Consider the following 144,179-nt stretch of genomic DNA (forward strand, 5'->3'; position numbering starts at 1 on the left):
TCCCTTCCACAATTCAAAGACATGCTGCTAGGTTAACTGGCTTCTGGGTAAATTGGCCCTGGTGTGAGTGTGTTCGTATAAGTGTCCGTGTCTGTGTGTACCCTGCAATGGACTGGCATCCCGCCTTGCGTGAGTTGTTTCCTGGGATTGGCTCCGGCTTTACCCTGTTGGATAAAATGGTTAGAAAATAGGAGGAAATTTCATTTATCCATCCATCCATGGGTTCAGTGAGCCCTTCACTCTGCTGGTGAAACAGATTGACTTAAGTGCTCCCAATCTAAGAGTTGTATAACAGAGAAAGAGAGCTAGAATCAACAGTTCTTCAAACACATGACTCCGATCTGATGAATCATTACAATTTTTATGAAACATAGGCCTAACTAAATTTGCCTTCTGCACATTATAATATTCCTCATAAACACAAAACTGATTGGAATTGTAGGAGAATAATCAGGAACAAACACATTAGGTAAACAATTTATTATAAAAAGGTTTCTACGCTATAAAGTTTAAGAAAGCTTTAAGAACATGGCATTCCAAGACATGCTTAAAGAACTTAACATATAAATAGAACAAAAGTCTTGTGCAAAGAGACCACTGTACAAAGTTTTAAATAAACCTGTTCCCTTTTCTTTCAGATATACCCTCTCACTGTGTCTAAAAAAAGAGTGCAGTGAAACTTAAAAAAAAGAAACAAACTTCCATAGTGATTTTTTTTTTTTACACTGGGAAAAAGTCTTCCTCAAGCAAGTGAATTAAAGGTCTAGGGCTCCCCTAACAGGGGATGTTACCTTGTTGCAGGTTAGCCTATTGCAATAGTGGTACCCATATGAAGAACAAATGGTGGACAGAAGCACCATGCTGGAAGACACAACATTTGGTGTCTGCGTCAGGGATATAGAAACCTCTTTTAATGGGACCAGGGCCCTAAACACAATTCCACACTGCCCTGTTTGTTTTTCTTTATAAGGGTAAAATTGCTGTCAATTTTATTTTAAAACATGGTAAAAGGGTAATCGACCAGTACATAAAAAGGTACCATCTCCAAATAAAAGAGTAGAAACAGAGCCATTTGTTGTCTAGAGAAAAGAGTTTGGTAAGCACCCCTTTTATGATAGGCCTGTGAACATTAGACTAATAGGGAGGTAGAGGGCTTTGACTTAAAAAGATGATCAGCTATAAATAGTAAACCATCCTGTGAAAAGGCACTCAAATATTTTTAAACATGATATAGCAATAAGCGCTGCCAGGTATTTATATATAATTAATTTCATACTGCTTTAAGCATGTAATTTATTTTACATATAAAAAACATTAATACCCAATGATAAAAGATACCTCACTATAGGGTGCACACATTTCATTTTCATGGAATGGTCATATCAAAATGGCAGTATTATGCATGTGCTTTTAAGAATACAAACAATCGTTAAAATATTTTTCTACTGTTCTGGCTTGGCAAAAAAAAAACCTTTATAATCGTTTAATAAAAAAGGAGGGTAACAATGTAGAAAAACACTAGTTTCACAAATCTGAATTACCTTTCTTTGTTGTGACTGTTTTCACAGGTATAAATCATCTGCTTAATATTAGAAAACTGGTTATGGTAGGGCTCTGTTCAGATTGCACTTAATTTCCCAAACCCTTCTTTATTTCATCGGGATATGACTGAGCTAATCGAGTTGTAGGATGTCCCCCCATTGCAAGTTGTTCCATATGTCTCTTGACCATTAACATCCAGGTTAACTTTGAACACGGTGGATGATTTTAAGAGAAAGTCTGCTGCGTCCCTGCGCCCCAGTTCCCTCAGCTTTGCCATGAAAATCCCCACTGTGCTTTCAGGGTTGGTGCTCCACTCCTGTATGAGAACAGCTGTGGGACTGGAATGAAACACATCCTCCTCCTGAGTCCCATTTTGTGTGCTATATTTTGCAACCAGGTCCGTCAGACCAAGGTTCATGGCTAAGAGACACCAGTCTTTGCCCATTGAGTCTGGTGGATCCAAAAGTCGACTAAGCTTCCTTCTTACCAGTAGACTTGTGTCAGACATATGTATATCCATTCCCAGGCTTCCCTGATGGTATACCTCAGCACATCCAAAACTCAGGATGCTGCTGAAACTCTCTTTGTAGCCTCCCATGGTGTTGGCAAGGGAAGCCTCCCTCTGTGTTTGTGCCCTTAAAAAGTCTCTAGGCTGATAGACCATGATAGGCTCATGATGTTCTCTAAGTTGCTGTGGACTCAGGTAGTATTTCACAGTTAGGAGTCCTGGCACTGTAGTGGCCATTAAGTTATCAATAATGCTACATATCAAATCGAGTAGCATGTAACACTTTATCTTCTCAGGATCCATTCCTCTCACCTGGACTTCAATTCCTTGCCCATGGTTCACCAGCAACACCATGACCTCAGCCCCGCCGTGTGCTATTTTGACTCCATTTGTCCACAATCGGATGTCGTCTCCTTCGGGCTTTTGCTGGTGGCTCCACCTGCACAGGTTCACCTGCAGTTTGTGGAAGATGCCACAAGGGAAAGGGGTAAGGTGCTCAACAGGAACTATCCGCACGCCTCCATAGACCAGCACTTCATCCTCCTCGTCCTCCTCTGTCCAAGACCTGTGCATGCCGTTTGTTTTAATGAGAGCGGGGATATCCACCATCGTTGGGTTAGTAAGATCCCTGGCGCAGATATCCATAGCATCGAGAATCTGGATCAGCTCGTCTACGTCGTTCTCGGACACCAGGCTCTGGACCTCCTCTATTCTGTAGCGCCCCCGGTAGTGGTGTATGGCTTTAGGAGTCTCGACAGACAGGATCTTCCCTATCACGCAGGTACACAGCCACCGTGGATCCAGGAGAACCACGTCCTGGATGGTTTCACTCTGCATGATGTTGAGCTGTTTATAATAGAAGGACAACAAAGCACACAAAATAAAGTCAGTTCTGGCACGCTTAGACACTGTAGCCAAACAATCTGCAAAGGACACTCCTGAACACGACATTTTTCTGGTACAGTATAAAGAACTATATTTTTAATCCTGTTCCTTACCCACTCCTAATTGTTCCTGCAATTTCTCAATTGTGTAAGATTTTCTCTCATTTTTCCCTCTCACACAACTGAACCTCAAATACTGCATTTGTTCAAGAGAGACATTTTTCCATTCCTTATCATTGCTACCGATAAACATTTCCAGTTAACAGAATATGTAAATAAATTGAATTAAATGGGATTCCTAATGCTATAGGAATATTAATCTTATTTATATCTGATTCAAATAGTCAATATAGTCTTTCTATATTCTATAGTATTGCTTAAACTAAAATATAAACTCCTGTTGTGTGTATTACTTGCAATGTCAAGCTGAAGCTGAGATTTATATTAGTCTGAGGAACAAGCTGAATAAATCTTGTGAAATATTTAAAAAATAAACTAAATAAAATATTTCTTTTAAACAGGAGTAACTCAACAATTCTCATCTGATTTTTGTTATAACATGAAATGCACAAGATAAATCAGCCATTTTACATCAGGGCTAGTAGAAAACAGATTTTGTAAATTCTAGTCTTCTACGACTACAATTGACATCATTATGGTCTCTACGATAAAGCATGTCATTTAAATTTGTAAAAAAAATGTCTCAATGGTTTAATGATTTGTGTAACGTGTGAGAAATGTGTTTTAACCGTGTTTCAGTGTATTCCATAAAAGAATTTCCATAAAAGTAGGATTGTCAGGAAAACAAATATCTGAAAAAATTCTGCATTAAGAATGTATAGTTAGTCAATAAACCCATCTGAAGAGAGAAAATGTTAACAAGAGCTATGTGGTTGATTATATGAGCATCCAGTGACATCTAGTGGCCAAATGTAACCTATTCTTTAGACTTGACAATCTGCTATCTTTATACTTTGTTCCATAAGAAATTAAAGCAACTTGCATTTTTATCTTTAACACTATGCCTGTATCTATAGCTCTACATATCTTATATATGTCTTATATATGTACACACAGAAAACGTCACCTAGACAGTGCACATTTACAGTGATTACAGTTTACAGATGACACAGATCTGCCAATCGCTTGTCACAATTAGCCTGAAAAAGAAAAAGTGTGTATTGGACCCCAATGTTCCTGCTACAGACTGGTCCTGTAAGCACATGACCAGCAGCTGGGGTTCAGAAACCACTTAATGACTGTACTAGAGCCTTCCAGTGACGACATGGTTGTTCCATGGTTACTGCCTGAGCCAAAGATCAATCATGGATCAATTCAACACACAAGTGTGTCTGCTAAGCAAATAATAAAGAATGTATATCTAATTATACATAAATCAGTCTTGTTAATTTTGTTACATTATGTATGAGTAATAGAGAAAGTGCAATGTGCAGAGCTCTTTTTAGTTACATACACCAGTTGTGGCTTCTTCATTGCATAACTGGGCTATACTTACTTCTCCCATGCTGTGTAACTGGAGAGCCAAATCCCTCAAGTCATCCTCACTAATTAAGGGGTTAATTTGTTCTTGAATGTCAAAAACAAACTGTTGCCAGGACATCAGCTGGTTTGGCCCATTCATCTTTCTCCACGCAGGCAACGTAGAAATGATTTTCTCACAAAGTAATGTCATAGGTGGACATGACTAGGGAAGAAAAATACAGTTTTTGTAAATGTTAAATCATGGAACTGTCACTTAAATTGATATTGAAAACCTTTTCCCCAAACAATTGTGGTGAAAAAAACTTTCAAATATAAAGCATATACAAAAACACTTACTGATTAGTCTCCAATAACTTCACATGCATAATTTAATTTTATAGACAGTTTGTCTACCAACGCATTCATTATATGCTCTAGTCATCTAGTGGAATATAATTGGAAAGATGCAAAGTTACAGGTTCACTGACATTCTGAAGCAGCTCTTACTTTAAGGATAACAAAATGTTCTTATTCTCCTTTAAAAATTTTAAAAAACTAAGCACAAACCACAGTGTTCCTTTTTCGACATACCCCACAAATTCATGATGCTGTTATTATTATCTCATCTACTAAGTATTAACCATTAATTATTAAAACTAGTTATTATTAAGTAGCTTCAGGTCCACTTCAAACTTTCCATTGTTTAATCAAAGTCTTTACAAAATGATTTTCTTCCATAGTAATAATGACTTGAAGAAATACCACTTGATTTTATTGTAGCGAGTTGCAGAGAGTTGTAGGGGCTATTAAGAGTGCTATGACTGACTTGCTGGGGGTGTTACACTACACAACTGATGGTAACAGGTGTGGGCTGTGACTCTCTACAACTCACTGTTATTTTCTTACAATTATATAAACGAAGGCTACAACTGAAATCCTAAGAAAAGTCATGTAGTGTGATGCGGGCATTAGGTGAGGAATCTGGCAGAAACATTTTATTTTAAACAATGCTTTGAACTATACATTAAACACATTATTAAATGCCCAATTGTCTGCATAGTGTTGCTAATATTGGCACAAAGAAATACTTATGATACTGAGAAAATAATACACATGTATTACATTTAGATTGTGAAGAAAACAGCTGCATACAAAAAAAAGAACATTCATTACTACTTTGGTGGTATCCCGCTACTGGCTTTCCAGTGAGTTATAGAATTGATTTTAAAATGTTCACTTGTTCCGAAATCCCTGAATGATTTGGCACCTGATTGTTCAATTCATGTTTTACATTACTCACTTATCACCCAGAGTGATATCTGCTAATGCTGGCTTGCTTTGTACTTTGTACTGGAAAGAAAGATCTTCCCTTTTGTTGCAATGCCCCAAGACTATGAAACTCCTGAAGCTTTTTCATTAACCACTCATTCTCCCACAAATGGAATTTTAAATATCTTTAAGCACACAATACTATTTTTACTGGGAATCATACCTCAAGTACAGTTTTAATTAAATTTTTAAGAATTGTAAATGAATCAAATAATTTGCAGTTATTCTAGTTGACAGCCACATTATTTTACAACTCAAAGGACTTCAAAAAAGTGTAAGTGTTGTGTTACACTCTGATACTATAAAAAATTAATTGTTTGGCATTGAGGCAGGATTCTCGTCCTCATTTCATATTACTGTTACTTCCTCTAAACCCTATCAAATAAAACAAGGTAACTTACAGAAATTATAACATTTCTTAGCTCCTGCAGGTGATTTCTAAGAAGCTTCATGTCTTTAGAGTTCGATGCACCAGCATCTAGAACAAAGAGCCTTTCAGAAATCTGCAGATCATTCCCAAACCTACAAGAAATCAGATGTAAACATTCAAATTAAATCCAAAGTGCGTGTAAATAAGTTCTCATCCATACCATACCACCTATATGTACCCTTTGAAAATTTAAGTGCACTGCAAAGATGGAGAGAGCCAATCCCCCCATGGATAACAGGCATTGTACACATACACATGTGTTAAATAAGGAAGTGCTTTTTCATTTTTAACACAAATGATCAATGTATCAATGATGTCGGCAACCATATTATAAGATCTTTTCTTTTACAGACTTGCAAAACAACCTTTGAGGTTAGAAACAAGATACTGGAACAGGTTTATATTTACTGTTAAAAAAGATCAACAAAGATTGTCAATAGTGTTTTGGGTTAAATTAAATGAAGACAGGAAAGACAGGTTACCTAGTTCTGACTTCTTTGAGCAAAGACAATTCCTTGTCATACCCAAACTCCCCTCCAAAGGCCCGAGGTAAATTCACAATATCAGCATGTGTGGCTACAAGCACAACTCGCAGTGGGTTCTTTATCCTTCCACCAAATGCTAAAAAATAAGTCAACGTAGAATGAACAAGAAATAAGCAATTGAAAACCAACTTAATGAATTACCAAGAATATTTAAACCTGTAAGATTGCAATTATGGAAAAATCACAAGTTTAAATTTTTATAAGCTGTATGGTAGACAGTTATCAATAATAAAAGTCAGACACTCTAAAGGTCACAAACCTAAAAGAATGCACTGAAGTCATTATAAGAGTAGCTGTGGTACTTACTGATAGTATTCTAATCAATACGTTTGTATCATTCATACATGCTATACAAAAGTATGAATGCATTTTATGCTACACTATACTTACACAATAATGAACCACCATCTAACTGAAAGTTATGGAAGCTTGGCTGAAATTATGAAAGTACATTAGAAAGAGAATGAGAGAGAAAATGGAAAACAGTGTAAACAATAAACAATAATAAGAAAGCAGCATTTTAATTTGTGCAGTTGCCACCTGGTGGTTTTAAACCGAGATCTGAAGATCCCATGGAAGGTTTTTGAAATCCTACAGTTGTTAACTCAGTTATGCATGATAAATTATCCTCTGCTCTTGTGCAATCTGAGCTCCCTGAATATTCTGCCTTAATTCAACTGAAATTGTATTTCCCTGTTTCTTTACCTGATCCGTTATATTCTAGGGCTGTTGGGTGACCATGGTGAAAATACGTAATGCACTCAAAGTGTAATGTATATGTAGGCTATATTCAGAATGAAAATCCAAGCAAAGGGGTTTCTAGTGTCAGCTCAGCCAAAGCAAAAGAAAATGTAAAAGTCGATTCTGTGTTTTTAAGAGGGGGAAGCCGAAGGAGCTGCTTGTGTGACCAGTCAAACCGGAATATTGTGCCTGATTCCGGAGAGCTCCTCCAGGCACTGCAGCTGATGGCATGAGGATGCAAGACAAGGAAAGGAAGTCAAAGGCTACTGATGTTGATGAAGATAAATAGGCTAAGCTGCACTGCTGTGTGCTCACAATGGGCAACTGCTTCAGAATAACATACCTATGGGTTCTTCTGGCAGGATTAAGGACTTGAGAAAGTTAAGCCAGAAAGTCACTTGATTGAGCTGGGTCTCGTAGGGTTCCTCCAAACTGAAAAGTATGACGTGAACTGCCGTGGTGTCATTTGCAGCAAAGTAATCATAGGAGCAGTAATATACAGGATTGCCAGAGAACTCCCACACGTTGAAATCACCCACACCTAAAAGACAAAGAAAATCCCAAAATACATTTTAACAAAACTATACATAGCATAAACATGTATTTTTGTATCTTTTCCACAGTCAATCTTTCCAATTCTCTTGAGCTGCAATTTTCAATTTGGCTGCAACATTAAATTCACTGAGCAGCAACCACATGTACTAATACAAATAGTTTAATTAAAAAAAGGGACTGAGCAAGCAGTTAAAAACGTTTACCTCTACTGAGAATCAGAGATATCTGGCTTTAAAATACTAAGCATGTTATCAGACTTGACCAGTTCTGTTTTACAAAGCACTGCTAGAAAAGATCTTTCTCAATATCCATTTTAACCCTAATGCAGTATAACATACATACCATTAATGTTGGCATTCTGTATTTCAATTGCTTTGGTGGACTGGTCATCTGCAGCAGAGGAATTGTGCATTGGGGAAAAGACCTCCAGGACTCCCTTGGTCAGGCTGGGCTCAAACATCATACTGCGGCTTCTCACACTTACGTTTTCACAACCAGGGTAGAGGTTTGAAATGCTCACTGAAACTGTGCACAACCACAGTGACTCATTGGTCAACAGAAATGTACAGTGTAAAATGTCCAAGAACCTTATCTTACTAGAATTCGTTTTCTTCCAAAGGTTAAGATGCAGCATTGAGAAGGTGTAAACCATTTAACTTTGTGACCATCGAAATCACAATATGGATTAACAGGTGTTTTTAAGAATTTGTAAACAGCACAGAAATGTAATTACTGTATTACACAGTTTCACACAGCAGATGGCACTCTCTCTTTGAAAACAAACCACCTCTCATAGCCTTGAAATCAGCTTAATGGAACACTTGTCTTAGTGATTTAACAAAATAAAAATATACTGAATTATGCCTCATGTTTCATTTTTATTTGAATAAGCTTTCTGTAAAATCATTGGACAAAAGGCCCCACAAGGATTTTTTTCTGCTTCAGTGTATTATGCTGTATCTATTGTGTCAATTCTCATGTTTTCAAAATACCCATTTAAAGTTATCACTGTAAACTACAGAAAAAGCTGAATGTTCATTAGACTACACCTGTATTTGACAAGATTTTTTTTCAGAATTTTAAAACAAATTCTGTAAGAAGAATTTATTTTAAAAATCTGCACCTGAAAATATATCATACTGTACCTGGACTTAACCTTTACTTGTTCCTCAACTGAATTATTATTGTTTTACAAATGCCGCCAGTCTTGAAACACTCAGGAGACTACCACGACAGACATACTAATCATTATAGCCTGGGAATTCAAACAGGAATTTGAAGGACAACTCCAGGCATTCTGTTGCAATGAGATTTTCAATTCACAGGTGTTGCTTGCACAATTTACACAGTCATATGATAATGACTAGCATTCGAATTGACTGCTGGTATCATGAACAAAGAAGAAAAAAGAAAACAAATTTACCTCAAACTATGGTAATTGAAATGACTAAATTGCAAACAAATTTACATACACATGTTAGTAGGATAAATGTAAGGTAAATGTCTTAAAATTTCACTTTGGACAACTGATTGAGAATGATAATTAAAATCAGCCTGATAATTGGTATATGGACCAATTCAAACAGATAGCAGGTGTGTTCTTTCTGTGCTATTTTGGGACTATATTACTCCAGTGCACCACACAAAAAGTAATTTAGTGTTTATTTAATTTGTTGACATTCATCAATGAAATGAGAAATCAGTGCAGATGTGCAATTTTAGAGATTTGGAGATAAACAGAGGTTGCTAACTATTTCCATGTCACAATTGAAATAAATTGTCACAATAAATTGCCCCAATTGTTTTAAATTCTTTAAACAAGCCTGCATTGTTTCCTTCATAATTGACAACCTTAAAAAACTGAATTTCTTAGTTGATTAAATGAGATTCTGGTACAGGTACAAAACAAGAAAGTGGTGGGAACATTTAAAGCAATCTGTGAATCTACATGGATTTTTCATCATTCGATTTCTTAAAATATGACAGAAAAAATAAACGGGTAAAGCATTTCTAGGTGGGATAATTAAGGAGGTCACGCAACTATGAGCGGTACTTCACTCATAGGGAGCTGTTGCATACCTGTTGGCTTTGAGGACATGGGGGAAGGAGGAAACCTGCTGGAATTGGTGGAGGACAACCTGGGTCTGCGTCTCCTGAAGAAGCTTCTTAAAATCCCGCACCTGAGGGACTCGAGCAGGGTGGTCTTTCCTGAGCCAGAATGCCCAAAGAGTTTGAGCTTGATTCGGGGTTGTGGATTCTGTGTTGGTCTGAGCTGCTGGATGAAGCTTCCTTTGTGCGCATCCTGCAATAACCAGTTGCAGTGTGGAATTATTAAAGTAGGCATTCAACTAAATACAAACTTATCTTATATTAATTATGACAATTCAAAACCTTTTTTAATCTTTCCATTAGGTTAACCTGCAAAAGTTGCTTCTCTAAGGATTTAGCCTGATAGAAAAATACATTTGAAGTGAAAAAGTTAATCTTGAGCTTGATTAATGGAAGTAAAAGAGCAAGAGTCTTTTGCAGTCTGACAAAACAGCTTATAATAACCACTTAATTACCTTTTTAAGCCTCCCCAGCAAGACTGCAATATGTTCATGCTGTTCATTTCTTGCAAGATCCTCTGCTGTCTTTCCATCCTATTAAAAAGACAATTGATCTATTTAGAAACGTATCACATGCCAATTATTGTTCTGGGCCTTTTGAAGTAAATGTATAAACCTATCAAGCTTGGAGACGGTATGACAGGAGGATAAGCTATAACAATAGGTATCACTTGTTTTCATGGGGGTGTTTAAAGCTTAAAAAGTGAAAAGAGCCTACAGTGCAGAAAAATAAAGCCCTCTGTTTGATCATAATCATCATCACATAGAAGATGTATTAACTGTCACAAGGGCTCTTGCTGTGTTGTAACAGCCCACTACATACAGTGCAGTCAGAACAGTGTAACAACAGTGCTATTTTTTGCAACATGTCTAGGGCACTTTGACTGAATGAATAAATTAGTGTTATTAGCATCTGCAATACTGATTAACTAATGATTACAGTCTTTCAAAGGCAACTTCTAGGCAGTTAGCCGAAAGACCACTTTATTTGGGATTTCCATTTTTATCCGTTACTGTGGATCCTGTCTCTACCTCTTTAAATAAAAAAATAATATTGTTGCATCTTTAAAACCCTTATTCACTGCTGTCTCTTCTCCTAGAAAGTGACTTGCCCTATCGGGCACCAGTGTGTCTGAATTACCTAGATAAAACTAGTATTGAGGTGTTTGCATAGCTGCAGTGGTATCTAACTAGTTATCAGCCCAATTTGAATACTGACACAATGGTTGGATCACTTACCAAGCTCAAGCTGGGAGGTACACAAAAAGGAAAAAAAACAGATGTAATAAAAGAAGAAGAGAGTAAACTGCAGCCTACAACCAATGTTCACCTCTGGATTCCTCCTTAATGAACAAAAGTCTATCAACGATTAATTACTGAAGGGGCACAAGACTAAATTCAAGGAATAGCGATTTCACATTTCCTTTTGAAAATCCACCAGGCAGAGGTTGTCATTCTTGCCTGATTATTTGGATGCATTTTTGCTTCGGAGCAAACTTTTTTTTGCATTTGTGTAGAGGGAAGGCTCACCTGTGGAAGATTCGTTTGTAAAAGTAGTCTGCCCTACCCTTCTAAAAACTTGTTTATTTCTGAGTGCTTTACGGTAGTCAAACCAAGTAGGGATTTACTGGGAGAGGATTAAATGTGATGCGCTCTAAGCAATCTTTCTTATTGTGAATAGGAGTTTGTACAGTATATATTACTTTGTGTTTTTTTCCCCATAAATATCTTATAATATTTTTTTTACTGTAAATGTTGTGCTAAATGTTTTCTGCTTTTCTCATTCATTGGTCACACCAATAAAGCCCTTTGAAATTGAATTCAATCAAACTTTGTCTTAAGGCATTCCATGTAAGGCATTCCTTTTTTATCTTATACCACCAAAGTACAGTATTCACAAAAGACTGAAAGAAACCATGTGACCTTGCTTTGTGTTTCTTGACTACTGTGAGAGTGTTATTAGTTAACTTTTATAAATAACTCAAACTGGTCTCAGGATTGACATCTTTTTTGAATAACTTCTACCAGCCACATTACATTAAAAAAAAGCTGCCTCAAAATTTGTTATTTCATGTCATATCATCTATAAGTGTTACAGTACATTTATCGTTTGGGAAAAGAAAAATGAGAACATACAGCAACATATGATACCTTTATATGAAGAAATGCATACTTGAAAAATAATCAGGAAATCAATAAAAGAGAAAACCAAAGCAGGCTCAACTTGACTGTGATGACTCTTCATTTCAATATGCAATCACTTTACTTAGGGCTTTCTGTAGTCAATTAATGGGTACTGAAGCATGGAAGAAGCAGCAGCAGCATTAAAAAATATTCTGACAACTTACTGCTTAGGTCCTCCTCTTCTGTGCTCAAAGTAGCAAAGTGCTTTCTAATTGCAAATATTTTTTAGCAGCCCTAAAATATCAAATTGCTTACAGACTAAAGAAATATTAAAGCATCTAATAAAACAAATTGGTTCAGGTAAAATTCAGGATTAGTCAGTAATAAGTTTGTCTATGGTACTTACAGAATATGTGACCACGTAGCTTAAATTACAGCACTCACAAATTAGTAGATGGCAAAACAAATGTTTCTCAAACAGTATGTTACAGAAATTAAAGCACAGTGGGTGTAACTACTCGATACTCTATCTACGGTCTTTATATGTTCTAAATGAACAAACAAGGTTTGTACTCACATTAAGAGCATTAACTACCTGTGTTGCACCTATGTCTTGTATTTATTTATTTTTATGTTAAGGACATGGGGACAGCGGGTATTCTTCTTTTTAATCAGTAATGAAAAAAATGAGCTTAAACATCTGCTCATATCGAGTAGCCATGGCATACAGTAGTAGTGGATACTGCTTGGAGATGGACTGACTTGCTCCTAGAATTAATCTTCTTTACTTAGCAAATACTTCCACAACAAACTACAAAACAGGAGACTGACTTTATGAGGAAAAAAAACACGTTTGCAATGTTAGTATACAAAAAGTTCTGATCTTAACATCTTTTTGACCCATGCACACCACTTACAGTATTATTTGAAATACATAGTATATTGGAAAAAAAACTGCCACCTTTCCCCTGTGGTGTTATATGTGCTCAGTTTCTCAATTTTGACAAGTACACTGCTACTTTCATTTTGATGGATATGAGACGGGAAACAAATAAAGGCTAATTCCCTCTGTGTCACATGGACATTACTTTATTATTGATAGCACTCATCCAGAAGGCACTGGATTTGAGGTAATCAGTGAAAGAATCCTCAGGTTTATTGTTCATTCAGTGAAAATCAACCATAAACCAAGTCCCTGAATGATACTCCTGATTTTCCAAGCGATATCACAGAGTGCAGTTTGTCCAATTGAAGTCCTTGTTGAAAAGGACTAGAACAATCTTTTGTAAGCTTACTTGTGTCCTTCAGCTGTATCAAGAAGGGCATCGGTTTACAGTCTGAAATTCTGCCTTTTTGTACTTCTTCAAGGTAAATAAAGAAATACAGAACATACAATAGGAAACAATGAAACTTTCATAAAATAAATTACAAAAATATACTATTTATACAATTGAAAAATAGCTGCATCGCTCCAGAAATATCAATGATCAATACCTTAGATTTTCTAATACTTAAGAGTTATCTGCATTTTCCTATATACACTACACCTTTCTTGAGAAATTCTGTTTGATTCTCTACTGATGACCTATACAATCTTTTGTCTAATTTAAATATTTAAATTTAAAACAATCTCTAAACTAAATTCTGATAAGTAAAAGTAAGTTTTGATCACAATTTTAGAAGAGGGAACTAAACTACTGCATGTTAGTACACTACTGTTTAAACTATTACTGTAGGTCTTAATTATTACCTATCCTACATAAAATAAAAATCTTTGTTTAAGCAGGTGGTCAGATTAAGAAGGAAAGACTTAAAAACAAACGATTATATGAAATAAAACAACCTGATATGGTGCATAAATACTCAGTTTCTCACAGGTGGTTGAGAAGGTTAAATTTATTATTTTTTTAAATTACATATTCCATTAAAACTGATTAATTTTTGTTTCTGTTTTTAGCTAACACTTACATTGGTGACAGCATCTATGTTAGCACCAGCAACACAGAGGTAGCGAACAGCATCAAGGCATCCATTGTTAGCTGCTAAATGCAGTGGGGTTCTTCCATACTGTAAGAATTAAATACAGATTAATATTGTGAAACAGACTAATTAATCAGAATTAAATAATTATAAAAAGCATAGGAGATATTAATACTTTACATTCTTTCATATTTTACCATACCAGGTTGAAGCTGTCACTATAATAGCTAATTATGTGGGAAATTATGCAATCATAAAGGATAAATGTCATCACAGAAAAGTATTTTTTCTTTAAAAGATACTAATTCCAGATGTGCCTAAGATTCTTTACTTGCAGAAGTAGACTCATTTCTCAAAAGATCAGCTTAGGTTCACACAGCCCTCTGGCATAATGGAATCTGTGTTTTAAAGAGCATGAAGAGCTGTTCCTCTCAGCCATCAAATTCAAGAACACAAAATAGAAAGAGAAGTTATAGTGGAAATACTAACGGTAGACTACTACTGTACATGTATGCAAAATAATCTTTTCTCTACTTACTTTATTTGGAATATCCAGGCTACACTTTGCATCACAAAGAGACAGCAGAATGGGGACATTGCCGTCCTTGCAGGCAATATGCAGTGGAGTGTTTCCATGGCGGTCCTGTACATCCACATAGCAGCCATGACTGATGAGGCACTTCACCACGTCAATCTGACACCTTCGCACTGCTAGGTGCAGCGCTATATGCCCATCCTAAAACAAAACCAAGCATGAGCTTTATTATCAATGCCAAAATATGCCGCAAATTGAATGGAATTTATCGCTTAGAACTGCGACAAATGCAGTTACTATCAGGAAGATGCAGCGTTAATTTAGTCACCAGTTTTTGATTTACTTGGTCTTAGCCATGTTGATTAAAATGTTTAATAGTCATAGTCACATTTTAGTCACACATTTTATCTAGTTGAATACATTTTTAATATAATTATTTTTAGTTGACTAAAAGTCAAACCTATTAAAAATAAAAATGAGTTTTAACATTTAAGCAGTTTAATTTGAATATATATAATAAAATGCATAAAGGTTTCAGTTTTATTCATTTTTAGATTAAAATGAATGAATTCTTTAGTTTCTTTTTAATCTTTGAATATTAAGGACATTTTGTTTAGTCTTTCTTTAATTTACAATGATGACTGTTATTTTGTCTGGCATATAATTGTGTAGTAACTTTTCAATTACCACGCTGAGCAAGGAACAAGTGCGTAAAACCGATTAGGAACCTTAACTGATACTCTAAGAAAATATTTCACACATCTGATAAGATTCTATAAAAAATTACCAGTCTTTGTTTTATATTCTGAAGTATATTGATCCCCAGAGAGGTTAAATATCAAATACAAAAAATATTTGTGCAATTATAGGATAAATAATAAATACTCATATACAGCACATACAATGTGTATGACCAACTCTCACATTTTAAAAGAGTAACATACTTCTTACAAATTAATCAGTAGCCAAGACATAAAACAGGTAAATTTCTAACACACAAGTTGCAAAATATATTAGAATGAATAATGTTTAATTATTCTTGCTTAGTTTTCTACTTACTTTCATGACTAGCTGTAATGTAAAACAAAACGTTTTTATTAGTGCCATCGTGTCAAGGATCTGTTTATTCATATGGAACTACAAATGTATTGCCTTTTTTAACTCATAATGCAGGCACATTCTTTTTCTTTATGTTCAGTAATGTTTTACAATAGCTCTTCCTGTTGTTTATTGTATTTGAATTACTGCCAAACTCCAGATCTTTTTTGTTCCAGCTGAAAGCATGGAATACGGCAAGAAAGTATTTCTTGGGTCTCTGCGCCTTTTCTTTTTCTAATAAAGGTGCTCTAGTTTTCTTAATCAAATTAATACAGCGTATAAATCACATTATCTGGGTACACATCAATTAACACACTATAAGTGTTTATGATATGAGGTGTGGATAATACAAAACAAAAGAGGTGAGGAAAGAAAGGACACACCCCAATACTTGAAACTGTCACACAGCAGTAGCCCTGAGGCACTGTGTTACAGCCCTAGGATTATACCCATGAGAGTCAGCACTTTGTTTGCCACACAGAAAGTTTGCCAGACAGAAGGTAAAGGCTCAAACGGTGAACCTCATGTAATGAAATGAATTTTCATATGAGTTTCAATCATTTATGTGGCAGGTGCAATTTGTATTGAATCTGTAGGTCTATGGAGAAAATTCAGAATTCAGTATGCTGATGAACATTTGTGAACAACAGGGTTGGTCCACAGGCGATCTAGCATGAAAGTCACCAGCCAGTAGCATGTGTGACCGCCACTGAAAAAAATACCAGCTGTACATCAGTGCTGGATGCTTCACATCCGGTTGCAGGCGGTGCCATGAGGGATTCTGTCCCATTCAGCTCATAGAGCCCTAGATCTATATCATATGTGCCTGTTTACCGGTCTCTGAGCTCTAGATGCTACAGTATATCATCCTAGCTCATCCAATAAATGGTCAGTGGGTTATCTTCCCTACTAAGAATAATGTTCTTATACGAGCAGACTGAAAATGTGTGCTATTCTCTTGGAATGTTTGCGCACAAGGATAAACCCGCAAGAAGGGAAGGAACTGAAGACCTAGGTATCAACCAATATAATGCTATGCAGTACTATTTTCCTATAAGTAGCTACAAGTAGAGTTCTATAGTGATTCCACTTGTATGGCACTCCAGACCAGACTATCTCACTTGGAGCTGTTTAATTAGCATATCATTCTGCACATCTGTACCATACACTCTGATATCCATCAGTGTGTTTTACCAGAACCTTGATTCATTCATACCAGGACTTGACTCCATAGCTAGCAGGTGCTCATGCAGTTTTCAAGAAATTGATGCCATGAAGCACTGTTTTCATGATACGCTGGACATAACTGGCTTCTTTCTATGATGATAATACTGAATTCACTTTTTTCATTGCTTTTAATATAACAAGAGGTTCATGAGTTCAAAATCTATAGTAGAAATCTTACATTTCACAAAACCAAAAAATTAATTACAGTGAAGTGGTTAAGTATTTGTGCAACTGGACAATAAATTGCACATAAGCAGGTATACTACATTGCCATCTGTGACACGAATATTTTAAGGAAAGGCAAGGCTAAACTGCTTTTCATTTTCAAGTAGCTTTCATTCGTGAAAAAAAAATGTAACCACATGCCTAAGTGGCCTTACATTGTATTAATTAATGTCTTTCTACATAACGATCGGAACTGTTAAAGTTGTGTTTGACTCAAGAAGTCTCTGCTAAGAGTATATAAAAAAGGTTTCTCTGGCAAACATTAATAAAATCATCTCAGTGCTATCTCACCTTGTCTGTGGAATCCAGATCAGCACCATGGTCCAGCAGGCACTCAACAATATCTCGGTATCCTCTGGATGAGGCAGTCAGAAGAGGAGTCTCCCCTTCTTTATTCTTAACATTGACATCGCAACCAGCTTCACAGAGAACTTTGGCAACGGGATAATAACCATGCCAGGCTGCACAATGTAAGGGAATTTCCTGCTCCTGTAGAAAAAGTCCATTTTAGGTTTAACTAAACTTTTATGACTTTAGATATTAACACAGTTGAAGCACTGCTTCACACTGTTTAATTGAATCTGGAAAATACCCATCAAGTACATTTCTAGTGACTCGACAGTTAACATTTCAAAAGCAGAAAAGAAAGCCGACACTAGAGCATGCACAGCATTATATTCTCAGGGACGGTGTGAAAGCCAAGATGGTGTTAAAATCAAGTCACACAAACCTTGTCTCGCACATTTGGATTGGCTTGAATACTGCAGAGGTACTGGACCACATCTACATTCCCATACCTGGCAGCAACATGAAGAGCGGTTTCTCCAGACTGCCAAGGAAAAATACATTTTCGAGTATTATCATCTTTTTATTATTGTTCTTGCTGCGTTATCAATTTTGTTACACAATCATCAAATTAATGTACAATGGTCTTCAACTTTAGGGGAATAATGTGCTGCACATTATTGATAAGTGATAATACATAGTCACTGACTAATAACAGCAGCATTAATTTAAAAGAAATATTCTTTATCTTTTCATGCAATAATGTTTATGTCAGATGATCAGACACCCCAGTAAGTAATAGAGAAGCTTCACATGCCTGATGAGTATCTGAAGAGCAGACATACAGCAATCCTTGCACTTAAATTACATGAGCGAAATTTTACAAAGAAACCACCTTCTTAATAACTTCCCTTAAATACAAACTAAGAAACAGAACTTGAAAACCTGCCTGTGCAGTTCAAAGTGTAGGCAGTTCAGACCCTGTATCAAAATAATAAATGATATTTGAAAGACCAAATTCTTGGAATTAAATTGTGCAGAACTCACAGTGAAAGTAAAAAACTAAGAGGTGTTACAGGGTACATTTCACAGCCAGATCTGTATCCATGGTAACGACAAGTAATATTCTGAAAAGTACATTAATAGGCGACCATGCACATTTTTTTAATTAGCCGCTTCATAATTATATGAATGTTAAAGCCTTATTTTATGGCAACAGTACATTTTAGCATTCTGTTGCTGCACATTAGCCTCTCAGAAAGCAGATGTACAACGGTGCAGTGGTGGTGTATTTACCTTATCCTGAACATCCAGGGGGCACTTTCTTTCATTGAGGAATTTTAAGGTTTCTACATGACTATTTCGAGCTGCATAATAGATGGCATTTGCACCACACTGTGGAGTAGAAACAGGTTAGCCATTAGAACAGGTAATATAATGACAAGAAAGATTAACAGGACCTTGGCTATTGCCCGTGATTTCTCCTTTTGAAAACCATATATATTTAGCAATACAGACATTTCACAGGTGACTGTTTTATCATAGTATAGCTAAAGGAAAATTAAGAAATACACTGTATTAGTAAGCCATGGTACTCATTAAAAATAATTAAGAGTATCATTGCATAGATACCCACATATACATTTTGAAATGTATTAAATATATTTAAAAAAAATTGCATTTATGAAATATCCACTATAAATTTACTGAGACCAGAACTATGCAGGAAACAGGGTGGTGTCTTTATTGACTCATTCATGCATTTTGTAATTAAGAGGTTGCCCATAACCACATGTATCCTGCATGATTCCTACCTTGTCTTGTGCCTGAATCTCTGCTCCCTTTTTCATCAGCAGATCAAGTATCTGAATGTTTCCACATGCTGCTGCTATGAGAAGGGGAGGTGTTCCATGCTAAAGCATGAAAAACGATTAATCTACAATTAACACCTGCAACTATGCAACTTAATTTCACACGTCATTTCTTATTCATAGCATATTTATACTGAGGGAATTATAACAACGACAATATCATAAATATGTCAGTTTTTATATGTTGCAGTAGTTTGATACGTTTTAAGCAGTATTTCAAACGTTTTCTGTTATCATCCAAGGTTAAAAAATGCACACAGTGTAAGGGAAAACGTTGTATTAATAAAGCATGCAAGTTAACCAAAAAGATGCAGAGCTGGATGCCTCCTGGTGATGCAATGGTCATTATTTTTTTGCTGTGCAAAACAATTTATCACAACCCTCCCCCATGAAGTTTCACTTAACAACACAAACATAATTGTCATTGCTTTCTTTAGCAATGTCTCAGAACTGAATAATATCCAGTGTTCTGCGATATGATCTGTATATAAAACCTGCATTTTGGGATTGAACTACAGTTTGTACTGTGAGGCCTTAAATTTTTTATCATATTTAACTGTTTTAGACCCTTTAAAAACATTATTTTTACCAAACCCCATTTAGACCCTGAGAGAAAACTATTAAACATTTTTTTTCTTACACAAAATACTGCTATTTACACTTTTCAGTTGAGAAAACTGCCATCACTCTACTTGATTTTACACACAGCTTTTCATGTAAAGCAGAAAATTGAAAAGTTGTCTAGTGCTTTTTTCACCTTCTGTTTTTTACCAAATGGCCTTCTTATTGAAAACAAACGGTACCTGCATGAGAGCTACAGAACATGTATGGAGTTTCTTTATAAAGAAAGTCTTCAAAATTTACTGCTGAGAAATTCAGAGTCTGTATTTCTACCTTGTTAGGCTGGTTGATGTCATAACTTGTCAGAGATCCAAGAAGGTGTTGCAGCCCAGGGACATTGTCATCATTGATGGCATGAATAATTGCTTTCATCACAAAGGAGTCTTCATCATCCTTTAAAAAATACAACATTTATTTCAGTAATTTTTTTTGTCTTATTAGGGAATAGGTGTTAAAACTTGCATGTGTTTTGAAGACATTACTTTATGACTTTCCTTATTAAGTTTTTTTTTAAATAAGTTAATTTTATTAACTTAAAGTCATTTTTAGGGTTTTAGATTAAACAAATAAAAAGGACTTTACTAAACAGAAAAATAAAGTATTACTCAGTAACAGTGAATCACTATTTAAAGAAGCCTTTGATTTTGTGATAATCCCCTTAAATAGTGATTTTCTAAGAAAGTATTGTCTTATTGGTTTGTAAATGCAGCTTGTGACCCATAATCTTCAGCATAATTTGACAATTCCAAAATATGACTCTTGTATATGAATGCTCAGCTGCACAGCTTGGATGTAACAGCTAAAGGGAAAAGACTAAACCCATTCAAGCATTCACAGATGCACTCAACCAGCAACATGCAAGTCAGAACCTAAAGCTCCAGATATTGCTTTACTGGATCAGAATATATTAGGCTAAATCTAAGGCTCACATTATAATTGGGTAAAACAAAAGAGAATCTGGTTGAATGCAACGCAGCAGCTGGATTTGCAACTATTGTTATAAAATGCAGCAGTAAATTCAAATCAAGTCCCAAACATTTTACAACACATAAACTACCTTTATATAAACATACATAGTGGACGTGCAATATGGGTCTAAATTTATAACTGCAAATAGGTAAAATATTGCATGTTAACTTCTTTCACTTTCATAATTTAACTTTGATGAAAGTCAAAGTAAAAATTTGACTTTAAAGCTCTGTCCTAAGCTTCATCCAAAATGCAAGTTAATTCAGACAGTACTCTATAGATAATAATAGTTAAATTTTGTATACTCGTAGTGTAAATGAATAAAACTGGATGATTTTTAATTCTGGTATTATTACACACATTTATCTGTCCCAGATTTGCTACTAGGGGCAGTGAAACATTCCACTGGGCTTTCATGAAGATGCAGATTTGTACATCATCACTGGCATTGGTGGAAACATGAAACCGGAAGTTAATTATTTTCAGCTCCTAAGGCAAGCCCTGCTGCTCAGGATTAAACAAACTCTGGTGAAGATGCTGTGTCAATTAGCCCTAGAACACAGATTTCTGTATTCTCAGAGGACTACTTATATCCGTATACTGTTTCTTACTTTCCCCATACCACATTCATCACTATCCCAACTGTGTTTTTTAAAATCAAATTACAATGTATTTTATATACTGATGGGAGTTGTCTCCCATTCTCAAGAATTCCCATCTGTGGACAACTACATAGATTTAAAAGCTCAGTTTAACAGTGTGAAAATAACTCAATTTAGAACTTGCAAGATATCTGCAGATCTTTTTCTCCTTAAAGGAGGGAGTATATTGTAAATCATACATGACATTAACAGCACTAAGACAACTTTTGAAGACAATATAAGTTCATCTTCATTATGTTACTTACTAGAGTATCATCGCTCCGTGCAACACTGATATTGCTTCTAGACAGAAAAGATCTTGACAGCCGATTACACAAGGAGATGAGACGTACTGATTGCTGAACAAAACAGAAACATTTTTATAATGAAAAAGAAATGATACCAAGGATTCATTTATCACGTAACTTAACATGACCTTAAAGTTACGCAACATCCAATAACCTGGAATTTTATCTTAAAGTTCTTCTTATTTATGGAAGGAGCATTTAGGGGTATTTCAAAGTCACAATTTTATGTTTTATCTTTCTTAAACCTTTCTTGCTAGCAGTTAAAAACAAACTGATAGCAAATTGTATAATTGAGAATTCCATTAAATGTTTACAAAACTGGTACATGATATTTATATTATTGATTATTATATTATATTTCATTCTAAAGCATAACTATCTTCATAGTAAAATGAACAGGATTATAAATATGTTCAGTTCTAAATTGAAAGCCACAAATCTGAGATGTGTATACCGAGATGTATACCGAACTTATAAGGATTTGTATGAGTTTTACATACAAACCTTTATGTGGAATTTGAGCAGTAATGATCCCAATCAGATATGAAAGGTTATATAAATATTCTGTGCATTTTCATCAGTCTTTCAGCAGTAAAGAAAGATATTTACATTATGATTTACAAAGCTGTTTCCTTAATGGTAATACTGGTTTTGCTTACGAAGACTAATTGTTTAAGAAAAGCAACGTAAGTTTCTGTAGCAAAGAGTGAAAATGTTTATAAGTGGAAGCTTTAAACCATTCACCTATTCAGAAAAAGTATATACCACAATAGATCAAAAAGAAGATATGAAATATATCCCTCATTAGTTAAAAAACTTTTTAAAGCTGTAGAAAAATATTTTAAGTGATATACAGCATACAAAATACTTCTTTTCAAGCCATCAGGATCAGTTCCATCAGAACAGGTCAAGAAATGAAAATGTCACACTCAAAGCAAAATCTAGACTTGATTAACCATTAACTGCTGAGCAATAAGAAAATCAGTTTCTCAGCTCCTTAAAGATTTTTGTTAAAACTCAATTTAACAGGTTTGATTAGACTAGAAGTGTAGATTTATTTGACTTTTGATAATTAACATTAAACAATTTTGATTAAAAATATCATTATATCACAACTTATCCCATTCAGTGACAAGTTTCCTAGGCTGAATAAATATAGAACCAAACATACCTTCCATTTTCTTCGGGCTGCAAACTTTTTAAGTTTTTCCACATTTACTGCTGATTCTTTTCTACTGAGTGCTTGCTGTGTGTCCTTAGGCTAAAAGCAGAGAAAAAGACACTGTTAAAATGCATTTATTGTACAAAATAATGGCTGAAAAATGATTTACTATTGAACTTATATTCATAATTTCAGTCTACTTTACAATGACCCTACATTTATTTGTTAGAAAAGGGTATGTTTTGCATGAGCTCATTCCATGCAAAAACACATTAGATTAAATCCCACAGCTGGACCAACCTTAATCCATGGATGGTGTAAACTGTCTTGAATTGTCATTCGTTTTCTGCCAGAAAACAAAAAAATAAGAGAATTCTTAGTCTGTGCAGTCTAGCACTGTACTGCGCTTAGGAATATTTAGAGAGCTTCATTGACATGGAATATGTTTAATACCAGATTCATTTTCTCCCTCCTCTGTGTAGTAGATAACTTTAAGTTTACAGACTTAGAATGGTATTTATGATTATATAACTGCCACCTTCAAGTCTGCTTGATCTAGATATTGCATAAAAACTGTTTTCAATATAACCATTAGGTTTATATGTGGTAAAACACAGACAATAACTTCCATGTTTGTCAAGTTTTAGCTCTTTTTTAAAACTCTTGCATCACTAGATCAGAGAACAGCAGAGATTCAGTTAATGAGAAGTACGGAAAATGCAGAACAGGAGTACAAAGGAGAAATGTATAATCTGCTAATGTTTGGTTAGAGAGTAAAACATGCATATAAACCAAAAAAGGAAGCAAATAATGTTTCAGAAAGCAATGTCATAGGTCAGCTGTTTGAATCTTCCAGACAGCAGTACTCTGTAAGAATACTGCAAGAAGCCAACAGGGATTTTTTTTACCACAGCTGTGGTATCACTCAAACTGTTCTCTCTAATTTGTCAAACAGGTAGGATTTTTCTATAATCTCAGAGATTTTTCAGAGAGCAATTTTTCCTTTATGAGAAAATAGAACATTAGTTTGGATTTTACTACATCATTAAAATCCACAACTGATTTTTTGGGAGATAGTATAATACAATGTTTAAGAGTAACAACTCAAAGGAAATATTAAACATACTTTGGATCTTTTATCAAAAGCCTTCTAATAAAATCTTTAGCTAGATTGCTTGTATTACTGAAGAACTCCTCATCAAACTCGTAGTTCACTGCAGATACATTTGCCAAAGTCTCTTGCTTGTTATCACCCAGGAAGGGAGAGGCTCCACTCAAGCTGTAAAATAAGAAAAACACAGGAAAAAATGCTGTGGAGTTTCATAAAAGCCTGAACTAAGTGGAATAAAATAAGGAACTGAAATTAAAACAAAACTGAAGCTTATTTCATAACTGATGAATCTTAAGCCTATTAACCTAGTACCTCCAGAAACAGAACAAACTTATGTTCAGGACTGGAAAAAGGTCTAAAAATATTAAAGCAAAAGAGCACAACATTGAAAACCTGCCCATGAATAGAACAGGCATTATTTGAATCCAAAGAATTGCACTTGACAATCCCTGTCAATATCCCTGGATCTTATTATTTCTTATTAAGAAGATAAGAGAATTTAATGATTTCAAATTGAGACAATGTGACAATCTGAGCTTTGTTCCATTCTTAAATCCACTAATTTGAATGTCCCTCCAATATTTAATGTATACACGACTAAATTAAAAATATTTGAAAATATTTGAAATATTTGAACATACACCATACAGTTCAACTGAAATATTTAGACTGGTAATAAAGTACAGGAGCAAATCTTTTGTTATGGTATTAGCTCAGGAAATGGCTTTTATATGCAAATGACCTGCAATAAGACAAGAAGCAGGTTTAAGAATGTGGCTCAACCAGTAAAGCCATTAGCCCAGGTGTCTGAGCTCTATGGGCATGGGGTCATGTCACTAGCTGACCGTGACCAGGATTCTCCAGGCAATGTACCCGATTGACATTTAGCTCATCTGTGTCACAAAAACCCCTGCAACCTCCCAGCCAACTGTCATACTATCAGTGAGAGACATGTCTCTTCTCCAGGTCGGCAGTGTGGAGGCTGGGGCCGTGTTAAATGATGATGGCTGAAAGGTAGGCAGGTTGGAGCTGTATGAGTCCCAAGATTAGCTATTCCAAATTTATGTAACAAATGGAACAAAAATATTTGGCAATTCTTTTTAAAAAAATAGTTTAGATTTAAAAAGTTGTCATTTTGGAAGGGATTTTTAGTTATATCCTGATATTAAACCAGAATAAATGTAGAGGTGTCGCTAGTTATTTACCGAGAGGGATTTCAAAGGTCACACACTGATTCTGTTTCTATAACCATAACCAGATATTATAATTATGCCACTCTTAAGAAACAATTAACTTTTAAAATCAGAATAAGTTAGGAAATCTAATTTATCTATGTAATCTTAATAAAGGTGGTAATGTTTGTAAGAGAAAAATAAAAAGTTCCTCTTCTTTCAAGTCAAACTTGGTCTGAGTTTATAAGTGTGTATTGAAATAGTTTTAGAGTGGAAAGAAATTACCACAGTTTAACAGTTCTGCCCATATTCAACATTTTTAATGAACATGAAATATTTATATATATGGATTTTCTGCCTTTTGTCATTGCTAAATAACAGGTTTTTAGATTCACACAGAGCTAAAATAACCTGTTATTCTGGAGTCCAAAACCTACAGGAACATTTGCCTAAGCAAAAAAAAAACACAAAACAAAATTTCCACAGCTAATTCAATCTTTTTGCAATGACGCTCCCTAGAATTTTAATCAAAAAGCAATTCGGTTTTGTATGTTAAAAATAATACATCATGTGAAGTGAAGACCGTGAAGAGACGATAAAACCTTCAGTCTATTTTAGAGAATCGGTGACCATGAAGTAGGTGGAGTGGGAGTAGAAATCTGACAAAGAATGAAGAAATGGATCTCCTGTCTTATGGGGATATGTTTTATTAAACAAAAAGGGGAAACAATTACTTCACTGCAGGTGGAGTGGAAGATGAAATGTGAAGCGGGGGGGTCACAAGCCACAAACCCAAGGTCTATAATGGGAAAGTCACTGCTTTTACAAGAGCTAACAGCTTGTCAGTGGAAATTCACATCTAACTCAGTGTGGAAAGAAGATCCCTTTTTGTCACTGTTGGGGGTCTTCATTTGCTGAAGTGGAAAAGATTGGCTTCTAGCTGAAACCGAAAAAATTATAGTTCAATAGATCAAAAGCAGCCTTATTAATATTTTCTCTATTTAAAGAAGTTATAGGAAAAGATCTGCTTTGCAAATGTACCTCAGTGGACAATGTCATATTAAAAATGAATAATGTTCTGTTTTTGTAGATTAGTTAGAATTAGTTCCAATCTACACAATCTAAATCTACAAAGTCGATGAAGTTATAACTTTATAGAAGCATGTTATTTCAAGCTTTTCAAGCAAATCACACAGTATCTTGATGTTTTTGTGAATTACAGATATAATGCACTCTTGAGTGGCCTTCTTGAAAACATAGTGTATTAAATAAAATAAAAACTAAATTATATGAGAAAAATAAAACACTTGTATTTTGTGAATTACAATTAATATTTTTGTTTACTTACAGAATATATGTTATCACCCCAACACTCCTGAAAGTAAAAAGAAAAGAAAAAATGACCAAATAGAAATGCCAAGCTTATATAGATTTAAAATGATCTAAAGAATGAATTTCTTACCACATATCTGCTTCTAGGCCTAAAGGTTCATAATTGACTACTTCTGGAGCTAGAAAAAAGGAGAAACATATTCATAGTAAGCGATTCATGACTGCTGTGCAGCTTGGAATAAACATTAGTTTTAGTGTTGCTTTCTTAGTGTAAGACACAGTAAAATTGAAGGTGAAAATCTCAGAGATTGCTTGCAATAATAAGGTTGCCCTGCAGCAAAAGAGAGGAGTGAAATAGCACTATAATTCTCTGGTGTGACCTGGAGGACCCGAAAACGTAACTGGCTCGATAACAACTGTAAAAGCAGAGGCACGACTACTGCAGACTGTTTATGACATTGCGGCCCCTGGCTCTTCTATTTAAGTGGTCATAGCCTCCTTTCGAAATTGTATTCTTTTGCTGTTACAGCTGTGTTTTTTTGTTAAGGTGGAAAAGGCAAACATTATTTATGGTTCAAGCTCCTTTGTACCCTTTATCTTATCTTTTATCTTGCATCTTGGCCAGAGGAAAAAATAAATAAAATACAATGTCACAGATTTTGCAGAATATGCATTACCATTTCTTAATTCATAATATTATCTTAAATTTAAATATTTAAAACAGCAAAGGATAAGATGATCATATTTACTTTAATATGAAGAAGAATGTTAAACCACATTAACATTTTAACCACTGCCAAACAATCATAAGAATAATACATTCTGTAAAAATATACATTAGATAACCCCTGTTCCTTTGATGCATAATAACTTCCATTTTACTAATGCTGTACCAGTGGATTTCAATTTTCTTGATTTGAAATATTCACAGCCATGTTATTTAGCGTTCATGGGCTTAAAGCTCCTCCAGCCTGTCTCAGAACTACAGCTATTATTTTGTATTGAAATTAAAACATTTAACATAACCATGGCAAGTGTAGAGCAGCCAAAGAGTAAATGAAAACTTTATTAACAAATCTTTAAAAACAAATTTGACAACTAAGGCACTGACTTTAATTTTACTGTGGCTGTGCATACTGTGCAGCAGTTGACTCAAATCAGAGTCTATGGGTCTATTTGTTTACATATATTTCTCAGCTAGACTGCGGTGCAGTGGCACTGTGGCTAAGGATCTGTGCCTGTGGCTGGAAGGTTGCCAGTTCGTATCCCGTGGCCGGCAGAGGAATCCTACTCTGTTGGGCCCCTGAGCAAGGCCCTTAACCCCAACTGCTCCAGGGGCACCGTATAAATGGCTGACCCTGTGCTCTGACCCCAAGCTTCTCTCCCTGTGTGTCTCATGGAGAGCAAGTTGTGGTATACGAAAAAAGACGAATTCCAAGATATTGTATATGGCCAATAAAGTGATCTTAGAATAATATCTTATCATTTTCAAATAGCATCCACGGAGGGTGGAGGCTTAAAGACAGAATGGAGGTTCTTTTTGAAAAAAGCATCCGCAGCAGCCGGTGGCCAGGCAGGCAATAGTTGCCACTTCCACCTCATCTATCACAAAAGTCAGTGTCTGTAAGGTAGGGTATTCACAAGGATTTGGTGGAAGCAGCCAAATTCGCATATAATAAAGTCGACCCCCATACCGTTGCATTATGTACTACAATATAGGATGCAAGATTAAAAGATAAGCATGTTTATAAGTTAATTATAGTACTAATCCATTGTCTTTAAGTTAATTTCATTGATAACTAGATGAAAACTAATCACACACTTATAGTTATTAGTGAAAATAAACAACATGATTCCCTCTACATCTATTCCCTCTGTAATGAAAAGAAAAATAAACTGTCAGTGAGCCTGTAAAGTCATCTTTAGCCTGCTGTTCCCCACACTGCTGACACAGAACCAGGAGCATTCAGTACAATATAAAAACAAGACCATGCTGAGGTGCACATTCGGGCAGTGGGGACCCGGGTGGGCAGTAGAGGGAGACTCACTCACTAGCTAGCTAGTTTCCTCTCGTGATCCTAGTCTGTTGCACTGCTCATTTGAACGTTGATCTTAACAAGCTTCAGCTCAACCCACTGTACTTTTCGTTTACACAAAATCTCCGTCGGCCAAAGCGAATTGCAAATAGGTGGATTTGTGAAAGTTAAATTCACAGATGCCAAAGCCTTACTGTACAATATAGTGAATTCAGCACAAACTGAAAAAAGACATTATTATGTACCATCAGAGGAAAATGTAACGTAGATACTAACCTACAAATTCTGGAGTACCAAAGATGTTTTTGAAATCATTGCCAAAATCAATTTTGTGAGCCAGCCCAAAGTCAATGAGTTTAATGCGGGGATGAGGCACATTTCTGTTTAGCAGCATGATGTTTTCAGGCTGTGGGAAATCAGGAAAACAAGAATCAGACATGCAAATCAGATGCAAAAGTATTGGATGTCCTTCCTGGAAAACAATTATGAGTTCATCTACAGTGCAGCACTAAAAGAGCGAAAAAAAAATCAAAAATAGGAATGGACATTTAGTTTTGCTGTCTGCAACAATTAAACAAGTTTTCTAATGTTCTTCTAAGGTTCTATTACATTTGTTATAAAATACTGAGTCTGGTGTACACTGTATTTTCTTGTGATCTCAAAATGACTATTATATATAAACTGATGGACAGATACACTAGAATGACTGTTTTTGTAATGATCTGTTGTCATCTAGATTTCTCAGTTGATGTTTATATAACAAAAAGCTTTTACATTCTACAATCATTGAAAAATTACACTTTTCTATATTATATTAATTTACAACATATACCATATATATTCTAAATGTATATCATACATTTAATAAAAATAAAACATGTCTATTAAACAAATATTTAAGATACGTCTACATCTTGTCTCATCCACAATTTTGATACAATATTGTTAAAATCTTGCATGAAAATGTTAAAATCTATGTTACTGCTGAAAATACTGAAGATGCAAAAGGGACAATGGGAAATTCAGCAGTGAAACATCACATGAGGGCATAAGTGCAATCTGAGGACAAATGTGAGAGGATAATAATGCTAAATAAAAAGACACAACTGATGTCATGTGGATGGAAAGGGAGTTTATTCAACATTCAATATTCGCTGAAAACAGGAAGCTTCAAGATCACAATACAAAACAAAAAAATACCCCAGCAACAGGTTTTCATCCCAAGTAGCTTCTTTCTAGTTTTCAGAACAAAATTACATGTACCTTCAGATCAAAGTGAGCGATTTGCTTGGAATGCAGATAGAAAACTCCATCAAGGATCTGCTTCAGAAACTCAGTGGCTTCTTCTTCTGAAAGGGATTCTTTCTCAGCCAGAAAGTCAAAGAGCTCTCCCCCTGCCACACTGGAAGAAACATGATATCATTATTTAAAAAACAGTTAACCGATGGATGAAAACCTTTTGTTGCTCTTGGGGTAGCAGAAGATGGACACAATACTACAATGCAGTAAATACATTTTTATTACAACTGAACACTCTGTGTTAATATTAATAAAACCTACATTATAGAGTATGAAGTCTATTATTTAGAAGAAATTAAAAGATGTTAGACTTCCATAAAGTTTACAAGTTCCTTTAGTTAAAGTAATACAAGTCCACTGACAAGTATACTTAATCTTTCCCCAACAAAATCTTATCACAACAATTTTGTCTAGTCAGAGGCTACTGTGATGCCCTGTCATTTTCTGGTATTAACGTTTTAAAATTAAAAAACAAATTGCATAATTATAGATGCTGGAATCCATCAAAACACTTTCAGTTAAAACAACGAAATGCAAATTCATAATTTCATTTAAGATGCTTTAAATATTTGAATGAACAGTCTGTATTATATAGGGTATTGCTGTGTCATGGTTTGTTGCATGCTGGTATAGAGATTACAGTGTTTAAGTGAAATCTGGATTTAAATACCAAAATGTATTGATATGTGTATTTCATGCTACTTGGAAGTACTCTGAATGACACATTAGAAATGGAAATGAAGTGGGAAAAACAACATTAACAATTCCCCACCAATAGTTTTAATTGTACCAGTTACAGTTTATTGCAATTTAGTATTAGTTATCATTTACATAAATCTCAAGATCACTAATATCTGGATGGGAGACCTCCTGGGAAAAACTAAGGGTTGCTAACGGAAGAGGTGTAAGTAGGACCAGCAGGGGATGCTCACCCTGCGGTCTATGTGTGTCCTATTGCCCTAGTATAGTGACGGGGACATTATACTGTAAAAAGGTGCCATCCTCTGGATGAGACTTAAAACCGAGGTCCTGACTCTCTGTGGTCATTAAAACTCCCTGGGCGTTTCTCGAAAAGAGTAATGGTGTAACCTTGGTCAAATTTCTCCCTGGCCTTTACCAGTCATGACCTCCTAATAATCCCCATCTATGAATTGGCTTCATTACTCTGTTCTTCTGCCCACTGAGAGCTGATGTGTGGTGAGCGTTCTGGCGCACTATGGCTGCCATCGTATTATCCAGGTGGATGCTGCACATTGGTGGTGGTGGAGGGGAGTCCCCATTACCTGTAAAGTGCTTTGAGTGGAGTGTCCAGAAAAGCGCTATATAAGTGTAAGCAATTATTATTATTAATAATATAAACTGGTTAATTGTTAATCAAAAAAAGTTTGTATTTTTTTTGTTCCTAAACTTTAAGGCATTGTACATAGTAACGGTAATATTTTAACTTAAGATACTATGATCTGAATCTAATGTGCAATTGGAAACATTTAACAGCAATATTCACATCTTAAAATATGTCCTAATTTAGTTAGAAAACAGTAAGACTGTTTAGTAAGTTTTAGTAAGATTTAACCTTATCCGACAACGAACCTTACAATACTTACCAGGTTTCCACTTTATGGGACCAGAGGAGTTAATAAAATACCTACCAAATGCTGAAACTTAAATTCTGGCATGTCTGTAAAATCCCAAAATTACTATTCAAAGTTAAAGTGGATCATTTATGAAAATAACTGCCTGCAACGTTGTCATGACTACTAGATTCAATTTTATGCACAAATAACATGTGAAATAATCATTTTTTGCTCTGGAACTGACTACTTTCATTGTCTTTATAATAGGCATCTTAGTGTCAACATTTTGTACGGTGCATGTGTGTAAAAAGGTGGTAAGATATCTCACTAAATAATTATGTTATTTTATAAGGCGGAGCACAGCCGCTGTATTTTGACAGGAAAATAGATGTGTGAATATGATGTGCTCCATTCTTAATGGTAATTATTGTTTTTGGAATGGAAGCAGTGTAAAATCTCTTAAATTCTGTAATATTAAATTCAAAATTCTGATTGCTAACCATTGTCAGCGTTAAATTCCATTACAAAACTTTCCACATGATTAAACAAAAGAATTGATCATCTACATCCTACAATTTCATTCCTCTGTGTTTCAGTTAGTTTTACACTTGTTCAGTTGATTCCTGTATTTTCTTATTAATATTATAATCTTGTATATCATCTGGGCCATACTGACCCAGATGATATACAACCACATATTGCAAAGTTTATTTCATAGGAAACAATCTTCCATTAGTTTTAAAGTGTATACTTTGCTGCACAGCAAAGTTTACATTTTCTTAAACAATGATAAAAGACAATACTGAAGATGCTTACATATATAAAGTTCTCCCACAAATATGATTAAGTACTATTAATTCATATCGCACTATTTCCCTGTTAATCAATAAAACACAAAATGACAAAGTATAAACCTGCTATACTCTATAGGTATTTCATGTAGTGATTCAGTCTTTGACCTGTGCTCACATAAGTATATTTGTTTAGAGAAAAATAAATATAAAAATGCCTTTATTTAAAAAATAATTATCTACCAAATAAAGCAAACAATACAAAAGGAGGCAGGTACTTGTTTTAAAACCAGAATCAACCTTATAATAACAAAAAATATATTCATAAGTATTGTATTTGCAAAAGCCTCAAAGCATAGTGCAATGGAAAAAAAATTGGTCAAACACACAGTAACGGCAGCAACACCTACACCTGTATCCTCCAATTAATTGGCTTTAACACCTCTTAACCCAAAACCCAGAGGTCTGCAATTCTGGTCCTGGAGGGTGGTGCATCTACAAGTTTTCCAAGTTTTTTTAAAGAATCTGAATAACTGGGAAAAGCTCTTAAACGAGACCAATTCAGTGAACACTAAGCTGACTGACGTTGCGTAGAGCTCACCCTGACAGGAAACCCAAAGACACCTTGGCCATCCAAGATCGGATCCCTGTCTTAACCAAACAACTGATGACTCTCAGTGAGTGTTTTTACGAAGTATTCTTAACGATTCATAGCTTTCCAGCATGCGTCTAATATGTTGTGTGATATTCTCAAAAACTGTTTAATGCACTGTGTTCACTATTTACAGTATATGCTAATACAACTGTTAAATGCCAGTGATTGAAAGTTAATGGCATATTTACAAAATTAATAACTGCATTAATAAAGCAAGACTTTTTAGTAATACATTACTGTTTTCAATATTGCAGGAAAAAAAATCCTCTTCAGTGACATTCACTGTATACAACCGAGCTATTTATATAACCGTATCATGGTTTACAGGAGTGACCAGAATAATTTTAATCTAGTGTCACTGATACTTTATATGCCATTCCTGTAGTACTGTCAAGCATTGCTCCTTGAGATATTAAATATCTGATGCAATTCAAATCAACCAAGTCATTAGCTGAAATTAAAAATGGGTCAGACAATTTGAAAGGTCATGGCAATTAAACTCTTGGACTCTGAAGGATCATGAAGCAACAAAAGACTGAGCACCTCTACTTACAGCTCTAGAATTAAAATAACGTCCGTTTTGTTCTCGTACACGTTGTGCAGAGTGATCACATTCGGGTGCTGGATCTCTTTCAATATGCTGACTTCTCGCTCGATGTCTTCTTTGGTCACCCCTCTGCGGCTGGACTTGCTTCGACGCTTTTTGATGGATTTTGCTGCATATTCCACACCAGTGCTCTTCTCCCGACATTTTTTGACCACAGCAAATTGCCCACTGAGGAACAAAACAGAAACAACAATCCTTATTGTTTTGCTGGGGGAAAGAAAATCACCATCACTTAAACAATAAAAGGATTTAGGGTTTTCAAATAATCGCTTTTGGAGAACATAAATTCTTATGTGCTGTAAAATAGGTTGCTGAATTTGGAAAAATTTATGATTTTCAAAAACAGTGTGCTTTTGGTGCTTGTGGGAATACTTCATGATTAAGACCTCTGCATTTGAACACGAGTTTTAATAATGACGCAGTCTTGCAGAGAATGGAATGGACAGTTTAATCAATTACAGATGCCAATCTAGGTGCCAAAGTACAGAGTTTTAAAACTATGTAAAAAACAATTTCTCATTCCTTCTAGAATGTCAAGAACTCAGTCCTCACGAATCCCAGATTAAGCTATTCAATTCATGCTTGGAACAACATCCTACACATCCACACAAAAATATTTTTTTCTGGGAAGGCTTAAATCGTGTCTCTGTTGAAAGTGGAAAAACACCAAATGTGTTTCATTTTGAAAGCTGTCACTCGGGGCTGTCTAAATGTCACAGGTTTTGTAGATAGTGCACAGATCAGAACCAATCTTGCTATATGCTTTTCAAATTAAAAAATCCTTTAATCTGTTTTTTATGAAAAGACAACGGTTGGTGTAAAAATTCTCTTGGTTCTTGTTTCATGTGGATTTCCTTGCCAGTGCAGACAACTGAAAGCTGTTCCTAATGCAATTAAATTGTAAGGAAAAGCTGCTGTAGAAACAGACTTGTACCACTAATACTTCTTAGTGGTTGGGTCTTTAAACCATTTATGCAATTTATGAGTATTCTTGGGTAAAAAGTGAAACTACACAAGATTAAAGACACATTACATACAAAACCTTGCCAATAAATAACTACCCTGATTAAAAATCTTTTCCATTAAAATATTTGGACAGCAGATTAAATATGCAATAAAAACAGCCCTCAAATTTTACAGTACATAGTAAAGTTGGAGAAAGTAATTTGAAAGTTAACACTTGTGGGAATACAACCAACAAAAGTTGAAGTAGTTTTGATCACATTAATAACGATGATGGATCTTTGCTGTAAAGTTTAAGAGTTTGCAGACATAGTCCAAGACGTTCTTCCTAATTTCCCCTACAACTTTATATATCAGTCACTTACAAGTACTGAATTTGCAATGTATATACATTATAATGCATTATTGTAGCATGCACATAACTAAATTAGAAGTGCAATTAAATAAAGCAGTATGCACGCATTCAATAAATTCAACATAAGACATTTATTATAACTGATAAAATTGTAAATATGTATCTGTAAAGTTTACCATCATGAACAGATTATATCAGCAGAAAATGTACAGGGAAAAAATAAGATCAAATATTTCTTTTACAGCGCTTACAATTATGATTTATATTAAAAGTAAAATTTCAATTCTTGTACCCACAATCTTATTCCAGTGTTATTTCCTTTTCACCGTAACACCCTTTCTATTCTAGGGATAGAATGTATATTCCATGGATCAAAGATAACTTCTCCTTTTTCCTGCATGACCTTGTGACTGGACCATTCTCCCTGACTCCTCTCTATCATCTCGTATCTCTGATCACAGATTCTGTACATCCTCTTCGTTCACAGTTCCGTCTGTGACCACCATCCACAGCAGGCACCTTTTCCAGTAACCGAAGCTGCTGTGTCAGTTGCAAATATGGATCTAATATCACACGTATATATGCCCCCAAGAGCCTCCTTATAATCCCCATCTATGAACTGGCTTCATCCCTCTGCTCTCCCCCCCAAAAGCTGATATGTGGTGAGCATTCTGGCACACTATGGCTGCCATCGCATCATCCAGGTGGATGCTGCACATTGGTGGTGGAGGGGAGACCCCATTACATGTAAAGCTCTTTGAGTGGAGTGTCTGGAAAAGTGCTATATAAATGTAAGCAATTATTATCAAACAATTTCACAATACTTCTCCAATTTTCTTTTAAAGTTGAACAGAGTAGCTACGTGCCTTTTTTGCAAAGTTGTCTGTGCTGGTATACTACTATGGCTGATCATGGTTATATTATGAAAACTAAAAAGCATTATGGTGTGATTGGCCACATCTTATTTCCAGCATTCTGTTGCAGAAAATGAGAGAAAAAAATATCAAGGCATTTTCTATTTGTTTTTTTTATTTTAAATACAGAAATATAACTGTAAAATAATAACATTGTCCAGGATTATCATACATTTCATGCTTTTGTGGGTTAAACAAAGAGAAATAACAGCCTTTTTTCCTAAACAATCACTGGTAGAAACCTTGTACAGAAAACTATCATGCTAATTGTGAGAATAATGTTCTATTCATTCAGGTATTGTCTGTTCTCACCTATGTACTTAACCAGTGGAATTTTCATGTTATCTAGGCTGGAGTGTATCCAATGGCTTTCTATGATTCAAGGTGTGGAAGCCTACATGTAAATTTGTCTAATCTCATTTGATATCCTGCTCAGGAAAAAGCATCTGCACCTAAGGGAATACTACAGTTACGGTGTGTGTAATATCAGACTTAAATAGCTTTATTAGCATGACTGGTAAATTGTTGCCAAAGCATATACTGTACCTGTGTAAACGTGAATATTCTAACAAGTGAGAGTACTGGCGTTTGTGACAACAGGTTATTCAGAAACAATGAAAGAGAGGACCACACAATGAGTGCACACATCTTACATAACCATGTGAAATTGACAACTTGCAAATTTGCAACTAAAGGTTACAACGTCTGCAACCTTCTGCATGTGGAAGGAGTAGTTTAGGCGCAAACAATTTTTCATGTGCATTTAATAAATGAAATAAAATATCAATTGGTCATGACAAAATATGAAATGCTCTTTACATTTATGACAACAAAATACTACTGAAAATGTTTACTTTTCAAATATCTGAACACAGACATAATTGTACAGAACTAAATCAATTTCACAAGCTGTAACTTATTTGTTGTCAAACACTTGAGACCTTTCCAAGTTGTGTGCTTTGTTATAGTAATATGTTTTTAACTCTAAGAAGAGCTAAACATCCCCTACCATGGACACATTTACCACTATTTGATTACCTTACAGATAACCTGACAAAGAAACACATACTGAAATATGGAACATAAATGGTATTTGCAACATGCACATTTCAAATTTCAATAAGAAAATATCATTATTGTATTATTGCAACCCAAAGTAACAACTTTATTTCAATTTCTATCAATCATTGTACCTGAATGAATGAATCAGGTGTTAGTTATTTCAGTTTGAAACTCTGTAAAGCTAGGAAGCTTCTTAGACAAAGGTACCATTTTTTGTACATCTGGTTTCACATACCATGTGATTTTCATATGCTCATCTACATTTCTCCAACAAAGATTTCCCATACTTCTTTTGCATAACCTTTAGCTTTTCACCTACTTTTGCCATCTAATTATATCTTGTCCCATGCCAAATACTAAGCATTGTAAATCATACAATTATGTTCTGTATGACCTGTCTAGGTAGAAGGTTACCTACCATTTTGAGGGGTGAGACTCGTCAAATTCAAAATTGTATATTAAATGAATTTAATACTCCACTCTATATAGTAATATCTATAAAAGACAGTGCTCTGCTAAAAAAAATAACGATATGGAAAAAAACAAACAAACTAGGATACTGGAATTGGTAAAATACAAGCCCTTCATGTTTAGGAACATTAACAAAAATGGAAAATGAAATAGATTTGTTAGTAGCACAAATCAAATAAAAGGGTTTTAAAGGTCCACTGCTGGCTAAGTTGCCATGGCAGTGTTAAGTAGAAGCTTGACTTTTATTTTGCTTTATTGCAGTGCACACAGACTACCGTGCAATGCACTTTACATCAAATTCAAAACAGAATGCAGGTGAAAAAGCAGATGAAAAAACTTGCCAGTTTACATATAACACTTCAATTTTAAAATTATATATACGAGATGACTAGATCTCTTAAAAAGCCCTTTATTTCTTAATGTGCAGTGGAGACATTGGGTATCAAAATGTTGCAAAGTGTGGCAAGAATGGTTTATTAATTAATTAATTATTTTCATTAATGCAGCACATATGAATTGGGCATGGTCCACAAAAACTTGTACAGGACAGAGCCAAGGTATTACAGAAAAGCAATGTGGTCAAGAGGTTGTTTTGAAGTAGATGTTAGTAGCAAAAAAAATCCCCATTATGTATTACAGCAGTAAAGCAATGTGGCAAGTTGGCAGGATAACGCATGACAATTTCTAAATTAACCAATTACAGTAAGTTTGACCATGAACAGGTTTAATATTTACTATACAATAGCATAAAGGTCTATTGTCTGGTTTATGCAAGAGCATTATTGTACAATATTACCGAACAATGTTTTGCAAAGGATTATACCAGCTGTGATCGGGTTCAAATGGCTAAACAGCTTTCAAATTTGAAGTTTATCTAGAAATGTAAGTGGTTTGAACAGGTGCAACACAGAGTATGTGCTGAACAGAGTGAAAAATTATTGCAATCAGGCAACATTTTAATTGTTTCATTGTGAGAGTGATACCAAGCATGTTTGGAGTTAACTGGCCAACTAGCTTCTGTACAGCAGCAGTATGGGACACGTTTCTACAAGACGTTGTCGGGCCCAGTTGTGGGCAGGAAAATGCTTGAAGCAAGTTGAGAGGTACCGATATGAAGCACATCTGGGTGATGATGAAGTCTGCCAGGTTTCAATTAAATTGGTGCAGCATTTGCCAAGACACAGGCTGTTTGAATTTTAAAAAGGATGTGCCCTTTGCCTGTCCCGTTTCCTCCTTCCATTATACCAGAATAGCTGCAGCTAATGTCCACTTGCTTCATTACATTCCGAGTCCGATTCATAAAAGTATTTGAATTTTACAACAGTTTGGCTCAATACTGGATTTGTCACTGCTGGATAGAGCTTTGCTGTACAGTTTCAAGGCATTAACTGTATTCCTGGGTGAGTCTTGAAGACAAACTGAAAACAGTGGTACAAATGTATGGTTCCAGCTACTACTGCAACTGCCAGCTCTGTTTTCAATTTCAGCCTTTTAATTTGAGCAATTTAATCTGACACATCAATACAAAACAATGTTTTAATTTTGTTTTCAGCTACTATAGCATTTTTGGCTTTTAAATAAAAATTACAAACAAGCTTTTGGTATTTTTTTATGCAGTCATGGATACTGGACTTACTGGAGGCAGATCACCTTACCCTTTAACCCTAGACAACTATGGAAGCCCAATAGTGCATATCAGAATTATTTGCATATTACTTTTTTATAAAGTGAGAGTTTTTATGAAGACACTATACAGGATATTTATATTAAACTGACCTTGCTTGAAGTAAACATTTCCACCCTAACATAAGGGAAATATATATCACACAACAAACTCAAATATTTTTAAAAAGAAACAAATACATTTATTCATTGGATCTTTATTTGCTTCAGTACCATAGACATCACATCATATTTCTGACAAATGTTGAGTATTGTTTTAAACCTGAACACAACATATCATGTGAGGTTTAAAAACAACCCAATATCTTTCCTATACAAGGATGCGATGGCTATGACATATCACTTCTTGTACAAAAAGCACAAAACATTCTGCAATGTAATGACAGCTTCCCAAGGCATGGGAAACCAAAGACGACAGTGTAAACAAAACAGTACGAGCAAAAGGGACTGACAATCCCTGAGATTAAGGCTTTGTTCTTATTCCACTCCTCACACATGGAAGATAATGAGCTACACTGCCACCCACATGGGAGATGATGTGCTAAAATACCACTGATGTTCCTTTCCAAGTTTAGCAGACTGGTGTTGAGTAAGAAACTCAGAAAAGAGGGGTCTCTCCTCTGGTATCTCAACACAAGCTAGAGACAGAAAAATACTGCAAAGATATAAGCCATTGAAACAGTCTTGAGGCTGAGGTTTCCTTGTGTATTCTGCTTCCATGCCACACAAACAGACCTGCCAGAAGTCAGCACCTTTGACTTTCCTGTCTAATTAATTAGACAGCTTCCCTGTGAAAAGACACCCCAGCTTATCATCACATACAAGAACACCCCCTTCTAATTAGATTCATGGGATCCTTCAGGGAAACAGCATGGAGATTGAAGTCTGAATAAACAGGAGAAAATATTTAAAATGTAACTTTTGAGCACATTTGAGAAAGTAAATTTTAGCTTTATAATAATAAAGCCTTAAACATGCATGCTAATTGTGCTTTACGATTGCTGTTGATGTATTGTTTTGGAATACACAACTTAATTTCATAGAGACTTCAGGTTGAGCAAGCTGTCAGTTAGAAATTGCCATTTGCAGGACAGCCTTTTAAAGGGAAAAGTGCAATTACTTGAGTAGGTTTTTCATGCTGTAGAGCAGAAATTCTCTCAGTGCCTTCTCATCTTTTCACTGCCTTTGTTTTAAAAGCAAACCTGGAGGGAGCAAGCTCATTCATATGTGAAGGGCCAATGTTTCCTTCTCCTCACTGCTTTCTTTGTGCATGTTACAGACCCATTTAAGAGGTTCTCTGCGAGAAAACAGAATCTCGCATAAGAAAAAGGGTAGGAGTTTTTATCTGGGAAAACACATTCATGCAAAATGTTCATTTAAAATCTGTGCCAAAATAATTGGGGTTTGTTTTTAGTTACATGAAATACTACAGTAAGTCTACCAAGCATTAATACAAGCATTTGGAACACGGCATTAATCAAGGCTATTAAACATTCAATCTCCGACAAAGACAACCAGGTCTGATTTGCCTACAAACAAGAAAGAAAAATAATTTAATCAGTAGCAGGTGACAGCTCTTCTCTTTTAGGGATCATAGTTTGTTTCTGGAAAAGCTGGAGTGTGATATAGGTATATTGCTCAGAGCTGATTTTACAGGGAATTAATTTATCTCCCTGTTAATGAAGATTCCATCCATAACAAAGACCTATGGTCAGACAATTTAAATAAACTGCATTAATATCTTCCAGGTATTTGCCAATATATATAGAGGGTGTCCCATTACCCTTCTTAAACTGAAATGAAAGTGATGTTGGCAAATGTGAATGGAATCCATTCCCCCCCCCCTTCAATTCAGCTGAGGTTCTTTCTGTTGCACTGAGGACCTCAGCAGAAATATGTTGTGTGTTCAAGGAGGGATTCAAGGACATGATTTCCTTATATACTTAGATCTACTGCACATGTGAGTTCTGCATGTGTCAAAGTAAAAAAAAAACTGTCCTGATGTCCGATTATGAATTAAACACTAATAAAATAGTAAATGCTATGCATGTAATTCCTGTGGAAAACAAACTGCTTTCTTGCGAGTAAAGATAGATAGATACTTTATTAATCCCGTGAGGGAAATTGCAGTGCAACAGCACCTTAACACAGACAACACAGCCACAGTGTAATGAATGTTACAATAATAATAATAATAATAATAATAATAATAATAATAATAATAATCAAATACATACAATCACTAAAGAAAGTGACAGCTATGTAATAGATGCTCTAATCATAAGGGCCGAGTCCCATTGAACATTTGTGGGGTGAACTGAGATGATGTGGCATCTAGGACTCAATGACCAGAGAACTGACATGCTTGTCCAAGTTTTATTTATCAGAGGAATGGGACAGAATCCCAGAACACAGTGTCTGCAACAGAGTGCAAAGCATGTGTCATGTGTAGCTGATGTACAGCTTGTGCTGCTTCTAGTGTTGCCCACACACGCTACTATTGCATGCGACTCCCCGACAAACATTAAACAGCCTAATGAATTTATTTTTGTCATATCTGTGCGATAAAATGTCCGCCACGCCTGGAACAAAAACAATTTGTTTTTCTAACAATCGCTTTGCAAATCTTGTTTCAGTTATAAGTGATGTTTATACTGATGCACAATGTATTTATGAATGAAACTGATTTTGATGCAAAACTCACAGAGGCTCCCTTCTTTTGCTTATCCCTAAATTATATATAAACCAACAGAAGAAGCACAAAGTATTTTCCACTGTTCCACAGAACTTGTCAAGTTTGACCATTACGGCCTTCTCTATTTTAAGCACTGTTACATCCCAGTGTGTTTGTTAATCGGACTAGGCAGTCTTGTTTTGGTTTGTGGGTGTTTTTTCCTGTGCAGAAGTGGTGACTGGTTAACATATCGCCACATTATTGTCCTATGACCTATCAGCGATTTGTCAATAAGGGAGCCCAGTTTAAAAGCCGCAGTGTGGCCAATTCCTGTGGCCAAATTTTTCAGATGACACAATACCATGTGACTTAAAAATAAAATCTTCCTACATTAAATAGGTTTTTAAATTTTGTGGAGTGTTAAGTTGGTATTCCCTCGATAATTTAAAGTTGGTAATCACACTTAACCCAGTTCTCCTTTACAGAGAAATTCTGAATTTTCAGACTCATTCAGATGGAATTGCAGACAAACACATATAGACAATTTGACAATACAAATTGCAGACAATCAGTACAAAAGCATTATTCAGGTAAACTGCCTGTTCTGTTCAGTAAGTACTTTCTTTTGCCATTTCTCATTATTAAAGATGATAATATATTTAGCTAGTTACAAAATAGATTAATTAAATAACATTAGAACACATAACCTAATTTTTTGCATTTAAAATAAGTTCAAATATATTGTAAAAATAAATGATAATTGACAGACCATGTGCATCTTAAAAGAAAAACAAATCATGCTGCTAAACTTGTTTTATCACCCGGGTTGTTGTCTTAACTAAAAAAAAACTGATCTTGACTTTACTGCAATGCTAGAGTTAAATTAGATTTTCTCATACTGAACGCTGCAGGGCCTGAGGTAATTGCAGGTTTCCAAACAAAGGGTTATGTCAAAAATGACTTTTGGGTCTGCTGAAAGCCCCAATTCTCTTCCTTTAAGTGACACATGAAAATTAAGAAGGAAGGTTAATGCACAGCTGAAAGCCTGCACTGTTATGTGAATTGGAGTTGCCTCAGTACTCTGATCAAGAAATGTTAGTGCTCCACATCAAATTCATAGGAGCAAAGGGATAAATATCTCATCATTAAAAATCCATATTTTATTGCTGCTAAATTCCTTAAATATAGAATATACAAAAGAGTAGAAACAAAAGGAGGCTTTTTTTGGCCAGTTTGGTTCCTAATGGCTGACTGATCTAAGAACTTCATCCCGCCATTTCTTTATAAAAACCAGGGAACCGTCTTAAAAACATGGTTGGTAGTTTGTTCGAGACCCCCACAAACCTGTAAAAAGTGCCTCCTGTTCTCGGTTTTAAATGAATTTTCTCATTGTCTTTATTCATGTCCTCTGACTCATACTTTACGAATCATTCTGATAGAGTTCATTAGGTTAGGTCTGACAATACCACTGTGCAATTTGAATACTGGAAACAGATCCCTACTTTTAGTCTGTTCAAGAATAAAAGGGATCAGTTCTTTTAGCCTGTCAGTGTAGGATAATGCTTTAGAGTGTACTGTACATGGCTGCACTTTTTTTAACTGATTCCAGAACAGCAGTATGTTTTGGGGTAATCAAAATCATACAACATGTTTTAAATGATGCCTTACTAATGATGTTTATTAGTTTATCATTCCTTGAAATACGTTCTAAGCCATTACCTATATATCCTAACATTTTGTCTGCCTTTTTTTTAACTTAAATTAATTGTTTAGAAGATGCAAATGATACATCAACTTTTCAAATTATTTTCTTCAAGCACAACATTTCCAATTTTGTATCTCCTTTGTGCTACCGCTATGTAATACTTGTCTATTTTACATGTTGAAGTAGTGCAGGTGGGTAGCTGACACCTGAAGAAGGCTCCACGGCCGAAATGTTGTGTTTTCTTTTCAAAATAGAATAAACCTATTACTTGTTATTTTACATGTTGTCTGCCAGGTATTTGCCTACTACTGAGTTCTATTTAATCATTCTGAATTTCCTATGAAGCTTCTATAATGTTTATAAACGAAAAAGTTCAGTCCTAACACAAATCCCTGTAGTACTCCACTAATTAAATCACCCCATATGGTGTATTTACCCCTTTTGTGTACTTTGATTTTCATTATCCATTAACCAGTTCTCAATCGCTCATTACCAAGAATACATGTGAAAATTTATTTTTTATGATTCACTTTGTCAAAAGCTTTATAAAAGTCTAAATATACAATTTCATACGCTCTGTGTCCATGATTCTTTTTTTTTAAACAGCTGAAACAAATAAGTCCAGCAAAACCCACCTTTTCAAAAATGATGTTATCCCCTGAAATCCTATTGCCCCTATAATCCTCTATGATCTATGCAGACTGTTACCTATTTTAAATCTGAAACTGATAGTGTTGCTTAGGAACTGCTTGGCTAGCAAACTTGGAATATGACACATCTTATCACATTAAGTACACACACACATGCACAGAAATAAACTACATTTATTCTAAATCCCTAGGAACACATCCTGCAGGATTAGGATGACTTTTACAAAATAAATTCTCACTACTTATGCAAACATTTTAGTAAACAAGTAAATAATATAAAAAAATACAATCAAGGGCAATAGTAGACATATAAACCAATCCAAAAAAACTAAAATAAAATCTGAAAGTTGTAAAGAATAAAAACCAATAGTTATTTATATTGTACAATGGCTCAGCAATCATTTCTGTTGTTTAAAGCTCTCTTCTGTCCTAGCTTTTGGTTTGTGAATTACTTTCAGTGTAATATTTGCCAGTCAGTGGGCACGAGTTCCGAGACCTGACGTTACACGGTGGACATGATTGTGTCAAAGATTATTCATCAGACATTTCATTGCTTCCTGGACCCATTGACCCATGTGGAGAAGTGTACTTACTACTTCACTACTGAAATAATACAAAACAGGACTACAATAATAGGACACCACAGAATAACCATTTCAAATAATTCTCTTTAACTACCCATCTAAAGGATACATTTAGAAATCTTAGGTCCAGCACAGAGGTCTTAAATAACGCTCATTGCTAAAATGTCTCTGGAATTCTCTGAAATTTCCCCTGAATCTGAATTACACATTGATGGATCACAGGCTGAGAAAGCATCTTTCTGAGCATGGTATCCATATTTATACTAACCTTAGCTGGGCTTAGAATGTGTGATTTAAATGGAAGAGACACTCTATTTTAATTTCTCTGTGAACACTGCTGCAGAATTCTATTCTGTTTACATATGATCGATAACAGATACAACAGAAAGATGATTCAAAAAGAGTACTATAAACATTAAATCTTTATTGGACAAATCTTTATAGGACAAATTATTCTAAAAAAATTTAAAACTCCAATCTGAGCATTCTAGAAAAGTGATTCTGAGCGACAAATGAAAGGTGTGTAATTACAAAAAAGTGCATTAAGTAACCATAAATGCACCATTAGGAAATAGCTTAAATGGTAGAATTATGCTTATATATTCATTATAAATGTACAAATCAATAGCTTTGTACATGTATTTACAGCATATATATTTTCCACACACATGACCATGTATTACAAGACACCTTCAACTGTTTACATTAAGACATACAAGGGAATGAGTTTAATTACCAAAGACAATGAATAAAACAAAAAGCCTTCATATCGCACCCAAGGACTTACACTGATTAAAGCAAAAAATATACACAGATTTTGCCATAATCCTCCCTTTGTTTCCTCCTTAAACAAAATACCTTCAATTACCTTTAATATATTTAATCTCAGTGCCATGTGAGCCAATTACAATTTACTGTATAAGAGAATCTACTGAAACAGAAAACGAGCTTAAAAAGCACACAAAAATCACAAATCTGTAATGGAACTCGTGATAAGGCAAAGGAGCTAGATTATGATTCTCTGTAAATGGAATAAAGAAAAGAAGATTAATAAAATGATTATAATCCCTCAAAGGGATCCTCCTTTGACCAGCACACATTTTACTGATATGGTGGTGCTTTTTAATGTTTCCCTAATTATTTGTATAGTATGAACCAGACTCAATCATTGCACATTTTAGTATCATCATTACAAGTGTCACACTTTTGTTTGAAATTAAAACCTACAGTATCCTGTCCTGTTCAGGTATTGGAGATAGGTTGTCAGGAGGCATAAAGATGTGTTTGGCAGAACTTGTCAGGCATGCTCTGGTCTTGTCCCTGGAGTTCCTCAACATTTGTCATATAGTTTATACTCCAATCATTCACTCAGGCCTAAAATAATGCAGTCTAAAGGATAGTTAAGCATAACATCAAACGTCAAGGGCTCTACTCCACTGATCTCTGTTGGTAACACTAATTACTCTGTTGGAAAGTAATTAATCCCTCTGCGACTATGAAATTGAAGTAATAGCTCTGAAGGACATCTCTCCATCATGTTGCCAAATAAGGTAATACAAATAACAGCATAATATCTTACATTATAAAGTCCCACTCCAGTTTGTGTCTCTTTGTTATTTTATAGGTTTGGTCCAAAAGCCTTTATTCTTCTTCATCTTACACTTTCAAATCATTTAGCAAAAACTCCTAGTCACACTGATGGGGTATGTGCATTGTGGGATGTTAAACAGTTCAGATTATACAGTGATCTCTTTTTGCTTTCTGACAAATTCATCACCCACTAAAGATACAAGATATGCACAACAAGCCATACTAAACTGAAGAAACCTCGATTACAGCTTTACTAAAATGAGGAGGAAGAAGCACCTACAATAGCAATTCATAATTAGAATGCAGGAATCTACACTAGAACAAGATGAAATCATTTTTCCATCCCACTTATGTACTTTAGTACTGGTTTCAATAACTGATTTAATGTAGAATCATCTACTTTCTGTCTATGGGAAGATCTGAATAAAGGAAAGCATGTGGTTTAAAACTGTCCATCTGAGCTCTGACCTTAATCCAAAGAAATCTACTTGAAAGCACATCACAGATTAATCTAAAATCATAACAATGAATGCCCTTAAAAATGTCACTGTTTTACTAATCATAACAAGCATAACAAAGTAAAAATATAAAGGAACACATATTTTAAAAAAAGGAACACCACTTACGTGTTACCCTACTTTAGTCTGGGTGATGCACAGAATGATGTTTGTGTTTTTATATTTAAACAGTCATTTTCTAACATATTCAGTGTTGAGAAATACTCTTATACATACAGGACAATAAGCACAACAGGTGGATTTATAAAATTAATGGCAACAAAATGTAATATATGCTTATCATAAAAATGACATTTACAATGACCTTGACAATGAGATCTTAATTTGCCATCTTTCACTTCGAAATAAAATTATCTGAACAAGATTGCCAGATGGCAATATGCACCATCTGTATGTTTTTGGTATTTTCCATTTGGAATATATAGTATATGTGCCCAACAGTCTGAAAAGGCCAACAGTGTTTAGCTTTACTACATAAGATTTAAAAACATTTGATGTTTGTTGGCTGTGTTGTATTTAACTGAACAAATAGAAAAAGTGAAACAGAATTTCTTTATTTAAAGTGTCACAATATTGATTTATATTAGTTTTGGGGCCCTTTCCCTAAATTTTTCCCTTAATGTTTACTAAAATACTGCATCAGAAGAAATATGGAAATGTTAACATCTTTCTTCTAAACAGGGAATCTGAAGCAGCACAGGCATGTTTTTAGAAGCGGTCATGGGCAGAAATCAAGCTGTATTAAACTTTTGTCCCAGCTTCATGGACAAAAATCATTCAGACATGAAATCCTTTAAACTGCTAACACTGGCCTAAACTTTCTAAAACATTATCGACACCACACAGTTCCACTCTATAATACTGTAATTAAAGACTGGCAGGGAATTAGTGGGTTAGAGCATGTCAACTCTAAATCACACTTCTCTAAAAAAAAGTCAAACTATGTGGTTTGCTTATGCCACATTAAAAGCTAGCCTTTTACTAAACCGACTTAAAGGGGAACTGCAGTCCCAATTCCTCAGATCGGGTCATAAATCTCAGTGGCAAAATAAAATTAATTACTTTGTGAAAGCACTGTACGGTTGACATGTTGTTGCAAACTGACCCTTTCTGCTCACTGGTCACTGTAATAATTAACGCAATGCAATGTATGAGGGAGTAAGTACAGGTTGTGCAGCAGACATTTCACCGCAGAAATTTTCCAGTGTGATCTGCATGCAGAGTTAACAAGTAGTATTTCTGGGAGAAATCAAAGTCAAAAGCAATAATTCTTTTGGATTAAAAGACATGTATTCACAAGTCTGATAGTTTACAATGTAATAGGGTCTTTTCACCTCACTAGCATTTTGGTTGCCTTGTTCTGAATCGCAGAATATGGCACTGTGCATACTGGAAATGTCATCTTCTTTAATGTAAATTGGAGGTTTTACATGTTACTGTGTACAGATTACTTTCATTATGCTTTGAAATACATTCATCAATGCCTATTTTTCCTATCCCCAAAATAGGAAAATAGTGTTGCAGTTCCCTTTAATTAGAATTATTGCTGAAACCAGTTAGAGAATTTCAGCAAAGAATGGGAAGAAATTCCCTCTCAAAAGAATGTGTAGGCAATCTGATTTCTTATTTTAATTGACCACTTTTATACATCTTTTTTCTAAAACGACAAAAAAACACCAATGAAGATATGATCATTGACTCTAGTAATTTTTCAATAATAATTGCTTCATTTACATGGATATGTATTCATTATTCTAAAAAATAAAGAGGGTGATAAATCAAAACAAAGGGAAACTCATTTGGCTGACTGTAACATTAAATAATATCCAAGAGCATTTCACTCTTGCTGACATGACCCGTAGAAGTAAAACAAAGACAGGATCATGGGAAAGGAAAACTTACCAGCATTGCTGGCTGTGTGTATTAAACACAATAACCTCCAGGTGCCAAAACAGCCATTTCCCTGGTTTCGAGCTTTTTGCTCAAACGAGGTGATGTAATAAACACACAAACACAAAAGAACGTCCTTGAGAATTCAGTCACATTAGATTAAAGCAGTTCTTCAAAAACAGTAACTCTGTACCAAGGTATAAATACAATGGCGTCAGTAAAACAAAAGCAAAGATTCTTAATATGTATACAATGTTCATTCATTTAACACGTCTTGATCATCTCATACTCAGTTGCTCATATTGATTAGTTTCAACATTTGAACATGTTTTTTATTAAAGTGGCTGAAAAAAAAAACTACTGAAGAGCTAATTGAGCTCACCACCTGGCAAAACTTAATATCAATAAAAAAATTCAGATAATAAGAGGATTAGGACTGTTAATGGAAGTTTTTGATGATGCATATAGTATTGAAACTAAAATGTGAACATAGAAATAACAGTCTCAAACAGATACAGGCAAAGATATCCAATACACATTAAAAGATTGAAATTTGTTATGCTGTGCCAAATGTAATTTCAGAATAAGGATGCAAAATGAGTCCTTAATTTGTAACCCAAAAACCTAAAAATTTGTTCTACTTTTTTTTAAAAAGAGTCCTCTTTGAAAACTGTTCTTCTAGTCCTACCCGAATCATTTTGGTTTCTTTATAATTGCGCCAAACCATGATGCTGCCACCCCCACATTTATCTGTAGGTGTAACTAAAAAAGCTGTCTTATGCACTCCAGCTTTTAGTGAACAAATGCTATGCACTGAAAGCCTACAGATTCTTTTTTAATCATCGATCCATACAATTTTGCGCACTACATCCTACTAGCTTGTAATACGGTGTTTTATTCACAACCTCAACACTATTTCCAACCTGCTATAATTGCAGAGCTTGTAACTCCCAAATTCTTAACTTCTTATATCCAACTCAAGAGTTAAATGTGACTTCCGTGTATCCTGTTTATTTTCCGATCAGTTTCTTCTCATTCACCTTTAGTTAATATAACAGCCTTTTTTTAGTTTCTGTGTAGACCCCTGCTTTTTAAGGTACATAGTAGCAGTGGGCTTAGTGCAAGACTTCTTGAGTAAAGAATGCTGGGTGGAAAAGTCTGAAGCACCCATTTATACCATAGTGACAAGACAGACAATACTGCTAGCCCTGCCATTCTCCTTAATAGTTCTAATAAAAGTACTTCCAGATGTGCTTGTCCTTTTGGCTTTCCTGATGATAAAGCCCAGTTGTAAGCCAAAAGTTTGCATAAGGACTTTGAGAACTGAGACAATGTCACTTACATTATGCCATATGATATGTCTATTTATTATTCTTTCACATCATACAAACCAGTTTAAAGTCCATTATGCAAAGATGAGGCCTCATTTACATGCTAGAGGCTATTTTAATGAAAGCCAAGTTTGGAAAATGTTCAGATTTAAGATAGTCTAATGTCATCACATTCTCTGATCTAATATATTTCAAACATGCGATCACAGCCAGTACATAAAACACAATGTTCTTTATGTTGACAATTTTTATGGAAGCCTGGACAAAATCTTTATTTTTAATCAAGTCTTAAGTATTTTCTCGGACGCTCCAAAACCCTTGTGTATAATTTTTCTGCCAAGATGTTGTTCCGGCATTACCAACTTCTTGCTTAACAATTATCAGATATCATAAACAAGCTAACCTTGACATAGCCAGGTCTGAAACACAAATCAAATACAGTACTTGGTGCACATCCATAAAGTGAAATATTAATGATTCAGCTGTAGCGCTGTGAGAAACAGCTGCATAAATCAACATGTTTTTTTCTGCAACACTCCAATGTTTCCAGAAACTAAAAAACAGCCACCTCAGTGCATAAGTACTCCAATTTGGACTTGAAGAAACACCACAAAGAGCGCTATTATTTCAACTTTGAAATGATTTTAAAGTTAACTAAGCAACTGAAAGTGTTTGAAAAATTCAGTTACAACTGCTGGTTATTATAGGAGTCAGAAGAGGTTCTGGATTTGGGATGTAATGTTACAGGTGTAGAAAAGTTCAGATTTTTACAGGATTTGCAGTTTTTTATTCCCTCTCATCTCCTACAGTCATGGCAATATTCTATGCTATTAAGACAAAATAGAATCTTGTCTACAGTTAAATGAACTCAGATTTATTTTTAGCAAGCTTAGTAAGCAAAGCATGCTCACTCTACAGCCAGTTTATTATTTATTAATGGAATTCAATAAATTTATAGAAGGCTTCGGTGCTTGCTGTGATGAGGCTCCTTCCCATAAGAGATCAAACAGGTGTTTCTGTACAGCAGAGATGAAAGGCTGGCCAAGGATATAGCAACATCAATAAATCATTCTAGATCTCAAAGTCTCAGGCTGGAATGAGATTTGCTGTGCCACGTCATCAATCTATGATAACATCAGGACTTTTTTTTGCCATGTTAACAAACTTACAGTAATACGGCTAAGTTACAGGGAGCAGAATGACTGAACAGTAGTGTGAATTATATATATGTTCTTGGCTGTTACAGTGCCATGCTTTTTGTCTCCTCAATGAAAAAGGTAGATTAAGGGAAAACTTAAGACTTCTGGATGAAATGAAGAAGTCCTCTTCCAAAGGAGTGAATATGTAACAAGTTAGACTCCAAAAATACTAGTTCTTCATATTTTTTAAATCAAATTCACTTGCATAGATCAATTTACACAGAACTCAAAACAATTTGCTTTCTGCTTACAGCACCATTTTTCTTAAAGGAATGTATGTGAAACAAATTCCCACTTGGACTGATATAACACATTTAAATATTCAAGGAGCTTTCAAAATTGATTTAATCTGAAAGACAATTTGAGACCTAAGACTTCCAAAAAAAAAAACATGGCTCTGTTATGGCAAAGCAATATTACAGAGATAATCTTTTACAATATTCTCTTCTCCTGTCACGAGCACACTTTGGCAATCGTTGTGTTTTTAGAGGAAGAACATTTTGTAGTTATCATGCAGACCAGATTTAACAAGGCTGATGTCAGAAGTGAGAAAAACAATTGCTCATCATTTGAAGGTTAGGAATAAAGAGCACCACAGCATTACTGGAAGCAAACTTAAAAAAGACAGCAGTTTAATATAAAAATGTAAAGATGACTCTTCTCAAGAGATATTAAAAGAGATATATTTTAAAATCCTACATACTTCATCAATGCATGTTAATGGAGTTCTTTAGGGGCTAGAGACCTAACCAAACCATCCCACTTGGACTTCCTCATCGATCTTGACTTATGGATTCCTGGGATGTCTTTTCACTCTTTTGGGTTGCAAAGTCTTGCTAGGTTAGAAATTGCTGATTGGGAACATCCAAGTCAGTAAGCAGCTTTAAGTGCTGACTTAGTCCACCCTCCAATATGGCAGTTGGCATTTTCCAGTCTTTATTTTCACCAAGCTTTACATTCAACATGTTAAATCGCCTACTTCCCTGTGCCCCACCAAATCTTTCACAAATGAAGTAATTTAGTATTAATGCAATAAAGTAATTTGAGTGCATCAAAGGTCAGTCATTAATGATCAATTTATCCATATAACAACAAAGCATTTAATCAATATCCAGTATGCGGTATTTTTCTCAAAACAGAGTGATGAGATACAGTATGGAGTATGTACATACTCTTGCACATTTGCTTTAACAATTCAAAATCCATCCATCCATTTTCTAACTGATTTATTCACTAAAGGGTTGGGGGGAGCAGTGCCTATCCTTGTAGCAATGTGCATAAGGCAGGATACATCCTGGACAGGACTCACACAATTAAAACTGTTTAAAAATTACCATAACAGTATCTATGTTTATCCTTTAAAATGTATAAGAGTTTTTTTTTTAATTCATGTAGAAGGAACTTAGGAGTAATCGAACCCACTGACCTATTAGATTGCTTCATGCTACCCAAACTGCATGAAGCAATCTAACTACATTCCAATTACACCAAAAACAGAGTAACCTAGGAAACCATATTAAACAGAAAGAAACACTGCACTTAGAGCCTTATACTGAGAATGCTAGCGTCTGGAAAAACAAACTGTGAAGCTGCCTTTCTGGCTCTTTGTACATCAAAAGGGCGAAACCACTAACCCCCTTAACAGAAGCAGCCAAAGCAGTTCCCAAATTCTCTCTTTTTTTTTCCAGTTCACACATCCTAGCTTCCCTTTCCCTGTAAATGGACAAGATCTTTGTTTTTCTTCTGCGAAATTTACAGAGGTAAATAGTACCTCTGTAAAGTGTATGGTGAACGCAGACCTGCATTTTAGACTTTCAAGCCCTGATATCCCCCGTCAAGGATGAAGACTTGCACACCCTCATATCAAATTATTTTAGTTCATATTGACATTACTGTGGGTATGCAGACATGAAAATGTAATTGTCATCATCTTCAGTTTTCATCGATGGCTGTACTCAACTTCCGTCTTCTGTTTTTTTTAATATTTGAAAAATAATAGAGAACTAGCTGGAATTGGACTTTTAAAGTCACATTTATGGGAAGAGGTATCTGAGCAGCATATACCCAAAATGTCATGAAATGTGTAAGACTGGTTCCCTCACACACACACCTGAAATACTACTGCATTGATGGATTCTTAATCCTCAGTATTTCTACATGACAAAGCAATCTTCATAAGCTTATGACACAGATGCAAAGAATGTGTATCTCTATAAGATCTTTAGATTAAATGTATACCTGTCATTTAAAATCTAGAGCTTATTTTTGATATGATGCAACTAAATGGTGATATGTTCCTGCAAATCCAAGCTACAGAGACCTTAAGTCTTAAGGGAACAAGTAATAGGTTTATTCCATGCTGAAAAGAGAAGAAAGAAAACAATGTTTTCCTTCTGAAGAAGGCTCCACACCCGAAACATTGTGTTTTCCTTCTTCTCTTTTCAGCATGGAATAAACCTGGAATGGAATATTACTTGTTCCTTTGCAGCCTACGCATGACGCAGCTACCCACCTGAACTACTTAAATCTTAAAGTCCGACTTGCAGCCAGCAGAATACCATGTTTGTCTGATGCCATACCTGTAACCATGCACAACAACAGTTTTCTGATTACAGGATGACGATAACCAAGATCCCAGCTATGAGTAAAGATACTATTGGCTGTAAACCTTAGCAATTGAGTAAGTGTTACCAGATATATTCAAAATACTTATTATATACAATGTAGAAAATAGGGAAAAAAGTTAAGTTTTACCCAACAATTAGCAGCCAGTGTTTTTTCTTGCAATTTTAATTTTAATTCTATACCTAGAAACGGAACTAAATGTCACTGAAATGTTATTACCTTTTAATTAGCCATTTCCTAAGGACAGATGATAAACAGTGCAGCACTGTTTATGCTGCATACAAAGAACACTTTGTAGCATTCATGTAATTATGAAAGAACTACAGTATCAGTTATCATATAGTGCTGGCACATATTTAACTGCTGCGCAATTGATCATAACATTCCAGCTAAGAAAAAAAATACACTAAAAAGAATTTGAGGCTTTAAATAATTACTTTGCAACTTATCAATGTATGAAAGTGCAATCTTTTATTCTTGCATGTGAATCACATTTCTTTTGTAAATGTGAAAAAAACACTAATTAAACTTTAACCCAGCTTACAATCAAATAAGGAAGAAATCGTTAAAGTCACAATAACCAGTAAACACTGTTATGCCATAAATAATAAAAGACCCTGGTTGTTGTTTAAACAGCTCCATACAAAATTTCCACCTGCATAAAAATGGCACTTCATTAATGAAATGGAGAAGTCCCTCACACAAACACACAGATTTGAGCTCCACGCCATGACTGGACTAATAAATAACAGATGGTTGACAAGGAAACAAAACAACTGGGCCTAGGAAGCCAATCGCTGGCATACTACAATCCCAGATGCTTACCCTATCTGTACAGAAACTGAATCACTCACCAGATATCGCGTGCTTTCAGTGAAAACAGGAAAGAAATGCACAAAGCCCAATTTTAAGTGAGCTTCAAATGAATATACATTGTTTTTTTACTTTTGGGGACTTTCAATATAAATGCAACACAAGTACTTAAACCCTGCAGCCTACACTCCCTACCCAAATGAACACTGTTCAAACAAATTATATAAAGTCACATAACGTTGTCAGTTATTACATTTTGTATCATTTTTCTGTTCTTCATTTTTTGCAGCTGATGACAGCTGTATCATATTCAAAGGAAGCCCTTAACTCACCACCTACTTCTTTCTAAATCCAGAGCTGTCAAATGTAAAGGATTCATTTTCCAAAGTTATAATATAGATAACAAATTAAAATAGCATGTATCTGAAATCATTTTTTTTAACAAACATTTAGTTATGCTTAACACCTCAGCATTAAAATAGGATAATGCATGCTTTGCACTAAGGAGAAATGTTTGACCAGAACAATAACCAAATACTACTTGAGAAACAAATCCAGAATTAGTAACTGGAGAAAGGAATGCCAAGAAATTATTTTAAATGATCTTGAAATTATAACAGTTGATTTACTAAGGCAGAGAAAAAATGTATCAAATGCCTAAAGTGAAATTTCCAGCATTCATCATAGGCATTTTCAGACTGTCACCAAGCAACAGTAGCTGCTTTCCTGGTCTATTCTAGAAAGTTAAGTGGTATAACACTTAATTATGCTGCTTAAATACACTGAGAAGGGATTTAAAAGCAGAACCCTGTACTTCAGCGCCCATTCATTTTACAGATGACTTATAATGAAAAGGTTTTACACTTTAAAGGTATTACGTTAGTTTAGTACATATTTCCTTTCAGTGGCATCAGTGTTTTTGCAAAACAAAAACTTTTTATAAGGCACAATCATAGCAAACATTTGATCTTTGAAATATTATGCCTACAAAGTACAGTACTTAAATGTGATTATTTATATTCCAGATTCTTATACATTAGCTTTGCCATACATTACACTGAGCTTAATCATTCTGAAGTGAATTCTTCTGCTATATTAGCTTATTATAATATTCAAAACAAATAAAAAATAATGTATAAAAGGGATCAAACACAGAAATAAGGCATATCAAAATAAAACAAGATAAACGGCAGATCATAAAACAACTCCTTAACCTTTCGTTATACATGTTTGAAAACCAAACATTTATAGAATTAGTCAAGGAAACCATGAGACATCAAAGATGTTAATTAAAAAAGCAGTTGTATGACTCATTCTTATCTAGAGGGTATGTGAAGTCACACATACTGCAATGTTCAATATAGTCTCACTGCAAGGTACTGAATTCCTAACATACACTTAATAAGCAAAAGCCCTATGTTCCCATTCCCAGTAATTCATAATTTTTACCTGCTTGTACAAACTGAGAGCAATGCATTTTTGTCTACTACATTTTGAAATCCTACTGCACACATTTCAAAGAACAAATAACATACTGGCATAACCTCAGACTCCAAAACCACACAACATTATCAAGCATGTTTTAGCCTTTTATTTACATAAAAATAAGATTGATCAGAAAAATAAAAAACATAATGTGGATGCATAAGATAAATGTCCAAAAAATGAATCTTGAGTGATTAGTAATTGATGAAGCAGACATTAATTAATATCCTAAAAGCTTGGGTTAAATACTATATGAAGAAGGTGTCAATGCAGCTGCAAATAGAGAGGCATGATATTTTTAAACTGATGTCTCTCAGCGCATGCACATTAAAGACATGTCCTCGATGGATATCTTATAACCCCAATACTAGCTGATACAACACAGACCAAACCTGACATTTGAAGAGAAGCCAAAATCTTTACAGCAGAAATATTGGACTCTTTGGTCCAAATGTATTTGTCCAAGACAAAGTAATTCTTGATTTGCTTATTTCTAAGACGTGTTACCAACAGCACATATGGGAAGACCAAACTGATTGGGTAAATTCACCCCTCTTCTGATTAGCAAGGACATTTTGAAGAAAGAGGTGCATCAGGACTAGAAAATAGCCTGACATTTCATTCTTAATTCACACTGCTGCTGCTCACATTAACTGTGATAAGCATGCTCCATTGTCTAGAATTTACCCATCATTGCTTTACATTCACAAAATTCCTAATGTCTTCAAAGATTCATGCATAACACTTCAATATGATTGGAATTTGATCTGGACCAGGAAAAGTACAAAGCATCCTGTTAAAAGAACAAAATCATTCACATTGGAATTTGATGTGAGGATTTCTTAGTAACCTCAATCCTTCTTAAATTACACCATTAAACGCCCTGCCATTTCTTTTTCAGAAACAACCTAACTTTTAAAAAAAGAGAATGAATGAATTATATATTAATTATTTTAAAATGTGTTACATGCAGTTTCAAGCTGAATTGCCAGATTTTAACCATAGATCATTAGATGATCATGTATTCTATGAGACACAGTAGACACTTTCAATAATTCAGCCAACCCTCATGATGACTGGAATGATAGATGTCAATATTAAATTATTGGCTCAATGTGCTTGGTTGAAGGAATGGCCAAGGGTTTACTAATGAGCCCTCTAAACCCCAGAAGTACGCAAGTGAGACCCCATAAAATCAGTGCAGAATTCCTACTCATAAGATGAGGCTCAACCTGAAGTGTAGCCAGTAGATTTCAGAAGTCACTCATTCAAACAATTTGACCGTGGTCCGGAATTCCTTGTTGGCCAGGGAAAGCGGCTGCATGGATCCAAAACAAGCAACAAGAAACCTTAAGCAATGAAGCCTGCTTTAGACAGATATTAGAGGAGCAATACAAAATACCATTTACTGGTCATTTTGTAAGGCTATTTGATTTAGATATAGATTATATGAGTAGAGAGGTTTGTAAAGGCCTGATGATCTTTGACTTGTTTTATCTTAAGGCAGGGCTCTGCAAACTTTTTATAGCAAGGGCCACTAAAAAAGTTTTACTAACCTTGCTCAGCCACCTGAGTGAAATCCTCTAGGAACCATCAGGTAGATTTGTGTGCTTCCTTCTCAGCAACTAAGCAGCCAATATCTGGGCTTAATTTGGCACAGCAATGCGTAAACAAGCATGAAGACGATCATCAGAGAGCCTGGATCCGATTCTTGACTTTGTATTCTTCATCCACGAGAACGTCTGTTCACATATATATGTGCTACCATACATGGTGATGAAGCCACATGCCATTGTTGTCAGAGCTGAAAAACTGTCACTTGGAAGTTCCTTGTAAAATGTAACAAGATGACACTCTTTGTATTTGTCCTTCAGAGTACTGTTGCTCTGCAGATCAATGAGCTCCAGCTGAAGAGAAGGTGGTGCTGAACTGACACTGACACCAAAAGGATTCTCAAAGAGCCTGATGTCATTTTCAAGTTTGAGAAAGTCTTTAAATTGCTCAAAAAACTCTTCTTGCAAAAGTTTAATCTTTTGCACAGACATATCTGCTGGGAAATCTGTGTCAGGAGTGCTCTGCTGAAGTCCAGCACAGACTGTAAAATTCCCGTCAGCTAACTGTTTTTTAAATAAGCTGTAGACGCATTTTAAACCCCTTCACACTGCTTGCCCTGTAATCTGGCATTTTATATATCGTGTGAGATCAGTCAAAAAAGCTAACTTCCAAATCCACATACAATCAGACATTTCCTTGACGGGTTTTCCCTTTTCTATCATGAACGCGTTGATTTCAGAGTGCAGGTCAAAAACTCTCTTCAGCACTCTGCCTCGAGTACATCGAGTGAGTACATCACTATACTGTGCGTCAACTTTGTCCAAGAAACTTTGAAACAGCCTGTGGTTTGGTGCAAGTCAGAGGATAAAGTTTACGGTATATATGACAATTGCCATGACATCCTTGAGACCAAGTGCCTTTCCACACAGCGACTGCTGATGGATAATGCAGTGTAAACCAATGGGTTTCCAAATGCCCATTGACTTGACATAGTTTATTCTACCCATCAGTCCAGATTTTTCCCCCCATCATGTTCTGAGCACCATCAGTTATAACACATTTCAGATTTATCCACTTTAAATCAAACAATTGGAGTGTTTTGGTGAAAACTAAAACAGTTCTTCTCCAGTAACAGTGCCCTTCAAACCGTGAAGTGCAGCTTGCTCTTCAACGACGTTGAATGATTCTTCAATGCCCCGAATAAACACAAGCAACTGCGCGGTATCCACTATATTCGGTACTTTAATCTAGAGCAGGGGTGGGGAACGTCTGGCCCGCGGGCCGTATAAGGCTTGCGAAATCATTTGGTCTGGCCCTGCCAAGGCAACCGCAGGCGTAGAGCTTGGCGCGATATAATTTTCCTAGATATAATTTTAACAAAAGTTCGATAAATGTTCATGCTTTGCACATGATACGCGCATGCGCACAAAATACTGCGTGAGTGCGCGTGGATGTTGCAGACCAGGCAGCTAACAGATTTGTTTAATGTTTCTGCTGTATGGCAAGTGTTGTGTTCTTAAAATAAAGCGTTGTTTAATTTACCAATTAACTGTCTGGTTTCTTCAACTTTCACTCAGGAGAAAAAATCTTCCTTTAAACTTGAAAGAAATAATGATTTGACATTTATCGTGATAAATATCGATATTGACTGATATGAAAACTTTTATCGTGATAATGTTTTTGGCCATATCGCACAGCCCTACGCAGGCAGGACTCGAAATTCAATAAATCAAGGAGCATAGCAACATAAATTTACATTAAGTGAATCATAATAATAACGTTAATTTTGAGGGACAAGCAAAGAACGTCCATTACGGGATAGACAGGACAAATACAAGTACATGACGGGACAGACACACGTGTTTCTCGTCGGCTGCCCGCGGCCTGTCTGCCTGTATTGCGGTGACTCAGAGGACAGTCAGTGCCAGGCAGGCTGGGAGTGTACACGTTGTGAAAGTGTTAACACACTGTGTTTTACGAACTGCGGGATGTTCAAGCAGTTCATGGGGATGAAGGGAAAACCCGTTAGGGAAGGCAATGATAGCAAGTGGCTTTTTGATTCACTGCGCTCCAGACTGACGGGCACAAACCTGGAAAAGCAGTTGTGAGTAGCAACATCATCAATACCAGCTAACATCACACGCCTCACCAAAGAGAAGCAGTTCCAGCCATCACATTAGGGGTGAGTTAATTAAATGTTTGACCAAATATAGCAGGCTTATTTTTAAATTGAGAATTTTGTATGGCCCACGAATGATGTTATAAATATCCAAATGGCCCTTGGCAGAAAAAAGGTTCCCCACCCCTGATCTACAGCGACAGAATAATAAATACATTTCTGGGCATTGCTTTTAAGCTGTTGCTTAAAATCACCAATTTCCTCCACTCATCTAGAAACTGTTCTAGCCGAAAAACTCACCAACTGGAATAGGTTGCGCTTCTCTGGGCACATCTCCTCCGTGACCTCTTGCATACACTGCTTAATAATCTCACCGTCTGGAAAGGGTTTGTCAGCTGCTGCTAGAAGCTGCAATATTTGATAACTAGCTTGGATAGTCTCACCATTTTCTTCAATTTTTTTCTCTTGAACAATTTTTGCTGCCACTCAAGTGACTTTTTCAACTGTTCTAATTTTTATCTCCTTCCACCTCCTGTGTATTCCAAAAGCTTAGCCTGATGTTTTGTCTCGTAATGTCTTTTTATGTTTCCTGACAGATAAGACACTACCTTCCCTTTAAAGGGACATAAAAGTTTTCTCCTGACCATTTGTCAATGAATTTTCGACCCTCTGCATCGATTTTCCTTTTATTTGACATGGCAGGAATTACAGTCAGCCTTGTCAGTTATAAGTAATAGCATACACTAGACGTCATTTGTGTGACTGAGCCAATCACAGTAGGCAACAAAAATTCAAATGAATTTACAGTAAGAATCAGTTGTAGCACAGACGTATGTAACCTAGGCTAAAACTGATGTCTGATAGGCTAAAAGTAAAATTGCAATAGGTGTTCTGCAATTGACCGTTAGTGTTGAGAGAGAGCACTGGCAGAAGATTTTCAAAATCTGATGCAAAAAGTAACCCTCGAGATTCAAACAGTAGTGATCTGCGGGCCACTGAGAAACGTTCAGTGGGCCGGATTTTACCGATCCCTGTCTTAAGGTAAAACAAAGTTGTATTATTAAGAGTATAATGAAACGTCTGGCAGGAATGGGTGAAAAGACAGCTGAAGTAAGCTTTGGATGCTCAGGTATGGAAAATTAATAAATCACTATCATCCCAGCAAAGATTTTTGAATGTTTTGTCTACAAATGAACTTTTATGGAAGTGAGAATGCAACAAGTAAGGCTGCTTGTGATGAGAGGAAGAAGCTCAATTAGGAGAAGACTTATAAGCTTTTGGAAGCCTTATGGGAGTAGGCTAAGTTGTAGGAGTGGATAAGGAGTGGGTTAGAGTTAGGCGTGGCTCTCAACAGAGAGACAGTATAGAGTACCAAATTCAAATAAATATATTTATAAGAAGTCTTTTGTCCCTTCTGCAATAAAACTGCTCAATTAATGTATATACTGTAGTCTCTCTCCTACTACTACTACTACCTATTAATTTTTAATTAAGTACTGTTGTGATTTCATTTACCTCATGTGATTTAATGTAACTTTTATGTTTTGCACACATTTCCACAGTGGTGGACAGTAAAGTATCTATCTATAGTCATGCAGGAGTTACGTTTTGGTAATTCTTATTTCCGGGTCTTATTTTCATTTTGGAGATATAATTAGTAATGGAAGTTTTCTGATTTTTTTAGATGATGATGGATAGATATTATATCTATCACCTTGTTTATGAATAACTTAATAAACACCCTTAAGAACCTTGTTTATGAATAACTTAATAAACACCCTAAAGAACACCCTCTGTTGATTAGTGAAGAGCAGACATGTTAAGAAAAATGGCAGGCTCCATGTACATTCCTATAAAATTAGATAGATAGAGGCTACCATAACACAGATGAGGTATCTTAATGCGGGAGTTGGGATATTTCTGCAAAAGAATCATATTTATTAGAGCAGCATTTTGAGAATGCAATGGTTCTTCAGGGGATGAAAGCAGTCATCGCAGAAAGGAATATGACTCTGCTGTTAATGAATAATTTGCACCTAATTTCCTGTTTGCAATTGGTGACTGAAGTGATGTGGCAGTGTAGGAAAGGCACAGAAGACGTGAATGTAATGAGAAACAAAGCAGCGTCCTTGACAAATTATGTGCATAGCATAAATAAGGCAGCCAAGAATGGACAAGAATTCACGTTTGCACTATAACTGGAATTGGAGTATCAGTTTGCAGTGAGAAACAAGGTAATTAATTGAGGTTTCTCCTGAGTTACAAAGGCACAGAAGATGTGAAAGTTGAAAATACAGGTAGATACATAATATATGGACAGTAAAGAGCAGAGACGCTGGCTTGTTGATACTGGATAAAGGAGAATAATTTTGCAGAAAGATTAATAATAAACTGTTTCTGTCAAAATACTTGAGCTGTAGACCCAGTAGACCAAACTGGTTGCGAGTAAAAAGGAAAGCAGACAAGGAGATGATCAGACAACTACAGCTAGGGAGGTAGACAAACCAAAGAATGAAGGACAGGAACTATGCAAAGAGGATGGCAATGGAAATGGCTGCCACTAAGGCCATAAATGTGGGACCCGAACAGAAGGGGCCGTCCGTGGGGACACAAGAATTGGAGTATCAGTTTGCAGTGAGAAACAAGGTCATTAATTGAGGTTTCTCCTGAGCTACAAAGGCACAGAGAAGTGAAAGTTGACAATACAGGTAGATACAGGTAGAAGAGGAATATGTAGGAGGGGAAGAAAGAAATTCAGGGGAACTGCTGTATCCAGTGTGTAATCCCTAGAGTGAGAATAGGGTAGAGGCAGGAAATATAGAGAAGTAACTAGGCAAGGCTATGTTGTCTGGGTCATGGCTGGGAGGTAAAGTTAGATTTAATAGGTAAGAGCACATGAGAGCTATCCAAACTCTTCATTTACCTAATTTTTCTTGTGAGGATGTAATGGGGGTTTCTACAAATACGTCCCTATCTGAACCAAAAATACGGTTAATATCATACCATAGAGTAAATGTCCTGGAAAAGTTGGCATTCCTCATGGATATATTCTGTTTTTGGGCCCCATTAAGAGCATCTTTTGTTGATACATACTGCCAGTCTGAAATTGTCATTTCCATGAAATGGTAAAACAGTGCATACCGGCTGCCATCAAACCAGCTGGATTACTATACCATTATGGAAGGGTGTCTTCCATTTCAAAACATTCCCTGCTTTCTGCACATTAGACAAACAGCTTCAGACACGGTCATCCCTCTTACTAAACATCATGAAGAGTCATGAAGTCAAAATATCTATTGTTGGTTCATGATCATACAGATTTGGGATTTACTTTCCAGCTATGGTGTTAACAGGCAGCAGGTGCTCTTCCTAGTTTGCTAGGGATACTGTGGATTATTTTAGTGTAAGGAATTAATTCATTGGTCCAGGTTCAAATCCTCCACTTCCGCTATCTTGGCTTTAATATTTACTCTTTGTTACACATCCACACAATAAATATTAATATTTACCCATTTTCTTCAGGCTTGCTATGTATAATGATCCACATTCCTTTGACAGTGAATATCTACACGAAAACCTAAGTCTTTTGGGAAAATGTTATATTTATTGATAAAACAAATATATTGTAAGTCACAGATACAGGATTCACTCCTGGTCTCCCAGCAAACAAGCCTCTCTTCATACTCGCACATCACATTTCTTCTTTTGCTTGAATTTCACCCCAGGCAGTGTTATTAAACTCTACTTTACACATAACAACCAAGTACCTCTTTTTTTGTGGGCTTACATGTCACTATCTGTTGTCTACTCTAATGGTACAATTCCCATGAAAAGTCATAACTCATAAACATAAATGACAAGGAGACGCCTCCCAATGAAGAAAACTATAGCACTTCAGCACGTTAGCACTATTATTTGATTGGAAATATTGTATATATTTATAGGCACATTGGTACACAGACATAACCCATGACAAAACTAATGCTAGCTCGTCTTAGAATGGGACTACAGAGGAAAACCAAGTTCCCTACATTTTTATAGTCTGAACGCTAATCTGAGTGTAATGTGTTTGGAAGTTTGTATAAACTCAGAATTCAGCATTTTTCCCCATAATATCCAATTAGATTGCTGGAATGTCTCAAAAGCATTGTAAGTGAAATCTAGGTCACTCTGTGGGACATGCTTTCCTTTTCTGCATAACATTATAAGGGTGGGTGTGCTTTAGCTCGTATAATGGAATTAAGAAGTGAAAATTTATTTCCTTTGCATTGCTCATTCTTTTTAAAGGGAAACATTCTAAGAATAATATTTAAACAATGTTTTCTTTTACAGGAACAAAACTTCTCCATATTGGGGTTTGTAATACACGATAAAGTGTCACAAATTATCACAGTCATACAATACCCCCCACACACACTCATTTGCATAGGAACCCCCCACCCAAAAAGATACAAAAGCAATGAGAATGTCATTCTGTGATTAAGCTAGTGGCTATCTATCAATGTGAAATATGTAATAAAATATATACACAGGAACTTATCCAATATGACAAACATATTTATACAAATGAATGTTAATATCAGAAAACTAAGTAAGTAAAAAGGGTTAGATTCTAAATTTCTTGTATTTGCACAGCCATTTGAAAAGCAATGCTTTTTTATTACAAACACTGGTTTTAATGAACAGTTAGAATTCACTTCCTGGGTAATGTATTACTCACTTGGATACATTTGTGTTCACAATTTTCATGGAAAAGTTTATTTATATTTCATTCTAAAAAGCATTCATTTAAAAGAAATGTTAACCGTTTATCTATTAAATAAAACCTTATGTAGAAGAGAGACAAACATCTGTTTGGACTGCAGTTCTTGGGAACATCCAGTAATATTTTAGCAGAGCAGTATCAATATAACAATAATGCTTAAGGTTACACAACTTTACTCAACACAAATAACTTTATCACATATTTAACACCAAGAATTTCTACAACATGTGGGCACATTGCATAAGTCTCAGAGGATCTACTGTAGCAATCAGCCACATTTTGCAACTATTAAGTCAGTATTTTTTTAAAAGCAAGCATATTCATGCAACATTATCTTTTGTCAGTTATAAGGGGACATATTGCAGGTATTAATTGTACTTTAAGGAAAAGATAACACAATAGCAACATTCATAAAACAGACATTTCTGAACAAATGTTCAGAAATTGCAGCCTACAGCCTTTTTATAACAAAGGAAAAAAACACAAACCAACTACACATCTTAATTAACAGTGAAATTATTTTTTTAATCTTGAACCACCAGTGAAATGAAACCACTTCATACAGATGGTATGAAAATTACAGCTTAAAGGGGAACTATGATCTTCCTCTTTCCACATTTAACAAAACTGCATAAAAATATTCATCTATAATACTATATTAAAATGATGGGTGGAGGCTTAGAATTTACTGATGTATGTATTGATGTGTTAATGCTGCAGTTCTTTATCTACTACATAATTGGTTTACATATGCAATTTGCAACTCATCAACTGTCTTTGGCAATACTTCATGTGATCATGCCAATAAAGAGCACTTCAATTTGAATCTGAAATCTGAAGACCAAGTTTATGTACTTATTGTATTAACAAAACAAGTGACCTTCAGTGCAATCTTCCAAAATTGTAATTAGAACCTTCCTGATCACCTGAAAACAACCACTTGATTCTATCATCTGACAAAACTCCCAAACCTTAGCCTTATTTTCATTCAAAATAATTACAGGTCACACAGAAAAATGTGGAGAAAATCATAGTTTATTGTCTAGTGCAGGCCTAATTGGTATTCTGATGTGGATGTAAGCGCAAATAGAGTTGGGAGAATTCTACAAAGGTCTATGAATGCAAAGTAAGTAAAAGCTCAGAGACTCATTCAAGAGACCAAGTCCATTATAGAACCCTTGGCAAGAGGCTTTTTGAATAATGAAAAGAAACTATCACATTAATTTTTTTCTGTGGTCAAATACCCCAGCAGCAAGATCAAGAGGGGATATACATTTAATTCTAAATTAAGTGACACAGTGTCAACACCATTACAAAAATAATCAGAAACCTGAAAATTCAGATTCTCTAGGAAGAAGAAAAACAAGAGCACCTTTAGGTTTATAGTAAAATTAACATAAGTACTTTATTAATTGCCCCAACAATTGAAAGTAAAAATAATTTTGCATGGAAAAGTTATCATACAAAAATGTTTTTTGAAATAAAAGCATACCAAGTGCTGTTTAAATCCTAAAACCTAGCTCTATTACCTTGGCTGTCACATCAAAATGAAAAGTCTTCCCAACTCAGACACTAGGGGCTCGCAGTTCACATTTTACTCATATGTTCATATTCCCCTCAGACCTGCAGAAGTGTTAATCAAAATTCACTTTAATCAAGTAAACTGCTCAAAGCCTTAATGAGAAAAGATTAAAATGTATTTAGAGAATAATACTTTAAATATTCCATAAAGAAAGCACTTTATTAACCAGGAATAGAACACGATTCCCTCGAAAACTTTACATTTCCCTGTGCAGTTCACATCTAGCTTTCAGTGCCAAAGTGGAGGGAGGTTCCAGTGCTTTAAATTTTAAACTCTTTCCTCTCAAGCCTTGGGTTGCACTTGTTCTGACAGGCTATAAGGAAGCATTTAATATACCAGTTCTTCTGCAATTTTCTCCAGTTAATCAATAACACCTGCAGAAAAAAATGTACCCGATATACAAGATACTGAATAACAATGGAACCCTAAACTTAACCTTTTTACCTATTTGACAAATATTTTTCATGTTGTAAAAGAAATTGCTAATTTGCTTTAAAAATGTGAATATAACTTTTCTGTAACTGGTGCACATGTAGTCTTTAAACTCTTGTCTTTCACGGAATCAGGAGCGTGTTTAATTCAATTATCTACATATCACTGGGAACAGTCTCTTTGACAACTTCTGATCTCCTAGTTTGAATTGCTATATGCAACCAGATGTACAATGCACATCATTCTACTGTCTATTTAGTTATTTGTAAGGCGGCTTAATCTTTCATTATCTAGGGCTTTGTAACCTTCTTTTTCAAAGTCTCAACTCGAGATGAGCCGTTTTTCTTTTCAGCAAAACCTAAAGGCACAACAGTTCACTCCAGAATATTGTGAAATGCCAACAAGCTTCAGAGGGTTTGTTGCAGAAATATTTGTGCTAAGTCACAGAACAGATATCCTTGCCATTCATGTTGCATATAAAATTAGGTTTACAAAACTCTACCACTATTACCACTGTTTTGTGGGTTTAAAGCCCTTTTTCAAGAACACAAATTCCACTTATCATTGTGAAGGACGTTTTTGTTAATTATTAAGCTGATGCACCAACCAAACATGCAATGACCAGGGTAAGCACTTATATTTTACTTTCAGGGGTAATGACCAAATATTTTCACTACAGACCAAGACCTAAGTGAAAGGAACAGAGCCAAAATTGCTCTCAATTTACCACACGATCAAAGTACTTATTCTTAAAGCTTCAGAGGTCTCTGAAATGTATTGAGAATGTCAATTTGAAACATATCACTGGCCACTCAAAACAGCAGGCAACAGGGGTATGCCACATAACCATCTAGCACTGGTATAAATTACAAGAAATAAAAAAACATTAGCCAGGACCAAAAGTAGAGTGGACTGCAGAAATAACAGTAAGAAGAAAAGAAAAGCATTACTACTTACTGTGTAAGGTACTGCATGCTGTTCAATGTTAAATGGACAGATTATGTGAGTAATAATAATAATTTACTTTTTTCTTTCTACAGCAGCCTATATCAAAAGACAAATTGAATGTAATCTTTGGAATCTTCCATGAACAGGCTAGGTCAAGTTCTGGAATCGTTAGCTTTCAAAAATCCAGATGAGCAACAATCAGTTCCAATACTTCTCAATAGGAACCACCATGGACCAGCAGACTGAAAAAAAATGCCTTTGCTATCACGACCTTTATCGCCCATAGCTGAACCTTTCTAATATTTATTAGAAATGCTGGTACTGAATGAAGCCAAACAAAACTGAGAGGTAAGAAGAAAGATTTCTTCTTGGAATAACTGAATATTAACATTTCAGCTGGTGCAGATGCTCTTCTTTAGTGTAAACTCCATTAAGCAGTACACCTACACACATTTTAAAAATAGCAATGAAAGAATGGGAAGACAGGTGGTGAAATAACATGGACTGTCTGTAACCATGACATGAAAAGTAATAATATGTCAGTCACAAATTTATAAGTGAACCCACAGTTAAACTATAAGCTGTTGCACTTGCATTCAACACAAATAGCCTCTTTTAGCTCTGTTCTTTTCAATCCGTAATCTGATACTGCTTTAGACAAACTGTGTTCCCTTTGCATAGTGGTCAATGGAGTAGATGAGAAGAGCCCATAAAAATTGTCAAATAACATTGGTATTTACCCTAGTACACTGAAATTTTAACTGGTTTCATAAGGGTTGTTGTATAAATAAGATTTGTTTCCCTTTAGCATTCTACCTCTGATGCAACACAGCAGGTGAATATGCTGGAGTTGTTACGTTTTTCCCTTTTAAAGGAAAAAAAAAACAAAAACACATTATCACAAAGCAACCATTTTGTAATAATACTGATTAGTCAATTTGTTTAACAATAAAAGTGTTATGGGGAGTGTTGATACATACTAAGCAGCATAGAAACATATTTTTACAATCTAAAATTAATAACAATCCATCCATATTGGTGCACAGATATAGTGAAACAAACTGTAGTGAACAGTATAAGCAATTTGAAATCTGCTTATACTCCTGAACAAATAACAACATATTAAATGTGCAGGATCTATTATTTTCACCAACATAAAAGTTCAGTACGCACATTCCCAGATTTTTTACTACTGAAAAAGTTCATTTGCACAAATCCAGAATAAAAAACAACTCTTACATATGTATACCACAGTCATTCAAATGGTTCCCCATAACAGAAAAAAATGAAGGTAATGTATTAAACACCTCTTTATGACAGCAACATTCATCCTTTGATTACCAGTCCTTTTAATATCCATTTATTTAAAGAAAGTTCAACTGTTTTGATAATCTAACAAGGAATAACCAACATTTTACATTATGCACAAGTAGCACTAGCTGGCCAGTGGAGTTTTTTAGAGTCACGAACTCCATCTTATGTTTCAATGTTTATTAACGCATGTACATAGTATACGGAGTAAAAACAGGAACCTGAATATACATGGCACATATATCTAGATTTTAACACAGAAGGATTGTAAATTCACATTCATCTATTATTTCATTTCCAATTAATATACTTAGATGATTTAATGAATGAAGATCAAGATGTCACTGAGTGGGGAAAATACAGTATTTCCTTCAAGCTTTCTCAAAAAGAGGAACTACTGAACTTGCAGCGCCTGTGAGGCAGTTATTAAATCCCTCTTTTACAGAGTCTTCTCAAAAGGAAATTGAACTGAAAAGGCAAATCAATATCTAAACACAAACTGTCTCTTTACTTTCAGTCTTTTTGTTCAGCGTCATTGCCTACTATCCGTGCAATGCAACAGGCCATTTGTAAAGCATTTATCCCCGGAAATAAAATCAATTTACATTTCATTTTCTATGCAGTACATCTCAGAGTATACCTTACAATTTTCATCTGCTTTAAGGTTTATCTAAACTGGTGAAATATGTATTTATAACAACACATGCCATGCCACAATGGTTCTTCATTACTTCAGTTAAACTTGCCAGAGGATAAAATAGCAAATAAATTAAGCGACACTCTTTTTGCTTACCTTCCAAGCTCTTCTCCGATTTCATAATAATCTTCAACATTTTCCTGCTTAAAGGTGGTCATGGTGGTAGCCACTTCTGATCCTGGGATTCCCAAATCAGCACCCAGCGATTTCAGCAGCCCATCTCTTATCAGCCTCTTGACATTTCAAACCGACCCCCACTCATACTGGGTCTAGGAGAATAAGAATTGGTTTACAATATTTCAACCTCTTCTCACAGGTGGTACAGGGAATTTGTACAAACGGAAGACAGACGTGATTTTTAATGAACTACTCGAGCAACTTAATACATTCTATTAGAAGCGGGTTTTATTTTCTAAAACAGCAGTTTCTGCAGCCCACTAAAAACTGTGAAGGTAGACTCAATCGCCTTTTACACTTCTACTCCCCCCGTTGTTAGATTTTTTTTCTGAATTATATTTACTCTTTCCATCCAGTACCGATGTCTCAAACGTCCACCTTTCGGAAAGACATCGTGTAACCCCGACCAGGAAGCTACATAAATTCCTCATTAAAAGCTTTGCGGTTGCTTGGAGAGCAGACCTTGGAGAGGAGCAGGGTACTCACATCCCTAGCGAAACACAAACGAATTGTTCGTTCTCTACAAAATCTCCCGAATACACAAGGGGGAACCAGGTGATTAAACCTCATACACAATCATCGGAAACATCGGTAACGTCATGAAAATGTATATGCATTTGTGTGTACACACCTCGTGCATTCAGCAATTTCAATTGAAGAACTCGGCTACGGCCTTATTTCTTCTCTTTATGTCCAGGAACTGCGGACAAATACATCTGAAAATCCAGCACCGGATAAAGACAAAAAAGAAGTACCTTTGAATCCAAACTGCCGTCAATTTCCAGGTAGCTGGTGTTCCCCGGAAACAAGGGTTGCAAAATGCGCGTTTTCCTAAGAAGACATTAAAAAGGAATGTTGCAGGAAATGGGAGGACTGTAACAATGTCTGTATTAATACTGTGGCGTTCGCTGCGTGTGTTCTATGTGTTACACACAGTACTGGTGTGTTTCGGTCTCAAGGAGGCAGCATAGTGCGGTAACCCAGGAGAAATACACACTCGCCTAACCAATGAGAGAGCTGTAGTATTAACGCCAAGAAACGACCCTGACTTTTTATTAAAGCCCTCTGTCAAATTTTGAGACCTAAAGTGCGATAAGCCAGTGCATGAAAGGGAAAGATGAATCCCTCGGGTGTCTGGACATATAATAAACACATCTTTCCTTTCATGCACTGGCTTATCGCACTTTAGGTCTCAAAATTTGACAGAGGGCTTTAATAAAAAGTTTGGATATGAATTTGAATTTCCGTATTCATTAACTTGTTACATTCTATATTTCAACATTCATATTTTGTGTGAATAATGAGATTAACACAGTTCCTCTTAGAAATGCTGGAGGTTTTTGTAAAGGTCGGTGATTTTGTTCCTAGTTTCCTTTAGGCACTGCATTAACAGGTTAAAAAAGGAGAAAGACATACCGACCAGTTTATGTAAGTCATTCGTGTGTGACGTATCCTCAGCAAAACCAAACCTGAAAAACATGTTTTTTGTTGTTATTGAATTTTTGTGTTGACTGAGTTCCCTGATGTGTGTTACAGCATATTGCTGATTTGACATACTGTTACATTATAATTAAAGTTTTCTACAATTTCTTTTAAGATCTTATTACTTATCAGTTACTTATGAATTTTTATAAACAAAATAAAATCTCTGATATTTCCAGAACTGAAACTCAAATTAAATGAAGAGGCAAGAACTGTCCAGGCATATTAACTTCCAAAGCTGACCACCAGAAATTGCTAATAATATCTTCATCAAAATAACCTACAACAAATTAGTATGATAAGTGGCTTTGATTTTTTTAAACTCAAAAGTCCTTTTCCTACTTTTGAATCTGCAGGGAAAAGACAAAATATAAATACCAATACTATAGGCAAGGAAGAATAGAAAGTAAAAACCAGTTCTCTCGGAAAATAAAGTAATGCAAACAGAATCCTTTTTTTAGTCTCCAGTTAAGAGACATGCAAAACAACAGGCAAAACTGCAAAACGTGTCCAAAAATAAGTCAACAAGGAAGATAAGAAAATAATTCTTACAGTTAGAGAGGAACTAAAACAGGTCTGACAAGATTTTTTTTCTGAAAACAGAACTAAAACTTTATATTGCAGGCGTCACAGGACAAGAGAGGATGTCAGTTTTATACCTGGTGTACTGACCTTTTTATAACAGACATGACAAAAGTAAAGGAACTAGTAAAGGTTTATTCCACTGCTGAAAATAAACATTGAGTCTCTTTTCTTTTCAGCGTGTAATAAATCCTTTGCAGCCTACACATGCTGATGCAGTTACCTACTTGAACTTAATGACACAGCTAAATACATTATACTGTACTTATTATCATTTGTCATCAGTAGGAGATCTGCTGTCTACTAGGCTAGTTTACAAAGTAGTCGTGTGTGGCCTACAACTGGAAACAATACAAGTTGTACATCTGTGACAAATCCTTTGCAACTGGTTGCAGATGCTGTCTTGAGGGATTCTGTTCCTTTCCTCTCATTGAACCTAGACAAGTATGTGCCCATTCAGTGCTCTATAATCTCTAGGTACCACATGTAATCCCAGCTCATCTCACTGCTCATGTTCAATGGGGGTGAAGTCTGTAGTCTCAACTTTCAAGAAAGCTGTGTAACACAAGCATCATGGGAATGTGCTCTATGCTGTTGGAATGTTGCCATGTGAGGATGAGACTGTAGGAAGGACAACAAGTGAGACTTGATCAATGTAGGGATGTGTGGTCAGGTTGCCACCAATCACTGTAAAAGGAGTTCAACTAGACAGTCCTGCCCAGACCTTCACACTTGGACTTCATAGGTAATAGCTATTGATGAGGTGGCATGACTCGTGGTCCCCCCGATTGTGGCCTGTCATTCATAGACTTCATCTTGAGGTTGGAAAATGCTGGCCCCAACAAGTGACTGCCCAATCCAAGCTGTACACATCAATTCAGTCCAGCCACCAGCATATCATCCAGCATTTGTATGACTGGGTTTTATTTCATATGATCATGGTCGTTCGTTTCATTTGGTCGTTCTGCATAGTATTTTTAAAAATACTTCAAAAAATATTTTTTAAAGCATTTGCAATCTTTTTTTTTCTGGGCTATAGGATGATGATGATTGATGTTTTACTTAATGCTGCGGATTCTGCCATTCACATTTATTATGAATCTGTATATCATGTATCTCTAATTTCACATTTTTAATCTTCCTAAATAGTTGTTTTGCATGTCTCCATTAGCCCTAGTTTGAATTCTGAAATGGAAGGGTTGTCCAGCTATGCACAAGTTATGGGAAACCAAAGGTAGCTAGAAAGCACCAGTAAAAAGCTTGTTTAAAAGGACATATCAATTGATTTAAATTTGCAGTAGCTGATACATTCACTAATATTCTCAAATAATGTTTCAAGCAAAAGCTATATACCATAACAATGCAAGAACTACGAATAAACTATTTTTCTCTCTTTTTTTTACTTGGCATTTGGCATTGGGTTTTTCTTAAGGTTGTTTTATTCAAAAACATAAAAAAGAATTAAATTAAATGTGACCCATTTTTAGATCTTAGAAAGAAAGGATTTTTCCCCCAATTAAGTACTGTTTGCCACATTCTGATGTGGTGCATATTTTAACTACTACTGTGAGAAGGGTTCGTAATATTCTCAGTAAGCTCACATGATAATGATACATTTTTTTATTTTGTGTGCTGAAGAGCTGGTCTATGAGAAATGTGCAGGGAAATTTAAACCGCTGTCAAAAGTAATATTTCCGGATTACACTGGTAAATATTACATCACCGTCTTGTAAAGGGGTTCAAACTCATGTAATATCCATGTCATTACATCATTACTCTGAAAGGCTGTAGTTGTTAGTGTCGTTCTTCTTAGTTCAGTTCATTTTCTTCTTGTTATTTCTGTCCAGTCAAACTGCTTCCTGAATTTGTATCCCAGCATAACCTGCATTCTTGATTTGCTATTTATTTTTCTGCTGGCACACTGTAGTTCTTTGTTTGCTCTTGTCATGTCAGCTGTGCACAAGGCTAATGTTGATAAAGATGATTCCAAAGTGGGTTTTTTTTGTCTCTGTGACTATTTTAGTTATAGTCAATTCACAAAACATGGGTATTTTAATGTGATTTGTATTCTTAATTAAATCCTTAATCAAATGAAGCTTAATTTATACAAGTTAAACAGCATTAATCAGATACAGTATGTGGGCACTAAATCAGGGTTTGAGAAGGTGGTCAGAGGAGGATTTTGTAAATCATTTACCCATCTGATCAAACAGATCAGAATTTTAATATATTCTCCAATTAACAGAAGGGCTTTAGATATTTAGCATAGTAATGCACTTCATACAACATTTTAAAATCAAAAGCATTTTGTATTTTTATCACAGTTACCTCAATTATTCTACAGCCTGTATTAGCAACAGTATAAACTAAAGAAATGTTGAGTTCTTTTCTTTTGCCATGTGCGTTTTGTAGAAATGTTTTTCTATGAACAAACAGAAAGCAGGACAAGGTTAATACAAGGAAATCAGTAACTTTAATATAAGGAAGTAACTTCAACCTGAGTTTACTGTGGAATGTATCAAGAAGGTAATCATGTTACTAAACATTTTCACCCTTCGAAAACAATACATAAGAAGAATGCTCATAAAATTGTAAGGTTTTGATAACAATTCAAACTTTCAGTTCTACCCTCAAACACAGTTTTGTGAAAATTAAAAGTCATTCATGTTTGTTTGTTTTTTCAAATAGATAGTTTTGTGATTGCAGGTAAGACTCAGTTGAGGACAATTTATTTCAACTAGGGAACTATGGGAAGGAATCTTTAGAACAGGCCAGATTTGGTAGAATCATATAAACTCAGGGTTGTTTTTTGTTTTTAAAAAATCTCAAAACCAATAAGACATCAAGTAATTCATTAATCTTTTGTATTTCATATATAAATGCTTATATCACATGCATAAGGAATAAAATGCAAGATCTTACAGCATTAGTTGTGATATTAAAGAAATAACTACAAAATGGCTAGGGAGGAGAATAACAGGGATAATTAAAAAATAATGGATATCAAGCATTTTTTAAAGGGCATGGTAGATAAAAGGGGTGACAGGCAGTGGGGGTGTGGGGTGGGGGGTCTATATATCAAGAACTAAACCAATGCTAGTATAAAGAGATAAAACTTCAGTCACAAACAATAATGCATCACATTAATCCAATGTTTCAAAATGTGTATGACAAACTTACAGAAGGAAATTTAAATAAGAAATAAGAAAAGAAGACATTTCCCTAAATGTTGTAGAAGTCTCTTCAAAGCTCCTTATACCCTGGGGTTCAGTTATTCAAGGAGAAACTGATTGGTAACGGCGGATGGTTGCTTACTCTTGTCTTCTGTTCTCTGCTTTTCTCTTTCTTACCAACTCATTCTCAAATCCTCACTTTCCTTATATTCTGTCTGCTTAAGTGAAGCACATGGTTAAATTAGCTACTGTTTACCTCTGGGGATTTCTAATTTACAGTTAAGCGAATAAGTAGCCCTTGATCAGACCAGGGCCAGTTACCTAGCTAGCCTCTACTGGCGGCAATGTCAGTACCTTTTATACAGACTGCACACTGAAGAATCAGACTGGGAGGAAGCTTCATATGTGACTTCAGTATGTGATACTAATTATTTTGAAGACCTCATGACTTACAGCAATATATTTTAAGATACATTAAAATGGCAACAGATGCTATTTGTTGTGTTGTAATGCCTCAATATACATACAAACAGATATACATGCAGTTATAGAAAAAAATATTGCCTTTAAACCTCTAATGGGAGGCTGGCCATTGTGTAAAATTGATTTATTTGCTTTCTGAAATAGATCTGGGAGGTCCTTGAGAGAGAGAGTTCAAATCCTGGCAGGAGACAAACTATGTACATACAGAACATAAATACATACAGTATGTTTGAATCCCCAGTAAAATATGGAAACTTTCTGTTTTACTATAACAGATGCTTACCTTTGTAATTTCAGTATAGTAGCATACATACAATATAGAATTATCTTTGTTTTACTACACCAATTTCCAATTATGTTTTATTCCCACCCAGTTTGGTGGGATAGTTGTGTACTTTTCATGATTCAACTCACAGCTACAAATCCCACGGATGCACACAGAGGAGAATGAGGAAGTATAGGCAGTCTCTGGCCCTGACTAACTAGCCCCACCCATCCCTCGATGGCACTGTTCCTCAAATGGGTTGGGGAATCCCAGCCATAGCTGACTAGTGATGTGACCCTTGTTCAAACCCATAATCACAGATTTCAAGCTGAAGGCTTCTGCCTTCTTATATATAAGAAAATGTTTAAGGTTTTTAAAAATGATTATTATACCTGATGCAATGCAACTTTAAGTTCTCATAATATTAAACGGTCAGTTTACTATATTTTATTAATTGCTCGTGCATTTCTGATATTTAATTGACATGGTTAATTTTGTTTTAAATTTAGTGCATTATTTGGATAATGATACAATTTTGCTGTTTTTTATGATTAAAAAATAGTTGAGATCCTCTAGTGATTTACAATATACTATATACTTTCCCCCTTGTTGTTCTATGGCCCTCTCTTGCTGTTTCACATAAACGTAAGCAAAACCTGTCATGTTCTCGGTTGCCTCGGAAACCAGGTGCATTTACCCAAGGTACTGCAATCAGGACTCATTTGGGCCATTTAACTCAGCCCCTCTCATCCAATTAACTTGTACTTCAGCAATCAATCCTCCTTATTTATGCCACTGGTAAGGTGCTCTGTCATTGAGCTGCTTTCAGACATACAGCAGTGCACTCTCAGTACTGACCTATGTCTTCAAATGTTATTCCCTGTCTGAAGACTTCCACTCCAGTCCTGAATCTGATCTGCCTGGCTACATCAGCCTGTTGTTCAGCACTGGACCAGTGGCTCCGATTCCACAACCAGCTTCCCTCACAGCAGTGAGGTCTTGCAGCCACCTCCAGCCCTGAAGACTACATCCGCCATTACCCTTCAACATTTCTGACCATTTCTGATTGTCTCCGAGCTCCACCTCTTTGTCAGTCTCTGCCAACCTCCAAAGATGTCTGTGCTCTTGGATTTGGATCGCTAGCCTGTTGGTAAGACTTGGCTGTAAGTTTCTGCTAGCCGCATCATAACAACACCTTCATACATCCCACTATAAAAATTATGTGTTTCCTTGACCTAATAATTGCAACAGCTGCTTCATACGCTGCATGGTTGGATGAGTCTAAATTTTGAATTAGTTGACTATGCAAATGATACCAAATAAAGTGGAATATAATGTGGTATTATCAGAATTAAAATTGGTGTTATTTGTTCTTTAAAAAATTCTGATTTTGTCATCTTACACTTATAGAGCGCTTTTCTGGACACTCCACTCAAAGCACTTTACAGGTAATGGGGACTCCCCTCCACCACCACCACCAATGTGCAGCATCCACCTGGATGATTTTGACAGCAGCCATATTGCACCAGAACACTCACCACACATCAGCTATCAGTGGGGAGGAGAGCAGAGTAATGAAGCCAATTCATAGATGGGGATTATTAGGAGGCCATGATTGGTAAGGGCCAATGGGAAATTTGGCCAGGACGCCGGGGTTACACCCCTACTCTTTTCGAGAAACACCCTGGGATTTTTAATTACCTCAGAGAATCAAGACCTCGGTTTTACATCTCATCCGAAGGACGGCGCCTGTTTACAGTATAGTGTCCCCATCCCTATACTTGGGCATTAGGACCCACATGGACCACAGGGTGAGCGCCCCCTGCCTGCCCCAGTAAAACCACTTCCAGCAGCAACCTTAGTTTTTCCCAGGAGGTCTCTCATCCAGGTACTGACCAGGCTCACACCTGCTTAGCTTCAGTGGGTTGCAAGTTGTGAGTTGCAGGGTGATATGGCTGCTGCATTTATTTTGGAATTTGGACATGATAATGGGGTTAATCCCTTAATCCCTCCAGAATGGATCATCATCTTGAAAAGGTGTTTTAGATTCAGTGTTAAATTGGAGAAAGAAGGGAATTCAGGCTAAACCTGAAATGCTGTAATGCTACAATAATATTTGTTCTTTAATGATTTGTCTACTGTAGTGTAAGACTATATTTGAAGTTACTGTTAAACATTTACTTTTTATATGCTATCTGAAGGAGAGGTACTCATTGAACTCTTTGATTTTAGAAGTGTATCTAATAAAATAATATTTTTAGACCTTTCACCAGATTGCTGTTGCAAAGGATTTAGTGTTGAGTTGAACTTCAACCCAGCTAAAATCACATAACAAAAGATAAGTTGCAACTGTAGGTGGGGAATACTGAGCAAATTTGGAACTGGAGAGACATGCTTTGAATATCTTAAATTATTTATCCCTGAAGACCTGAAATTTACATGTTCTTATAATTCTAGTATAAAGAAAATGTTATTTGAAAAGAACCACCCCCATTTATGTCCTAGTTATAAAATAGAGCACTGCAGTCTGTTTAAGGAATAACATGGGTAATATTTTAGACTAGAGGTTACAGATGTCCATTCTAAGCATTTTAGAAATGGAATATATAAATAATTAATTTGCATTAATGTGATGCATAATGCTACAGCTGATGGATAATTGTATATTAGTAAAAAAGCCCTAATTCTGACCATAGCCTAACTATATCCCTAATCTTATGGTATTTTTGTAAAAGTACTTTTATTAATTTATTAACAGCTGGCTTACTAGCCAATAAAATGTGTGATTGTGCAAACTCTAAAGTGTGACCTTAAAACTAAAGTGTGACCTTAAATTATACTGTATGTATCGTTTTATGTTCCCCTTCTTTAAAATTTCTCTTCCCTTTTCTTGCAAGACAATTGAAATTGTGAGAAAAGAAAATACAGAATTTGATTGTTACTGAGTGTCTATTGTCTTTAGATCAATCAGTACACTAACTTCCCTTCCGGTTCAAAGCACAAAACCTGTACTTTATCAGAGAGTGTGACTGTGACCAAGGTTTTATTAGGTGACAGGTAATGGTGAAAATACACAGAGGGGATTATTCCTTGCTCTGTCCTGTCCTTGCTCCATTCCTGTTCACCTTTTACACTTCTGACTTCAGGTACAACTCTGAGACATGTCATCTGCAGAAGTTTTCAGATGACTCTGCAATTGTGGGGTTTATTAGAGAGGGGAGGGAAGAGGAATATAGGAGCTTGATTACCAATTTTGTGGAGTGGTGTCATCTTAACCATCTACATCTTAACACCAGCAAGACCAAAGAAATTATCTTTGACTTACGAAGGAATAAGCCTCCGCTGAACCCTGTTTCCATCCAGGGTGAGGACATAGAGGACGTACATTCCTACAAGTACTTAGGGGTACACCTGGATGATAAGCTGGAGTGGTCTGGTAATACTGATCCCCTGTACAAGAAGGGTCAGAGCCAACTCTATTTTCTTAGAAGACTTAGGTCCTTTGGTGTGTGTGGAACACTGCTACACATTTTTTATGAATCAGTGGTGGCAGCGGCCATCTTCTACGCTGTGGTGTGCTGGGGCAGCAGCATCATGACAAAAGATGCAAATAGGCTCAATAAACTCATCAAGAAGGCTGGCACTGTGCTGGGGATGAGCCTTGACCCCATGGAGGTGGTGGCTGAGAGGAGAATGCTGACCAAGCTCCCAGCCATCATGAACAACACCTCTCATCCGCTTCATGGGACTGTTACTGGGCAGCGGAGCACATTTAGCAATAGACTTGCTTCAGCTACGGTGTTCAAGGGAACGTTTCCGCAGGTCTTTCCTCCCGGCGGCTGTCAGGGTGTATAACGATGCCCTTGGCTAGGACTTTTAGCCCTTCTTTTGCTCCTCTATGGACAGCATGTTTACTCCATTGTACTTTTTGGACAATCAGTCTGTATAAACCTATTCACATTTTGCAAATATTTTATTGTTTTTACAGTGACTATGATCAGCACATTTTGCACACACCTATGTATTTATTTTTATTTATCTTGTTTGTCTTTTGTTTTATAACTATTCTGATGTCTGTTTTGCTTGTCTTGGGCTGGACTGCTGTAACACATCAATTTCCCTACGGGATTAATAAAGTATTATCTATCTAACTTATTGATAGAATAATATATGCTGAAAACAGCACCTGTTGTCTAATCCACTGTGTCAGCATAATACTACAATAGTTGAGTCTCCTTGCTGAGAGTGGTGAAGCACTTAAATAACCTCCAATTTATTGTTACAAGGAAGCTTTTAGCCACCTGCTAGTTGTGCCCAAAAAATAAATAACATATAACAATACCCCACTCTTAAGACAAGAGAGGTCAAGGGACCATTGTCACATATGACCTTCAGCTAAAGACATAGATCTTAAGAACTTTTTTACACTGAGGGTGTAGTTACCAGACAATTAATTTTGTAAACTAAATGCAGGGAAGTTTAAATTACTTCACCAAAATTTTATCTAACTTGATCTTTTGAAAGGTGACTGTTTTCATGGACAGAAAGTGTTTTGTACAGGTTGCATGTTCTTTGTAGTCATGTTGATGGAAAATCCACTAATTCCAGAATCATCTTGTTCTTATGGCCATTGTAAGCAATATTAATATTATTAATGGATAATGTGACCTAATTGATGAGTTGTTTGTTATTGTATCAGCTTTTCATGCTGCTTTGCCACAGGAGGACTATTCTCATTGGTTATGGGTCTACATGTATGTTCTGCAGGATTTACAGGGTAGCGATAAGCGATCAACGAGAAAAGATTAGAAAAGTCTCCTTTAGCAAATGATTGATCCAATTAAGCCATTCAGAGCTCTGATGGAATTTAGACCCAAAGACACTAAGCTAATAAATCCAGAAACCTTTGTTAAACTGTTGGTGAGACTGGTTATGCTCTCTTTTTATAAAAATGGGACCTTATGCGGTTAATCTATATCATGTCAGCAGAAATGTGTCGATTATCAGATGTGTGTTTGCTTGTGATGTTACATTAATATTTTACTAGGAATGACAACACCTAAGACAACACCTAAGATGGAGCAAAACTGTGGCTTAACCTGTTTGGCCGAGGGCTGGCCTCCTGACCAGGACCGCCTTGCAGGGTGACCAGGGGGTAGCTGCAGAGGTGGAGATGGGGTGGGGGTGGGATGTAAGAGACATGCAAGAGAGAGAGGTAGGGATCTTGTAGGTATTTATAGCGTTTGGGAGAGGAATAAATCATCCCTCCTGAACTTTTGTTATAAACTCCATTTTGCCATCACCAGGGCATTGTAGCAATGGCTGTGGGCAGTTAAAAATAATATAAGCCTATGTAAATGAAATTGCTTTCAGTCAAGTACTTCACATTTCTGTTAACCTCAACATTCAGGCATTAAAGAATGTTTTAAAAGCCTGCTTAGAACACATGAAGTGTATCAAGAAAGTCTCTCTTAAATACCAGTTATCTGGACAAAGGGATACCATTGGAAGAGATTTAGATGAAGCCTAATAATTTGCAAGTAAATAAGGAGCTGAAAGGTAAAGAATTGATTAACAGGGTGATTCTGGCACAAACTGAGTGTTGAAGTTTATAATAATAACAATAATAACAACAACAACAACAACAACAACAACAACAATAATAATAATAATAATAATAATAATAATAATAATAATAATAATAATAATAATTGCTTACACTTATATAGCACTTTTCTGGACACTCCACTCTAAGTGCTTTACAGGTAATGGGGACTCCCCTCTACCACCACCAATGTGCAGCCCCACCTGGATGATGCGATGGCAGCCATAGTGCGCCAGAACGCTCACCACACATCAGCTATCAGTGGGGAGGAGAGCAGAGTAATTAAGCCAATTCATAGAGGGGGATTATCAGGAGGCCATAATTGGTAAGGGCCAATGGGAAATTTGGCCAGGATGCCGGGGATACACCCCTACTCTTTTCAAGAAACGCAGAATTTTTAATGACCACAGAGAGTCAGGACCTCGGTTTTACGTCTCATCCGAAAGACGGCGCCTGTTTACAGTATAGTGTCCCCGTCACTATACTGGGGCATTAGGACCCACATGGACCACATTGTGAGCGCCCCCTGCTGGCCCCACTAACACCTCTTCCAGCAGCAACCTTTTTGTTTTTTATATACTAATGTGCTTTTCATTGAGCTGGGTCTAGTATTGCCAAGAGATTTTTGTTTAGTGAAATACAAAATAAATTGCAAATAAATTGATTTCCCAAAGCATGCCAGTAAATTGTACTTTGAAATATTTATTTGATTAATAATAGACTGTACATCTGACTTTCAAATGGATGGATAACACTAATAAAATATTCAACAAGCTAAATTCTACAATACAACTAAAAGCCTTTCCAACAGAATAATGCATTAAACACTGTGCTGATGAAGACAGTTCTTTTAACAGAAATACACAGAACTTGACATGGCATGAGAACAAACAGGTTAAGGGTGGATAGCAACCAGAATACATTCATAACATTCAAAGCAGGTTTCAGGCTTCCCTTATCAGGTTGGAGAATTTGTCAAATCTAGAGATCTATGGAACTGTCGAGGAATGACAAAGCGAAACTTAGAAATGTGAAACTAAGATTTAATATTTCTTTTTTTTTAAGCATTACAGTTTTAATTCTGGTTGGTCTAAGAATTAATCAGAATTGCCTCTTTCAGAGCCTGTAGCTAGAACCAATTGGAGTAAAATGTGATAGCTGACAACACTGAAAGCTCACAGGTGCCTTACAAATGAGGAAAACCCTGATCTACCTTGGTGGCACTCAGTTATGTGTCATTGCTTAGGAAATTATGGTCACAATTGTGTAACCATAAAGCTGTTGATGTCTGGACTTCAGTGATAAAAATGCATTTTGATAAATTGTCTTTATGGGTGAATGCTCAGGAGCCCCTTAAAGACAGTTTTCATACATCTTGTGAGTGGGATATCTTCAGGCACCTCTAGACAGTTTTGTGCATAAAGTATACATTTCATACAAGGATTATGTAAAGGATGAATAAGTAGATTACAAAGTTAACATATCTGAAGCACTTGTAAAACAAATTCAGGTAGAAGATCTATAATGTTTAAAAACACCTTAATTTATCATGTAAAAGTTCTTGTTGGGCTTTAGATGTTTTAGAGTTCATTTTCATAAATTAATTTTTTGGGTAGAGCTCAGTAATTACATTACTGCTATGAATACCTTAAAATAGACAAAGGTGTCTTGGAAGCCTTAGAGATAAAACTTATTCAACATGTATTAACCAAAAACATGTGTCAATCCAGACTCAACTGTGCCATCTGTCAGCTATCCGCAGGTATTGCAGGCACATGAAAGTAGTTTCAAAATTATTTTCCTCACATATCAGTAAGTACTTATTGTTAATAGACAACACTGGGCTTAATTTTTTTGACAACTAGAATTAAACTGTTCATTTAAGAGGAGCTAAAAAATTATGTCAAAGATTATCAATAAAAATACAGTATTACAAACAAACTGGAAAACATCAGAGGCTCGTACAACTCATTTGCATTGGATCACACACTTCACTATTGCTTTATTTCATTTTTATGAATATTAACCTTCACTATCAAATATAAAACTTTGTGTGTAATCCTTATTTTACTATAAACTGGTGGCTAACATATTTTACACACATTAATGACAATGAATTATCTAGATTCTGCAGTGATATTGTACTGCCTTCATTGCACTCATCTAATTGAAGAATCATTCTTAGTTAAGAAGAAGACAGTTGTAATATTTTTTTTTAATTCCACACAGAAATCTATCGTTACCACCAAAACAGATTCTTAGACAATTATTGGTACAATTTCAGAATAGAATACTAATTATGCCAACTCTTAAATCCTAAAAGATTTATGCAACACTTTCCAACTTCTTGTCAATTCAACTAGTATACTAATGCTTCCTTTAAAACCTTCTAAGAGAGAAATAAACACTTCAAAGTAAACAAGAAGACCAGTGTTTGTCATACTGTACCGTAAGAAAACACCATCTATCTTAGGGAAATAGGATGTAAATAGGATTTGTAAAAAGTACAATTAAAGCACAATGAAGTGATTTTCAATTTGGTTGAAAGCACTGACTTCATCCCAGGACTCATGTATTTGTGTATCTTTCCAATAAGCTTCTGTAAGCTATGGCATACCAAAGAGAGGATAAAATCTAATGAATACAATATGTCATCCAAAATTAAATTCTATTGAATGTGTCCACAGCTGTTTGTTATCAATCCCCGAGTAGTTTTTAGCTTTCAAGTTTAGACTTACTGCTAGAATCTCAAAACAATATTACAAAACCCAATTGTACATACTGTTTGTCAAAATCAAAAGAAATAGAGGCTTGCACAAAAGGTACTTGAGGCAAGCACCACAACAAATGTTTGGAATCTAATTAGATCACATTTAAGTGCTTGAAAGTTAAATAGATATTTAACAGATGTAACTGAACATGTTCATGTTTTCTATAACCACAACACCATTAGGTCCAAAAGTTTACTGGCCAATGTAGTGCTCCAAGGGAAAGCATTCACATTTAGACTGTTTTATGTAACAATCACCAAGACCACATGATGGCAGTACTAAGTAAATAAAGCTGTATTAAATACAGCTGTCCTTAAACCAGCAAATTCTAAATCCACTGAAGCATCTGTAAACAAGTAACTAAAATACTCAGTAAAAATCCCAGCTTTTGCCCAGCTTCCCACATGCTGAGAATTTTGAGGTTTTCCATAGTTACAGCAAATGTTGTGTGAACTGTGTTCAAGCGAACAAGCAAACTTTGTTGAGTATGGGTATTTTGTAAATCCATTCTAAAATGTTTTATTAAGGCAGTATGCATATATGCATGACATACATTTAAAATAAATGTGTTGTACCAGATTATATTTGCCATATATGATGAAGACAACTTAAAATTTCAAAGATGTGTTCTGAAACTGAGGCAGCTGTTATTAATTCTAACCTTTAAAGCTGCCAGACTCATTAATATATTTCTTTATCTGTGTGCAGAGAAGAGAAGAAAACTATGCAGGCGAGAAGTTCTCTGGTTACAGGACATTCTACAAACTGACTGTGAGCAAGTACAGTATCTCAACACAAAAACTAAAACACGAAACTGATGCTTTTTGCTGACCCTCTGAAAGCTGACATGGTTCACTGACTTCTGAAAGGGCTATTTCAAGTTTTGTTCCTTTTCTTGATGTTTATATGGTATTTATGTCTTGCTTATTAACTAGGTAAGATTTTTGTTTCTTCACTTAGATGCTTTTTTACTATTTTCAAAAGTAATCAGTGTGTTCCATTTTTAAAGCCCACACAAAAGGAATCTTAGAAGAAGTAAAATCAATATCTTGAGTGATATCAGCAAGATCAAGTAAATAATGTTTCATCAAATTACAGTTTCAATAATTTGCAAACATGCATTTCATTTCAGTGACTTAATGTTTTATAAGATTTAAAATTTGGAAATAAAGCAGATTACAGTATCTCATGTACATATTCTGTGTACAAATCTGGGTTATTTTCCTTCAAGTATTATATTTTTTGTTTTAATTATTTTATTATAGATACAAGAATACAGAGCAGTCAAACAAAATAGTTAAATAGTCAAACAAAATACCAGCATCTGTCATAACCTGATAAAGATTTTTTTGTATGTAAATAAAGGTCTTGAGGTGAGGGTTTCACCTATGAGTCATCAGTGTCTGTAGAGTGATAGTAGATGCAGGCATTCTTATCAGCACTATAAATAATCCTGCTAATTAAAACTATAAATTAAATCTCACCAGATTTCAGTTCGGCAAACAAACATGGAAACATGGCTTGAAACTTGTTATCCACAGATAATTGGTTTTATTGTTTACCATTGTACTCGCAGATTCTCATAGAGAAGATTTAGCCTCCTTAAAGACAAATATTTAAGGAAAAACATATTTGTAAAATTAAAAAACAATTGTAATCAAAATATTGACATACATTTCATGAATGAAAGACTGAATACTTAAAAATATAAAAAATGAAAACTATGAAAAAATAATTAGGATTATTATACTTGTGTTTCATATTTTTGGGGTATTGCTGTGTCAGACCCCTCACATAGTCAGGTATACGTGAATTGGTTTCATTTATATACATTAAAAGCAATGCAAAGCTACTTGCAATAGGTTTATATTATCTCTAGCAAATTTTAAATAAATGTACCACACAGACAAAATTAAATTTCAGGTGGATTAGGGAATCACATACAATGGAGTACTGAACAAATAGTGTAATTCTTTCCACAGACAACTGGGCTTGCAATACTTATGTTTCCGTAGGCTAATTAAGTCCCATGTATTCATTTTAAAAGTAGGTACTTAAGCTTTAGAGTCCACACTGTGAGAAAGAAACTGATTTTGCAGGTTACTGTAAGCCAAAACTGTAGGAAAGGCATCTCCATGGACAAAGACCACATTGTCTGACTATAAACTATTCATCTGTTTTCAGTACATTGCAGACAAAGACATGTAGGTAGACATTTGTGTATGGGGTTGGGGGTTGTAGGATAGGATTAGCACAACATGAGACATCAGGAAGTTGTTGTAGTGAGTAAATTCTAGAAGAATGTAAAATGTTCATTTTACATTTAGAAAGGCAATGTAAAATGTTATAGACATTTTCAGCTGTTTTGGTGCCTGCTAATTGTCCAGTTTCAGGGAACATAAAGGGTCTGGGATTAGGTAACTAATCATATTTATCTCTAATTATTATGAAGCTAATATATTTTCTCTATATATGAGAGAAGTGGTTTCTTTTGAATTTGGTTATTCTGGGGACCTTGTTGGAGGTGCACACTGTGCAGAATAAATGAGCAGGAGCACCTTAAAGTTCCATTTTCCTCCTTTGCTGTGCACCTGTCTTATGATATGGTTTGTGCACCTGTTATCTTGCCTTTATGTCACCGATCAATAAAAGGGTAAATATTTATGGCAATGTCAAATTGCAAAAACTGATATGCAGTAGAAAGTAGGATTTAATATATCACTGATAACATAAAAATATGGATTTTTTTTTGTAGAACGTGGACTCTAGAAAAAAATGGCACCCAATCTCTTTTCTCATAAGACTGGCATTTTAACTAAACCACTTTTTTCCCCTCAAGGTTGTTGGCTTCTATCTGTACTGACTGGCAGAACATGATGTTTCAGAACCTGCCCCATGGGTTTCCTTTCACTATTTTAAGAACACATCCCTTAGCACTTACCATCCTCTGGTATCTCTGTTGCCAGACTTTGTGTGTGGTCTCCCTGAGTTTGTCATTGCTGTATTTATTTAATTACCCCTGAAGGTATAACATTAACACCTGTTCATGCTTTCTTCCTATTAAACTAGGCTTTCCTGGAGCTAACACTGCAGGTGACCGTGTTTTGTGGGGTTTCTTGATGAAGGAGTGTGTGTTTGCTAGGAGCTCGAAGCAGCTGATGTTTTGCACTGATTCTTTCAAAGTCATACAATTAGTCAGTTTTCCAGTTAAAATATTAATATTGGGTAATGGAATATTTTCTCAAACACAATATCGAAATAAAAATAGCCATTTCCCAGATCAGTTGAAAGTTTCCAGAACCTCCTGAAATATGCTCAGGTTTAAGATAATCTAAATATCCAGTCTTGTTCTTTATCAAACAAAGTTTGTTGAGTTGCGTATGTATTAGAGAAAGCTGGGTTGTATATGTACATGGAGATATTTTCCATATCCTTATAATGTATCGATTACTCATTCATACAATACATTAATCAAATAACAAAATGTAATATGCAGAAACACAATGAAATCAAGTTAGTCTAATCTTATATGACACATAAATAATTTTACTAAAATTTTAAATGGCGACTAGATAGGTCACTGATTGTTATAGTGCTATGATTGCATGGAATAACAATACAGGGCTCAAATAATTTGATGTAGAATCTGGATTTTGGTTGTCAAAATGAAAGTACCAGCTCATACACAGATTCACACAGATTTTAGGAAAGATAAGAAATTGGTCAAAAAAGCTAGATATGAACAATTCTTATCAAATGAAAACATGATTTGAATGAGAGATCTAGTAAGCTTGCAAAACAAATGCTTTTGGGCTGTTTGCTTTATTGGTAGCCTGTCTGTGTGTTGCCCACAGAATGAGATGCACTGCTTCACCATCAGCAGTCTAGTCTAGAGAAATCAGGAAACCATCTCTGTGACTAACAGGCCATCTTCCAGAAGGCAAAAGGCCACCACACTGACCCAGGACTGTTATATCCATCGGATTCCTCTGCATAGTTGTAATTGTATTACAGTGACTAAAATACTGGAAGAAATCTGTATGAAAATGACCTATATTTTCAGAAACTGTTTAGAAATAACACTTTGGCTGCTGAGTGATGTAAATGTCAAAAGCATTTTGGTGTTGCGCAGGGTGACTCTGTATATCCTTACAGTGTAATGCACAGTTACACTCAAGTTGTGGGTCTTCTCCTATGGAGTAAACCATTTCAGGGAGAAGATTAAACAGGTTATTTCTACACTCACATCATTTTGTACTACACAATCTATGATTTCAGCTCGGAGCACTTTGATTCTTTTTGCATTAACACTTCTCCTTAATAACATAAATATGATACCCATGCAAAATAATGATCGTAATTGCTTCTTAATTGACAATATTAAGTCATGCTTACAGTTTCTAGATCTTTACAACACTGGATTCATAGTACTGATTTTGGACCACACTAAGTTGGGGACAGACTGTGTACCTTTACTTTAACATATGATATCTTATCACTCAAACAGGGGACAATGTGGGATACTGGGGAGGACTAAACAAAACTGCCGGTAGTACAGTTAATGTGTAAATCTACTAGCACTACAGCTGCAGTTTTAGTAAAGAACTGCATACTGCAGTACTGTATGCCATGAAGTAAACTAAGGTTGACAGTGTAGAAAGTATCATTACAGTGACCTCTGTTGGGATGAAACTGTGGTGCAGGGAAACACAAAAATCCCAAAAATATACTTCATGACAACATGACTATCATGACACCAGCACTTTTCATTTTTTAAATTTCAATAAAAACAGTTTGGGAGGTAACAAATTTATTTTATTTTTGATGCACAATAACCTGATTTTTATTTAAATCGTGTACAAAACTTTAGATGTTTAGCTGTAGACAAGCAACTAAAGCTATAAATGTTACTATTGGTATATTAGAGCCAATGAAAAGACAAGAAAAAAAACACAAACGTTTGGTCTTCTTTGGGTGTGCTACCTACTTGAACTATTAGAACTATTAAAAAGTGTTTATTTTTAATTCTCGATTCTATTTACTAATGACAATGACTTCATGTTACATTCATTTTAATTTTCAGCTTTGGTATAAAAGAATACAGTCTATGCAGTTATCTGTAACGTCATGATAAAGGAGATGCCACATCAATGTTAAAGAAAGTCCTTTTGCTTAACTGACCCTTTTGCAAGAATATGTATCTATGAAAAAAAGAAAAATCATAACATTGGTATTTCTTGTTCACATTTTTAACATGATTAATTTACTGACTTTAAAAAGAAAACAAGAACATTAGATTTTCTATCTAAACTATTGCAAGTCTTAATACTGGTAACAAGTGGACTTCAGTTGTAGTTTTATTTATGTGTGTTTTACTCCATGCTACTGGAAGGTATAACAAGTCATAAACACGTGACAATGGTAAATGTGAATACCGTATTATACAGTATACAGTACCTGCCTTGAGAGGGGTGTCATTGGGGACCTGAATGTGTGTGATCTTTCTGGTAGCAAATATTTAACAACGACAACTGGGATTCAACTCTCCTTTGTGTTACATTGCTCTGTTATCATTCCAAGCAAGTCAGTGTGAGAACAACAAGATCAAGTCTTGAATAATAAAGACATGCTGTAATAAAGAACATCAGTATGAACTAGAACACCCTTGTACTCTGCATCCTACTTAAAGGACACAGGTGCATCAATAAATCGAGGCTGTTTGTGCAGCTGCACATTACCAGAAATAACCCCCACTACATGTGGCCTCTGTACTAAAATAAGTCTTCTTTTTTCATATAAATGTCTCAGAACGAATCCATTTAATGTTCTAGGCCACTTGCATTTCATTTTTAGAGGAGGTTTAAAACTATTACATTGGTCTGTGTCCCTAAGGAAATATTCACCTGTATAATTATATGCCATCATATTATTTTTCACTCAGAATCAATGAGTATTCACCTGCCCTTGGAGGTAAGAAAATCTTTCGAGAGAAACGTTTATTAATATGCAGAAAACATACATATATCATAAAAGTGCATAAATATATATATAGAGAGAGATACTTTCAGTATACTACTATTGTGAATTTCTTAACACTCAAATGTTTGCATTTCTGTCTGTATGAGTTTGTCTTCACTTTAATTATAAACGCAAAATTCTGTAATGGGATTTGTACCTCAGTGCCTTGTTGGTAGACCACTTTTGGGGGCTTCAGTAGTTTAAGGATATCTAACATGGAATAGACAAGGGCACTGTGTATGCATCGTGTGAACTCTGCACAGTTCCTCTCTCACTACGGGCCCATGAATCTCACAGTACACTGAATACTCTGCAAGCTAAAGTGTTTGATCAGTTGCAGTTGATTCCATTGGTACTGTACCATGAGATGAAGAATTCCTGACTGACCTCTGGCATACCCAGACTTGGTGGCATGTGATTTGTTTTCCATTCTGTTGCTTCTCCTGGTCACAGTCAGTTAATGAGATACTTCAGATTCAAATGACTAATCTCTGTCTCTAAGGCCAACCTGAGTTCCAGATAGAAGTCTTTAAAATTATTGAACAACATCTGTTCTAAAAAAGCCATAATAATCTCCAGGACCTAGTTCAGTGCTTTAAAAATACATTTTTATACATCTTTGGAGCAGAAGTACAAGCTTTTCAAGTACTCCATCCCTCCAGAAATTTCAGTTTAAGAACTCTGTTAGTATAGAAATAGTTGATTATCATTAAGTGCAAAAGCATGGTATTTTTTCAGATCAGGTTTCAGCAATAAGCTTATTCCAGGGGACTAAATTTAGTTGTAGGAGGTGTGAGCCAATTGTGATCTCATTGCTATTTAGGCTAGAACGTTTTAAGAATCCCGTAGAAAGGCAGAAAAACGCCTTCAGTATAAGCAATTTACATTGGCTTGGAATGCTATATGTTTAAAAGATACAGAATAAAGTATTTTCAGAAGTAATGGTTTATATGAAGAAATCCTTCACACTTGATTTTTCCTATCTTCACCATTTTATTGCATTCAGAAGAACAGCTAAAATGATCAAAATTGCATTTGTCTTAAACACTGTGGATGTGTCTATTTTCATTTCACAGTCTGAGCCTGACATAATTACATTGCTCAATTTCTAATTTTGTCACTGAGTTATATTTTTCTTAGTGAATAAAATCAACTTTTCCATTGGAGTTAAACAACTTTTCTGGAAAAGTTAAACAATCTGTTATGAAAATGTAGGAACCTTTTCAAAAGAAAACAGAACAGCGTAATTGCTATAATTTCACGGCTGTCTTTTCCCATCAAATTTGACTGTCACACTCGCACATACTTTGTGCATTCTGTCACTACAGTTGAAGTCTGTCATTTTTAACTTATTTAGTGTTATTTATCCCCCAAGACATATTTTTTTTTGTTTCCATCTTCTCACTCTCTTTCCTGTCACATTAATCATTTTAGATTTGAAAGGCTAAGAACAAGGGACTGTTAAAACTGATTAATTGATTTTAAAGCTTGTTTCTGCTTAAGTCTCTTAGTTATTGTCTGGCTGTGTAGTGAGAGTCGTTATTATTTTGAAGAACAATTTTCTGAGGATTTTACAAAATATTAATATTGTTGAATGCGCATATATATATGTGTGTTTATGCAAATATATTAATATTGTTACTGTTTGATCAAATTTGATCAAATACGTTCAAAATGATAGTACTATCACAATTTTTGCATACCTTTCCCCCTGGAGTTCCTTCAAGATATGTTTTTATGGAAAGGTGACTAGAAACGTATTAATAACATTTAAAGAGTCTCTCACCACCATACCTTGGAAAAAAACACAAATGGAAAAATTACGAGATATCAACAGTTCTTGCCTAATCTGCTGCTAGACTGACAGCAAATTTAGATTCAGGTTCCCTTTCACAGAACCTGTGTTCTAATGAAGTATGCTTCATTAGTATTGCAGAATAAATAGCATTTGATTACTGGAACATTTTGAAGAGGATTCTTGAAGAAAGAAATAACAGATTGTTAGGGAACATTAATAAATCAATGGGATGAGGTTTTGCTGTCAAATTCAAGGAACGTACAGAAAAAAGAGACAGCTTTGAAGACACCTATTTATGTCAAGGCTTGTTTTCCACCAGGCTGATTGAGATGGAACTCTGTTGGTTGAGTAATATGAGCAGTCAGTGATCAAGAGATCTCCTTTCTCTGACCCTGCAGGATTTCTGTCAAGAGACATTGTCCTTCAGCAAATCTTTTTGCCAACTAACCACCAGCCTATTTTAAAATATTTTGGTAGGCCGGGGTAGTGGGATGGAAAGTCTTTGATGTAAGCAATAAAGAAAAACATTTGTATGTACAGTATATGTAAAGAGACCATGTCATTTTATTCATTACTACATATTTATATGTAAGTGGACAAGTCATTGCTAGGCTATTATTTTTTTATACTCTCAAGTATTAAAATGAAGTTCTTGGGAGCAGATTGGTTTTGGGTATATTGTAGCTCAGTTAAAATAAAAATACAACCCCATTATCTTAGGAATGCAAGGTTGAGAAGCAGCATGGTATTGAGACAGGTACTGTAACAGACAGCTTTCACGTTTCACAAGCCATGGGAGAAGATAGAAAGTTTTGTAGCTTTATTTTATATGGGTTACATAGCAAGAGTGACATACTGTAATAGTAAGGATAAAACAGTTGCATTTTCTAGCTTTCTTAATTGTTCCCTGTTTCCTTGAAAACAAAAGTGAGAAAATGAAGGAGGTACAGTACCTCAAAAAGGTACCTAAAAAGACTTGGAATTCTGTGTGTCATGTCATGTCAAAAGTAATGATTTTGTTATCAGTTTGAAACTATACAGAATACATATATATCTCTGAACTCTTACTCAGCCTTCAGTGTCTTTATTCTGGACCCCCGCCTGACAAGGGAGAGACTCCTGCAATACTCATACTTTACATACTGTACTGTCATACATATTTCTCTTTTCAAGGAAAGACCATTGCACTTTATTTAAAAGTGCAACATGTGGGATTGAATTAGTCTGTGAAAGACTTTTTGAGTTTCTAAAATAGAAATGAAACATTGCATAAACATAATTATTATATGGTCATACTGTCCCTCATCTGGTGTAACACAACACATTATTTTATAACTACTAGTTATGTATTTCCTCTTCATTCCATATGTGAAGATGTTAAAAAGCAAATTGCTTATCAAGTTAATGAACATGGTTCACTCTGTAAAGTCATGGGCTCATGTTTACAGCCTTTAGCTTGAGATCAGAGGGATTGGTTTAGAAAGGCATTTGCCCAATAAGCTATAGTTCACTGGGTATTCTGTTGAAATTCTCTTCTCTCTAATTAACGTCATCTGTCATTCTATCACCGTCAGTGATTCCAATCTGAGGAATGGAATGGAATGGAATGTTTTGTTTTATTGTACTAATGCACTTGGATATTACCACTTACCACCTATTATATAAAACTGCAGTTATAAGTCAAAAGGAATGATGTTAGCCAACTTAAAATTGTAAACTTGGCTGAAAAGATTTTTGTCTTATTGGTACATATTTGAAATGGCAAATAGTTTAGACCATTCAACATTTTCAAAAATAAGCATCATTTCACGTGATCTGGAGATATAATCTTAAGTAGTTTATAAAAATGATAAAATAATAAATTATAAAATTATTTTATTATTTACAAATTATTTTCACATCAAAACTGAAGAGATTAGATAGGGGATCTCCTGTATGGGATTTTCCTGTAGAGTATGAGTCTATGGGTTGCATGATAATAGTGGTTAATTTCACACTGTTTGGTGGTTCCACAGCTCCAGAACATTTCACTGTATTTTACTCTTATTAACTTTTATGTGTCCACATAAACAGTGTCCACCGTTCTTTACTTGTATCTCCAAGTCTTTATTCTTTAACAGTCACCATCTGATTCGGAAGTGACTGTGAGCTGTTGTACAACTGTCTATATTAGCTGTATTTTTTTTCTGCAAAGTCTTTAACACCAATTAATATTATATAATTCATAATAAGTCATTCTGAATTCTTCAAACAAAAATTACTGTCCTATGATAAGATAACCCTTTTATGAAAAGTTTATAGCATGATGGCCTATAGTATTGTATCTTATGGGAGATAAATTCTTTACATTACCTTAATCGATTTTTACATATATCATTAAGCTATCATCGAGATATTTATTGAGTGCTATGTAGCAACAAATGAGAAGAGACGTTAATTTTGTTATAACCAAGCAGTAGAAATGACAATATAGTATCTATGGGTTACTTTTAGAGGCGTGCCAGCAGCCATATCACCCTGCAGGCCTCAACAAGCTACTCACTGAAGCTAAGCAGGGTTGAACCTGGTCAGTACCTGGATGGGAGACCACCTGGGAAGCTTTGGTTGCTGCTGGAAGTAGTGTTAGTGGGACCACTGTAGGGTGCCTACCATGTGGTCTGTGTGGGTCCCAATGCCGATGTATAGTGGCAGGGACACTATACTGTAGTGGGTGCTGTCTTTTGGATGAGGCGTTAAACTGAGATCCTGACTCTCAGTGGTCAGTAAAGATCCCCGGGCATTTCTCGATAAGAGTAGAGAGTTATCCCAGTGTCTGGGCCAAATTTCCCCCCTGGGCTTTTACCATGGCCTCCAAATTGTCCCCATGTATGATTGGCTTGCACTTGCCCTGTGATGGACTGGATGGTCCAGGGTGTACCCTGCCTTACAGATGTTTCGTGCCGGGTAGGTTCCGGCTTCCCGAGACACTGTAATGTATCAAGCAGTTTGGTAAATGACATGACATGACTTTTACAGGTTGCTAATCAAACATAAGATCCAAGATGCAACAAAAATGTTCACAGCTCATCAAGTACTTCTGTAGCCAACCCCACGAATACTACTAGGTTGTAAAATCTTGGTGTTCTTCTTATATGTTCTTCAGTTATCATATGAAACTTTTTTGATCCAAAAAATCACAATGCTGTTCTTCTTTTACCGGAGCCCTTTCTGATTTATTCTGTCCCAATCAGATGCTCACAAATTGGGTCATACCTTTATTTTCTCTAGATCAAAATACTTTAATACAGTTCCTGCTGGAAAGACAAAGCACACTATTAACAGATTTAAAATTGAACTGCTTGAACCTCAATCAAATTATAAATATACATATCGTACATTTCATGCCTGAAAAGGGATCAGCAGTCAAAAGTTAATGTTCCTTCTTTCATTCCAGCATGGAATTGATCTTTACTTTGCAACTAATGCATACTGATGCATATTCTCACTCAAGCTTTTTAAGATATATCACTCCTGCTCAAGCCTCCCAGTGTTGTACAGGAATGAATTAAAAATCCTTCTACTAACCTACATAGCACAAAACAGTCAGGCTCCTTCCTGCCTCAATGAATTGCTTGCTTACTGTAAGTCTCCATGACAAGATGCCACAAATTGGACAAAAAGGTTTTCTACAGAAATGCACTTAAACTTTGGGACACTCTATCTGCGACAGTATGAGACTTGTTATCTCTATCTCTCCACAAAACCTTTAAGAAACTCATTTTTCAGACTGTCATATCCTAACATTTAAAAGAGAAATACTATTTTTCTATGTATTAACACGTTTCTACCTTTGCACCTTCACCGTAACATGCTTTGAGATGTCAATGAGAGATGCTATATGAAATAAAATTATTATTAAAACCTTGCCAGTATTGAAGAAAATCCTGCTAGGAATAGACAGTGTATCCACTGCATGAACCATATTAGGTACAGGTCTTTAGAAACTGGCCAAGAACCAGAGCAGCATTTAATTTTCCAAAAAGAAGCCAAGATGATTTATAAAATTAAGATGTGATCAAAATATTTCTGCATAATCCATTTTTGGTTCTGTGATATTTGTGTCTGTTCTAAAACTGTTTCAATGCTGTATATTATTAGAATATCCAAATTAAATAAACTGGTTTTCCTTAATATGCACAAAAGCCTTTGGAACATATAGTGTATGAATTATGCACACATCCTGCTATATACTATATTTAATTTATTTTCCAGAAAAGAATATTAAAAGTGTACGAGGCATGGAATGAATTATCAGAAAGGTATTTATCATTTAAGGAAGACCCAAATTTGAGAGCCACTGGAGTTATGAAACCACAATGTATAATTATGGTTTTTGTAGCTGTATAAACTATTATGTTACCTTATAATTTTATGGTCACATACATACTAATTTAAAGAGCTTACTTATAATTCAGCTTTGTTTGTTTGCTTATTTGTGTAACAACTTATGCTTTTCTGAAAACACAACTGTGTAATTTGCAATGGGTGTGTTTTTTTACATATGTCAGAAAACGTTTATCATCATGAGACTCGGTAACTTGTTCCTGCATAAATAACAGTGTAACATAGCCATCTTTACCTATAAATCTTACTCATAACTAGGTCTGTGCATTTCAGATATTTAAATTTATCACTAGACTTAGTTTATTTATTTTTCTGTTTATAACTTGAGTGTTTCACATTGTAGTTTGTAATGTTGTAGTACACTCCTGAACATCCAGAGACGCATATAAGCATTCAAATCCCATTAATGTAAACAATAATTATTCAATAAATCCATTAAAATGACCCTCTAGAAAAACTAACCTAATTATAAGCAATAATTACACTGCCATTACTTGATGGGTCAAAGGAAAATCTTAGAAAGACTCAGAAGAATGTACTGTATGTATCACCTACATCAAAATGTATTTCTATGAATAAACGTCTGCAGCAATATTTAACATATGTGTTGTATGTGAATAGAGTGCAGCTCAGGGTTTACAAAACCCCATTCTCTAGACAGTAGCGAACTCCTTTACACGAAAATAAATGTCTCCTGCTGCAGGTGAATTGTACTGTCTAGGGGATTCCTAGACGATTTTGTCTCTGTAAGTCTGGAGGTCACATAAGCTCAAATAAGCCTTTTAATGTGCACAGATGGATATAACTTATTTTGTTTAACTTGGATTTGATGATTTGACTGGAACAAAAGTTGGAAAAAAAACTATAGGGAGAAGTTTAACTTCATTTTGGAAAAACAGCACATGAAATTCTCATACTGCTAGCTGTGAGACATTGTTTTCCAATAAAGAAACGCAGGAACATTGAATGATGCTATTTACAATCTGACAGAGGTCTGTGTTAATATTTTCCTAGAATTATCAATATATCCTGTGCTGCAGAAAAATAGGAGAATGGGAGAAGCAGTCATTTCCAGCTGTAAGTCACCAATGTGGGCTATTTCCTCCTGATTTCTTTGCTGATCTGTGTAAGATCTTTGCAAGAGGCGTTAAACCATTTCAGTATTTTGTTATACAGGAGCTATCAAATTAAGGATGAACATCTGCCTAAGGACTCAAGGTTCTGTTAGCAGATACAGGGTATCTATACCAGAACTGGCTGGTCCTGAAATGACCTGCAGGTTTTGTAGGTTACCAGGATATTACTAATTTACAAACACTTTCTAAAACATTTGAACAAGTTTATAGTACACTTAAGACAGGAATGAGCAACTATAGTATTTGTGAACTACTGAGTGCTGCTATTTTCCTTCCAAATGATATGTAAACTACTTGAAATTGTTCCAAATGTTTTAAAACTGTAGGCAATGTGACTATGTTAAGACAGTATTTCCAATGTTTTATTTTTACTTATTTTATAGATTTACAAATTTAAAGCTAGCATTAATAGCTTGTTACTTTAAACACTGTTATGTGTCCTACAGCATGACTTTTTAAATTAATATGCTTAGCACATAACCATGTCCAGGATGAGGCTTCTACATTTGAATATGACAAATTTGGGATGCCAGAACTTATTAAAAACTGGTTAAAATGTTGTGACTGGTCTGACAGATTTGTAATTTTAAGTAAGGAACCAGCTACAGCTGTAAAAACAAAGAACCTTTAAACTATTCAGATAGTTCAAAGGTTAAGTCACATTTGTTGAGTGTAATATAAAAAAAACTTAGTTTATGTAATTCTAAATGTCAGAAATACCCACATATTTTGATAAATGGTTATTTGTGTTGATTATGTACTGTACATGTTGAAAGTGATGAATGGGGCATGATTTGTTAAACACAACTACTGTTAAACACAGTTGTGTTTAACAGTAGACAACTAAAAACAAACAAACAAACAAACAAACAAACAAACAAACAAACAAACAAACAAACAAACACATTTGTAATCATATTCTAATACAGAAAATCACACCCCTATTCCTGCGGGCTTAAGTAACTGGAATAGTACACCTAAAGCAGAGTTGTTTTCAAACCACAGAGTGCAGAAAACTGAAAATAAAAGTCTAAACAAGGTGATTGTGTTGCCTTCCTGTAAAATAATGTCTTTTCTACCATCCCTTTCCTTTTCTGAAAAATAATTGAAGCAACGGTACTTCTACGGATATTTTTTGTCTTCTAGGAATCCAGTACAGAAATAAATTCCAAACAAGACACTCCTGATTGCAAAGCTTGAATTTGCAGTGCAATATTTAATTTGATCAAATAATTATGTTACATGATGAATGGTGCTATTAGTTTTCTTAGGCATAGGTAATCCTATTTTAAAATATGGAAGAATGTTAATAAGAAAAGTTGGAGTTTTAAAAGGGCAATCCACAACTACTTTAAACTAAAAATATAAACAAGGACACAGACAAGAAGTGGAAATATAAGCAAGATACATTTAGGACTGAAAATAGAAGAAACCTCTTTAAAAAAGAAAATGGAAATAAACTAAGCAGTAATGCTGATGATATTTACTTACTGGCAATGTTCATGAGAGTGTTTGATGAGATTGAAGGAACTTATACAGTAGCTATCAGCAACCAAATATCCTAAGTGACCCAAATGGCATATTTTTGTTTGTAGCCCTAATTATATTCTTATCTAAAAAATAGTACTATCATAATTGTGAGCACAATTGTTTTAGTTCATTTCTAAATTCATTTTAAATTGATGAAATTATATGAAATATCACTGAAAGGTCTATGGCTTTCAATAGGAAATCTCTTCAGAGAATTAAAATGTGTTAAAAATATGCAAGTATTACATTAAATGGTTTAATATTTTTGGGAGTCTGCAGAACCTCCTCCAGTGAGAACTTGGAAATAACTAATTTTGCTAAAAATTTCCAGATGAACCTCCAAATTCTAATACTTTTTTCCTACACCTGGGAAAAACATAAGATACATTTTAAAGAGATCTGTTTTTCCACTGAACCTTACACTCCTGTTTAAAAAGGAGTGCCCAAAGTAAATGAAGACTTCAACCTACCATCCAACTGCAAATTACAAATCCAGAACTTTATGGCACAGATTTCCATTACACAGAAGCAGACTATATAGAACATAAGGTTTGTAGTTGTTAAATGGTGTGTGAAAAGATGTTTTGTTTCAATCTAGGCCCTATTATTTTCAAACTTTCAATCTGCTGTGCTTTACTTGCACAAATAAGGCACTTTTTGTAAACATTTCTTGGGAAAATAAATAACATTTTGTGATTTATGAGTGATAGAGCTACACAGAAGTTTTATTTCGTTTAAAACATAGCTCATAAAAAAATATTTTTTTAAAGATCCTGCTGATTTCTCTGTTCCTTCAATCAAATCCATCATGCTTCCCTTTCTGGTGAGACACAAAATACAAATTATTTTTTAATTGAAAATATTTGGTATTCTACAGGGTGCTCATTGACAATTTGACAATATTTGAATACATTATACAGTTTGGTATAATCCTGTTCAGATTCTAGTCAATGGAAAGCAGGTGGTCTCAGTACAAGGACAATGTAGAGTTAAATAGAAATAATTTGTTGTACTAATTGAGGTCCCAAATGTCTATATATTACATTGCTTGTTTTACTTCCATGTTTGTTCTCTTCACAATATATATACATCTTATACATATACAATATTATTTACTCACCTGTTCCACATCGTTGATGTCCAAATAAATCAGTTGTTCTGAAGCACATGTAGAGAAAAGGACAGTATTATTACTATAGTCTTCAGTGTTGTTGTTCTTCTTCTTATTGTTGTTATTTTGAATTGTGTTATTAACATTACCTTTTGTTGTTGTTTTGTATTCTTGTTCTCCTTTCTGTTCCACAATTTTGTGTCAGTTTCAGACCCTGACTGACCACCTCTAGATCACATGGATATTTACCTGTCCATTAGAGGGAGCAGGGGGGCGTTATTTAGTCTGGCACTATGGTATACCAGCCAGTGTTTGTTTAGAGCAAGTTGTAAATGTAAGCTAACTTCATACAGTGTGGGCAGTTTTTCCTTATAAGCCCGATTCCCTGCAAAGCTACAGATCTGGCTTCTTTCTGTTGTCCTGGTCAGGATGCAAGCAGAAATCCATAATGAATGGAGAGGATTTAAAACGGAATTAGTCAGGAAATAACAAGTATTAAGCCTAGAACCTTAAAGTGTAATAAACACATTGACATGGACTGTCTAAGTCATTGTGTATAAAGAACATGATTACATTTTTAATGAAATGTTTCAAAAATACATTTCATGCCACTATGAACATTTCATATTGTATTTTATTCAAACATTATTCAGTATACACATATTTTTGTCCATTTGAGTAATTTTATGCCCAAAAAGGGAGCACTGCATAGCTTTGGTATTTTGTGGCTGTTACATTAGTTTCTGCATTAGTTCCACGAACAACACAAGAATTCCATTTATGTTTCCAGCTTTTACTAAACTGGGCTGTGATGGATGATGAAGCAGCCTGAGGCAGAACGGGAAGCTGGTGTTAACACTGAAATACTTCATGAGGTGATATGTTTTTTCTTATAAGCCTGATTCCCTGCAAAGCTACAGATCTGTCTTCTTTCTGTTGTCCTGGACAAGATGCCAGTCCATCACCGGGCACACACACACTCACTCTCACACCACGGTCAATTTTCCCAGAAGCCTATTAACACACCAGCATATCTTGGACTGTGGGAGGACACTGGAACATCTAGGGAAAACGCACACAAACACAGAGAGAACGTACAAACTCCATGCACATACAAGCCCATGTCTGGACTTGAACCCAGGGCCCCAGTGCTGTGAGGTAGTAATAGCAACCACCGTGCCAACTTACCACGCTTATATGTATTCTGATATAAACATAATAAGAACAAACGCACTTGGTTTGTGGCCTAGTGAAAGGTTGTGGGTTCATATCCCTGGTGGTCCTCTGCTATCCTTGAACAAGGTTCTTTGCCTTGATTCCATAAAATAACCAGATATGCAAATGAGAGTTTGCTAAAATACTGTGGTAATGGTGAAGATACAGTAATATTATTTGCCACTGACAAAATAAACTGACTTTGCACCAATATCAGAAAAGCCTACTATTGGTTCAGTTAACATTTGGAAAACATTGGCACAAGGCTGAAAACTTCTTAACCACTAATGTTAGTTTTGAGAGCAAAGACCAGCCTAACATCCAGCACAACCCCAGAGTTGGCCCAGTGCTAGTTTTACTAAAGTCTTAATTATTGTATAGTTGCTTTACAGTAGAAACAGCAAAAACATAACAAAAATATTTTGTATAATACACATTATTAATATAAAATATTTTAGAAGCTTTAGAAGAAACATTTTTTTTAGGTTCATTTTAATACACCACTCCATTCTGCATTCTTGGGTGAATAAAATGCTGTATGCAATAATTTAAGAATATTAGAATCTATTGCCATAATTCTGGTACAAGGTGTATGGTAAACATAATTTCAATCTCTTACAAAATGCTTATTTTGTCTGAATAAGAGTAATGATGTTTTGTTAATGTGAACAGTAAAAAGGGTGTTTCTGAACTATGACTATTTCTCTTTTTCAGCTTATTTTCACACCCAACAGTTTGCTCAGCCTTAACAATGAGTTCACTACGCAATTTCAGAAGGAGTCCCGAGTTTCATCCTTCTGGAATTGCATATGTTCAAACAAATGTCCTCAATCTTGGTTTAACTGCAATTATTTTTTTAGAAACAACCAATCTGGAATTACCAAGTGTTTAAAATCTGCATGGTAGTGATAGCTCCTGTACTGCATAGACAGAATGAGGATCTTCTGCTCTAAGATGTCCATCTGTCAGTCATCCATCTTTTGACTCACTGCTCACTGAGATTTCTTACATTGGCTAGCTAGTGTATGAACTGGTAATGGTGGCAGAAGAGTTGATATTGAACTTCTGGAATTGGGAGATGATAAGAAGTTATTGCATTTCTAAACTTATACAGAAAAAAAATACTTAATTATCATACTGTATATTATATATAATTAAATACTTTTGAAATAGTATTTAAATACATTTGTGGTAGAAATAAATACATTTACACAATTTATTCATTAACTATTCATTAACTATTATATATCAGGCTCACATTATGATAGGTCCAAGGGGAGTGTTGCAACAAAATGCATTGACTGCAAAGGATCAAGAAAAGATATAGAGCATGATGTAAGGTAGAAAGAAACAAATACAAAGTTGAGCCTTTGTCAGGTGTTAAGAGGAGAGAGTGAGGTGGCAGAAATATAAAGTGCAGGAGAAAAGAACAGAGTAGGTGAGAAAGAGTTTCCAAACGAAATGGGATTGTGGGAGAGGTGTGAAAAGCAGAAATCCATAATGAATGGAGAGGATTTAAAAAGAAATTAGTCAAGAAATAACAAGTATTAAATCTAGAACCTTAATGTGTTATAAACACATTGACATGGACCGTCAAAGCCATTGTGTATAAAGAACCGATGATTACATTTTAAATGAAATGTTTCAAAAATATATTTCATGCCACTATGAACATTTCAGACTGTATTTTATTTAACAAATTATTCAGTACACACATATTTTTGTCCATTTGAGTAATTTCATGCCCAAAAAGGGAGCACTACATAGCAGTGGTGTTTTGTAGCTGTTATATTAGTTTCTGCATTAGTTCCACTAACTACACAAGAATTCCATTTCTGTTTCCAGCTTTTACTAAACTGGGCTGTGATGGATGATGAATCCTTAGGTGGAATGGGGAGCTGGTGTTAACACTAAAATACTTCATGAGGTGATGTGATGTCATATAATAACCTTCCCTGTTCTTTTTTAAAATTTTCTAGGTGAATTGGTTGCGTGTCTGAAGGAGTGCAGGTTGTTTTTTTTTTCCTACCATCAAGTTCAGTATGGCAGAGGCCTTTTAAGACCTTAAACTATAGTGCTGTGTTGTGTCATTAACAGGGTCATAAACTACCATGGCAAAAATGTTAAGTATACAGTACATGAATTAAAGTGCTCCTTCAAAACAATCAAAGAAACTGAACAAGATAAAATCGAGTTTTTGCTGTTTATATGTTCACTATAAATCACCCAGAGGAAAATACAGGGTCTAGAAATCTTTCAGGAATACAAGTTGTGGTATGAGTTAAAATGAATTATGATATATTTTGTGATCTTAGCTTGATATTCACTTTGGAAGTGCATGAACAGTATGAACAACATTGAAAGTTCAAAGCTTTTACCACTAGAGGGCCATAATCTCACTAAACTGATTGAATACTGTAGATGTGATAGATGTGGTCTGCAATCAAGGTCTGCAGTTACTTCTTTCAGTACATACTTTTTACTGAAACAAAAGCACGGCCTGCAAATTGGCCCTTTAATGTAGTTGTAAAAAAATGAATTTTTCATACAGGTGTTTCTTGGCAGGAAAATACATTTTTGTAATAAAATGGGACAGAAATAAATTACAGTACGTCACAACCACTGAAATCTCTGAAATCACTGAAAGTTTGAAGAAGAACCCTGTTCTTCAATTGCATGAACATACTGTATATGCACATTGTTTTGCTATAATATAAATATATACAAAAAGGTACAGAGATACAATATCACTAAATTATTAAGTAAAAGTAGTTAGATATTGCCCCTTTTACTAATTTATACTCCCCAATCTTTTCATTTTCATTCCTTTTTATTTATTTCCATTGTAAAATGCCCCAAGAAAAATAAGTACCTTCTTGTAAAAGAGAGGAAGGAGTTGACAGTCATTCCAGGAGGTATTGCAAAAATTAACAACGATACAAGGACCTGGGGACTAAATTGGAAAATATGTTTCGGAGCATTCAATACAGAAAACAGGATAATCTTTTGATGTTTGAGTCATGAAGGTCTAATACAAAATTTTAAGCCCCTGAGTTGAAATTAACTCCATAGTCCTCATTAATCTGGTGCAAAGTTCTTACCCTGGTGACCCTAATGTCTTTTGTTTTTTAATCCAGCTAAACACGAATTTATACAACATTGATTTCTTTACTGGATTAGCAGTTAAGCTAAATAAAAAAAATGTATTACTGGATATTTCATATTAACTATTAAATTTTAGATTTAATTTAACAAATTGTAACCTTTTTGCAGATTAAACAATGACAAGTGTCTAATTAAGACAGTTCAGTTAAGGGCTAAATTAAGTTGCAGACAACTTATCCAACACTGACTAGCTCTGATCTCATGTCATTTAAAAAAAGCAATTTTTATGTTCTTGTAATCATCTCCCTCGGTTTGTTAAAAAGGTCTTTATATGGGAAATGAACTAAAAATGAATCCATTAAAAATAGGTGTTCCCTTGAATTGCACCGCCTTTTTTACACTGTGTTGATTACATCTTCTTGGGTATCTTTATTAAAGCAGTAAAGTCATCAAAGTGTTTAAAGTTATAAATCTTGTAAACTTAAAGACGGAATTTTGTTATGGGCCGAGTGACACAACTTCAAAGGCCCTGTCTTAAACTAATCTTGTGCTCACTGACAGAGCAGAAGGATTGGCAGCTGTTTTGGTAAGGCAAGCCCAGAGGCCAGAATCACAAGACGTAAAAGACTGATACATTATATAGGATATCAATGAGTTCTGCACAGCTGGTGTCAGAAGGGTAAGCTAATCATCCCTATGGTAATGCAATTTGCTTTGCAAGTAAACTTCAAGGAAATAAACTTAAAATTTGTCAACCCTGATTATGAGTTCACAAAAAAGACCTTGACTCAGTTGCCTAAATGATTCTGTGATTGTTCTATCCAGGTGAAAAATGCATAATACTTAACAGATCTTAACATTTATTCATTCAGTTTTGAAAAATTGTCATTTTTCCCTTGTAAAACAGGTAAAACATGATTGGGTAATATTGTACAGTAACATTTTTCGGATGAGTTACATTACATCTTTACAGCCTTGAAGGTGGTCACCTGAAGTTTAATTTTAGTTTAATATGATTCTTAAGGATGTGCAAGCTGTCTGTAAAAGACAGCAAAACTTTCTTTTTGTGCTTTTCTTTATCTTTACCAGGCTGGGCTGTTAATACCTTAAATCATCTCATCATCTGTCCCAATCAACTGTCTCACTGATGAGGTGATTTACTGCTTATGCAACAATCAAAACCACTGAAGTATATTACAGTAAGTCATGAAAAATCAAGTAATCAAAACGGTGACAAAATAATTTACTCAATATCCAAAAATCCTATACTTTATTTTTCTAAAAATATGGATTGAGTGATAAGTTTATTTTGATGTTCAGTATGCATTACATATACAGTACCTGTAGTTATTATTTATCTGTGGCCTGTTTTGTCCATACAAGACAATCTAGAAGTTGGGTCCTGGTCAGATTGCCAATGAGGCATTTCTATGCTTGTCTCTCTCTGACTTATATGGGCCATCTGGCATATGTACATGCTACAAGGATAACAGTCTAATAATAAGGGGTGTCAATTTTCCATGACGGCTTTTAATAATAAACATAGACACCTTCTGCCAACAAAATAACCCCTAAGGCATTTTCATGTTTGTTTATTCTTAGATTCTGAAAGTGTAGGGAGTGTGTATCTGGTTTTTCTACATAACCCAGTAAGGTATTATTTCGAAAAGGACCAGGCTGATCTGATCCTTTATGGCCACAAATCTAATCACCTGCATTCATCAAAATAACAGAGTTGAACTTTGATTGTTTGTTATGACAATGAACTGTGACAGGAATCTTTTAGAAGCAACAGGTGACATATATTAAAAGAAAGACATTTATTATGGACCATATTTTTAAATATAAAACACATATACCCAGAGTTTCAAAATCTTTCTAAGGCAGCAAAAATGTATATACATAATATATAGTTATACTGTATATTACTGTGATATCTGCTTTCCTCTGCTTTTTATAATGTACAACTAAATTACATAGCTCAAATTATATTTTACTATTTATTTTGCAGCTTATAGGATTTGTTTCGGGAAATTTATCTAAATTACAGCTGTGGATGATTTACCCTTTTGGTATAATATTTGCAGTCTTGAGTCAAAAAGTGAACAATTTATCAACAATATCAGAAAATATATTAATAATTGAGTGAAACAATCCTTTTGAAAACAAAAATGGTAAAATTGATCTTCTCCTCTGCTTTATCTCTTTCACTTCCTATATTAACGTTAATATTTAAAATGTATATGTTTGTCCATGCAAGACACTGACCACATTTCATTCAATGTGTGAGTCTTGATTGACAATAGCTATGAAATTTGTGATAGGCTTGTAATCAATTGGTTTTTAACAAAGCCAAAGTGATAAATAAAACACAGTTAAATTCAGAAAGATAAAACTAGAGCATTAAATAGTGTCCTATTATTAAAAGAGGGAACCTTGGGTCAAGGATTTGCTGTGGAACCATTTCACATGGGTTCCAAAGCGAGCACATGAAATACTGTAGACTGTATTTCCCATGATTCATATATTCTTTGGTAGTGGAATGTGACATTCAGTCGTTGACAGCAAAATGCATTACAATGGTAACAAGATTGTAAGGGTTTTATCCAAAATATTTTTAGTGATAGAGGACATTTAGACAGGGATGTATTGGTCTGTTATCATTCTTAGCTCAGGAAGTGATCTAGTAAAAGTCTTAAGATACATTTATAAATGTGGTTTCCTAGTCTTCAAAGGTTATCTAAATTATTCAATAGAAATTAAAACATTTTAAATACTGTACCAGTGCTGCTCTCTCTAGAGCATGATTATGGTTTCACATTAAATCATCTGCTGGGAGGCATCTTGAATGACTTTTCAGAGGAAATGAATGCATTATAATAACTAACTGACCTACTGTAGTTTCAGAGTGTCCATCCATCCACTTTCTACCTGGTTTTTCCATTTTGGGTCTCAGGAGACCTAGAGCCTCTCCTGGTAAGGACAGGCACAAGACACATACACTTAGGTCCACTTTTCCCAGAAGCCAATTAACCTACAAGTCTGCCTTTGGACTGTAGAAGGAAACCCATCCAAAACATGGGGAGAACATACAAACTCCAAGTCCTGAATTGAACCCCCAGTATTGTAAAGCAGCAATACTAACCACTGCACCACTGTGGTGCCCTCTCTGAGTGTCAAAAACCTGAATTTCTATAAGAGGAGTTCAGTACTACCTGCAGAAACATGAACAATAATTTGGTGGAAGAAAATTAAGATGTAAATATACAGTACCAAACTGCAATTCACACAGGATTAGGTCATTTTATGGTAATTGCACCTTCTGAAACATCAGCCACACTGCTAATCTTAAAATATGTCCTTGCAGTATACCCGCCTGATCATCAAAAATGTCTTCTCCTATTTTAGCAGTATAGCACTACTACTGATACATCACTTCTGTTGCAGGTTCAGTGGACACACAGAAAAGTCTGCGTGTAAATACTAACTTTGGGATTGTTCTGGGATTGTGCAACTCAGACACAAGACTTCATATACAGAAAATAATGACCGAATTCACCACAATTGCTGATTTGTTCAATGTGCCATGACTTTAAAACATTTAAAATGTCTGCATTTTTAATGTTTTTCATTATTTAAATACTCAATTAAATACTCAATTACTGTAGTCAATTTAACGTCTTCTTTGAAAAAACAACAACAAGGTTTTGACAAGTCTTAAAGTATTATCAATATTACTCATCATATAATGACAAACATATTTAACCAACTGTTTTGAAGAGCCTCATAATTTCATACTCAAGGAAGTCCCAGAATAATATTTCTGTGATGTACAACATTCCTATATTAATGCACTGAGGTCTGTTTATTATTAAAACAAAGACATACAAACAAAATATTTAGGTTATGATATTAATTTTGTCAATATTGTTCTTTTGGGTTACTAAAAATTCATTATATTATTTAAATATGCTGATAAGTACTACCATCCTTTTTGTATTTTTTTAAACATTTACTCATGAAATATGCTTGTTTTTGTTTTCACATTTTCTACTTTGCTTATTATTTTGTTTTAAAGATTTGTCTTTATTTCTCTTGAGTGATATTGAGCCATTTATAATGGCGCCTAGGAAAGTGGAGAGTGTATAAATGTAAACATTAATTATAAATCAATGTACGTAAATGTAATTGATATGAAACTGAAACTAAATATGCAGTATACATACACACACAAAGACAACATACAAATTTAAATCTATCAAAATTAAAAGTAAATGCAATTAGAATTGGTCAACTGACATACTGTGTAGTCAGCTGTGTAGCCCCTTTCATATAACTATTTTTGTTCCCTCCCAGTTTAATTACAGTGATTTAAAAAAAAACTCCTTGTGTATTTGGTCATGTGTGACTCTTCTAAACCTAGGGAGTGCAAATAATGAATCTTTTCTAGAAGCTGAAATATTTAATGTATTCTCTGTGCTAATATAGTTGAACAAAAAGCCATTTAGAGATTGCATTGGATTCTAATCAAAATATTGCGTGAAAATACTAACCCAACAGACCTTGAACTTGCAGTTAAAAATATACTTTTCCATAAAGAATTTCTCTAAACCATGTAATTATCTCAAACCTTTAAACATTTTAATTTATTTTTCAAATTAATGCAGGTAGACAAAAGTATTGGAAATATAACATTCACAGTGTAAAAATGTTTTCCCCCATGTTCAATGGCTAATCTCAGACAAGAAACAGTGTCTGGTAAATGGACTGGCCATTTCAGTCTTAAACAAGTCAGTTTTAGTTAAGGCACTGACCCCCTAAGAGTCATGATACAGCAGCACATGAAACCAGCACTTCAGTTCACTTAACCACAGTGGAGTGGTTACGAATGCAGAACATGTAAACAAAGTGTTGCAAACAGAAATTGATTAACAAACAAATATGAATGTAACCAGATACTGGTGCAAATTAACAGTTTCTGGCAAAATGTCTGTGTTTGTGGCATTTAATGTTCACCCTTGCAAAACACGAGAAGCTTTCAACAAGTTTAACAATGTATCATATATGTGAACTTTCATTTTCACATAGGATACAGTGTTTACCCTACATAGTGATTAGAAGGATATGAAAACATAAAGAAGACAGTGGCAGTACTATCATGTAAAACTGGCTCTTAAAAGTAATATGCCTTCAGTATTGCCTGTCTCAGGGATATCTACTGTATATGCTCCTGTAATGCAAAGTACAATCTCCAATCAGAAGACACACTGCATGATTAATAGTACAAAATAACAACTATTGTATAATAATAGGTGCTGGTATGCTCTTTTTTTTGCCAAACAATAAAGATGTTAACAACCAATCACAGGCAGCTATTTGCCTCTTTGCTAACATTTTACAATTAAGAGCAGCATCTGTTGTATGACAACTACTGAGTCACATACCCCTTCTTATTTTCTCCTTAAAATCTGTGAATTTTAAAGAGGAGATATTATAATTCTTTAGGCTCAGGAAAAACAAAGTTCCATTTTACACAATATTAGTATAAAATATGATCAGAATACAACATAATATTAGCAGTGATAATACACCACAATACTAAGAATAAATAGTGTTCTATTTTTTTCTTTCTGGCCTTCGGTAGTCCTATTTTAAATACTCTTCAGATTCCCTAGACATGCACTGCTCCTCTGGTTTAAGTGCAACCTATCTTGCTTTTACAATTTTTATTTGTCCCAGAATTACCCAAAATAGACATTAAGTTTTCTTCTCTACATCTTTTAGCCATGTGTTGAATTGTTATATTTCTTCTTGCTTCCCTAGTCTTCCATGTGGCACAGGTAGAATTCCTGTGAAGACCACCTTAGAGGTTCTGCTATTTAGTTTACAAGATAATCCTTAAATTTTTCTTGTGAAATCATCAGCCTACCCTTTACTATATCATGGGTTTCGACATGGACCATAAGAACTGAATCCATTCTGGCTCTAGCCAGGAGGAGCCTGTCAACCGTCTCTGGGAGGTCTACAACCTGGGGCACCAGGCATACCACACTGTGTGAGACTCTGTACTGCTTGTACACACATTACTGTCTATACCTCTGATAATTAAGTCCCTCACTATCACTATCTCCATTTTCATAGGGAGAGTGTGCTCCTGGGTTCCCAGAAACATTTTCTGCCAGCCTGGTCATAGATTCTTCCAGCAGTAATTCATGACGAGGCCCAACTTTCCTCAGAGGGGGAAATTGCATGAATTGTATGAAAAATTTGTACTAGACAGTTATAGATAAATAACTCTTACTTATATCACATTGATGGTTACATAAATAGTAATTAGAATAGCATGTCAGGATTCTGTGGGATAAGCAACATTGATTTAAATGCAAGTAGAGCATGTGAAATGGTATATTTCATTTTTCAGAAGACTTTTTTAATAAAATACCTCATAAAAGATTAATTTTCAAATGAGAGACAGCTGGAATTCAAACTAATGCAAATGTTTGGATTGAGAACAGGATAATGGACAGAAAACAAAGAGTACAGATAACAGGTTAGTGCTCAAACTATGGTGAGGTAATTTAGAGTAGTGGATAACTACTGAGATTTGTGTTATAGGTTTTTTGTTTTGCAGGTACCAAAAAAAAACATCTAAATAAAGGATAATAAACAGAGAGTCTGAAAGAAGTTATTCAAGAAGTTACTCAGAAGCTATTAAAGAAAATTGGGTTTTATGTTGACACATTATCTACAGTACATTTTCTAGACAGTATGGGGGAACAATAAAAATGGTGGATAGAATGTTAGGATATAGAGTTAGAAGAGGAGAATTCAATCAAGCAGTGTTCTGTTAAAATTGTACGATGCACAAGTAAGACCAAATTTGGAATATTATGTCCAGTTTTGGTCACATTACAGAAAGAGATATTGCAACTCTGGAACCAGTCCAGTGAGGATCAACAAAATACATTCCCAGGCTCAAAGGAATGTCCCACACTCACAGGCTAAAAGATCCAAATCTTTTTTCTTGCCAAACAGAAAAGATTACAAATGGATATTAATTCAGATATGAACTATCCTCATGGGTATTGACAAACTTGTTCAGAATCTAAAGTGACACATAAAATAGCTTTAGGTACTACTACAAAATGAGAAAAAAGCATTAACTATAGAAATATACCTAAAACTGTTAATGTAATTACCTATTATAAATGTTTCCAATAAATAAAGGCTGATATTAAAATTGTGTTTCTGAATTGTCTGTGCCCTGTGATGGACTGGTGTCCCTTCCAGAGTGTACCCTGGCTTGCACCCGTTGTTTGCAGGAATAGCCTCTGTCTTAGAACAGTGTGTAGGAAATGAATGAATGAATTCCGCAACCTACAGATTTAAGAAGAATTTAAACATTCCATACCACAATTGTTTCTGACTGAACAAGAATTCACTGTAAGAAATCTGCTTCTTTCTCACTGCTTATTTTAACAAGTTGCATATTTTTAATAGTATGTAGATGGACTGCATCTCTGCTTCCCAGACAGGGATGGGCTGACACCCTTCTAGGCAGACCTCCCACTATGTTCACTAATCTAAAGGAATTAGCATCATACACCCTAAGGTGACATTTCATTGTATCACTTCTCCTGGCCTCCTAAGATCACTCTCTCTGGTACTTATTTTTAAATTCCAGTAAATAAATCAAGGTCAAATTACTACCTCTTTGAAATCAAAGATACAAGTAAATTAAGTAAGATCAAAGCTGAATGTCACAAGTAATAAAAGCTTGTGTTTATTAAAATGCACCTTCTTGATATTTTTGTTTGGACCCAGCATGAACTAGATGGTGTATTTAGTTGACCACATTGCTTGTTGGATCAGGATGTCTTGTAAACGACCAACTGTGATTGTGGAAAAGAAATGTGTTGTGCTTCGATGAGTCTTTATCCTTGGAGCTAGTTTACACTCATCTGAAAATGAAGTCTGTTTAGCTTGTTTTTAAAATGTAAATGCCTTGCAAGCGGCCATTTTCTTTTATCCAGCACAGCCTGTTGCCAGCAGTGGGGTATGTAAAGTTCTTCTGATTGCACTTGGCGTCAGCACACACTATCTCAGATTCTGTGTAGTGGGGCCAAAAATGTGCTAGCATCGATAGAAGAGTAATGGGCCATAAATGCGTGGCCTAGATGGCTGTGCAGAAAAAATCATTCAGCTGGAGATTTATTCAGACACCCAGCAATTATGTTCAGCTAAACAAAGGCAACTGAAAGACAACAGCATTTTCGAGCTTTGGTTTCTGTCTATTTCTTTTTGCCTTTGGTTTGGAGAGACAGGCAAGAGAAACAAATAAGTCAACATTTGACTTTTTTGCACAGTGGTTACACAAAATAATTCCATACTGTGTCATACTGTGACACTGATCCTGAGAACTTCTGCTGAAATTCATGTTATTTAACCGCCTCCCTGGTTATCTGCAATCCCACTGTTGAGGCGAAATGCGCCACAAACTGGTAGCTTGTTCCCAAAACATTTAATATGCATGCGGACACTACAGTACATACAGTACCTTTTCAGACAAAATTAAGTTTTAACAGAACTCAGGGGTTAGTGTTGCCAGAAAAGAGAAATGCTTGTACAAAGCTTTGATTCTTTATTATTTCATTTTTTGGCAAGTGATAAAAGACATACGTTTTAGGGTGTATAATTCATGTGAGAAAAAAGAATCAAGATTAAGAGCAGATGGATCTGTGTATAATATCAGCTCATAGTATAGAAACATCTGGGTGAGCTGTAGCCACTCCAATTAATACTTTTTGCACAGGGAACTGAAACATGATAAAAATGAAAATGAAAAGATTATAAAATCTAGCAGATCATTCCTACCAAAGGTTTTCTTTTCCAGTTAAAAAAAAAAGTATCTTCATAAAAACATTTGTACCTTTTCCTCCTTTATCTTAATTAAATGTGGATGTTTATTGCATAGCAATATTCTTGTTTTTTTAGTTTAAGTAAGGTACCGTATGTGATTTAAAGTAAAATTGTTACATGTTCTTAAAGGATTTGAACTTTTAGGATGTTAGCATACCCTTCCAAAGTATGGATAATGCTTAAAAAAAGGAAGGCTTTCCAACTGTAATTATTTATTAATGTCAAAGACAAATTACTAATGAAAAAGATATTTACTTAGCGTTTTTGAAGTACTATTGTTTATTCTCCAAATCCCTTCTGTACCCACACTGAATATACTGTAAAACCTGACACCTCTGTCTTCATTGTACCATGGTAAGAATAAACCAGAATTATTTCTGTTTTAGATGAAAAGCAGTAAGGCAAATTGGGCAAATAGCAGGCCAGTAATCCCATAGCAACTTCAATAGATGCTGATAAAAAGTTATGTGGATCCCCTCTTAACGGGATAAAAAATGTGAAAGATTAACACAATCTTGCACAAATCAGAGAGTAATAAGAAAAAACATATAAAATGTTATTAGCTGAAATCTGTAAGCAATGTTTTTTCGCTTTTCATTTAGAATCATCACTTTATATGGGTTATTCATATCATTACATACTGTATAGACACAATTTGGAATAATCAACTATTTCTTGACATCTTGCCTCACAGCAACGAGTATTGTACTAATACGGGGAAAATGAAATAAGACAGACAGGCTAATGTACAGGGAAAACAGTGTGAATGCTGGCTGTGGTCTGTGTGAAGAAATGGCATCCATTTGATCAGTGCAGTATACAGTAATTGTTCATTTAATGCCAATTGAGGAATTGTAGATGTCTAAAGTAATTTCATTGAACAGTTTTACTCTAACCAAATTTTCAGATATGTACTCTAGCCTTTGTTATAGCAACTAAACTAATGACAATATAATGCCTGAAACTTATGGTCCTTTAATGCTTCTTCCCTTCATGGAAAAAGACCGCACAAACCTGTTTGCCTTAATCTAGGATTAAATCATTTTGGTCTTTTGGTACTTAATGGTGTTTAATGACACAAACTGTAATGTACGATGTCAAGAAATTGTCAAATACTGTATGCTAGTCCTGAATTAAGGCTGTTAGTGTATTGCTAATGCAGGGCTCTCATTATGAAGTGGTTACATGGAAAGCGCTGAGCCTTTCACAGGGATAATAAAAAACACAACAAAGTAGAATCAGATGCGAAGTATTTGTATGCATCATAGAGGATCACTGCAATAGTAACATTGCAATGTGTATTCTGAGCATAAATGACCATAAAGTGTTTCATAGTAATTATTTTCTTGTTCTGTTACTGTACTTAGCTACAACTATCTGTGTTCAAGAATTTTGAAAGATCACTTGAAACAGACAGAGTCTCTCCTACCAGTCTTATTATTTCATGTATTTCATCCTGATTTACAATAAAAAGATGTCATTTTTTTACTATCATCTTTAAATACTGTACTCTACAAAACCCTATTCAAAAGCAACCCCATTACCATATAAACATTACAGACAGCTCCAAGCGGTTTTCTAGACTTGAGTATCCTTAGCTTCTGTTTTGTGGGATGTAAGCAGATGGAAGTTACTCTCACATGTTAGTGTTTATTTCCATTCTGTCGTGTGTGTGAAGCTGATTACAGGTCAGTAAGTCAATATTTAGCTTTTGTGGACAGATCACAGTCAGGCTGCCTATTTTTTTTTCTGGAATCTAAATCAGCTGCCAGAGTCATTTTGTGTGTATGTATGTAATTATGCATGCTGCAAAAAATACCAAGTGTCATGTATCATTTTGAGGGTAAAGGCATTTAAACTAAAATAGAATGATCAAATATTGTGTCAGAAATGTTGCATCTTATTTTTGATATATAATCTGACTGGAAAATAAAAATGTTTAGCATGTTAATAGTGAGCAACTCCAGACTTCCTTGAATATGTTCCTATTTTGTTCTCTTCAAAACATACTGTACTACCATTCCGGTCTTTAACAGCAAATATTTTCCCCTCATTTCTCATTATTTGGCAATAACATAGAATTTCAGGAGTTTCTTGCATGCCCCATATATGGTACTTCTTGAAATATTTAATTACTTAACATAATTAAATATATACTGTACATCTAATATATATATATATCCATCTGTGCAACCTGATGTATTAATATATACATCTAAATCAACATCCTAAGCCTCATACTTCAGAGGGCTGCATTAGTAGTACACAGGTGACATTCTCTTGTTAATGTTTACATATTTTCTTTTTTTATAACATTGTTAATACATTTGTAAGCACCATAAATGTTCTTTGAACAATTAAAATGTCATTAGCAAGTCAAGGAACATAATGATAATAACCATGCGGATGTGGTTTCCCTTTTTAAGCATGTGTTACGTACATTGTTTTTTTTCATCTATTATCTACAGCAAAATGGAAGAAAAAATTTACAACTAGTTAGTAAAAGAACTTTAATTAATTTCTAATCTGAAATGTCTACTAGCACCTGTATTGCGGGAAAGGCTTTTCAAATACAGAAAGACTTCAGTAATTTAGTAATCAGTAAAGCTGATTTAGAGCAAATATTTTGTTGCCTCATAAATCTTCTATTTTCTATACAGAAAGCAGAAGAAGGGGACTTGGTAAGTGCTCTGCGTTTACAGATCCCAGATATTTAGTCTCTTTTGGTATTGGGCAGGCATGTGGCTGCTGTCATTTGTGGTCTCTGTATTATAGAGCCACTAATCAAGATCTCTAGTATATAAAGTACAAGCTAAACTGCAGTCCTGTCTCTATGGCCCTGTAATGCCTATGGCTCAGACCATTCCAACTAGCTCTGTCTCAGGCAGGCCAAACTATAGCCTTTTTGTAGTGCAGACCCAGCCTTAGACCTATCTCCCTAACCCCTGTCTCAGTGCTGACCTGGCTGTAGAGCTGACTTCTCTGTCCTGTCTCAGTGCACACCTGACTATAGTCCTGCTACAGTTCAGGCATGACTATAGTCCAGCTTGTCTCAGTGTAGGCTTGGCCACAGTCCTTACTGCCTAGTCCTGTCTCTGAAGAGACCTGAGTGTAGTTCTGCCACCATAGTCCTGTCTCTAGGAAAGGTCTGACTGTAGTCAATGCTTTAATTCCTGTATTACTGCAGACCCAGTCACAGAAAAGTAATTCCAACCCCGAAGTTGATCATGTACAAGCAATAAATAAATCAGACCCTGAATCTGAAAAGGAATTTTTGTGTACCACAGTGATTTTGTAACTCTAGCCGAGCCAATATTATTCATACTAAAAGGCCAAGGAAATAAAAATGCTGAAGACAAAACTGCTTGAACTGATTAAAACAATATGCATCATACAGAATAACCAACAATGAAGAGCCAACAATCTTCCTTTCTGAAACAACTATTTATTTGTCTCCCACCATAGCTTGTTTCTTTGCTTCGTACTTGATATGGATATGCAATATCATTTTTTAAAGCTATAATCAGGAAATAAAGCTATATCAATCTGTTGCAATGAAATATGCTAAAATATTTCAATGAGGTATAACAACATCTGAAATGCTTAACAGTGAACATCTAGTTATGAAACATAACAAACTTCATTGACTTAGCTGATGTTTTTATGTCATTTTACAAAATGAATGACAAGTGTGGTGTGATTTCTTAATACATATTTTTGTTACAATTCGGTCCTATTTCCTCACCCAAGGTATCCTGAAATTCCTTGAGATACAATAAGAGCATTAATTAGTATAATTTCAAAATGTATATAAGCAGGGAAATTAGTGTCCGTGAATTAGTGAACATGCTTTTCAAAATATTTTAGATTCAAGGACTATATTCTAGGACTCCCACCTGCACTAGTTACTGCTGAGAGGGCAGAGGTCTGCAGTGCTGATTTTGGAAAAAGACGATCCTGAGGGTTTTATAAGGAGCACCCAGAGATCATTAGCTTGGATTAATTAAACAATGAAGGCATTGAAAGCTCAGCTGTAATGGAAAGCAGGAAATGTTGTGGGTCTGCAGGGCCAGGCAGCAGAACACTGCTGTGGGCAAAGTGTCTATAAGCCAGTGGTGTGAACAGCTGTGCAGTAACAGCCTGTGAATTTAACTGCAAGAAAATCTCACTGATGCTCACTGACTACAATTTTAAAATGTCTGATAGCTCTGTATTTGCAAGCATATGCTTTTGATAACAAGAAGCTTAATTTTATGGTCTATTTTTCCTTTTATTTTCATTGTCTATATATGGTTTACAAATAAAAGAAATGTGAAGGAAAATACTGTTTAGAATTATGACTAGGCAGCCTGGGTAAACCTGAATTGAACTTGAGATGTAACAGTTACAATCTCTCGTATTTTTTTTGTGATTCAGAGTTTATGCATGTTGAAACTCGAGAAAATAAAAAAAAGCTATGTAAAGAATAAAACAGTTTAATGATGCTGAAAAGGACAAGACCATCACCTGGTTATTAGACCTAAAGCCATGATACTTGATACTAGTTGAGCACTTGCAATTTTTCATGTTTTGATTTCTAAAGTGTATAAATGTGTCTTGAAACAGAGGCACTCACTATTTGTAACATGCCCGGTTGAGCACAGGCCAATTTTTCCCTTAAACTGTGTTTTCTCAAAAGCATTACATTAGTGTGACTGGATTTCTTCAGCTTACTTAGCAAAATACAGATTTAAGATTTTGGGATTACACTTTTGGAAAGCAATGAAGGTGGTTAAGCGAGAGAGTAAAGCTTAGGCTATTATGAAGACGTTTATGTAGTGGAATGACTTTACTGTAATGGAAGATGTATTAGTTATTAGAGCTCTGTACTATACTGAATTTTGTAGCCTTCACTTCTTCAGTGCCACAATGTAATGCAGCAGTCTTCAGAAATCAATCTTTCAATATCTTTGGGGTGAGAAGTAGAAAAGATTTAAGAGTGAAGTAATGTATAAGAGACTCTCCTGGTGTATCTGTCCTGTCCCAGACATTGGTAACAAATTGTATTGTTTATATTGAGTGGTTGTGTAGCAGATCTTGGTTCATGTGTCTTTACCTTGCCTGGGTTTGAAAAGGCAAAATATTCCGTGTGAGCTCAATTTGCATTCCAAATTGAGATGATTTCAATCTGAGATATCAATATTTATGCATTTTGTAAAGTTAGTTTACAGTTTACAGTAGATTAACCCTGATGCTGGTATTTTAATATCATCAGACATCCTAACATTCTAGAAGTTTTTGTTAAAAATGCATAAAGACTTGGATAATAGTACACCTGTAATGAGAGTAAGCACGTTCTTCATTTTGCACTTCTGAGGCTAACACTTTTTAGGCTATATTTGATGATAAGCCTTTGCATCTATTTTCTTTGACTCCAGTTTTGCTGTATATTGCACTTTTATTGTTAAATTGTCCCCTGATGTGTTTGGGCAATTATTAATTTTGTTTTGGGCACTCTCTGGAATATGCAAAAAATGCAAGTGTTCAAACAGGTTCTGGAGAGATTCAGAAGAAAAACTGAAAAAAATGTTTATAATGTAAATGGTTATGATGTAAATCTCCAAGATTACAAAGAGCAGAAAGATTCTAACCCTAACCCTAATGCAAATGCTCCATCACCACTCAAATCTACACCACTCACACTTACAAATACTTTTGATGGCAAGTGCATCGTTTTCAGAATCTTTTTCATATCTGTAGAGATATGAGGGAGAGAAGAAAACTTAGAGAAAGAAAAAACTAATTCACAAAAAAATTAAATTGTGAGAGAAATATAATTGGTTTCACTGCTGCAAGGATACAGTCTAATGGACCTCAAAGGTCTTAAAAATATCACAAAAAATATGAATAACAACAAAATCATTTGTTTTAAAATTAAATAATCTATTGTCAACCAGTGAAATTTTTCAGTCATCACAAAATCACTGCTTCTGCTTGGTTCTTCTTCTTTAAGTTGATCTGTCTTAAATGAGTATTAGTCACTGTGCCTTTGCAAAATGTTTATTTTTTCCTTTTCATTTCACACATCTTTGCATGTTTGGGATTCTTCTCCATTGTGTTTCTTTCATTTGCCTCACAAGGTTTAGGGATATCATTGTTGACAGACTCATAGCCCATCTGCTTCATAAGTAGCAATGTCTTTTTAATACTCCAAAGTACTTATGGTGTAGTGGAACTATTATACAGTAGTGTATTAACATCTGGGATTTTAAACTTACATTACATTATGTAATATACATTCCTTGGGGTGTTTTGAGCTCTTTTTTGAGCTGTTTTGAGCTCTATACATGAGGTTCTGGAAAATGATAGTTTGCTACTGTACATTGCAGATTGAGAAAAGTCCTCTTTAGGTTTATGGATGTGTGGATTCAATATTGTATGAACTGAGAGGCATTGAAATACAACAGATGAGCTTTGGGTCCAATTATGGAATACAAAAATCAAATTGGAAAGCACACAGAAACATTTAAAGCTCTTGACACTGTTATACTATTTAAGTATTGAAAGAATAACAATACTATTTAAGTTATACCATTTAAGTATTGGAATATATATAGTTTTGCAGAAAAGGCATTATTCTTGCAATTACTGCCTGTGGTCATATTAATAATTTCATTTTGTGTGTTAGAGCATGTGAGACATAACCATAAAATGATAGCACTGGATATATTTATGTGCCTATATGCTTACATGTGTTGTATGTGCCTTAGAGCTCCTTTTGCACTATAACTGTATACTGCTTTTCTTCCAGGTTGAAGAGAAATCAATATACAGTGACAGTTGGATGAAGATGATAAAGAACTTATATTTTGAGGGTCTATTTTGCTGGGTTAGTATTAAATAGCGATGACAACCTGGCTCTCTAAAGAAGAAAATAAACAGTTCCCATAATTCTTCACAATGTGATGTGCAGACAGTGCTTCCGTAATGAGAATGCCTTTTCTATAGACGAAATAGGATATCTCTAAGAAACAAAAAACAGGCAACTATGGAGAACTGCATTCATATTACCCTTAAGCCTCTGCAATCAGAAGGCAGCCTGCACTATTCCATGCTGTTCTGTGCCAGCATTGTGTCCTGGGTGATCGATAAAGGATCAGAATACAGGAAGTACATTTACTGCTCTCCGACTCAATTTCAGTTACTTACGACAGAACACATCTGGAATTCATTCGCCACAAAAATGAAGCATGAATAAAGCATGCAGATGGAGTTCAGTCCCCAGTTCCACACTCCCTGAGATGGCAAGATAGCTCTGTGGACAAAAGTGTTTTGTTTATATTTCCACATTTCAAAATGAAGGAGCTGTAATTTTGAAGGCACACAAATAACACATTCACACGGAAAGGAAGCTAGGTGTACCATAGTTCATACACTAATTAAGTGTCTGTCTTTCATTGAGGTTTATGTCTGAGGTCAATGTTTGATGTCAATAAGGGCCATTAACATTAAGAAACTTTGGGTAAAAAAAAAATGATGTTGGGAATTTTGTAATATTCTAGAAACCATCTGTTAAGGCTTTAAAAAAAGTTAGGAAAATGGTCAGTAATGATTTTAATTTTGTCTGGTTTGTTCATTATCTGTTTGACTACACTAATACAAAATACAGGAAATGGACATAAAAGTATATAAACTGGGCAGAGCTATTATGCTATGTCACAGATGACATTCCAAACATATATATAAATGGGAAAAATGGAAAAAAAACACGATGTACTATATTTTTATCCTGAAAAAAATATAGAAAAGACATAAGTATTTGATAGAAGGATAATTTAGTTTTCTATTTCCCATCAATAAAATGATGGGCTAGGGCTAGCCAAAACCCCCAAAGTGTTAAATACAGTAGGAAACACATTCAAACATAATATACAGTTGTAGACATGAAAACAGAACACTTCTGTCTCCAGTTCTGGTATTTACTAATTTATGAAGTGTGATACAGTATATGTCAACTAATCTGACAATGACATAACTTCCAGTATTATTAAGCATACATTTATCCCACTATGATATTTAGTAAATGTAAGAAAATTACCAGGATTCAAAGTAATTAACCCTTATCAACTTATCACTTTAGGAATTGAGCACTTGGACAAATCTTGCATTAAACAAAGCAAGCACATAATCATGGAAAACTGAAACACAGAAAACCAAATCTAATTGAACAAGGGTACTCCATATTTCCTGAAGCATTAAATGTAGAATGATAAATCCATAGAAGCACAAACACTTCAGTTCGGTCTTCACAGTTCTGATAATATAGAACTTTGATTTAATACACTTTAATACAAAACTAAGAAGGTTCGTCTGTTGTCTTTTGTCTGAATTCCTTTTTAAAGCACAAACATTATCTGAAAACCATCATCACGGTTAAGACCTCAAAAAAGGAACATTAACAGTCCATCTATTACCTAGATGTCATTATGATTTTAAAAGTTTCCAAATGGTGTGCCATTACATGTACTTTGGATCAAAGTTGTTCAAAGGCTATAACTATTCAAAGATAAAGTCACCCACTTAGTGGTAATTCTAGTTGTGTTTTGGAGCCATATACTTGATTCAAAGAGTGGGTACTTTAACTAGTGGAAAATTTAAATATGACCCATTTTTAATGAGTCAGCTTTTGTTTTGTTTTGCATTCTTTCATGGTTCTTAATAAAAACATGAATCCTAAGAAGACAAAATATGAACCAGCAACCGAGAACAAGACAAGTATCCCTTGCTTTTGTGAGTTTTCACATTCTTCTTTTTTACAGTTAAAACTTGAAATTTAAGAAGAAACTAAAACTTTTTGTGTTTGGTATGTGTTTGTAAGTGGTTCCAGCTGCTTTGGAGTTTTGCAAGACTTGCTCTGGGGCTCTTTCTTAACAAGGGGTGCCATATAGTCTTGGGGTTCTAGGATTTATTGCTTATGATGTTGGAGATCAGCATGCCAGTGAATGAGGCAAAGCTCCAACAATATTGCCATAAATGACAGTTTATGAATTCTACATTCAAGTTCAATGAAACCCACACAAGTTCAGGAACTGATACAAAAATTACATCAGAAACTCCTGGCACACACAAGACTTTTGCCAAGGAATCAATTGATTGAGGTGTTTTGGTTACACAGACTCATTTTGAATGCTCTGCTCCAGGTCTGACTACTACCACAGGGGTTTATTATGGGATTAGGGTTAATTCACATTTTTCGAGTTGAGTGTCAGGCCAGCTATTTCCTCTAAACTCCTCCAGGCACTGAGGATTACCTTTCTGAAGAAAAAAATGTTACAAGTAAAAGCCCTCTCACCAAATTACATCCCTGTATATTATGTCCCTTTTCCCATTCATTGCTGACTAGAATCAGTGTTGCTTGCAAACTCTCCTACAGTTTTTCCCCTCATTTGAAATGGATTTATAGAGGTTTTCTTCTATGAAAAAAGTAGACACTCTGGATAGATAAATGCATAAATTATATATACAGAATATGAACTGGTCTGTGGTGTATAAATATCTTGGCTGTTTATCTGTGTGGCTACCAAAGAGAGCTATGATTTTGAGTTTTCTTGATGTGCAGTATGAGTGTATTTTCACATAACAAATGTCAAAACCTATGAAGGGACAAATATATCTTGAGCTAGGATTAGTCTGAAAGGAAATACTCAGAATGAAATATATTATACACAGTAACTGTACTTGCATATGCAATAATCCAACACTGATGGATCCATAAACCACAAAAACAGTTCTTTATTGGAGTATGTTTTGGCTTTCTATTTTTGGACTTAAAATCTGAATGAATGATTTATTTTGTATTTACCACAAGTCTCAGCCCAGTTATTATTAATTTACCAATGTGGTGACCTAGAGGTCACAACAACTCATGTTCTGAAATCTGGCTTTTAAATCCCAACTATGATTTGTTTCATTCTCAATATCCTTAACCTGAGATGTGGTTCGTACATTTTCATCATTTAGGAGATCCGCTCTGAGCATACCATCTCAGTCTCAGCCTGATAAAAAGGCAACAGGAGCTATAAGTGTTAGCTTTAATTGTTAGACTGATTTAGTCATAAGTAAAATATGTTTTACTGTATTTACAGCGTCAATTTCACTATTGCACATAAAAGATCTTACATAGGAATTGCCTTAGGGCATGAGGAACTTTAATGAAATTCTTTTGGAAAGCATTTCTTAAAAATGAATAAACTTTTGTTTTTCTTTAATAAAAGGATTGTTTTGAAGTATACACCAGTTGTCTTCCATAGACTTTGTTTTCTAATTTGCCTCGAGGTAGAACTGAGAATCCACATCGGCTTGTTGCTAATGTTCTGGTTTGCAGCTGCTTACAGTATCTCGTGCTGTGCAAATCAAAGCATTGTCTTCTAATATCCTCAGGTCTTTAAGACTGTAGCAATTACATAATTGACACAATTCAGTGTTCTGCCACACTCCCCTTGACCAATATCAGACATGACTGCCTACAGTTCTGTACTGTAGATACACAGCACACCAAACTAACCTTGACTGATAGGGCCTGTAAAAATAATAATAAATAATGCAAATGTTTTTCAAGGCACTGTAGGATTTAAAGTATTGTTTCAACTTTTGCTTGTTTTCTTTTTTATCTACAGTAGGGGCTATCATGTGTAGAGAAAACCGGTTCAGGGACGCCAAATATGTAATCATAGTGGCTCTCTGAAGGCACCAGTTCTGTAGGGTTTGGGCATTTACTGAGACAATTATTAATTGTAGCAGTAAATCACAAAGTTGATTCTTTTGATGGCTTTAGAATCCAACCATGCGACATAACTCAAACAACGCGCACACACAGGTACTAATACACGAGGATACATTTATTAATACATAGAATATGCATATAAACCTAACAGATCTTATCGAGAGGGTTATCAGAATACAAAAGGTATATTCAATCAGTTACAAAGTGTTACACATATCAAGAGGACATACGTTCAGTATATCATTCATTAAGACCGTTTCGTAAAGTGAACTTGGTTACAACTTCTACATTAGATACTCAAACAAGTACATAACTCTTAGGAATTAAATTGATATCAACTGGTTGGGATAACAATTGAATTCTCGAGCTGTAATGCATTGAAGTTGAATACTCATCCAATCTCTGGGGATTCAGATCTCCTGCGGGCACAAAGAAACAGTTGCAGGCTGTTGCTGTCCAATCCGCGCTCTCTGGCTCCGTGCCAGGCTGTGATGTGCGGCTTGCGACGGTGCGCTGCTGATGCTCACTGTTGGCTTTAACTAGCAAAGTTTGTGCACAGGAGAAAAGATGACTGTGGGTCCCAGCAAGTCAGGAAGAGGACCAGTTCGTTATGATGAAGAGCTAGTTCTGAATAGTGATTCAGCTGTCCACAGTTCCGACCTGTTCACGAGGCCTGCTGCTGGTTACCCTCTGGCAACCTCCACTCTAGACTCTTAGAACAAAGGAAAGTTCTGGCACTCGGACACACTGGCCGTTCCGTGGTTGTCCGGGCTGAGTCTCAGGATGGTCAGGAGGCGCGCTGCGAGAATGTCCTGCCCTTGGGAGCCTTCTGCTCCTGGGCCGTCCTGCCCTGGAATTCTCACAGAATCTTGTTGAATCTGAATCTGAATCTGAATCTGAATCTCTCAGGCTCTCTGTGTTGCCTGTTTTTACCTGGAGGAACTTCAGCTCATTGATTGGCTGAAAGTTCCATGGGCATCAGAGTCCCACGTGGGTTACTCGGCCCTACCAGTCCCTGATTGGTTGATCAAGGTGAGATATGAGTCACTTAGTCCTGACACTTAGGAATGCAATCCAGATGTCCAACTCGCACTCCCTAGACAGATAGGCACCAATGGATGACCATTGATCATGATAGCCAGGCTTAGCTAAGTGCATCCCCCTTTGGGAGCTGTCCTTGGACCTTAAATCACCTTGCATGAATGGTTTCTCTGTGGCTGCACCACAGAGATGAACAGAGAAATGAGGCCTAATTTGGGAAAGCTCAGAAACACTTAATTCTGCCTTATTATTAAGCCTCGCCGCTACATATCCCCCCTTTTTGAAGGTCACGAGGTCCTGAGGCGTTGTTGCCTTCAAAACAAAACAGAGTTAAGTGATGTCCCTTGTCATTAGAACATTAATCTTAAATGTCTACATTACTCCTCGAGAATTCATACCAGAACCAGCATTGGATACAAACAGGATGAATAACATCTGGAGTATGTATAAACACGGTAGGAGACATTATCTCAGTCTAGGAATTACACATCAGGAAGTTCACTGTCAATATCTGATACCTCTGTGGTAGATATTTGGGGAGAAGTCACTTCCTTTCTTTTGACATGCTACCTTTGACTCATTCATGCTACCCAGAGTACATCTTGATGTGAGAGTACATCATTCAGAGTACACTGTCAGTCATGATCCAGCTACCCGGCAGTAGTGTTACAATAACAACAGTTCCTGTTCCCAGCCCCCCGATAAACCACAACACCTGTGTTGGGTATCTGCTAGGGTGGTTTGGAGGTTTGTTCCATTAAAGCAAACTAACTACCTGTACCTCTTCAGGGCTTACTGTTTCTTGGATTTCTATCCAATTGAATAGTGTGGCACCTGAAGGCATCTTAGACCTCAAGTTTGGTCTTATATTGTCTGGTTCTAGACAGTACAGTGTTAAGTCACCAAGCTGTACTATGGCCTCCTTGGGAACTTACAGGAAAACTATTGGTTAGGTAGCTGCATTGTGGTAGCTGTATCATGCCCGTCACAAGTCATAGTGTCAGTTAAATGTGGTGTGCTTACCAGCCAATTACTTCCCACCTGCTCTTCATGGGGTTCATTAACCTCCCTCTGCCCATTAGTAGCTTTACACCCTTCATTGGTGAATCGTTTAGACACAGCCAATGGATAGCTTTGGTAGCCATACCCATCTCAAGATTTGGAACCGAATTCAATCTTGGATTGCCTTCTGGGTGAGCTATGAGCGATGGGGTTAATGTCACATACTCCTCTACTGAGAAGAGTGGAATCAAGTGGGTTGGGATTTGTGCCGTGGTTAGACTGGCTACAGTGGCACTAAACTCCCTTAACAGGTCTTGTGTCAACATTCTGGCCTGTTGCACACAAGCATAAACCCACTGTATAACACCAACAATCATGTCCACTGTTTGGGGAATAAGATTTAACCCTGTTGCATAGGAAGTTGCCTGTAGGGTTTCCCCTAAGCTTTCCAACTTTTGCTGCTGTTGATACAGTCTGTCACTACCCTCTGGCATCTCTGACACCTGCCTTCTTGGGGCAGTCAGGGTGAGAGTGCCAGTAGCACACAAACCTACCAGAAAAAGCAAACGTGCAACAGTGGCGGCAGCAATCAGTCCTCCCAAAAGTCTTTTCTGGTGGCTGATCCCAGTCATCTCCTTCTGAGTGACTGTTGCCTTTCTAAGCTGGCGCAGCATGTACATGGTGTCTTTCTCAGTATGCCATGTGGCATCTTGGGCACCAACCTCCTGGAAATCTGGGGAGATCTGACGCAGCGGCTGATGCTGCTCCTCCTTTTCCAGGGCATCTGCTTTTTCGATTTGTTCATGCCTGTGCTGTAGGAACCCTGCAGGGGGCGGTGCAGCGGTGGAGCATGCCTGACCCTCGGCTGAGTGGTCATCTGGAGCACCTGAGTGATCTGGGATTGTTACCCCATTCTCACTGTTCAGGTCCACCCTGCACACTTCCTGATTGAGGAATCCCTCTATTGGCATGTTTACAATCGTTCGCTGGGCGTGGGTGTAGGACACCTGCTCGCTCCCCCCTTCCCTCGCTAGGGGTTCAGGGAGCTGCCCCAGCACTGGGATAGCTAGTTCACTGTCTTTGAACTCACTATCACTCACCAGGCCCATGTCAGTGCAGGCGGGGATTCTGACACCCCTCTTTGCGATGTCCTGCACTGGCAGGCGGGTGGCTTGACCATCCAGCTCCAGTCTGGCTGAACCACTGTTGGTCAGACTCAGACTGACAAACTGAGCTGGTGGCTGTAAGAAAACCGGCTCGGCTTTCATTCCCTGTCCCTTCCTGGGGACTGGGTGTGTTGGCAACCCTGCCGTTGAGGCAGGAACAATCAGGTCAGTCTCACTCACTACCTGGTAGTTGTGAGAAATAATATTACCTGACTGCAGGTTCCCTGGGTCACAGCAGAGGGAATCGGCATCTGGGATCAGGTGTGTCCACAGCGCAGTAGTCTCAGCGTCCAGCTGGACCTCCTGTCTAACCTGTGAATGTTGCACTAGGGGCACCTGGCGGTGGCCCTGCGACAGCTGCTCAAGCAGATCCTCACTAATAGAGGACCTCTCAGGGCCAAGGGTGAGGGCTACATCACCAACCTGGTCTCCTGCCATCTGGATCCCTTCCACCACTGCGGGGTGGTGTTCCTGAACCCTCTTGGGTGCCAGGGTGCACAGGGAAAGCTCCTTCTCATCGCCATGTGGGGAGATCTGCTCCTCTTTAGGGATGTAGAAGGGGTGTGCTTTACCTGGTGGATCAGGCGGCTGCTCGGAGCACCGCTCCTGTGGCAGGGAGGCTGTTGTGACCTCAGCCGGGACACGACTTCCCTGTATATCTGGGGAACAAGGAAATATTTTTATTTCTTGTCCAGAGGGAACGGAAGGAATCTTCACATAGGCTTCTGTGTTCGGTGGGCACTGTGTGAGCACAGTCTGCCTCTTGGCCCCCCTTTCCTTCTGTACAGAAGGCTTAGGAGCCTTGACCTTTTTCCACACTTTGCCTTTCTGGTGATCCACCAAAGGTTCCTCTCTGAGTCGCATGCCCTTTTCTTTTTCTACCCGTTTGAGCTTGCCGTGTGACATCAAACACCTTTCAACCTCAGTGTCAATCAGTGTCTCACTGGGTAAGACATCTCCCATGGCAGCCTTGAAGTAAAAGCTTCTTGCTTTTCCTCTGCGTTTTACTGCCTGCTCTGTGACTTCAGGGGTGGAGTCAGCACTCACTTGGGAGTGGCTGACCTTATCCAGGCAGGAACCCTTCCGCTCAATCAGATAGACTGAGGGAGGGAGAGGGGGCGGGTCTCCGCCTCCTCCAGTGGAGAGTATCAGCTCATTCACGCTTCCGGCAGCCTTGGGGAGCGGTTGTCCCTGTCCTAATAAAGCTTGTTCAAGCCTGGCCAGGCGGGCGGCTACTGAATCCTTTTGTTCAGCCTTTTCTAGCCCTTTCCCTCCCCCGGTGTTCTCATGGCACTTAGGACGCTGGGTGCGGTCCTGTGTGAGTGCTTTGGAACGGGGCTTAGCCAGCTCAGGAGCCTGTGCTCCTTCGAGCAAGGGGGGAATTAACCCTGCTGGCTCTGACGGCGAACGCAGTCGCTTTAGCAACTTTTTGCTCAGAGCGACTTTGGACATCATACTCCCAGGCTTTCTGCACGAATCTCTTGATATCAGTCATTTTCATGGTCTGTGCATCTGTATGCATTAAGATCATCTTTCTGACTGACGGGTGGAGATTCGCAATGAATAAACCCTTGAAATGTGTGTTCTCTTCGCAACCCTCATCATTTCGCCCTGCAAAATAAGTTCGTCTAAGTCTCTCGTAATATTCGCGAGGGGACTCTGCTCTCTCGTGCTTAATGTTAAGAGCGGCGGCTATCGCAGCAGTCGGGTCAATAAACGCACTGTATTCTTCGATAAGTGCTTGACAAAGCTGCTCAAAGTCATTACAGACTTCTTTCATCTGCCTAGCCATCCACTCATGTACAGCTCTGCTGGTAGTTTTTCTAACCAGAAACACTTTCTCCTGTTCTGTGGCGTTTGGCAGGTACTGCAGGTTATACCTGAGGTCCTGAATATAACTCTCGATATTATTCTCTGACACTGCGGGGTCAAATCTCTCTATGTCCTTCGCTAGCTCTCTCAGAGAATGGAGATCTATTCTCCTAGCTTCTCCGCTGACGGAGATGTGGAAGAGATCGTGGTCAGACCTGTCGCTGCTAGAGAGAGTGCTTAATAGCGACTCGAATTCAGACCTTTTACCAACCATCGTTAAACTTAAAGAGTATTACTTTTAAGTACGAAATCACAGTTTTACCACAGAAAACCACAAGATCAAGTATGCAATCAACCCGGTAGATCGCAAAAGATCACAAAACAATCAAGCACTGCTTAAAGAGCAAGGGGAACTTTTTTTCTTTCGGCTTTCAGCACACTGTATTGTCGTGTATGAAACCCGCGGCGTTTTATATTGAATTATTCCGCTTGGTTGACTCATTTCAGTCTTGCCACGCCCGTGCCAGGGACGCCAAATAAATGTAGAGAAAACCGGTTCAGGGACGCCAAATATGTAATCATAGTGGCTCTCTGAAGGCACCAGTTCTGTAGGGTTTGGGCATTTACTGAGACAATTATTAATTGTAGCAGTAAATCACAAAGTTGATTCTTTTGATGGCTTTAGAATCCAACCATGCGACATAACTCAAACAACGCGCACACACAGGTACTAATACACGAGGATACATTTATTAATACATAGAATATGCATATAAACCTAACAGATCTTATCGAGAGGGTTATCAGAATAGAAAAGGTATATTCAATCAGTTACAAAGTGTTACACATATCAAGAGGACATACGTTCAGTATATCATTCATTAAGACCGTTTCGTAAAGTGAACTTGGTTACAACTTCTACATTAGATACTCAAACAAGTACATAACTCTTAGGAATTAAATTGATATCAACTGGTTGGGATAACAATTGAATTCTCGAGCTGTAATGCATTGAAGTTGAATACTCATCCAATCTCTGGGGATTCAGATCTCCTGCGGGCACAAAGAAACAGTTGCAGGCTGTTGCTGTCCAATCCGCGCTCTCTGGCTCCGTGCCAGGCTGTGATGTGCGGCTTGCGACGGTGCGCTGCTGATGCTCACTGTTGGCTTTAACTAGCAAAGTTTGTGCACAGGAGAAAAGATGACTGTGGGTCCCAGCAAGTCAGGAAGAGGACCAGTTCGTTATGATGAAGAGCTAGTTCTGAATAGTGATTCAGCTGTCCACAGTTCCGACCTGTTCACGAGGCCTGCTGCTGGTTACCCTCTGGCAACCTCCACTCTAGACTCTTAGAACAAAGGAAAGTTCTGGCACTCGGACACACTGGCCGTTCCGTGGTTGTCCGGGCTGAGTCTCAGGATGGTCAGGAGGCGCGCTGCGAGAATGTCCTGCCCTTGGGAGCCTTCTGCTCCTGGGCCGTCCTGCCCTGGAATTCTCACAGAATCTTGTTGAATCTGAATCTGAATCTGAATCTGAATCTCTCAGGCTCTCTGTGTTGCCTGTTTTTACCTGGAGGAACTTCAGCTCATTGATTGGCTGAAAGTTCCATGGGCATCAGAGTCCCACGTGGGTTACTCGGCCCTACCAGTCCCTGATTGGTTGATCAAGGTGAGATATGAGTCACTTAGTCCTGACACTTAGGAATGCAATCCAGATGTCCAACTCGCACTCCCTAGACAGATAGGCACCAATGGATGACCATTGATCATGATAGCCAGGCTTAGCTAAGTGCATCCCCCTTTGGGAGCTGTCCTTGGACCTTAAATCACCTTGCATGAATGGTTTCTCTGTGGCTGCACCACAGAGATGAACAGAGAAATGAGGCCTAATTTGGGAAAGCTCAGAAACACTTAATTCTGCCTTATTATTAAGCCTCGCCGCTACACATGTCACATTAACCACCAAAAATGCAAGGTCCATAGCTCTTATGCAATGCCAGAAATGCCTAGTGACAGCGCTGTAAATAAAAAAATAAAAGTGGTTACCAACTTTGCCTACAAAAACAGCTGATAACACAAATAACAAACTTGTCTTTTCTCCAATTGCCCTGTAAATTTGATCTTGTTTTGGCTTTGAGACACTAAAAACAACTTGAAAACCCAGGCAGCTTCTGATTTATTTATATGTAAACTTCTGCCATTATTAAAAATAGTAAACAAGTCCTTTTTGTGTGTGACACTGGTTAGTAGCCAATGTAAATGGTTATATTATGATAACAGTCTTACTTCCTGTAGTTAAGATTTTTGTTTAACATTGAGCCTATTCTCAGCCACTGACTGGCAAAGACCGGAGGCCTGTCTTTGACAGACTCTTAACCTCAGCTTTTTGCAAGCAATCCAGATGTGGGTTCCTTAAGCAAATTATTAGCTGTTCCACTACATGCAGTTTTTGCTACTAAGTGTTTCCAGCTTTTTTTTTGGCAAAGGGAAAAAAATTCCAATGTAGTAACTTCACATTTTCCCTGACATACCGTGGAGTCTAAGTATTTATCAGCTTGAAATTACATTTGAGACTACATTAATTATTTGAAAAGAAAGTCTGCTAAACGTTCAATGAGTTTTGTAAAACATAAATGTGCTGTTATGCACCAGTTTGGAATGGAATTGCTCTCCAGCCTGATTTACAAATACATTCCCATTCCGAGCATATTACATACTGAATCTATAGGCAAAAAAAAATAATGAAGATATGCTTGAAAGATATGCAAGATACATTTGTTATATTTCACTGTGTGAATTCAGATGGAATCAGCAGAAATATAGTGCCCACTGGCAGACAGGCACAGCTTCCACTGCCAACACCAATACTTTGGGATGCCAGTTTATTGTACAGCAGGACAGAAACCTTCATCTACACAACTAAACATTTTCTGAGCCTATTTGCAATTGTCCACTACCACAAAAAGTAAGCAATACTGCCTGGGATAAAATAATGCCTTCAATGAATGTTATTATGTGGTTTCCTGATAAAAAAATTAAAGTGTTATGTGTACCACAAGTATTCAGGATAGAGCATTCCAAAACATATTCAGTCAGCTAATGGGAATAGGGTTAAAGCCTATAGAGACAATTTAGTAAAGCCAATCAAATTTAATGCACAGAGAAAATCTATAGACAGGACATGCAAACTCCAGGAGGAAAACTTGTTCCCCAGTCCTAAATCGATCCCAGTGCACCTGTGAGGCACCAGCATCAACTTGACCATCCAACTGCCCTGCAAAAGTACTTCATTAATAAAATAATGACTAATTAGTAGAAAGTACCAAGTATGTAGACACAATTTGAAAATTGTGAAGATATGAAATTGGTTTGGTACTGTAGTTTCCTGCTACTGCTATTTAAATAAGGGCCAAGTGCAATGAGTGCACAAAAATATACACTGTCACCAACACAGTCTAATAGCACACTATGACTGTATAGTCCAGAACAAATCTGAAGCTGAAGACAGTCTGTCTGCCTTTTAAAGAGAAGGTGTCTCTCCAAGGCAGTTGAATGAGCAACTGACCCAGCAATAAGAACAAGGCAGGCAGCCAGCATATTCTCATGTTGATCAATTGTTTAAACAAGCCTCCTGAGCAGACCACCTTCCAGCCTAATTACGACTGTGTGTGGCTTGTCAGCAACAACCTGCCCCACCCAGTCTTTAATAATACTACAAGAAATTAAAGAAAAAGATAAACACATCAGAGGTACAGTTAAAATAAATCTCAAGTCAGAGAACTAAATATTCTTCAACACTAAAAAGCTATTCAGACGCAGTAACATTCATGCAGGCACATAATTTCCTATCCCCGAGGTCTGCAGACGTTGCCATGGGGAACTACAGTCCTGCAAGTTTAGTGTGAAAAATAATCGTCTTAAATGTTCAGTGAGCACAGATCTGGAAACCATGGTAGCACCTCCTAATTAAGCAAATGTCTGACTCAATTAAGCCATTTAGATCTCATCTGCAGTGAAAACCAGAAGGCACTATGCTGGTAGTCCATGTGTATAGTATGCTAGTTGCCTCAGTACTGGGAAGCAGAATGAAAGCAGAGGAGACCAGCCTACACCACTATTATCAACTAGTCTAACTTCCTGCTCCTTCCAAGATACCACTTTTAAGCAGCAAGAATATGCTCTTGTGGACTCTAGAGTATCAGTTCAGATTCTTTTGGTACATGGTTAATCCATGCAGTATATTCACTAAGAAACTGGTCCAAAATGGTGAATTGGAAGTAAGGGAAGTGTTCAGCCTGTTTGTTGCTTTGAGTGCGCCTGGACATTAATTATTATAACATCTTCATTGTTAAAAAATGTTTCTGATGGAAACACTGCAACTTAAATCATTGTAAAAAGCACTTGTGGTTACAGGAAACTGTGCGAGAGCATATTTTCAGGAAATGCTCATTGTGTTTTCGCCTGCAGTGTTTTTTACATGATATTTGAAGTACTTGCCCCTCCACTCACTGGGCCATGATGTGCATAATCCTAATCCCTGTTTTGTTTGAACTAAAGCTAAGAATACAAGTGTTGGATCTGTAAACAATTGTGAATGTCGCAACATCCCTGTCGTTTAAAATTTAAAACTTTGGAGGGAATAATGAATTTTTAAAAAGACAATACACAATGCTTGTGGTTGCTGCAAGCAGCTGAGTGCTGGTTTTACTGTCTCTAATGGCTTTCTTAAATGCAGCTAAGAATGGTGGAGACCAGATGACATTTCTTTCCTCCAAGAAAAACTGTTTACATCTGATTCTTATAAGCAGTTTTGCAAGTCTTCAGTTTATAAGTTATGGAACAAAGGGTTACCACTTAAAAAAGACAGCGGGACAATGAAACAGCCTTGGAAATATTTATGATATGAAAATATACATACAGTATATTTATATTTTCTCCGTTGGTTCTTTGTAATTACAAGGTGGTGGTCTAGGACAAAATTGTATACATAATAACTTTAACAGAGCCCAGAGCCCTATTCAAATTTATTTTTATATAAACATACAGTCATGTATCTAGAAAATGTAAATATCTTTGCACAGATTGTGTTAAATATTTCCAATATACAGATCTGACAATTTGTGAATAGATGCATTTCTTCCTGATAAAATGAAAAGGCTATTTCAGTACAATGTAAAGTCTAAGACTTGGGCACTATTGTGTTAATGCATGTACTGTGGATTTTAAAAAACAGTTGTTTAAAAAAAAACAGAATGTGCAGAAAATGTGAGGAGGTGAGCTACATGATTTTCAAGATAGTGACTGATTGTTTGGGGAACATCACATCAAAAGTAAGTACATCTTACTTTTTTCCTATATGAAGCACAGCTCTGTGGTATTGTTGTATTTGGATTTTATGTGCAGTATCTACATATGCCTAATAGACTTATATTCCTAGTAGTATTCACAGTCCTTGGTCTTCTTTGAAACCATCTGCATTTTTAGAAGGAGTCATTCCCAACCTCTGATTGTCCCAACCTCCTTCCTCTAATTAACGTGTGCTAATTCCATCAAGTCTAGGACATATAAACCCTGATCTGCCACTGATCCAGTGCTCTGTCACTGAGATACCTTCTAACCTAGGTTGTGCTCTCAGCAATACTAACCTGTGTCTCAGAAGTATTCTGAAAGATTCCCCTCTGTCCTGAACCTGCACTACCAGTTGCTTTCATGACCAGTAGCACAGTTCTGAACTCCCTGCCTGTAATTCCACTCTTGTCTGTACCGGCCCTGTTAGCAGCTCTTGCCAGTCCCATCGGCTACCATTCTCCATTTTGCTTCAACAAACACATCCTGTCTCCTTCCAGCTTCGGCATTCAATGCCAATCTCCATTCACCGAGCTGCTTCGGCCATCTACGTCTGCCTTCCTCTCTCTCTGAGCTGTGACTGGATTACGGCTCTTTGATTCTTGGGTCTCATACATTTCGGCAAAACGTGGCCTTCTCCATCAGTTCGCTGTATCATAACATTTGCATAGTGTTCGATGGCACAATTTTATTAAAATATTATGAAAACAGCAACAATGATAATGCCAATTTTTCCTAGCTAAATGCTGTTTTTCATCATGTATTATTTGCCTTGAGTTGATCTGATGACCTCTTTGAAGACTATGACTGATATGAATTAAACAGTGTTTTATAAGAAGCTTAAGTTCAAAGACATCTTAGACCTTTGCACAGTACTGTGTATGTTGTGACCTCATAGCCACATACAGTCCTTCTTTTGGATACAGTTCTGTCCTACCAGTATATGTTATACTGGACCACAGTACACCTTTATCTTTCTACATTTTCATTCAAATCGCGATTCAAGTGCAGAATGTGGGAGGGTAGAATGACTGTAATGTGCTTGTCACCACTTAAACAGGTGTCAGAGTTGCCAGAAGTGATCTTTCCACATCTGTTACCATTGTGGTGTAAAGAGGCATGAGGTCTCACTGAGAATGTGTTGGATCACAACCAATAGGGTTTTCAAAATTGTACATATTCAGCTGGCATTGGTTTCGCTATCTTAAAAGTGCTGCAAAATATTTATGAAAATGTATGATTTGTAGTCCTGGGTTGGGGCCAGCAACCTCACTACATCACAGATTAAGTAGAGAAGCAAGAAATTAAGTCACCAATTGAATTTAAGAGACATTTTAGATAAAACAGTTATAAGAAGCCCAGAGTATACTTAAGCCTGGGCTGTGGGGTTAACACCTTTACTGTTTTGAAAAGTGCCAGGTTGTTAGGACTTCAGTGTAATATCTCAGCTGAAAGACAGCACCTCCTGCAGCAATGTCCCCTGTCATCACACTGGAGCACTGCTTTTTCAAGATTGTGGACCCCAGAGAAGAGCTCCACCTACTGGTCCACCAACATCACTTGCAGCAGCAATCCAGTGCTGACCGGGCCCAACATTATTTAGTTTCTGAGATCTGATGAAATTAGGCTGCAATGTTGAAGTTGTAACTGTAAGCCTTTTAAAATTAAAGTACTCTCAAAATTAAACATTGTTCTTATAGTGGATACAAGCAAACTGTACTGTATTCGTTTCCAAGAAATTTCCATTTCCAAGAAATGGGATGAAAATTTGATATACTTTTGTTCATTATTTCTAATTAAAATGTTCATAATGGTTGATGCTGTGCTCTGTGAAAGATGCATATTTTTTACTGCCAATGTCCCATAGGACATAAAAGCTTCAGGTATTGCTCCATTATCACTGAAACACAATTGTAATGAAACAGTTCTTTCCGGACCCCATGCAGATGACACAATCCAGAATTGTGAGGAAACACTAGGGAAAAAGTCATGCAGGAATATGGGAATAAAAACAGGGGGTCATGTCCAAAGTGCGCTGGTGCACGGGGGAGGTGTGGCTGAGGCAAACAATCCAGAAGGAATCCAAAGGGAGAATCCAAAACGAAAGCAAAGCTCCATGGCTGTGTAATACATCCAAAAACCAGGGATTTAAAAACAGGTGCTGGGTCGGGACCAGCGGGGTGGAATAGGAGCAGGAAGCTAAAAACATAACGGAGCCAGGCACAACCAGGTCCCAGGCTCACACAATGCAGAGATCGGATGCAGAGCCTCAAGAGAAGTGAGCGCCTGGCTTATAAAGGCGAACTGAAACAGGGTGGAAACAAGGAACAGGTGCGGGGAATGAGGCTAACGAGGAAAGGCTGGAGGGCCCTTAAGAGGAGGGGTTTGCGATCTTGACAACAATATGAAATTTAATTGAACACTGGACAATGTGTGGAAAGATTCTTGATGTAAAGTCATGGGCAGGCTGAATATGACCAATCAATGTCTTTTTCACTCAATGTTCATTCATCCGTCTACTTTGGAAAATTGTGTTTAATTTATAAACGTATAAAAATGTATGTGTTGTTTTATTTAATTACTTTATTGATCTTAAAATCATATTAAATATTAAATTTCAGACCTTATATTACATTTTGTTAGGGGTGTTATACATCAATTACAATTAATTCTGGTAACTAGAATCAATTGCATTGTCTCTAATTTGTCTTCTTTTTGAAGACAATATATTAGACAATAAATAGCTTTACAAACAGAATTTTATGTTGAAACAAGGTTTTATGTGTCCTAATACATAAAACAACAGTTTTAATCTGTATTCGGATATCTTTTGGCTACTGATAAAGGCTGGCCAATCCGCCAATATACAGTACTGGGGAAAAACTGCATAAATCAGGACAGGTCAGGGGTGTATGTGGTGATAAGCAGCTCAAGATGAAAGCAAAGTGCAATCACAATCCAAAGTTAAACTGCTGTAATGGAAAAAAAACAAAAGTACATTTTGTACTTAGCAGGCTTCTAGAAGTAGACTGGAAAGAAATTAGCGTCAAAATAAAATACTTGGTCTTGAGAAGCAATTTTAATGTAAGGGAACACAATATTACTTCTGCTTTGTTTGAAGTGTCTGCCAAAAATATTAATAAATCAATGATAAATAAATATTTAATTACTGAAGCCCTGGGAAAACACATACAGTATGCCACATTTAGAAAACAACCTATTAATTACCCAGTGAAATTTTAGTTTTATATTTAAATTGAAACCTCTTGTCCAATAGTCTTTCCCTGCACACTGCCTAATTCTCCTTTTTTCATATGCAGAATGTCTGTATTAGACTGGTAAACCTGACAATGGCAGATAGAAGTAAAGACTGAGGAATCCCATGCCACGATAGTTCCTTTTTTGTGGTCTCTGGACTTACCGTCACTGAGAGACAAACAACTTTTCTTGCCTCTTGCAAGGGACAATAGGTCATTCATATCACTTCATCACTTGTGATTGGCAGGAAGGTGCAGTGTTATCGTGGGAACTTCTCAACCCAACTGATTACCAGATACAAAGACAACGGGCCTCTTATTTATGCCTCTCAAAAACAAGGACAATTACAGCAGCTTTTGTGCAAACTATGAAGATGAATAATTTCTCACAGATGATGGCGCATGGCTTCATGGATTACTGCTCTGTACCTCACCCCCTTTATTTACAAATACTTTTCCCTGAACAGCACCATGTTGAGTGATAGCTGTAATTTGTCGCAAGCTATGCTTTTCCATGTATCATTTATTTTCAATGCAACAGAAAAATTTGCATGCTCACTTTTAAACTTTGAATTAAATTCTCTCATCCTTTACATTGTAGTTTGGTAAAATAACACAATACAAACTGGAAAAAGAACAATTAAACAGAATGAAAGACAAAAAGATTGAGGACACCTTTAAGTTTGTTAAGAGAGTACACTCAAACATTTTTTGTAAAAATCACTCTGTAGAAATGACACTCTGTAGACTTGATCACTAGATTTTACCAATTACAAAATTAATCTGAATCTGAAGCATTGGGAGATCTCCCATCAAACATGCGCATAATTATCAATGTTTTCACACATATGTCTCATTATTCATGAAAGTTTCCAGAGGGAATACATCTAATTTCACCATGACGTCTGTAGTAAATATGTTGTACATTTTGTTTTGTTTTTTTAGAGGATTTTATTGCCAGCTTCATAAAATTGAACATTTATATATATCCGACGTTGACAGTATTAACTTATCCCTTAAATGGTTAAGGGCTCTGTATCCTTGTACCAGGAATCAGTGCAAGTCATCTGGAGAGAGGGATAGAGTGTTTCTAAAATTTACTGCTTTTAAGCAGGCAGCTCAGACCACCCTGCTGGAGCAACACATAATACAATCCAGAGCCTGCATTCACGTTTTTCCTTCTCTCTCTCCAAACTGTACCTATATTTGGGACCAAGAAAGCACTCTGCTTATAAGAATTCCTTGGCTCTTGATGTGCTATAATAAACATTTTTCTATACTATAATAAATTCTTTGCTAGTATTATAGTTGCCAACAAAGCAATATGGCTTTTGACAGAATTTATCTTAAGTAACAGGAGTCCATGACTTTCAGTGTAAAATTGTGGCTTTATGATTACCATCAGCCCCAAATTTACTGTAGAGAAATAAAAGTGTAATGTTTACCAGATTACTGGACATTAAGTAAGTGAGTTAGCCTATCAATTTAATACCCAAAAAAGAAATTGTGTAAATGAATGCATGCAGCCAGTTAATCAAAAGTCTGACACAAATCAAAACAGTTTTGTTTTGCAAAAATTCTTGTTACCCCCTTACGTATATCAATTTATATTAATAAATTAGTATATTTTTATATATATATATTTTGTTCTAAGAGCTTTTCTTCAAAAAAGCTTAGCGTGGTGGCAATATCGTATCCTATAAGATTTATCTGAGGCTCCATTATTTCTAGTTGAAAGACCTCAAAGTTGAAACACTTCATGTAATAGCAGCCTCACTATACAGCAGATCGGTTAGAGAAGTGAGAAAATGCTAAACCAACATAATTAAGGAGGAACTTTATGGAAGCCAGATTGTACAAGCCCAATGCAAAATTTAGGTAAGACGATAGAGTCAAATTATTTACTATGACAAATAATATCATAGGATCTCCATGACTAATATGCCAGGATCTCCATGTAATGACTCTTCCAAAGGATGGCACATTCTTCAGCAATTTGTCCCCTGTCACCAGGCTGGAGCAATGTTTCTTTTTTGTATTCTGGTCCAGAGAGAAGTGTACTACCCAGTGATCCACCAGCATCATTTACAGCTGCAACCTTGTTTTGCCATGGAGGTCTTCCATCCCATTACTGACCAGGTGTAGCCTTGTTGAGCTTGTGAAAGTACCAATGCTTCTATTGATCTGCATGCTTAGGTTATGGTGTCCTAAAACTGAAAGTTTACCAGGATATTCTAGCCAAACTCTGGTGCCTTCAGACAAGCATCTAAAGGTTGTGAGCAACAAAATATCTAATAGAATAACAAGGTAGAGTATGCATTACAAATAACCAAATGCGGGAGAGATCATCAGAATCAGTACTCTTGGTTATCAGAACAGATCACATGTGCAAACCTGTAAACCTGGAGTGGCTGAAGAGGCTGAGTAGGACCAGGGTCAGACTTTTGAAAAGGGTTCAGAAAGTAAGGGTATTAAAATTGGAGGTTGCTATAATGAGGACAGCCTTTCAAGAGCTTGAACTCAAGTTTTGAAAGGACTTCAAAAATTATTAAGTAGTTCAAGCTGCCTTTAGTTAAAGTCTATTCTACATTGCCCTTTTCAACAAGCAAAATGGCATGGGAATGATCCACACTATTAAAAACAATTTAGATACTATTCCATTATACTTTTCTACTTTTCACGTTCCTCCATTGTCAAACCTTTTATTTCTTTATCTATAGGATAAATATTTACATATTATTATTAATATACACAAGGATTGTGGATTGGAGAGACTGAAAATGAGAGAACATGGGATCAGTGATCCCAAATTTACATAATGACAATTCAAAAGCTTTAGAAATTCACTTGATATTTTAATAAAAATACAAATGCATTGATGTTTGGTTTAAAAAAAATCTTCTACTGAAGCTCTCAATAATGTCAAGCATGAAAAAGCTTCTTTTCATCGGGGACACTGTGGAAAGAAATAGTTTTACTTCTACTTTTAAGTTATTTTCAGTCATCCTCTTTATACTGCAGATAGTCAATATTTAACCCTCTCAAGAACATGACAGGTTAAAAATGAAAACCAGACAGTTATAAAATACTCTCTAGTGTGCACCATTCATACAATGAGACAACTGTCTGATACACAAGAAGAGTGTTTTAGGCAGCAAAAACAGTAACTAAATGTAATCTATCTCTGTAACAATTAGGAGGATTATTTTTTACAATAACCATTTCCAGGAGCAAAGTTTTCAGCATCTTTCTTTCCCACTGTATGGAATCCTAAAATCACAGTCATTAGCTGGGGCTCCTTTCTTTTTATGTGTTCTCTTTCAAACAATCTGTTACTCAATTTATACTGACACTTGAATAGGCTCTTAAAAACAGCCACCACGTGGTTGTGGTTTAAAACTTTCCCAACTGTTCTGATTACCACTAGCAGGAAAATGCAAATTTATTTAATTGTTCACAGGAATAATGTTAATCCATAAATCAAAATTAATGTCAGGGATAAAATGTGTTATAGTTAATGTTAGGATTGCACATAATGAAAAATGACAGCTATAAGGCATAACTTTTTTATTAAAAAACAGCCCTGCTTAGGGTATAATTAAATTCACAAACAGCAGCTTAATCAAAAGCTACGTATTTCATCTCAACAACAAAATATTTCTAAAATGTGACAGATCACTGAAACATGGTGATAACAATTAATGTTTTGAGAAGAGTATAAAAAAGCTCAAAATCTGTGTTTTGTACTCAGCTTTATGAAATAACAAGATATTTAAATATCTCTTCTGTGTACATTTAGAGCTGTAACAAACAGTACAAATATATTACTTCTATCATGCCAACTCCTTTCATAAATAAATACAACACATAAATAAATGCAGCCACTCCTCATCTGCAGAACATCTCTATATATCAGTCTTCAACAAATCACCATTACCACTTCATTTAATTGTGTTTTTGTTCCTCTTTGTTTCTCTAATATTGTTAGAAAACAATAACTGGAACTTGAAAAGAACGTCCTTACACAGCACTTAAAAACATTTTCCTATTTTAACTGCCTCAGATAACTTTGTAAGTTAAATAATCTGGACAATGAAGTCTTTGACTTCTAGAATAATTTATTACAATTGCATAGACTGCATAAACTGGAAGCAGCTTAAGCTTCTAGGTTTATGAGCATTTCCAAAGACTGCTTTTTGAATTTATTTTTCCTGGCACAGGTGTAGAAAACATGAGCAGTGCCTTCTTAAAGCAGGTGTAGCATAGTATTTTCTCCCAATACAGTGTTATAATGCTAAGTTATATCCTGTCTAGACTGGTATCATTTCCTTCTTAATAGAGAAGATCTTTCTTATATTATGGCGTAAAAATAAAATGTTTGCTATAAACCATTTTCCTGACTTGTCTCATTTCTGACAGAATGACAAAGTTTGCTTTCTGGTGCAATTCTGTGTGGCTGTTTAATGCTTTATGTGCTCCAGCACAAAGCCTCTGAGACTGTAGTTCCCATTGCGTGATTAACAGGATCTGTAGGCCTTAGAAAAACTAACTTTTCCCTGCTATAGGTTTTTAAATAACTGCAGGATTTCTCAAACCCCTGCACAGGAAGCAGAGCTGCCTCAGAGAATTGATTCAGCTTAGGCCTGGGGAGTAAGCTCTTGACCTTCCATTCCAAAGGGAAAAGCACTGAGTGTTCAGGACTCGGTACAGACCCCTATTTTATGCCACTGCTGTGTTGTGTTCAAGGAAATATGTAACCTCCTGGCATTCTGGCAACGGTGAACTGGGAATGTAACCTTAAGGAGCAAGCAGATAATATGAGACCATTACAGCTTTCCATTTCCCAACATTTGAGTTTTTCCCCTCGCAGACTTATTTAATGAAACCACTGAATTTTCATCCCCCATTTTTAATGCATTGACCATCTTTTTCTTGCTATGCTTTGCAGAAAAGAGGAGTCTCCAGGCAGCTCATTTACTCTGTGTCAAAATTGACATGATTAACATGCCATGAAGAACGATTTTTGTCAGATAAAAGAAAGAAACGTATACATACCTACTCTCTCCCCTTCATATACACAAAAAGCCCAGAACTAATCCACCCTAAAAATAAGCAAATCCTTATTTGTCATTTCCAATATACATTTAACTCTGTAATCCACTTTGAAGACTGCTTTTCAAAGTTTTGGTCGATTGCTTACCATTCAACCTAAAATATACTGTACATGAAAGCACTAAAGTTTTGAAAAAGTAATCACTGTGATTTTGTCTAATAACAAAAAAATCCTATTTAATGTTCTCACAAATTTCATTTTGTATTACTGTAAGGACAAAGACCAAAAGAGTACCAAGGTGAAAAATCATACTTTTGAGGTATTTGAAAAGGGCTTTTGTCAGGCATTTTTTGTGGAGCATTTTCAATTGAAAAACACTCTCCTTTATAAACCTTTAACAGCTCTTAAAAAGGTCCAATTGTTAACGTTGCATCTGCATTAAAAGTATCAAAGCCAAGGGATCAGCACTCATATTTTCCATGACTGAAAGTTGGATCCCATGGGATCCCGTGGGGATACAACCAACTCACTAAATATATCTTTTTAATTTTTACTTTTTGAAGAACTACTTGTCCTACAAGACATTAATCAAAGAAATGCTGCTCACTGTAATGAATGAAACTCCTGTCGTGTACTCTCTCTGGGAATAAGTTTATATATATTTATATTTCTCACAATGGATGGGTGGATGGATACAATCTGAGAAAAACACAGTATAATGTACATTATATATTTTTAAAAAGACATCTGCAGCTCTAGACCTCTCTGAAACTACAGTACATATCCTAAGAAGATAGACCACCATCAGTGTTGTGTCTCAAGTCTGAATATTGTATTTCAAGTGAAGTTAAGAGCCTATGATTATTGTCTTTTGAAACAGGCCTGTCTACAAAACACACCATCAAATAAATTCCCTCTAAGGGTGAAAATATCCTGCTTGCTTCCCCTTTCACAGCTTCACTCTCAGAGGGTTCACTGAATGGATCAGCTTGCTGCTGCTTGATGTTTAATGACCTGGTCATTTAAACAGAGCCCATAAAATATCCCCTGCTGTGATATAGTCACTTCATAAACTGTATACTCTATGCATTGTATCACATGAACTGTTCTGTAGCTGAAAAGATGTCTTTTCTCTCAGGCCTTTTGAAAACATATCACCCAAACAGCCACTGTTTTTACTGTATAACAGTAAAATAAGTTATTTATTAAAAAAAAAAAACAGAACTTAGCAAATATTGTACCGATTTTCATAGGTGCCAGGTTTTCACGTATTATAATATATTACCATAATACCATATATTGCCCTGGAAATGTATCATATGT

At 35.9% G+C, this 144,179-nt stretch overlaps 1 protein-coding gene and 1 long non-coding RNA gene across 2 annotated transcripts in view; both read right to left on the minus strand.

Moving 5' to 3' along the window:
- Positions 1-465: 465 nt before the first annotated feature.
- On the minus strand, positions 466-70,851 carry dapk1 (death-associated protein kinase 1). Its single transcript, XM_015340129.2, has 26 exons — positions 70,600-70,851; positions 69,764-69,936; positions 33,694-33,915; positions 30,085-30,223; positions 29,098-29,227; positions 26,916-26,964; positions 26,802-26,828; positions 24,297-24,449; positions 23,471-23,516; positions 23,180-23,269; positions 21,967-22,059; positions 20,364-20,483; positions 19,413-19,511; positions 18,895-18,993; positions 18,044-18,142; positions 17,605-17,802; positions 14,767-14,964; positions 14,217-14,315; positions 10,581-10,658; positions 10,096-10,318; positions 8,359-8,541; positions 7,805-8,002; positions 6,658-6,796; positions 6,147-6,267; positions 4,451-4,639; positions 466-2,896 (listed from the first exon to the last, which is right to left on the minus strand). The coding sequence occupies exons 2-26, from the start codon at positions 69,823-69,825 to the stop codon at positions 1,655-1,657; spliced, it is 4,296 nt and encodes a 1,431-aa protein (XP_015195615.2). The 5' UTR covers positions 69,826-69,936; positions 70,600-70,851; the 3' UTR covers positions 466-1,654.
- Positions 70,852-140,637: 69,786 nt separating this feature from the next.
- The window catches only part of LOC107076058 (uncharacterized), a 6,268-nt gene continuing 2,726 nt past the window's right edge, over positions 140,638-144,179 (minus strand). Inside the window, exons 2-3 of the long non-coding RNA XR_011189059.1 lie at positions 142,859-142,905; positions 140,638-140,759 (exon numbers count right to left, since the gene is read on the minus strand). This is a non-coding gene — a long non-coding RNA (uncharacterized lncRNA). The remainder of the gene's footprint in view (positions 140,760-142,858; positions 142,906-144,179) is intronic.

This window comes from Lepisosteus oculatus, chromosome 3 (genome assembly GCF_040954835.1).
Source record: "Lepisosteus oculatus isolate fLepOcu1 chromosome 3, fLepOcu1.hap2, whole genome shotgun sequence".
Taxonomy (NCBI): Eukaryota; Metazoa; Chordata; class Actinopteri; order Semionotiformes; family Lepisosteidae; genus Lepisosteus; species Lepisosteus oculatus.

What these genes read in the sequence shown, in the direction of transcription:
- dapk1 (XM_015340129.2), bottom strand. Translation starts at nt 69,825, where the DNA reads ATGACCACCTTTAAGCAGGAAAATGTTGAAGATTATTATGAAATCGGA. An exon ending in GGGGTGATAACATATATTCT is followed by an intron (nt 24,450 to 26,801) that starts GTAAGTAAACAA and finishes CTTATTTTACAG; the next exon opens with CTTGAGTGGAGCCTCTCCCT. An exon ending in ACAGAATGCCAACATTAATG is followed by an intron (nt 8,003 to 8,358) that starts GTATGTATGTTA and finishes TTTGTCTTTTAG; the next exon opens with GTGTGGGTGATTTCAACGTG.